Here is a 119,004-nt window from a genome sequence, read left to right as displayed (position 1 = left end):
TGACACCCCGTAGCATGATGATAGTAGAATTACAGCTGATGAGGTGATAGCAGCTATTAGAAGCACTAAAACATCTTCATTCTTCAACCATCTTACCGTTATCTTCGACAAATGTTTGGAGCTTGGCTACTTCCCTGTATGCTGGAAGTTAGCCTAAGTGATTGCAATACGCAAGCCAGGCAAAGATCCTACCAGTGCCAAAAGCTATCGCTCATCAGCCTCTTGTCCTCCATCTCGAAGCTATTCGAAAATTTGATACTCAGCCTTGCTGGTGTTTTCAAATGATAATAACACCTTTCTCAAAAAGCAATTCGGGTTTAGGAAAGGCCACTCTACCATCGACCAACTCGCACGGGTTACTAACATCATCAAGCGCAACAAGTCCGTTTCCAATACATCTGCCATGACATTGTTGGACGTCGAGAAGACGTTCGACAATGTCTGGCATGATGGCCTAGTGTACAAGCTGCATCGATACAACTTTCTGATCTACCTCGTGAAGATCATCAAAAACTACTTGTAAGGCAGATCATTCCAGGTCTACTTGAACAATGTCCCCTCTGATACGTTCAACGTTGATGCAGGGGTCCCTCAGGGTAGCCAGACGTGGTGGTATCCTGTCAATGTTCGCAGATGACACCTCCATCATCTATAAGGGTCGAGTGATCCGTGCTCTGGCGAGTAAACTACAATCAGGCCTGGATGTTTTGTCCGACTGTTTCAAGAGCTGGAAAATTTGTATCAATGCAGCTAAAACACAAACCACTCTGTTTCCACACTCGAATTCACCTCGGCTTGTTCCGCCTGCTAACGTCAAGATCCATCTTGATAGCACTCCCATTGAATGGTCGAGTGAAGTAGTATACCTTGGTCTCACCCTCGATAGCAAATTGCTATTCCGATCCCATGTGGACAAGACATCCACCAAGTGTAATATCTTGATCGGGTCGCTCTACCCTCTGATAAACAGGAAGTCCACCCTGTCCCTCAAAAACAAGCTTGCTGTCCACAAGCAGATCATTCTGCCGGCTATTGAGTATGGTATGCCAATCTGGGAGAGTTGTGCTAAGTGCCACCACCTAAAGCTTCAGAGGATCCAAAACAAGATCCTCAGAATGATCCTTAACAGTCCACCGCGAACTCGTAATTCTGAGATTCACCACCTGGCCGGTCTTCAAACACTCGAGGAGTCACATAGTTGAAGATGCTAATTTCAAATAACAGACTGTAGTGGTAATTTTTATACGAAAGATGGAGTAGATGAAAGCAAAGAGTTGATAGTTCCGTTAGAGTACGGCAGTGTGAAGATTGTATATAGATATTAGACAAGCGAGCTAGGACAACTTTTAAGGAAGGTACAAATCGGTTTTTTCATCTCTCTTTACCAAACTCCCCCTTTGGAGAGGGATGGTGAGGGGTGCCCCCCCCCCCCCCCCGCCACCACTGGCACCGATTTTTTACCGCACTTCAGTTGTTATTTTAAGGAAGGCATCCAGTCGTAGGTTTGGAAATTGCAACTATTGTTTACCCCTTACCACGAAACACCAAACACACAGTTGGTACTTGGGCGGGTCGGTTTTCATCTCTTTTTGCCAGTGGTGGCGAAGAGGGACACCCCTCAATTTATAAATTCAAACGAAAACAATCCCATAAAAGGGTATCCTGTAAATTAGCGCTAATTAACTAGAACAAAGATGAAGCCTGACAAGCGAATAATGCGATGAACTCAGTAATGTAAAAAAATCCACGAAGTTCTGCTCAGTAAGCAAAAACGGTTGCTACTAGGCCATCGAGCTGCTTACATTAGCGGTGGATGATACCGCTCATCTGGCTGAGCGGATCAGACCCATTCAGCTCACTAAGGGAAGCCGATTCTATTGAACAGCTTTTCAGCTCACATTGAAATTATAGATATTTTGAAACAAATTCAAAATCGGAAAAGAAATTAGTAGTTGGTGACCCTAAATGAATAGAGCTATAATCGTTATAATATACCAATCCAATAAACCCGTAGTTATAGAGTATGATTGTACTTGCTACACAATTATACTTATCCAAAAATGGTACAGGGGTCGAAAGATCTGAATTAACAACTGTGGAAGTGCATCTAGAACACTTAGTTAAGAGCACGCAACTAGCTAAAATGCGATAAGCAATAAGCTTTAAATGCGGAGAAGAAGAAGTCATGTCACGAAACATTGCAAGTTCTGGATACTTTTCATGCAAATCTGTAATAGAATCTTGCATTTCGCTGTTGGGTGTATTATTGATGTTTAATGCAACCTTCCAATCTAAATCTTGGATTATAATGAAACCCAGACTACTGAAAGGGATAACCAGCAAAAACCGGACCCACGTCTTTCGTTACTGTTCTAAAAGCTCTACAATTTTGTTTCGTTCCTTAATAGTTTTAAATCTACTGAGCAAATTAATACTTTTAAACAAAACTCTATGCACAGTATGTTTCTATGTCAACCGCTCGTTGCACCAAATCAACGAAACACAGCCAGAACAAACAACTCGAAAAACTTTATGCATCAGTAAATAAATTTAGCAACACATTAAACGCAAACTTCCTCCCGTTTTCCTCGGTGTGTTCCATTTTTGGCTGCACAGCTAACTGGATTAAGCCCACAGCGACAATCGTGTGCCAATAGTACATTAATAGCTACTAATTTGCAACAGCTTTTCCTTCTACCGCACTGCTATTTTCCCACCGGAAAAGTTGACAAACAATTACCGCAACAAATTTCTCCCATTTACCATGAAATACGACGGTCTCTATTTTTAGTTCAGTTGTGGCTATTTTGGCTCTCCGAAGGAAAGCAAACTTTCTCCATTCGGCAGAGTCGAAATCTATAAAACAAAATTATTCTATTATTATTAGCTGCCCCGTCAACCAGCGCAGCGCCGCCTCACAGGATCAAGGAATGGTGGTCGGTTGCTAAAATAAACTGCTTCCACGAAAAACCATAAAGGTACCAGAAAATCAAAGTTTTACGCGAACTCAGGAAAATCGGAGCACGAATGAATAGCTACTACAACAGTCATCGTCTTCATCGTTCAAAGTTGTCGGCAGTGGGTGGTATGGTGGAACTTGGGAGGTGGAGGCCGGTCGCTCGAAAGAACAAGGATTTCAATACGGTCTTGGATAGTTTGTTGCTGATTTTCTAAACGAGTTTTCCTGGTTGACTTGCTTGTGAATAATGACAGTTTACATGAAATGATTTATATAGAAACTTTCGGAAAATGGGTACTCCGCAGTCTACTTTGAAATTAATTTCCTTCCGATATCAGATACTGCATTAAACATGAAGTCAATATTGAAGTCCAAATGTTGTTGGACTCTGCGTCCTTACAAAATACAGAGGACACCTTTCCGGGGATGAGATTTCATCTTACTTTGGCGTGAGAGGAATGGATGTTAACCACTATGCCGGGGCCGTCCCCAACATGAAGCTAACCTTTTTAAAAACAAAAGAGAAAATACATCTTTGATGTGAAGGTGCCTCGGATTGAACCTGCGATCTTCTGCTGGTAAGGAACCATGCACTTATTACGTAAGATTTTTCTGGGGATTTTTCTATCACAGCTCCCCCTAATAAGATCTAACATCAACAATTACATAAAGCCTATCCACGTTAAATTTTGGACACTTTTCTTTCAGTGTAGTTTTTTTTTAATTCACGAACCACTGAAACGATTCACTTAGGCTGTGAACCATTTGCCGAGTTAAATTTAACTCGTGGTTAAAAGTGACATTTCGAAAGTTATTTTCTATGTTCGAAAATCCCTGTGCTGTCGATCGACCGGTTTTCGAGATGAACTCAGCCAAAGTTGTCAAAATTTAACTTCTTGTCTGTCAGAAGTAACCAAGCTCGGATAGCAGGGTCAATCGATAACTTTCCATCTGTCAAATTTTAACCAAAAGTTAAAATAATCCACCAAATGGTTCAGAGCCTTATATGACAGTTGAAGCTCTCCACTTTACTTCATGATACAACATGTTTACATTCTTATTCAGTTTGGTGAAATGGAATCAAGTTGAAGTACGTAAACGCATTTTGTACGAACGGCAGCAAAATCCAACGTTGTCGGTACGCGATCTCGTCAAAAAGCTAAAATTGCTGAAAAGTACTGTGTTTAGTATGTGCAAATCGTTTGACCAGCGCTTAACGCGCTTAACTGTGGATCGAAAGGTTGGAAGCGGAACAAATCGAAAAGTATGCTCTTGACCAGAAGGTGGTAGCCGTTATACGCCTTTTTAATGCACCACCAACGTAGAGTGCGCCACGCGAGTTCGAGAAGAGACGTCAACCGAACCGTTTGTTTACATCAGAATAAGTATTTTCCCCAACGCAAATAACAGCATTTTTCATTCAAAATCTTGCCAATTTCCATCGGTAATTGTCTTATTGTACGATTTTCCACAAATCTGAACTGATTTGCACCTTAACTATTCACACACAAGAAATCCGGAAAATCATTCCACTCAACAAAAATATTCCTGAATACCAGCAGGATCTTTTCAAAAACGTTATAAAAATTAAATTTTCAACTGTAGATTAAGTTTTGCGGCAACTCAAATTAATCAATTTATCAGGAAAAGTAAAAAATTGTTCCGCTTCCTATGTCTCAAGGCAAAAATTTATCAGACCTCCTTCACTCTTTGGATTTTTTAGAGACAGATAACAGCGCCAAACGGTTTGTGACGAGACAACGTTGAACTGCAGCGTTGGAAGAAAACACGCACACCAACAGCTATACATGTACGAATCAACACAACTGAGCGGACGGTACAGCGCAAATCAAAACACAAAGCGGTGTCATCACTCATCGTCTTCATTCAGCGGAAGTAGCCGACCGTTTGCGTTTGCTTTCACCGGCGTTGACAAATACTTCCTACGTTATAAAATAGGAAAGTAATGATTATTCCAATGTAATTTTTGAATAGAATGCGTGCTGCGTTGGCCAAAAAAGACGGCATATTTTATTACGTTCAGCAATGATTTCGATACGTTGTATTTCCAGTGACTGGGGTGTTGGAATAATTCTTTAGAGAGAGTGAATGCTTTTCCCATGTTTACTTCTATGCTTATTAAGATTCTTTTGAGCACCAGCTCCGCAAATCATCAATTACTATTAGAGATTTGCATCTTACTGACACCGGTGTTATATTGAAAACTCTTGCGCTCGAAAGCAAAACATAATACAAGCACATCACAGACAAACAGACATAACACTCGCAAGTTGTTCATCGAACAAGCATTCAACGGACAATTTAAAAGTATCGTAGTTGTTAGTACCACCACCTGTGGCGCGCGCAGTCAATTCCCTTGCGTTTGACGTTTACACGCTACCGTCATCTGTTCAGCGTAGTGCCCACCACAGTGTACTCAACAGATGGCGGTAATGTTTTAGCCACGATGTTTTACAGTGAGAAATATTCAATGTGTTATGTCTGTTTGTCTGTGAGCACATCATGACGTGCGCTTGGATGTGTGATTGTTTTCTCAAGTAATGATTGAAAATCGGAACAATCACAAACAAGTAAGAATCTTGCTATCGCAATATAATGATGATGACTTCGAGGATGACATCGTCCTCTTTCCTCGGCTGATCATCAACGTCCGCATTGACATCTATTATGCTGACACCTGTCAGTTATTGAGCCCAAGTGGTGAAGTTGGCGGGGAACTCCCAACAGTTTCAATGTGCACTCAACAGATGTCACTGCGATCACATAATTAATTATATGCCGTGTATGAGGAATTGATTAGTGGGATATCTTGTTAATTAGATATCTTTGGAAACATCTTAACCTTTCAGTTCGTAACAGCGTTGCCAGATATACCGATTTATTGGTATTTATACCGATTTTCAAACTTGATACCGATGTACAGATAAGGTTTCTCAGAAGACCGATGATTTATTTTATTTTATTAATAATCAAAATGATTACTGTCTGCCCGCACTGAATTGTCAGAGGAAACTATTGTAAGAGACTTTTATCTTCTTGAAAATTAAAATTTTTGAGCCAGCTCTAAAAAAAATAATTTTCAAAACTGTCTTATGCTTGATACGAGGGGCAAATAACATTTAACTCCAACGCAGGCAACGGCTGTAATTAAATTAATTCCATTAACTACTGCTTTAATTACATTAATTACAAAGTGCAGAACATTAACTACTTTTTAAGTCCATTAATTACTGAAGAAATTTCGTAATTAAAGTACATTAATCACATTTTCAATACTTTTAATTACATTAAGTACGGATAGATAATTTTAATTACCGTCAGTACTACTTTTTTTTTTTCCTTTGGTTTGTTTTTTTTTTCCGTCGATCTTGTTTTCCGTGCTGAGCACCAATGCTACCGACGTGCCAGGAAGGCAGCTCCCACACCTGGACCCTACCTATCGACCCATCAACTCATGAACCGGGGACCAACGGCTTTACTTCCCATCCGAAGGAAGGCGTGATCAGAGATGTTATGCCTCAGAACATCCCGGCGGCGCCGACTGGGATTGAACCCAGGCCCAGCGTTGCCAGATATACCGATTTATCGGTATTTATACCGATTTCCGAACTAGATACCGATATACACATAAGGTTCATCAGAATACCGATTTTTGAGGTTTTATACCGATTTATACCGATTTTTTTAAATAATAAAAATTAGAAATAAATAAATAATTAAATTTTTTGAGCCTTTAAAATTAAAAAAAAACATCTTTAAAATGTCTTATGGATACTCTTTCGATTAATGTTTCAATTTCCTCACCGTTTTTGGCTACCCATTAATCGATAAACAATCTATGGCTCTTTCTGGTAATTCCGGGGGAATCGGGAAACACTTTTTAAACATTATTTAACTTCCTGAATTTTCTTCCACCTTACATCGTAAATTATTTTACGATTTCTCTCGGAAACTTATTTCGACTTCCCTTGGAAGTTTCTTCAACCTTCGCTCGAATGATTTTTCCATCTTTTCCCGCCAGTTTTTTCAACTTTCCCGGAACTTCAGGGATGCTTCCAGATTTTGATTGCGAATCCACACTAGCTGCAGGAACTTTTAAGAAGTTCTGAATCTTCTGAAAAGTCCAGACTTTTGAGTAAGTTTCGATAAATTGAAGAATGTTTCAATAACTTCTGTTAAAATTCTAAAACCCGGAACTCCAGTGAACTTAAGGAAACATCATTAATATTTTGGATACTTCACAAGTCCAAAGAACTTCTGGAAAATTGTATGACTTTCAGGACGGTTCCATTAATTTCAGGAGAATTGCGAGAACTTTAGGAAGCTCCGAGAACATCAGGATAGATCAATAAATTTCAAGGAAATCGCTGAAATTTTAAAAGAGTTCCGAGGAACTCAGACAATTTCCGAACACTTCAGCAATGTTCCGAGGGGCTCATGCAAATTTAAGAAACGTAAGGGAAGTTACATGAACATTAGCACATTGTGAGAACATTTTATGGGAAGTTCCGTGCTTATTAATGGCAGTGTTGATAACTTTTAAAAATTATAAAAATCGAGAAGATCAGAGAATATGTTACAATAAATTCTAGAAAATTGTGAGAGCGCTTAAGAAATTTCGTAATCTTCAAGAAAGTCTAGAGACCTTCAAAGTTGATTAGAGATATTCCGGTAGTCTCATTATAATCAGGGAAATTTCAAGTATTTCAAACAGTGGCGTACCTGTGCACCAACTTTCAAAAACAGATTTAATGCCATATTCATACTCGAATCGGTTGGAAAATACACTTAATCTTCTAGTTAACTCGATATCTATCCATTGCAAGCAATATTTTGATAATTGTTTATGTTTTGAGAATTGGTGCACAGGTAGATTGAGGTTAAGGCGACGCCACTGATTTTAAAGATGATCACAGTACTCCAAAACAGCCCGAGGAAATATGGAATATTCCTAAGTACAATTCAGGAATGTTCCAAAAACTTCGGGGTCTTCAGGGATGTTTTATGACCATTTGGAAAATTTCTGGATAATTAGAACATCCCCAAGAGCTATTTCTTCTGGAATTATGTCCTTGTTTCTTTCGACTGTTCCGTTAGCGCTCTGGCTTCCGACTTCCTCCAGAATTTTTTTCCAATCTACCTTAGGAAGTTTCTTCAGTCTTCTCCAGGAAGTTCAATTGAACTTCTCCTAGAAATTTCTTTCGTCTAGTTCTGGAATTTGGTCCAGTTGTTTTTTTTTTTGACTTCTATTGGACGTTTTTCCGAGCTCCTTCTGGCTTCCCCTGTAAATGGCTACTTCTATAATTTATTTCCGATTTGCGAAACTTTTCTGCCTTCCTTTGAAAGTGAAATCCGATTTTTTTTCTGAATGTTTCTTTAAATTTTCTGAATTTATGTCTTGAAAGTTTCGCAGATCATTTTCCGACTTCTCTCAGAACTTTCCTCAAATTTCCTCCAGGAGAGCTTCTTTCTTCTTTCTCTGGATGTTGTTTGGAAATTCCTCCAGAAGCTAATTCAAACATTCCCCGGAATTTTCCGATCATAGTCCAAAAGATAAAAAATTTCGCTTTCAAAAACGGCAAAAATTAAAAATTTATTAAAATAGTAAATACCAATAAATACCGATTTTTTAAAACCTTTGATACCGATAAGCTTTAAAACATTATGGCAACGCTGCGCTACACCACCGAATTTTGACATGTCGTCTCTTTATAAATGCAGCCTTTCCGTGTTGTGTACACTAATCTCGCGTTTAAACAATGTCTGCTCTAGAGTTGCTGAAGGTTTATTGCAAAGAAGAAGACAGTCCGATGAGGAATTCATTGGTTTTGGCGAAGATACTGGTACAGAACGGTTTCCGTTCACTCCTTGGTGGCTCAAGAATAGTGCTGATAATCATCATTCACAGCTTCTGCAATCTAGCCTCAAACCTCACCTACAACCGTGTGAATCTTGCCCGGACCCTTGTTCGACATCTTATCCTAGATTGTGATGGCAGCTCCGACGTGCAGACTTTAACGGATTGTCCTGGAACTGGCTCCGATCCGCTGGATTCGGACCTGAGCTTTTTCGGAGAAGTGAAAACTTCGCGTAAGCGGATGAGAACCAAGAAGATGGGTTAAGATGGTAATGGCGAAAGCACGATTGAGCTGCAAAGGGACTGTTCATCAACTACGTAGACATTTTTGACGTAGGATTATGTTTTTCGGCAACATATTGAGGGTGTAATTTCAAAAAACCAAAATCGACCGCGTTACGAAAAGTGGTCAGGTTTTGACCACTTATAACTGAAAATTACACAAATGTTCAACTGTTTTGCCTGCAAAAAGCACTTTCCCTAACACAGATTTCAAAATCGAATTCCATCCGGTCTCGCCGAACGGTGCTATTCAATCACCGTGTGTGGTTGGTCGTCATCAGCAGCCGCAGCGCAGCAGCAGTGCTTTTGGCCCGTGGTGATGTACATTTTTCTCCAGTACCCAACAAAAGGCTCCCCGCAAGTAGTGAGCTGCAGCCCACATTAGCGTCCATTCACCGAAGAAGGAGGAAGAATCCACACCGCTACTGATCGGATTCAGTAGCTCTTTGTGAGTCACTGTGGGCCATCTATGCCAAGCGTGTCACCCTCGTTCCAAACAACATACAGCTCGCCAGCCTTTTCCGTGTTGAACACCCTAATAGCATCACGACAAAACGGTTCTTTTCAGGACCATCATAAATAAGTTAAAGAGTATTTTCTGAACATTTGTCGAGGTCATGAATCGGATATCAGTTCCCATAAGTTTAAATCTAACATACCATATAATGTTAAGGTATCATTGGGGATGAAATTTCAAAAACCAAAGTTACTGGTTGTGAGCCGATGTGGGCAATCTATCCTAAGCGCATCACGCTCGTTCCAAACAACATACAGCTCGCCAGCCTCATCCGTGTTGAACCCCCTAATAGCTCAGTATTTCTCAACCGTCACGACAAAACGGTTCTTTTCAGGACCATCATAAATTATAGTTGTTTAAGAGCTTATTTTCATTGAACGTTCGCTCGCCTTGCTGCCAGCCACAACATTCCCAAAGCTCTTTGATAACACTAGTTTACAAAACAACATAAAAAGTGTGAACTTTAGTGGTTGACCAACGTTTCTTATGAAAATCCTACGCTGAATTCAATACCGTGGTCAGAAAAAATAAAGTAGAGCCATTTTTGAGATATACAAAAATTTTGATTTTTTGAATTTTGGACAAAAATACGATTACTAAAATGTCAATATCTTTGGAACTAGTGCACCAATTTTAAATCTTTTTTTTATGAAAGTGAAGCTAAATAAATTTGCTATCGTTCACTAGAATATTATGTCTTAATTAAAAATTTAATTTTGAAGTCATTTAAAAATTTACAGCATTTTTTTTTATTTTTCCTGCGAATTTTCCATAAAAATCTTGTTTTAATCAACATTTTCAATGGGATAAAAAGATTCAAAAAATCATTCTATAATTTATTCTTAAAGTCCATAAAAAACTGGAGAAAATGAGTCTTTAATGGATGAAATCGGTTGGAAATTGTCGAAGTTATGAAATTTTTTGTAAAATCATGGAAATTGAATGTTCCAAGATTGGCCGTTGTCCCGCTCCTAGGTTCATGCACCACTTCCAGTAAGCCTTTCTGCGGACGTGTACGCATACGGTGCACTTCACTAACACTACCAGCTGTCACGCAAAATTAAATGGGATATTTTCAACAATATAATTTACGCTAGTGTTTGTGAGACCGCTCGGCGAGAACCTAACGCAACCAACTCAATTTGACAGCTTTCTTTCTTTAACATTGCTTAACGATGTATACGACAAAACGTGAATTCAAGTGTACAAATGATCCTCAAAAGTTTTGTTACGCGTGTGGTAACTATATATTTACAAAATCGGTCAATTTCACTGCTTCGTTGCAAACTGCATACAGGCTTTATTTTAAAATTGATCCTGGAGACTTTGACGAACCGTGGATTCCAAAAGTATTATGTAGTTCGTGCAAAACGTGCTTGGCTAGGTGGATGTCAGGCGCAAGGTAAATTGATTTTTTGAAAACTTTCATATAAACAATTTATGTACAGCATGGTAGTGCTTTGTTCTTTCCTGATCGACATTATCTTACTTCATCTATTTTTGATAAGTGTTAATGTCTTACTTACTAACTCACTTATTTGTTATCTGTCAGTCGCTATTTGTCCTTTGACATGCCCACCATATGGCGTTGACCGTTTTGTCATGCAACGGATTGTTATTTCTGCTTGACAAAAGTTAAGCAACAAGGACGTCACAAAACAGTTGAGTATCCACAAGTGGCTTCTATGACAAAACCTGTTCCACATTCAAGTTCGGTCCCGTATCCTGTTTATCCAAAGCGGAAACGAGCGCCCTCTGTTGAATCGACCGTTACAAAAAGTGAGGAGGAATTCAAGGAGGAATGCGAGGAAGACTTCGAGGTGGAATTGGAAAGAAACCCAAAACTGTTTACACAATCCGAATTTAATGATTTGGTGCGAGATCTCGACTTATCGAAGGAGAAATCCAAATTGCTGGCATCACGCTTGAAAGAACACAACATGCTGAGGAAGGAGGTCAAAATTTCTTGTCACAGGAATCGTCACAAGAAATTTGACAAATATTATTCTACAAAGGACAAGGCATGTTTTTGCCATGACGTAAACGGCTTGTTTGAAGAGTTTGGTGAGCCATATGATCCAACTGAATGGCGTTTATTCATCGATAGCAGCAAGTTGAGCTTGAAAGCCGTTTTACTGCATCAAGGGAATGAGAAACCTTCTATTCCATTAGCTAATGCCGTTAATATGAAGGAAACGTATGAATCAATGGCTCTATTGCTCAATTTGATAAATTACAATTAACACAATTGGAAAATTTGTTCCGATCTTAAAGTGGCTGCCATGTTGACTGGATTGCAACAGGGATACACAAAATATATGTGTTTTTTGTGTAAATGGGACAGTCGAGCTCGTAAGGAACACTACGTCCGAAAAGATTGGCCAAAACGGGATAATTTCACAATTGGTAAAGACAACGTTAAAAATGATCCTCTTGTGGTAAAAGAACGCATAATACTTCCACCACTACATATAAAACATGGGCTATTCAAAAATTTCGTCAAAGCGTTGCAAAAAGAAGGGCCGGCATTCCAGTACTTGAAATCAGTATTTCCAAATTTATCTGACGCAAAGATAAAGGAAGGTGTATTTGTTGGCCCACAGATCAAAAAACTGCTCAATGATTCCGCATTCAATACAGTTTTGACACCAGATGAGGAAGAAGCGTGGAAATCGTTCCAGCGTGTTGTCACAACCTTTTTAGGAAATTTCAGAAGCCCAGATTATGAGGAAGCCGTCGATGAATTGCTCAAAAATTATGAGAAAATAGGTATAAATCAAAAATATGGTGTTTGTTACATATAATTAATTTCAAATCCTTTTATTTCACTGAACACAGGTGTGAATATGTCTTTGAAGATACATTTCCTACATTCTCACATGGATTTTTTCCCGGAAAATCTTGGTGACGAGAGTGATGAGCACGGTGAACATTTTCACCAACAAATGAAGATGATGGAACGTCGTTACCAAGGGTTTTGGGATGAAGCAATGATGGGTGACTATTGTTGGTTTCTGATTTGAGAAACAAGTTCAAAACATCGAAGACAAAGTCATTCGACTCTCAATCATTTTTAATAAAACCTAAATAAATTTCTTTTGTATCAACTCGGTTTTAAATCCTGATATGCCTTAATCAAATATGATATGTAATGAAAAGAATATCCCATGAAAACTTTACATGCGATTTGGATGCTTACAACGACACCTAGAAAAGGAACTCTAAAGCTGTTGTATTTCAGCAACATTTTTAAGTGTTTTACAAAAATGCTCATAACTTCGACAATTTCCAACCGATTTCATCCATTAAAGGCTCATTTTCTCCGGTTTTGAATGGACTTTAAGAATAAATTATGGAATGATTTTTTGAATCTTTTTATCCAATTAAAAATGTTGATTAAAACAAGATTTTTATGGAAAATTCGCAGGAAAAATAAAAAAAATGCTGTAAATTTTTAAATGACTTCAAAATAATTTTTTTAATTAAGACATAATATTCTAGTAAACGATAGCAAATTTATTTAGCTTCACTTTCATTAAAAAAGATTTAAAATTGGTGCACTAGTTCCAAAGATATTGACATTTTAGTAATCGTACTTTTGTCCAAAATTCAAAAAATCAAAATTTTTGTATATCTCAAAAATGGCTCTACTTTATTTTTTTCTGACCACGGCATTGAATTCAGCGTAAGATTTTGCATTGGAAATGATCATCACCTTACCGAGTTCAAAAATGCTGTAAACTAGTGTAATGTACCCAGCAACCAAACGTTTGTGGTCAAATGCGTAACAGCATTGAAATGGTACATACAAATTCTCACAATGACCGAATACCACATGACCTTGTCAATGAACCAGAAACACTTCAAATTAAGGTAAGGGTTTCTCCAGGACGCTAGAGAAAAGCAAAAATATCTCGAACTTATATGAATGATCGCGAATATCTCGCGATTGGAAAATTTTAATATTCCTCCAATCAATTTTCGGGTTTTTTTATTATCTATTGAACTGAATAAACCCAAAATTCAGTACGTTTTGTGATGCGTTATTTTGTCATCAGAAAACAAAGCGGTTCCCTGATGGGAAAAAGTGGTTTCCCTAACACAGTCACCGAATATTGATACCGAGCACGTAATCCTACGTCAAATCTACGGTCGTGTCTTGGATACAACGTTTTACTTTTCTCTTCTAAAAAAGTTTAAAGAGATGATCATGAGATTTTCTGAAATCTTGGTTGGTCAAGTATTAATGGTTACCAAGACTTAACGTTATTGTTTTGAGCTTGATTAGATGAATCTGTATGAAATTTGAGCAATTTCTTTTGTAGTCAAAACATGGACCGTTCATTTGGTTTTGATTTTTTAAATATCCCTTTCAGTGAAAAAAATACAACAGCCTTGAATACATCTCGCTACTACTCGCTACAACTATCAACGTATGAGTATAAATATTGCAATGAATGTACATATCAATGTAGGTACACTGAATAACAAACAAATTAAGAACAAACCCATTAAATACATCTCCAGATTAAGCTTAATAATTTAAATAATTTGCAAGTTCAAACACGTGTAGGTTAAAATCATTGATTCATAACTCAATACCCAACGCTGAACTTTTCAGGAGCACTATTTTATAATGTAATCTTCGAAATTCAATCGGTTTTAAACCCTGCCAGGGGCCGCCTCCCATCTTTTCGGGCCGTTCAATATGGCGTCACAAAACCATCCGATGGGGTGTATATAATATTGACATTTTCGAATCGAGATTTGACTAGGTACCCCTCAGTACCCAACGCTGAAATTTTCAGAAGTACTATTTTATAAGGTAATCTTCAAAATACAACCAGTTTTAGACCCCGCCAGGGCCCGCCCACTCTCTTTTCGAGCCGTTGAATATGACGTCACAAAAACGCTTGATAGGCTGTATATCACATAGATGTCAATGAAAAGCATTGGTGTATTCAGCAAAGTTGTATATTTTAATGATGCCAACAATTTTTTAGAACATGATAAATTGATCAAATTTGAAAAAAGCACTAATTAACTCAAAAAACCAATATTAAGGTAGTCTTAAAAGAAAATCTATTATAGCTCTACAGAGTTATGATGTAGAAATTTGGTGTCTTTAGCAAATGTTCATAAAATCAACTGCTCTGCAACTTTGTCCAAGACATGGAACCATTATCTCGTAACTGGAAAAAGTTAGAATTTGGATGTGTAATACTAACTTAAAGATTATTCAGGTGTGTATTTCAAAAGATGCGAGATATAATTTTGAGCAACTTCTCCCAAGACAGCCAGTCTCTAAAACGTCGAAAAAGGGTAGAAAATATTTTTGACCGTCTTTATTCATATTCGTGCCACTGTGCGTCGGTAGCATTGATGCTCATCACGGAAAACAAGATCGACGGAAAACAAATCAAGGGAAAAAAATATAACACCTGAATACACAATGATATCTGGAATAACAGGACTTGTTACCTAGATGATATCAGGTTATGCTTTTACTTTTCTCGGGTATCGCTGCAGATCCTATCGAGCCGTTGAACTTTTCTGCAAAGCCTGCACGGTCAATGAGAACGACCCAAATTTTAGTAAATTTGTTTTTCTGTGGAAAACCTCAAAAATCAACGGAAAATGAGGAAAATTGACGAAAATTTTGCACAGTCTAGGAGTAGTATCAATAGACTGAGCGAATACAATCTTTATTTTTCTCATATTCGGGTAAACTAAACTCAAATTTGGGTCGTTCCCATTGGCCGTGTGTTCATTTGTGACATGATTATTTCTCGATTGATTCTGGACAATGTCCCACATGTTTTCGTCGATTAAAAATTGTTAACTTATTTTGCTAATTACTGCCACCTGAGCGGATTCATGCAAATGAAAAATTCAAAAGATAATCGAGAGTGTTATCACATTGACTGCATTGTGTGCTTTGGAACATTAATTTCCACGTAGCAAAACCATCGTTTCCACCATTCTTACGTGTTTGTGAATAGTTTAGGTACAAATCAGTTCAGATCTTTGGAAAATCGTGAAATATGACAATTACTGATATAAATTGGCAAGATGTTCAATGCGTTGTGAAAAATCCTTATTCTGATGTAAACAAACGGTTTGGTTGACGTTTTCTCTCGAACTCGCCTGATGCACTCTACATTGGTGGTGCATTAAAAAGGTTTATTGATACTGAATCATGCCCCAACAAAACACAGACCACTTGAGATGATTTTAATCTTAAAAATCGCAGTAAGTGGAAACTAGTATACACTGGAGTCGCTTTTTACGCGGTTTTTTTTTACACGGTTTTTTTTTACGCGGATTCCGGAATTTACGCGGATTTTGGTTTTTTTTACGCGGATTTCAGAATTGACGCGGTATATCGCTTTTTACGCGGTTTTTTCTTACACGGTCTTTTTTTACGCGGTTTTTTTTTACGCGGATTTCGGAATTTACGCGGTTTTTTTTACGCGGATTCCGGAATTTACGCGGTTTTTTTTTACGCGGGACGTATCACCCGCGTAAAAAGCGACTCCAGTGTACTCGTGGAAGTTGTTTAGAACTACAATTAAGTTACTTGGAACAGTCTTTAAGTCATCAAAGTCAAAGATGCTTTTTAAGGATTTAAGAGGTTTTAGACCGCCCCTCCCTCCCTCTCCTATGCTGAGCCGTTGACATTCGTCAACCATCCTCTCCTGCCCCCTAAAATGTCCACGTATATGGAAAGTTCCCCAGTAGATATGTAGAATAAATGCAAAGCGGAAAAGTCTTCCGTTGACCATGGCCTTAAATGGAGAAGGAGGTCGGTCTAATCTTTTGATTCATGGCACAACATTGATCATTCTTGCCAAATCCTAGAGATGATTGCTAAATTTAATATCATCATGCCATTATCACACACTCGAGTACGGAAATAGCAAAACCCAACAAATATACACTCCACTCTCCAGTACCTAGTTGTATTTTGAACTAAGAGTTCCTTAGCCTTACTAATACCATCGCACTAAATTGCAATCAGGTTCTTGAGGTTATTTTCCCCGTCCATGATACTACATGACACCACGCTGCTGCCGCTGATATCCCTTGTGTACATAGAATGTCAATACCTTTGGGTTACGATCGCACACATAGTCACAGTCGTGCCAGCGGCCATAGACAGCCTGGTCGTGAAGGTTTCCCGTCTCTGACACGAGCAAATTACGAAACGTGACCGTGCGGGGGCAACGAAACTCCTATAACAATTTCAAAACCCATCAATGGAACTTTTGCACACGCCAATATGGGACGTAAAATGACTTGCTCATATTTCCCCCCTCATCAGGAAATTTCATACTAACTCAGACCTGTTCTAGTATGTTGGACTAAAGCGACCGTAAACCATTTTCCCGCGTATCCTTTTTGTAGCGTTCAAATTTCCAGCATTGTTTTATAATAAATAAATAACCGTCTCCATATGTACCGACGGAGTCGCCGGGGGTGGCATGGCACCAGAAGACTTGCTCGTATTTTTAGCGTTGAAGCGACCAAGTTCAGTCACTCCTGGGATGCGGTTCGGATCGGTTCAGTTTTAGCTTTCGCTCCGGAAAAAGGATCTCCCTTATCAAGTAGTATTTAGTGCTTCAAATTATAAAGTGTGAGTGTGCAGTTGTGTTCAGTGTTGCTCATAGCCTACTTTCCGATCGAGGTCTTGGCTTAATCGATTGTGTGGTTTTTCGTTGTTGTGTCAATGTCAGACAAAAATGCAAGCCAACCATCCGTTTGAAGGAAGTATTTAGGCCACATTGACAAGTTCCATGACCGAAGTGCTATCCAATATAATCCGGCTAACCCACAGATATCGTTAGCAGTAGTGCGGAAGAGGAAATCGTTTAAGTAGTGCTACAATGCTACCTCGCAGGGATAATCTAGTCAACAAGTCGGCCAAACTGGCACAGCGCAAGAAATCTTCCAGTGAGGATGAATCCAGCGAAGAGGGGTCAACCAGTTCCGGTTCAACGGACGGGTCGAGCTCGAGTTCCGGGTCTGACTCGGAAATGGATACCACCGAAACGTCGTTCTCGTCGAAAAGTGCCACCGAATGTGTCGGCAGCAGCAAACAGCAGGGATTACTTAAGGTTAACCATCGGTCCTATACGGTCTATTGTGATACGGCGAAGAATTCGAAGAACTTCTGCCACGGTAGCGTCGCTGAGCCACTAGAGGATATCAAGAAGGATCCTAAGTGAGTATTACAGTATTCCAGTCCGATTAGTGTGTTGTTTTGTGAAGCGTGTTTGGCAGGAAATATTCTCAGAAAAATGTGTGTGAGCGTTGAAATTTGCAGTTTGGAAGTAAATTGATGCGTGCGTTAATATTAGACCCACTTGGTAGAAAAGTGTTGAGCTCCGCTGTTGTAAATAGCCGAATGATTATTTTTGAGGTTAGAAGAACTTGGTTTGGTTTTGAAAGCTAGTGGTAAAAATAGGGTCAAATTTTCTAGCGAAATGAGATATAGTTAAGATATAGGAAAACTCCTCAATGTTAAACACAAATATGTACGGATTCTTGACCATTGGAAATCCTTTGTTTTTCTAATGATATTCGAGAATTGGAAAATTTTCACAGCATTTGCTATAGAACCAGTTCATTTTTTGAATGCTTGCGGAATTACAAAGAATAATCTTCAAAATTTTGGCTCTACCAGTTTTTTTTTTTCAGACTTTGGAGGTTAGATTGTTTTTTTTTTTACATTTCCGAAAAAGAAAGCAAGATTCTGAACCTTGGAGAATTTCATAGCTTTGAGTCTGGGGATTTTGTTTAGCATTCTATCACTTTCAAGATCCCAGTAACAGAACAAAATTCAAGATTTTCGACACATAAAAAGTATTTTGTTTAACTTGCAAGGCCCAATCGAAATAACAGACTATCAAAACTACATACTAAAAAATTAAAAAAAATACTTGTAGCTTCCTTTTTCGCATAACGCTTCGTAATTTCAAAAGTCAAAATATTAAGGTTTTTGTGAGTGTTATTATTATTGTCTTAACGGCGGGAAGCTGAACGTACCATATTTCTGAAACGTTTTTATGTTTCTAAAAATGTTGAAAAAGGATGGGGGAAGGCGGATCACCACCCGGAGCAAGATGAGCACTAGGCTGTCCTATTTTTCAGCAATTCCCATCCATTCGCTTTCTGTATGCCTCAGTACACAGAAAAATGGCTAATTTAAGCGTTATTGCGCTTAAATTTACACGAAATATCGTGTAAATTTACGCCAAATATAGCGTAAACTTTATGTGCGCTATATCTCGCAGAAATTTACATGCATTTTACCAACTATGTAGCCTCTATGCAGAAAATCAGCTCCTCAGCTCAGCTTCTCAACACAGGACCTGGCCCAAAGCACTTTTGTGAAAAAAAAAACCTTTTGGGTTATTTTTTCCTTTTGATCGCTCATAAGTCACTCAATGTACCTCGAACATATTTTTCATAGAGCCTGTAAGATCTATAGAATAACTAAAGTAGATGCGTAGACCGCTCGAAAAAAAAATAATTTCAGGCCTTCCACCAAAACTTACATGCAAGTTTCCACATATTCGGCGCCAAAAACCAGACAAAATAATTTTGACATCAAAACTACCCTCACTGGGTGCCTGGGGCTTAGGGGACAATGAAATACAACTTTCGTGGCTGCACAACTAGTAGTTTTGATAATATTTCAGCGTTTAAGGATTCACTTGCTGTTAACCTGTTAACACTCAACTCGTTTTTGACCCCCGGCAATGCGCGATTTTCCAGGAGTAACCTACACGCTAACTTGAAAGTACTGATTAAGGAGTAAAAAAAGACCCATTTTGAAGAAAAGTGGCTTAACTCATTAATGATTGAACAATTTTACCCATTAATGAGTATCTGTTACCCATTAATGATTAACAATCACTCATTAATGGATAACAGATACTCATTAATGGGTAAAAAATTTACTCATTTAATGAGTTAAGCCACTTTTCTTCAAAATGGGTCTTTTTCAAACTTTAATGGGTACTTTCAAGTTAGCGTGTAAGGATTCTTCTCATATTATTTGAAAAACAATATGGGTTATTCCCGAGGGGGACGACTCTATCTACCATGCAGAAAAGATTGTGTTTAGCTGTGGCTAGCTGCACGCACGCTGAGTAGATAGAAAGAAGATTTATGACGATTTTAATGATTTCCTGCAAAAAGATGAAGCGCGATGCAAGTAGATGCGAGAATTGAAAGATCATTTTTCGTAGATTGATTCGCTAGTGTGAGATTTTTTGAGCATCTAGAATTGAGATAATTTACGTTCCCAATTTCTGTTTGAGACATGATAAAAGAAAAAAAAAATACTGATCTATCAATAGATCACTGGGCATTAATGGGTTAATGTTATGAAAATATTATTTTACGTTGAACTCTAAAGGGCGTGGGCGGAAGCGAAATGGAAACGACAAGTTTGGCAGTTGTCACAAATTACATCAAGATGCCTAACCGAAGTTGATTTGGTTCTAACTAGTTCTCAATCCAACAAGCTCGCCAACAAGTAAGCTTACTCATATCAGGCTTTTCCGCTGCTGCTGCCATTCCGCATCCGCTATCATTGCGCTTGGGCCTTAAGTGGTATCCAGCATTTTACGAGCGTTCATGTCTGCCACAATCTGGTTGAGTTTCTGGTAGGGAACATATGATTTGAAGTTTGGCTTGTGTCGTTTGACCCAGAGACGACGTTATATAAGAGACGCGTGGAGAGAATAAAAGTAAATCTGGTTGCTCGGCCAACTAATTTCTTTTTCTGCAAGATTTGGCAACCCGTAATTTTGTGTTTACTTCAAGTGGCTTTTAATTTGAGCGACTGTCGTCTGCTTCAGCATCACGGTAAAATGAATACTTTTTTAACCGTATCGGTAGTATCGCTATTCAATGGAAGTATTTGAAGACTCAATTTTTGACAACTCTGGGTGAAACCAAATATACTACATTGGAGGGTATATTCTACAGAGCGTTGCACAACATTATTCAATCTGCGATAGGCGAATCCAATAGAAAATAAGCGATTGTTTCAGTCTTTGGCGGTTAATAGGGGAACCCTCAAAAGAGTGATGATGGTGGAAAATTTCACCGTGAAGCATAGGAAAAGGAAAATATTTTCATCTTTCCTGATAAATTTATCCACCGCAGGTGCTTGAAATCATCATCCACGTGGAATATTTGGTTTTCTGTATCATATATTTTTGATGAAAAAAATAAAGATTTATTAAATTGTCCCAGCGGTTATGATCTTCCGGATTTTTAATGTATGGTTATTTCAGCTGTAAATCAGTTCAAATCTGTAGATAATCGAAAAATAAGACCAATCCTGAAAGAAACTTGCAAGTTTTGCAGTAAAATGTTCATTATTTTGACTTCTGAAAAACGGCATTATAATGTAAACAAATCGTTTGAATGAAATTTCCTCTCAAAATCGGTTAGCACTCTACATTGATGGTGCATGAAAAGAACATGAAATGAGAACATAACGAGAATACAGCTGGTGAATAACAAAAATATTAAGAGACGAACCAGCTACAGACTGAAAGTCTCTATAATAAAGCAAAAAAAAAATCCAATGTCCAATTTCACTTTTCATACGCAAACTTAATTATACTTATTTGAATCTCAACAGTTAACCAGCGTCTGGCTGAAAATCTCCTTTATAAAGACAACCAACCTCAAAAATTAAATTCAACTCCAATCTCAATACTTCTCATGCTTTTCTTCGTGAAGCGCTCGTGTTTATTTACATTGCTCGATTGGAACGGCGTTTGACGGTTCGATTGGAACTTTTGGCTTCAGCCTTCGGGCGTCTCCTATTTAACATCGTCTCTGGATTAGATAATTTGTACGATCATGTTGTGTTCAATAAATAAAAAGTAAATTTATAAATAAAACTTTAAACTATTGCTATTAACTCTAAAGTTTTTGGGACCACGTGTTGAAATATGGCCTATGATTAGCTGTTCAGTCAAGTTGTTGTGTTAGATGTGGTCTAAACAGGAAAAAATTGAAACGACTGTTTGACAGACTGATGCCTAAGATCTCCAAAACTTCATAAAGCTTGGATATATGATAAATTGAGAGCAATTTTCCTTTAAAAAACTACAAGGGACAGCCCTATGGGGTTGTAAGCAATGGTAAAGTAGGACTATGTGGTCTTATATAATAAATGTAGATTTTGTTAACTTCAGCAGGAGTTTGTGTTTTGTACTATATAGGAATAGGAATTTGAGCGAGGTTCTCTCTGTTTATACTCTTTTTTATGACTACGATTGCCCTGAAAAGAACCTTTTGATATGAATTTTAGTGAGGACATGTTCAGAAATTTAACTCTTTTTGCAAAATTTTGGTGGCCCTGAAAAGGGCCGATGGTAGTACAGGCTTAAAGTCTTTGGAAGATGATGATGACGTTTAGGTGTGTTCAATGATTGGGCACTCGCAAGAGTCTTGGCCCGTCTGCTGCTGAACTGGTGTCTGTGACAATTTGGAAGGCCGCAGAATATCAGTGTCCACCCAGCTAAAAGCTCCTCCTCTGTTTAGTTTTTCTCGTTAAATTCCTTCTCTCAACAAATTGATAAATCTTAGCCTCTAGCAGAAAGACGCTTAACACTTTTTTCGGCTATTTATGATTCTGTTTACGTCATGGTTCTTCTCTATGCCTGTTCAGATAAATTAGTACTTTTTTATTTTTTCCACTGCGCTATTTCAAACGAGTAGAAATGAGAAGGGATGTCGGTATGCGCTCGAATAATTGAAAACTCGATAAAAATTTAATCGAATAGTTGGAAAAATCTTTATGGATTAATCGTTAATCGAATGATTGGACTTTTTGCAAAATAGTGTAGTTTCATGTTGTTTGGTGGTCCTTCGAAAATGTCGAAGAGCAGAATTGCAACCAGCAAGTGTAACCTAAGAACCAAAAGCAGTGCGATGCTAGTTTTCATAGCTATGACGATGACTGAATTCAGGAGCTTAGAAGCAGAGGGGTGAAAGTCAATTCTCTTCACTGATTTTCTCATTTGATGACCATGGCTTCACTAACCACTATCTCTACTATGCTCTTCTATCATCCAGAACAACAAACGTAATCGAGTAATTAACGAAACAGAAAGTCGGTGAAGAGAATCGATCAAAATCACTTGCACCCCTGCTTCCAAGTTTGGTTACAAGATTACAACTCTGGAGAGCATTTTGTGTGGTCTTTGAGGGCGTGTGGTTCTGAATATGGCAATGATTGTGCAAAATGTTACGCAATTGCATCCTCCGAAGATCGGAGACGAATGCCACTTCGACTTGTGTACTCGTGCACTAATGACTCTCTGAAGACAGTGTTGGGGATGCAGCAATGCTACATCGACATGTTTCGTCTAGAAACGATTCTCTGATGACTATGTTGGGGAAGCAGCATACTGCCGTTATACGCATAAGAGTCTCACGGTGGATAAGGATTGCATAGAACATGGGACAGTTATGCGTATAACGGCAGCATATGCATGTACATAATTGGTGGATTTGTGGGTTATTTATAGTTTTTTGTTAAAAAAAAAAACAACTTTCAAAAGCATTGTTGGTGCGTAGGAATATTTCTGATCGATTGGTGATCAAATTACTGAAATTGGTCCAGGGACAGCTGAGTAATTAACGTTCAAAATCTTTCATAATTTCGTTACATGTTCAATTTTTGGTTTTCACAAAGTGTACTGCCGGTATTCGCAAGTCAGTCCCATCTGCATTTTTATCAATTTTGAGTTAGCATCATTATTCAGTTTATAATTATTTGTTTTTTGAGATGTGCTATTGAAAAAAATGTGGTTCGTTCAAGAAAAATTAAAAACAATACCAAGTCAAATTGTCCCACAGCGAAAAGTAACCGCAAGTCAGTCCCATTAGAAAAAAATGTATAAGAAATGTTAGACAACACTTCGCATCATGAGATTTTTGTCAAGACAGACTTTGTCCACTTCCCCTAGGGTATCTATACTCAGTTTGACCGCCAATGGATATGGCTTTGAATTATCATGTGATTTGGTGTATCGCTTGATGGATTTTAATTAAAAAGGATTTACCACTTCCCCGGAGATACCCGGAACATGTTCGGGTGTGGCCAACATGGTTCTGGTTACTCATCATGACTCTTATTTATCTTATTTTTGAATTCTCATGTGAATTGATTTATCGCATGGTGGGTTTGGCACGTTTAGCTCTGGTATGATGAAGACCCATACTCACCGGAATATGTTCCGGCCATTGCTCTGGAACCAGCGGAACAAATCCAGAAACATTCAATAACGTTCTATGGGACCATGGTATCTTTTTACTGTTCAATACTGTGCTAAACTGATACAGCATCGTCATGGAATTGTGACTGACTTGCGGATATTTTTCTCATTTACGTTAAATTTAATCGCAAGTCAGTCCCACTCAGATTTTGGCCATAAAATAATATTTTTTGGGCAAACATAGATGCATTCTATCACATTCTACGTTTATTTTTAAATTTATCCCTCCAAAATAAGTGTCAAATCAGAAAACTTGAAAAATCTTTGAACGCCGTTTTCTCATTTCCAGTTTTTTACAGATGGGACTGACTTGCGATTATGGGCAGTGTACCCCCATATAGAAATCACAGGCGTAGTCCTACGTCAAAAACCTGCAAAATTGATCAATTATTCACCATTGAGGTGCCAAATTATGATTTATGAGATCTGTATTATGTATTGTTATTATTTAAATAATATTATTTTCAAAGAATTTTGAAATTCATAACGAAAATCTAAATTATTAGCAAAGTCATGTGTGATATTCTTACTATGGACAGATATTCAGTCATGTTCTAGGTATATGACTTGCACAAAATCCTTGCCTCAATTAGCTCTTATTAAGCTTCCAATGCGTGTTAGGATATTCTACGTGTTCGATCGTGGAGATCAAATTCGGATACCGGAAGTATTACCAACAATCAATACGAAACTAACGATTTTAAATTGGCTCACCACTTTAGTAGCCTATTGGTCCCAAGCAAACGATTAACGTACCCTATTCTAGTTGAAGTTCTATTACTACACTATGTTTGTTTTGATTCGCTATGAAAGTTTGACAGATAACATCAGGGGTGTGTGGATTCATGCAGAACATGCAGGGGTGAGTGAAATAGCTTGGGACTGCTTGGGACCGTTGTTCTGGTACTGAGTGAGCCAAAAATAATAATGATTTTCTTCGGGTAACGGCACAGCAAACCACGGGAAAAAGTAATTCACCTCTGTAGCACACTTCACTGGTATCGCAATGCTCTTGCTTCTATAACCGTCGTGGGTTTTCTTCGTCACAAATCACCCACTGTGAATATCACGCACGAAACTCACGGTTTCAATCGATCCCGTGATCGATTTATTCTCAATTTTGGCTAACACCGAGATTAGGTTCGGACTTCTAAAGAACACTCGAATTCACTGCACTGGAGGGGTTTGCCTTATTTGCCCGGAATAAAGGAAACGACTTGGATTTGCTACCGGTTGCTTTGGTTTTATATTTTGTACTGATGGGATTGTGTAACTTTGTTTTCAACTTACTTAACATTGAATGGGGTTTGCGCGTACTATAGCTTGTGGGTCGATCGTACAGTGTAGTCTATTATTGTGGTGGCGGTTAGTTATTTAAATCTGTTTTATGTTATTTAAATTTGTGTTAGGCTTATCTACTTCAGTTTGTATTTGATTTGAATTCAATTGCTTAATGCTAAATATTTACCAATTTTGGGTTATATGTACAGATAGGTATTTACATGTCACCGTATACTTATCACTACGCTCTTCAAATCGTCTTGAAGTTCACATTACGAATTCATTGATTTCCAGGACGATTAGGTTGAAACACATGGAAACGGATGTACATTAGGGTGGGTCACCGTTAGATGTAAAAACGCAAACTTGACCTTATCCAGCGAGAACAACCCTTTTTCGGTTGCATTTGGGGTGCCAAACAACTGAGCAACATTTGGGAACGATTGGTTGTAACTCAGCTTTCCGCATTGCGTTTGAAATTTGTGTGGAAATTAGTATGGGAAAACCTACTTGTTGCACTTGCATCCCTAGAGACCACAACTTTGCTTGAACCATGCAACCATGTTCAACTATAGTCCATAAATTACCAAATAACTTTGCTGAAGGAAGTACCATAGAGGTAACTCTAAGACAAGTAGGTCCCGAAGAAACGTGTTCAACTTTTTGGCTCAGCTCTGGTTCTATCTTCGGTCCCAAGCTAATCAATGCACCCCTCGAAACATAGGAAAATCCACGAACTCCTCATTTAATCTGTCCAACTTTCATAGCAAATCAAAACAAACACAGTGTAGTACTATAATTTCAACTAGAATGGGGTACGTTAATCGTTTACTTGGGACCAATAGGCTAGTCAAGTTGTGAGCCAATTTAAAATCGTTAGTTTCCACCGGTTGCTAGCACTGCGTAGTGATAACATTCTGAACATTCTGTCCATCATTATGAACTAGCCTACAGCTAGAAATCACGATAGTGAAGAAAAAATCTGTCCATCAATCAACATCCTTGCCCTATTGAACAACTTTGGTCAGGATCCCAACATATAGTATATTCAGGCAATTCACTTGCACACTAGGGCCACGTAGTGAGAAAATTCTTAACTTCTATCCACCAACAAAAAGTCCTTGATCTACTTAACAACTTTGCAGAAGACTGTAACCTTCTATACGATCAGGATACTCTTAGGAGGAACGGGCAACCCATATGTGTTGTAAAATCTGCAGTGATGGCATAATCATTAACAAATCAATATTTTTCCGCTCTCATAAGCTTTCAATATCACGCGTGATATGCGAGCAAAATATTGATACTGATTTTACAAGCTCCTTTGATATTGCCGACGATATTGCGAGACTATTCACAACGTGTAGTTGAAGCTGAGTGTTGAATCGACGCAAACATGATTCCGTTGCATCTCGTTTTCTTAGAAAGAGAAGGTATAATAATGCCATAGAGGTAGCTCTAAGACCAGAAGGTTCCGGAAAAACGTGCTCAATTTTCAACAAACTTTCATACCGAATCAAAACAAACATAGTGTATTTAGTACTAGAATTTCGACTAGAATGGGGTATGTTCATCGACGTACTTGGGACTGATAGCACAAACGAAGTAACAGACGGAGCGGCTCGAAAACTTTGGTGACTAAACTGCTATTTCAATTTTTCAGTGTACCACATGGCAACACCACTACTACTGGATTGTACCACATGGCAACACTACTAGTGGATTGTACTAGAATTTTCACCAAATGTATTAGAATGTTTTGGTTCTATCTCTTTCACTCTACTCAAAACTGAAATGCATAAAAAAAAATGACAAAATGATACACTCTTTGCACACGTCAAAGAATCATTGTACACAAAATCAACTTTGTTCAAATCAAAACAAAAAAACTAACCCATCTAGTGGATGATGGCACAAGCTTCCAAGAAAATTCTATATTCCTCGCCAGTTAGTCGTCTGTCACTTCGTTTGTGCTGATAGGCTAGTCCAGTGTGAGCCAATTTAAAATAGTTAGTTTCCACTGGTTGATAATTTTTTTTCTCTTCACCGATGGCAGACACGAAGCGACTGCTGCCAGCTGTTGTGACAGTTTCGGAAGCACTCGGGTGTAAAGCAAAAATAATGAAACTCAATTTCACCACAGTTTGGTGAGATTTGCACTTGGTGAATTTTGATAGCTTGATATTCCGAGCTGCGATATCACAACTTTGCAATATCAATTGCAGTTGTTTGCTTGTTGATTTTTGTCTACGAAAATCAAGCATGGTTTTGATTTTTGGTGAAATTTAATTTTTTGATATTTCCCCAACACTGAAAGTCTGGTACACTTAGAATCCGGTCAAATAAAACCAGGTGTTTCTCGGTATTGATTTGACGTAAGAAAAATGTACTTAAGTCAAAATGAAAATAATGCAAAATTACTCCTAATTCCCGCCATCGTCTGCCGCACACTGGACTAGTCAGCATCAGCAGCCATTTTTTTTTCCAACATCGAGCCATCTGTGCAGCGTCGTCTTTCCAGTTTTATTTAACTTCCTCTTGATAATTGTCCAACAATTTTCGATTGGGCGGAATTGCGGGCGGTTGGGGGGGATTGATATTGTTATCGACGAAATCCACCTTATTGTCGCGATGCCATTGTAGCTTGCCAAATCTGGCCAGAACTTCACTGTACCTTTGTGAGTCTTCATGAAAGGTAGTATACATTTCTCCAGGCACTCTTGCTTCAAGTCTATCATTTTGTTGGTGATGAAAAGCTTGGTTTTGAGTCCGCCGCTGCAAATTCCTTGCCAGATCATCAGTTTCCAGGCGAATTTATCGGCAAAAACAAACTTGAATTTGCTGGGGATATCAAGCCGTGCTGTGGCCAGATAAAACTTTTGTCCGGGAATCTGCCTGAAATCCATCTTGACAAAGGTTTCGTCGTCAATGAGAAGGCATCTTCTGTACTTCGTCAGAACCTGGTCGTACAACTTCCGGGCGCGTGTTCTGACCACTAGATTATGCTTCATCGTTCTGTTCAGTTGCTTGGAGGCACGAAATGAACGGGAACCTGCTAGCAGACGGATCCTCCAGATGGTACTACCAACCGGTGGCAACTAACGATTTTAAATTGGCTCACTACTTGACTAGCCTATTGGTCCCAAGCAAACGATTAACGTGCCCCATTCTAGTTGAACTTTAGGTACTACACTATGTTTGTTTTGATTCACTATGAAAGTTTGACAGATAAAATGAGAAGTTCGTGGATTTTCCCATGTTTCGAAGGGTTGCATTAATTAGCTTGGGACCGAAGAGAGTACCAGAGCTGAACCAAAAAGTTGAGTACGTTTTTTCGGGACCTTCCTGTCTTAGAGTTACCTCTATGGAGTTACCTCTATGATAATAGCATAGAGGTAACTCTAAGACCACTGGGTCCCGAAGAAAATCATTATTATTTTTGGCTCACTCAGTACCAGAACAACGGTCCCAAGCAGTCCCAAGCTATTTCACTCACCCCTGCATGTTTTGCATGAATCCACACACCCCTGATGTTATCTGTCAAACTTTCATAGCGAATCAAAACAAACATAGTGTAGTAATAGAATTTCAACTAGAATAGGGTACGTTAATCGTTTGCTTGGGACCAATAGGCTACTAAAGTGGTGAGCCAATTTAAAATCGTTAGTTTCGTATTGATTGTTGATAATAGGGTACGTTAATCGATTTGCTTGGGACCATAGGCTAGTCAAGTAGTGAGCCAATTTAAAATAGTTAGTTTCCACCCGTTGGAACTACGGTTGGCATCGTATTTTTTGGCGACATCCCAATCCGAGAGTCCTGGGTTTCTCTTGCTCGACCTCAACACCTTCCAGTTCAGCTGCCGATCCAAAGTTCCAGCACGAAGTTTGATTTTAACCTTCCGGGTCAAACTCTTGTGATCAGGGAACCGCTTGAGAACATTTCCCACACATTAAAAAAAATCATGTAAATAGTCCAATCAAACATACTTTTCGTCGAGCAACGAACTTTTCAGTCTCGGAGCACTTAATTTTACATGACTTGTTTGTTTACGTCTCATCTTTTATGTCAAAGACGGATTCCGTCACGTGTAAAATTAGTTATTTCTAAGTGTGTACGGTAGAAACGGCAATTTTCAACTTTTTTGTGATATTTCGAATTGACTACGTCGGGTTTTCGACGTGGGTGTGCAGGATCAATTTTATTTTCTCGTCTTCAATCTAGTACAACTTTTTTAATACTGCACGTATAAAGAGAAAATTTTCATCACTGAAACACGTGTACTTTCAAAACAAATCGCTGTCAAAACATTCCAAATCCAACCACTAGAGGCGCTGCTATAGAATAAATAATGTGTCCGGATTCTAAGTGGACCAGACTTTACAAAGTCCAACGCGCTTGCGCTCGTGTTACAAAAGTTGGCGCATGTACTAAAAGGTTTAAAAGTAAATCAAAAACTAACGATAGCTTAGTAAATCAGACTTCCCAGTCTGTGGATGCGGAATTTTTTTTTGTCCTGACTACTTCAAACTAGGGTAACAGGATTTTTCAGTAATCAAAGGAACACATCTTAGTCCTTGTTACTTTTTATGCCTTGTTGATAGTGACAAGACTCAGCTTTGTCCACCTATGTGATTCCTAATCTTCTATTAGATGTTCCCTAGTTTGAAGTGGGGAAGACTAGGATTCTGATGCATGATCATTATCGGTGTCATTAATTAATGTTGTTGCTAAGGAATCCAATTTTGACTGACAAAGGGGCGCGTCTTTGGTATAAAGAGCGGGACCTTTCAATTAGAGTCGGATCCTTGCGATAAAAGCAAGAATGACAACTGTAAAAAAAACGAATAGGGGAAATGGCTCTAATGTTGGCCTGTGGATCTAAGATTAGGCCCATTGCTAGAAATCTGCTATTTATCAATTTTATCTAGAAAAAAAAATTATCTAGATGAACGCGTCATTGGGACGGTACTAAGGGATATTGTTGGTTGCTATTACAAATTTAGTCGATTGCTGAATTTATATATGGGCCCAAATTAGGGGCATTTAGGCCGACATTACATCCATTTCCCCTACTTCATCATTTCTCAATAGTGATGGAGTAATACGACATGCACTAAACGAAGGACACGGGATATAGGGGAAACGCAGGTAATGTCGGCCTAAGTGTCCCTAATTTGGGCCCATACATAAATTCAGCAATCGACTAAATTTTCAATAGCAACCAAAAATATCCATTAGTACCGTCCCAATGACGTGTTCATCTAGATAAAATTGATAAATTGCAGATTTTTAGCGATGGGCCCAATCTTAGATCCATATGCCAACATTAGAGACATTTCCCCTACTACAATAGTTCAAATTACTGGTCGCAGTGGTGTTAGGTCCCGAACAGAGGGAAGAAAATGGCAGAGCTATTTGACTCTTCAAGAGCGATTCAGCCAATTGTCGAATTTTAATAGACCTTTAATATCTCTTTAAACCGTTTGTGGTATGTGATTTTAGCATTCCTTGTAAATTTTGTAAATAAGTGTGATGTGTGCTAGTGTGTTTGTGTTTATGTGTGCTTCTATAATAACTGTTCTCCCCTAAGCCTTATTGTAAAACCAGATTTAATTCAAGGCATTGTCCAGATCTTACCAACATAGTCCCGCTGTTCTTCCGCTACGCGTTATCTGCTTTTGTGCCAGCTTCCATCCAGTAGTAGATTCCGCTTACATTGACACAATGGACCTCTCCTATATATCGTATGTTTATTTTGTTGATATTTCTTTTTGCAGTCGTAATAGAAAAACTCGCGCCAAAAACGAGCATGTTGTACATAGAAACAAGAAATCGAAACGAATGTAAGAATTTCACCTTTTTTAACTCACTGTATAATCCACCTTTCGCCGTCCATGAACTTGATTACCCATCTCTATTCAATAACCACTTTGAACAAATCCCAGCACTTGTACTTCTCTGCATCACATCACACAATGTGAAAGTGATGCGACTGGGTTTGTTCAAATTGCATTACATGTAGTGACATACCTAGTTCCATTCCGCGCAACATTCTCATAAATGCATGCATCGATCCAATGCTCCTTACTGTTGCCCGTTCTTCGTTCGTTGCAGACCGCCAATCAGTATTTGCATATTGAACAGCCGCTACGACATCATCCCAAGGATCTGCCGTAGGCTCGGCTACCGACTGGTCGCCGAAAATGAACTGTGGAACGTGTGCTGGACGGATTCGCTCGTCGGGGTCGATTTCTGCCGGGACATGAGACGGTTCCAGAAAATCAATCACTTCCCCGGGATGTTCGAAATCTGCCGGAAGGATCTGCTGGCCCGGAATCTCAGTCGGATGCTGAAGCTGTTCCCCACCGAGTTTCAGATCTTCCCGAAGACTTGGGTCTTTCCGGCTGAGTTTGTTGCTAAGATGATCCGTTGGATCAGAGGGACATGCGTTACTAACGGGTTGTATTTTTTGTACATTTCAGCTTGGGTGAAGCCATTGCCTACAGCAGGACGCATCGGAGTAAAACGTACATTTTGAAACCGGACCAGGGATCGCAAGGGAGGGGAATATTCTTAACGAAGAATCTCAAGGAGATCAATCCACGCGATAGGATGATTTGTCAGGTCTACATTCATCGGGTAAGATTGTGTCTGTTGTGGTTTTTATTTTTTGGAACGTTAACAGTTTGATCATTTTAGCCGCTGTTGATCGATGGCTACAAATTCGACCTCCGAGTGTACACCCTTGTAACGTCAACCGATCCGCTTCGGATATTCGTTTACAAGGAGGGTCTAGCTCGTTTCGCAACGTACAAATACCGGGAACCATGCATCACGAATACCTCAAACAATTTTATGCACCTAACGAACTATTCGGTAAACAAATACAGTAGATGTTTCTCGAACGACGATGAAGCCGGTAGTAAACGGAGATTTGCCACACTGAACCGTATCCTTACCTCGGAAGGGTACGACATAGCGGAACTGTGGAACAACATAGACGATGTGATAGTTAAAACTATTCTCAGCGCGTGGCAAGTGCTCAGGCATACGTATCAAGCGAGTTTCCCTACCCACGACATAATTCAGGCGTGCTTCGAAATTCTAGGTTTTGACATTTTGATTGATCACAGACTGAAACCGTATATCCTGGAGGTCAACCACTCGCCTTCGTTCCATACGGACGAAGCTATCGATAAGGAAATCAAGGAAGCTCTCATCGCCGACACGTTTGTGATGTTGAATCTGAACGGGGAAGTCAAGAAACGTGTTCTGGAGGAAGACAAAAGACGAATACAGAATAGACTGCTGCAAAGACTGCGAGAATACTCCAAGAGCAAGGAAGCCAGTAAGGAAAGCAGTAGCGATAGCAAAAACGGTGACGACGATGATCCCAACTCGGAAGAACGGATGGGACCATGGGCGGATCAAATCAACTGGGAAGAAACGCATCTTGGAGGATTCCGACGAATACTGCCAGTTCCGGGCAATCCCGATCGGTACGCACATGTCTTCCTGGCGCAAACGCAAGCATCGGTTTACAACGAAACGGCAGCGAGCAAGAAGCGCGAAGAATGTGCCAAACAGCAACGGATCGAACTGGAGGAACGCTACAGACACAATCAAGCAATGCTCAATAAAAACAATCCAAAGGGACAACAGCAGCAGCTGGGCGGCAAGGGGCTGTGCTCCAGCGAAGATGGGGCGCTGTTGGTGAAGAAGAAAAAGAAGCTGAAACCGAAGGTGGTCAAGAAAAAGGATAACTACACTCCGGATGTCATCATCGATTACGAAGAACGCGAAAGGATGGCGCTGCTGGCGCAGAGAGACTTCCTAATACGGACGTGTGGGTTGGTGCAAAATGTGAGTCGAACGCATATTTTAATAAGAGGAGTCGGAGCTGGAGTTGAAAAAAGCACCGACTCCGACTCCAACTTTAATGAAACATAATTTTAAACTAGATCGTACCAAAAGTTGGTCCAGAGTCCATGAAAACTAACGTTAACCTAGATTTACTGTTGATTTTGATGTAACAAACCTCCTCATATTGCAGATCAAAACAACACTTATTAATGTTTCAAAATTATTGTTCATTGCACAGTGGGCCAGGAATCAAATCTAGCAGGGAAAAATCAATAACGCTCCGGGATTACATCCAATTGAGTTGACGTCTGGAGCAATGCTTCTTGACTTTGTTAGCGCTATAATTTGGTGGATAATAATACTTCATGTGTTTGCCGCAAAAATGGTGCTTCGATGCTAACTTTTTTTTTATTTTACACGCTAGAGGCTTGCTGTCTGCGACAAAGTTGTAGAACTTAAAATTTTATGAAAAGTTGCTTTTGAAAGCTTTATATCTTCAAACAACAGAGATAGAAATTTTGTCACATTTGTCTGAAATTCACGTTTTTAGAATAAAGTTTTATAAGGTCGTTCAAATGAATACCTTTATCATTTTTCTTGGGTCGATTTTGGTCCAGTCAATCTTTTCCTGAACAATACTTTTATGTTTAGAGTACTAAAAACTTAATATCACATGAAATTCGAAAAAATACATGATTTTCGAAATGATTTTTCTCAAAAAAGCGCAAGTGAGTGCAAAATGTTATCAGTTATTCAAAATGAACATCAAATAGTAATTGTGTAGTCAAATTTTATGTATTTTTTTTCACAGATAACGATTTAGTTGAGACGTTCTATTGTTTCCTGTAAGAGATGAACTAGCCTATGGCTAAAAATCTCTCTAAGAAAGAAAAAAAAAATTGTTTCCTGTGTAGACATTACATAAAATAAACGTACTAGTACTTACTTACCAATCAGGCTAAGGCCTTGTTGTCCTCTGCTGTCCGAAGAAGTCGTCTCCACTCTACTCGATCCATGGCCACACTTCGCCAGCCTCGTAGTCTGCGAAGGGTCCGCAGATCGCCTTCTACTTGGTCGATCCACCTTGCCCGCTGCGCGCCTCTTCTTCTTGTTCCTGTTGGGTCGCTTTCTAGAACCATTTTCACTGGGTCGTCGTGCGGCATTCTTACGACGTGCCCAGCCCACCGTAGTCGCCCATTTTTTGAAATGTGGACGATGGATGGTTCTCCCAGCAGCTGGTGCAATTCGTGGTTCAATCTCCTCCTCCATGTTCCGTCATCCATCTGCACTCCACCCGTGGATGGTACGCAACACCTTCCATTCGAAAACACCACGTACTCCACGAGCATAGTCCAGGTCTCGTGGCCATAGAGGACCACCGGTCTAATCAGCGTCTTGTAGACAGTCAACTTCGTGCGGAGCGTCCTCCGGAGTTCAAAGTAGGCACGATTCCCTGCCATAATGCGTCTTTGAATTTCTCTGCTGGTATCGTTTTCGGCGATCACCAGTGAGCCCAAATACACGAACTCATCGACCACCTCGATTTCGTCACCGTCAATTTGAACTCGGGGTGGGAGGCTAACATTGTCTTCCCTAGAACCTCTTCCTTTCATGTATTTTGTTTTTGATGCGTTGATGGCAAGTCCAATCCGCTTAGCTTCAGCCTTCAGTCTGATGTACGTTTCCGCCATCGTCTCAAAGTTCCGTGCCATAATGTCAATGTCATCGGCGAAGCCAAGAAGCTGGATGGACTTCCTGAAGATCGTGCCACTCGTGTCTATCCCAGCTCTTCTGATCACACCTTCTAACGCGATGTTGAATTGCAGACACCAAAGTCCATCACTTTGCCGTAACCCCCTTCGAGATTCAAAGGGACTCGAGAGTGTCGCCGATACTCGAACAACGCACATCACTCGATCCATTGTCGCCTTGACCAATCGCGTTAGTTTATTCCGTACTCGTGCATAATCTGCCATAGCTGATCTCGATCGATTGTGTCGTATGCGGATTTGAAATCGATGAACAAATTATGTGTGGGCACGTTATGTTCGCGGCATTTCTGCAGAACCTGCCGAGCCCACGAACTCTCTTACAAATATTGACAGGCGGCGGCATAGAATTTGGGGGAGTACCTTGTAGGCGGCGCTCAGCAGTGTGATCGCGCGTTAGTTGAAGCAATCCAACTTGTCGCCCTTTTTGTATATTGGGCATACGACACCCTTCAAACACTCCTCCGGTAATATCTCCTCCTCGCAAATCTTGGCAATTACCCAGTGCAGCACTCTAGCCAGTGCTTCACCACCGTATTTTAATAGCTCACTTGGTAGTTGATCTACACCAGTTGCTTTGTTGTTCTTCAGCCGACCGATCTCCTCCTCAACTTCTTAAAGATCAGGGGCCGGTAGCCTGTTGTCTGCTGCGCGTGCTTCAAGGTCTGTTGCCGTGCCACCTTCGTTTTCTGCTGCATCACCGTTGAGGTGCTCGTCATAGTACTGCTTCCACCTCTCAATCACCTTACACTCGTTCGTGAGAAGGTTACCATCCAAGTCCTTGCACATATCGGCTTGCGGCACGTAGCCTTTGCGCGAACTATTTAGCTTCTCATATAACTTCCGTGTGTTAGCGGCGCCGGTGGTGTAGTGGTGAGCGTGATTACCTCTCACCCCAGCAGGCCTGGGTTCAATCCCAGTCGGCGCCGCCGGGATGTTCTGAGCACGGAAAACAAAATCGACGGAAAACAAACCAAAGGAAAAAAAAACTTCCGTGTGTCGTTTTTGCGGTACAGGTTTTCCATCGCCTCGCGATCTCGGTCTACCTGCTGACGCTTCTTCCTTCGGAAAACCGAGTTTTGTCTGTTCCGCGCTTGTCTGTATCATTCCACATTCAATCTCGTGCGATATTGCAGCATTCTCGTCCGTGCTGCTTTCTTCTCCTCTAGGTACTAACAGTTTGCATTCGCCGTCAAACCAGTCATTTCAAGCTGAACATTGCATTAGGTCCTTAGTAACATTGACAGATTATCTTCGTCGACTTTCTCTTTGTAATCCCACGGCCATGTAAAGACATGTCCAGGTGTTTTCAGCACACAGATCGATAAAAGAAGCTTTTATCTAGCATCTAATCCGACAAACACAACAAGAAACGGTGTTGTGCTCAAGTTAATAACGAAAGAGAAAGTCGACGAAGATAATCGATTAATGTTACTTAGGACCTAATGCAATGTTCAGCTTGATTTCTTCGGTCCGGGATCGCAGTACCTAGTGCAACTGCAGCAGTACTACCTATGGCGGAACGGATATCCCTCCAGCCATCTTTAAGAGAAGTTGCGCCAAGCTGATCTTCCGTGGGTAGTGCAACTTCCAGCTGCTGCGCATAGTTCGGGGCAACTCCGGCGTCCTGTAGTTGCTCAATGTTAGGTCGCGGCGTTCTCGACGGGTGTTATGCATCGTCAAGAGTTTTGAGCGCATGCATACTGCAACTAGGTAGTGGCAACTATCAATACGAAACTAACGATTTTAAATTGGCTCACTACTTGACTAGCCTATTGGAAGATTGCCGTAAAAGCTCAATGTAGATGTCGCCACTGCATGATGATGATAATGTTGACAGACTGCATATAAAATTTGTGAAAATTAGCATTAAATCCTAATTTTCATCAAGCCTGCGTAAAATCCTTCCAATATAACATTCGAAGTGAAGAAGAAAACGTTTTCACGATCAGACTGATGTGTATCTTTGACTTTTCCAGATAAACTTTCATAAGATATGTTCATTTAATTTCACGGCTCCACCAACGCTGCATCGTAAATATAATGTAAACAGAAGTAAATTGCTCAATTACTCAAAATAAAGATGATTTGTCATCTTCTTATCACTTTGAAAACCATCTAGCACCATTTTATAGCATGGTGTGTGTTGAGTAAATCAAGTTCCGTTGCGTTTTCCGTCGAAAATTGTGAGTATCAATATGTTTGCCTAAAAAGGCCAAAATGAACATTTATTGAATATTGGCGTCCTATACAACCATTTCTCCATTATCACCAGCATGATACGATATTTCCTAAGTAAGTCACTTAATTTCCACTTTCATCTTAGTGGAAATCGTACATATTTACCATTTTCCGAAAAATGCAGCTGCGCAAGAGGTAACCTCTTCCTGTGGGTGCAAACTTGTTATGCATAATTTTCCATGAAAACATCTCCGATCCATACCGAAATAGTAACAGTTAGTTTGCAAACACGTTTTCTTACACGATTCAAACAAAAGTTTCTACGGGAAATTATTAGTTTTTCTTTATGGACCGATTTGCCCCAAAAATCATCTGTTTTACTTGGAGAATTCGAAAAGTATCCTCCTTCTAGTAGTTCTCACTTCGAAATGTAGATGGCGAAAGCTTGGAAAAGTTTCACTGCAAGACGCCAATTGGTCCCAAGCAAATCGAGTAACGTTCCCCATTCTAGAAATTCCAGTACTACACTATGTTTGTTTTGATTCGCTATGAAAGTTTGACAGATAAAATGAGGGGTTAGTGGATTTTCCTATGTTTCGAGGGGTGAATCGATTAGCTTGGGACCGAAGATAGTACCAGAGCTGAGCCAAAAAGTTGAGCTCGTTTCTTCGGGACCTACTAGTCTTAGAGTTACCTCTATGGTAGTGGTCCGAATCTATGTTCGCACTGCGGTACGTGCAGACGTTGATAATGTCGAAGAAGAATTTCCCGTCGATTAGAACGTGATCGATTTGGTTTTCTGTGTGTTGGTCAGGTGATCTCCAAGTAGCTTTGTGGATATCCTTGCGGGGGAAAAAGGTACTTCGAGCTACCATACCTCGAGAGGCTACAAAGTTCACGCATCGTTGGCCGTTGTCGTTCGATACGGCATGCAGGCTGTTTGGCCCGATTGCCGGTCTATACATTGTCTCCCGTCCTACCTGAGCGTCCATGTCGCCGATGACGATTTTGACGTCCCGTTGCGAACAGCCGTCGTACACCTGTTTCAGCTGCGCATAGAACGCTTCTTTCTCGTCGTGGGGTCTACCTTCGTGTGGACAGTGCACGTTGATGATGCTGTAGTTGAAGAAACGGCCCTTAATCCTCAACTTGCACATCCCCGCGTTGATCGGCTGCCAAACAATCACGCGTTGGCGCATCTAACCCAGCACTAAAAGACCGGTTCCCAGCTCGTTGGTGGTGCCACAGCTCTGGTAGAAAGCAGCCGCTCGATGCCCGCTTTTCCATACCTTTTGTCCCGTCCAGCAAAGTTCCTGCAGTGCTACGACTTCGAAGTTGCGTGGTTGAAGTTCGTCATAGATTAACATGTCGAAGCCGAGCGATTTGCAGTTCCATGTTCCGAGTTTCCAATCGGAGTCCTTATTTCGGCACGTAGGTCTGTGCCGATTGTTCCGATCTGTATTTCTTTCTTCAGTATTTGCAACTTTATGTTTTGAAAAAAAAAAAATTGAAGCAGGGGTGATATTTGAAAAATTTGAAGCAGGGGTGATATTTGTACTTACGAGTACGAATGTAGAATTTGTTCCTCGCTGACCGTTGTTAACAGCAGAGGAATTTGTACCTGTTCGGAAACGTGAAATGTTTTCTACCTTTCGCTTATAGCGAGATTGTAGGATCGCTTTGCGAGTCTTACATTCCCAAAAATTGGATTTGTGGTTTTCACCACAATTTGAACATTTAAATTTCTTAGGATCCTCCTTCACACGACAGTCGTCCTTTGCGTGAGAGGAATCACCACAATTCATGCATTTAGCTGGCATGTAGCATTTTTTTGTTCCATGGCCCCATCCCTGGCACTTACGGCACTGCGTAAGGTTTTGGAAACTTTATCCAGTCTTGATAAAGTGTTCCCACTTCACTCAGACATGGAGCATAAGGATAGCTTTTTTCTAAGGCCTTAAGGTTGTTTAGTTCACTAGACTTGAAGTGAATTAAATAAAAAACATTAGAAATCCCATTCCGCGAATCGCCAGGACGGGATTTCATTTTCATTTTGATTACTTGGAGTGGCACAGCTCCAATTAATTTTGCCAGTTGATCTTTGATCTGATCCAGGGATTCGCCACTGGGCAGTCCTTTCATGACAACCTTGAACACACGTTCAGTTTTGGTGTCGTAAGTAAAAAATTGGTGCTGGTTCTCAGTAAGACACTTGAGAAGACATTTAAATCCGTCCATGGATTCAGCCAATATACGGCATTCACCCCGACGGCCAATTTGTAGTGAAAACTTGAATTTCACGAAGTTCAAAAGTTCCGTGCGAAGAGCATGGAAATCGAAAGTGGGGTTATCACAATAGGGGTCTCCCTTAGCTCAGTCGGTAAAGGCGCAGCTACAAAGCAAGACCATGCTGGAGGTGGCTGGGTTCGATTCCCGGTCCGGTCTAGGAATTTTTCGGGTAGGAAAATTTCTCGACTTCCCTGGGCATAGAAGTATGATTGGACTTGCCACACAATTATACCAATGCAAAAATGGTACAGGCATCGAAAGCTCTCAATTAATAACTGTGGAAGTGCATCTAGAACACTAAGTTGAGAGCACGCAATAAGCTAATATGCAATATGCAATAAGCTTGAAATGCGAAGAAGAAGAAGAAGGGAATCTTTTCCTTCTTGGCATTAAGCCGGGAAAGTTTACTAGAATTTTTCCTGGATGATGGATCATTCTCATCATCCGTGAGCAAATCAAATTGATTGCTCAAATCAATTTCATCAGAAGGGGGATCAAGAGATTGTTCTTTTCTTTTGCGCTTAGGCGCCATGGCGGCAGTAAAACTTTTATCCAAATCGACTTCCAGGCAGGATTACCTCGGGTAGGGTCCAAACAAGGATCGAAGTGGAATAAGAGTCGAACAAGGAAGAAAATTCCAGGTATATTGAGCACTGAAAAGTGCTGTTTAAATTTGTTGTAGCTTTAGGTAGCAGTAACACTTCTTTCAACAAAAAGCACGGCAAGAGAGCACGATGCGGAATGATCTTCGATTTCTTTTAAGATTACCAATCCGTTATGACCTTTATCGTCGGAAAATAAAACCTTTCCGTAATCAGTTGGAGGCCATTGAGACTTTTTAAAGTTTATTGGCGACTAACGAAAAAATTAAACAATTTTAAAAGTTTTTTTTTATTGGTCAAATAAATCACTAGAATGTTTACTCTTGGAATATTCGCCTGAAATATTTGTATGTATCATCAGCTAAAATGGATCGCTTCAAATCTGTTTACATTATTAAGAAAAAACTACAAGGGACAGCCCTATGGGGTTGTACGCAATGGTGACGTAGGACTACGTGGTCTTATATAATAAATCTTATTTGTTAACTGCAGCAGGAGCTTGTGTTTTGTGTAGGAATAGGAATTTGAGCAGGGTTCTCTCTGTTTATACTCTTTAGTATGACGCGCTTGACATAGTTGGCCCACAGCGACTCACGGAGAGCTACTGATTCCGATCAATAGCGGTGCGGCTTCTTCCTCCTTCTATGGATGCGCATATAGGCTGCAGCTTGCTGCTTGCAGGCAGCCTTTCGTTGTGTACTGGAAAACACCACCACTCACAACGCGGTGACTGAATAAACACCGTTTGGTGAGACCGGATGGAATTCAACTTTGAAATCTGTGTTAGAGAAATCGCTTTTCGCAGCAACAGTTGCGCAATTATCATAGCAACAGTTGCACATTCGTGCAATTTTCAATAGTGAACATTTGACAAATGATAAAGTCTCTGGTTTAACAGATGCGTAGACATATTTCTGATCTATTGGTGATAAAATTATTGAAATTGGTCCTGGGGCAGCTGAGTTATTAACGTTCAAAATCTTTCATAATTTTGTTACATGTTCCATTTTCGGTTATCACAAAGTGTACCCCCATATAGAAATCACAGACGTAGTCCTATGTCAAAACAGTCAAAAGGGCCTATCATTTTTTGTTATTAAAATCTAATGTAATGTATTCCCCTAATTTCCTTAAATGCTTAGCAGGATTTACTGTATGTGCATATAAATTGTCATTTAAATTGATTGCCATGCAGCAAATATTTGAATGTTGTACATTAATATTTTTAAAGTTTATAACATACTAGCTGAGTGTGCCCGGTCTTGCTCGGGACTCAATATTAGCTTGAGTTTATGCGCCATTAAAAAAAAAGCATGCTATATATTATTCACTCTTATCTAAGGGGCTACCTACCCCTATGACCATCTCCTTATACCTCCACATGGTAAATTTGGTTCCATTTGCTTGATTAGTTCTCGAGTTATTCAGAAATTTCTGTTTCATTTGTATAGGATCTCGTAGGCGAACCAGCCTCTGGCTCAATGCCTCCATAATAAAGAAAACTTAACTTAACTTGTATAGGAGCCCACCTTACAGAGAGGGAGAGAACCATCATAACAACCATTCCCGGTCCTAAAAATCCCTGCCTACATATTTTCACGCCGATCGGTTCAGTAGTTTCCGAGTCTATAAGGGTCAGACAGACAGACAGACAGAAATTAAAATGTTCAACCATATTGCCAATAAACGACGGCGTGCTTAAGAAAGTTATTTACAATATGATCAAAAATGTCCGAAATAATAGACTTCGGAAACTTCGAATTATAAATGTGCTATTTTATTGGCCATTTTCAACCAGTCCGTCAATTTCCGGCAAGCGCTTCCAATAATTTGATACATAGTTAAAACATGCCAAAGTTGACTAGTTTGTATGAAAATCGGCCTATTGTGCTATTTTAATGGCCACCACTGTATAGATGGGGGCATAAGTATTGCAAGATATAATTATAAACTTTTGAATGTCAAATTGTAGTTTTTTAAGGTAAATTGAATTACCAACTAAATTCATCATCCTAAGTTTGGCCTCTATGAACAGCATGTATAACACATCATTTACTGATTAAATTAAGCACATTTCTTTTCGGTCCCCTGTCCTCCCCAGATCTATTTGAACTTCAACCGGAACAAGCTGCTAACCATGTCCGACCAGCGCAAGTACAAGGAAGTGTTCTCCAAGCTGGTAGCGAACGATGTGCTCCAACAGGAGCTGACCAGCCAACAATCGATTCAATCCGGTACGACCACTTGTCTTCCGGTTCTCTCGAACCACTACGGCAGTAGCGTTGCGTCGCATTCAACCCTCGGAGCCGGCCAGAAGCTACATCTGAAAAGTTTAGTTACGATCAGCGATACGACATCCTGGATGCAGTGCACCGAAGTGGCCCAACCGAGCAGGCCCCCTTTGCCGTACCTGTTGGCGTCGCAACCGACCAACTATCGAAGTACCAAGACCACCATGGCACGGCAGGTCACCAATGTGGTCAAGCGGCACAACATGGACACTAGGCAGCTGTACTCGGCCTCCGATAAGGTTATCTAGTATTGAGTTTGGGTGGATAGCTCGTCGGTTATCTGCTCAGTCAAGACGTTTCTCCAATTCAGTTGTGCCTACTTGCTGCCATCACTGGTCAATGCGTGCAAATTGCGTGTTCTTCGGTTGTACAAAAACGTAGCAATTATGTTTCAGAGCATTTTAATCAAATTCTGCCCATGTTTAAAATTAGCCGTAATTAAATCTACTGTGAGCTTTTGAGTAAAACTTTGTAGAAATTGGAAAGAACCGACCACTCATGTGTTTGCTTATGTGATAATTCTTTATTCATATATGTAGGTAGTACTTTAGATAATAGTTGTTCACAGTATCAATCGGGCCTCACTTCTCCTCGCACCATTCGTTCTCTCGGCGGATTTGTTCCTCTTCTTCCGGCGTCAAATCGTTCTGAATGTTGAACGTTTTCCGGATTTCATCCGGCGTTTTACCCTTGATCATGTTGGCCACCGTTTTGCAAGTTGCGTCCTGCAGGCCTCGGATGTCCAAATAGTTGGCGGCCAAGATCAGCTCGAATAGTGTTCCCTGATCGACCCGAAGGAAGTCACGATCCCACGAGCATATGTCGTCGGTGCGTTTCTCCTGGGTTTCCTCTTCGTGTGGCATTGTTGGGTGATCGTCCTTATGATACGTGGCCCACTCTAGAACCTTCCGAAGGATAGTGGCGTTCACATTCGGTAGGGGTACCACTTCGCCATCGTCCTCATCCATGCCCAGGTCCTCCAGCATGGTTTTGATCGTGTTGGAACACTTGGCGAGCTGGATCTCGACGTCGAAGACCTCACCATCGGCGGATTGTAACTTGATGTTTGGCATTTTTGGCGGTGGTTTCCTGTAGATTTGCTGCAGATGAGAGGACTCTAAGCCTTTGAGTGATCGTTGAGTTGATACGGTATGAGTACGAAATGTTACTGTGATGATCGTGTGTGGTGGCAGAGGCATTTATTCAATGGTAAGGTACAGTTTAGGTAGAAATTACACCAACCGGTATAAACTGTGAGGACTGAAAAACGGCTAGAGTAACCTTAGGTAGATATCAATGAACATATGGATTTGAATGTTGGCTAGGGAAAATGAGGTAAAGTAAGGTTTTTAGGTAAGATAAAAAACTAGTAGATAGAGTGAATGCCGAAGTTGCTTAGAGTACGATGGGGCAAAAGTTCGACCTTAGATGAAACAATTAGAATATCTCAAAACTCCAAGAAATCAAACTAATTCCATACCCGGGTCCCGTTCAGGATTCAAATCTTTTTTTAACAGACTGATGAATTTTCAGCAGCTAGAAAGATGTTTTCGATAGAGTGTTTCAAAACGAACTTTTACCGAAAGTTCGATTAAGCAATGGGGCAAAAGTTTACAAACTTAATGGCATTTTTTGAGAAGTTTTGTCACTTCAAATCTTTAAATATCCCATGACGGTATGAAAGACATAGAGAAATCACATGTTTGGAGATCTACGTACGTCGCGAACAACGAAATCCACTCGATAATAGTTGATTTCCCCTATAATTTCGCTTTAATTTGGCTTCATATTTTGTACTTCAAACCTCACAATCAGGATGTGCTAGAGAGGCATAAATTACGCAACATGAAACAGGGATCGAATGAAAGATTTTCACACTTTTTGCTACGTTTACGTCAACAGTTGTCAGATTGCTTTTCGAGAAGTATGCAAAGGAAGTCAAAAACGTCCTTGAAGAAATTATGCTCGTCGATGTTATTGTCGAAGGGTGTAATTCCCAGGAACTGCGAAGGAAAATTTTGGAGAAGGATCAGTCCTTGCGGGAACTCGAATCTCTCGGGGAATCATTAGAAAGCGTTCGCTTGCAGGAAAAAAGAGCTGAAAAGTGGCAATGAAGGTGGTCAATCGGAGGTCTTCAAAATCCAGAAGTCAGAGCCCCGTGCAGGATTGAAAACGCGGAGTGAACGCAAGCAGGAGAAGATTGTGCGCCGATTTTCAGGAGGAAGATTTTTGGAAAGGAATGAGGCAGATATCATATGCTTTGCCTGTGGTCAATACGGTCACATGTCAAAGACTCCATCCTGTCCTGCGAGAGGCAAAACTTGCCGAAGATGCCAGAAATCAGGACACTTCGAGAAAGTCTGTCGGAAAAGGCCATCTGATTCTCAAGTTACGCAGTATACGAGAAAAGTGCATTCGGTAGAAGATAACGATGCTACACCGGAACTTCCGGTTTCGTCCGGCGATTCGGAAAAGAAGGTGTATTACACCTTCTATACAGGCAACGATACAAATTCCTTCGAATGTAAGATAGGAGGAATTTCGACAGCAGTGTTTATTGATTCTGGCTCTGAAGTAAATCTAATCACAGTGAACACATGGGAGATGCTTAAAGCACAGCAAGTAATCGTGTTGCACAAAAGGCAGCAACAAAGTTCTCAAAGCGTATGGATGTAATGAGCCTTTGCGTATCGTGGGGACATTGGAAGCTTCAGTGGAAATCGATAATCGTTCAACAGAGGCAGAATTTATTGTGACCGAAGAAGGACAGAGAAACCTGCTGGGGGATTCCACCTCCAAGCAACTTGGAATTCTCAAAATAGGCTTGGAGATTAATCAAGTTAACAAGGATTGGAAGCTGGTGCCGTTTTCCAAGATAGCTGGTATCCAAGTTCGCATTCAGATGGACCCAACTGTGACTCCTGTTTACCAGCCGTTACGACGGGTACCGATTCCTCTCGAAAGTGCTGTAAACGAAAAATTAGATGAGCTGTTGGCAAGGGATATAATCAAAGTAAAACGTGGACCGGTATCATGGGTTTCTCCGCTTGTAGTAGCAAACAAAGCCAACGGTCAAATTCGATTGTGTGTGGATCTCAGACGAGTTAATCAGGCGGTAATCCGCGATCGTCACCCGATGCCTGTGATTGACGAAGATTGGGAAAGGAAACGTGTGGAGTGTTCTCGATGTGAAGGACGCCTTCTTCCAGCTGGAACTGGAGGAAGAATCTCGAGATGCCACAGTCTTTATCACTCATCGTGGCCTTTATCGGTTCAAACGCCTCCCGTTCGGTCTGGTATCTGCGCCAGAAATTTTTCAGCGTACCATGGACGAGATTCTGGTGGATTGCGAGGGTGCATACTGGTACCTTGACGATTTAGGAGTTGAAGGCAAGACGTTGGATGAACACGATAAACGATTGAATGAGGTATCTTGTAACGATGTGGGTTAATAAACAAGGAGGGTTTTAATAATTTCCTTTTTTTCCTTTTTTTTGTTTCTTTTTTTATTCGGAAATGGTTCTTTTTCATGATCACAGGTATTGAGAAAAATGAAAGACCGAGGAGTAGTCCTTAATTGGGATAAATGCAAGATATGCGTCACGGAATTTGATTTTCTTGGATATAAAATTAATTCTGATGGCATAAGGCCATCTGATGAAAAACGAAATGCTGTGTTAACCTTCCGTCAACCGGCTAACGAAAGCGAGGTTCGTAGTTTCCTGGGACTCGCTAATTACATGGGAAAGTTCATTCCTAACTTAGCGACGGTGGACGAGCCTTTGAGGAAGTTAACGCAGAAGGGAGTGAAATTTCACTGGAATGAACCGGAGGAGTCAGCATTTCGTGTAGTCAAAGCCAGCATAGCGAATGCTAGAAGCCTCGGGTTTTACAAACTGGAAGATAAAACGTCGGTTTTGGCAGATGCGAGTCCGTTTGCTTTGGGAGCAGTACTAATTCAGACAAATGCTCAAGGATTGTCGAGGGTGATCAGTTTTCATCTAAATCTCTCACGGATACCGAGAGAAGATATTGTCAAACTGAAAAGGAGGCGTTGGCACTGGTATGGAGCGTTGAGAAGTTTCAGGTGTACTTGATCGGTCGTGAATTTAACCTTCTGACGGACTGTAAAGCATTGACTTTCTTATTTGCACCAACATCTCGACCGTGTGCTCGTATCGAACGATGGGTACTGAGGCTTCAATGTTTCCAGTACAAGATTGTTCACATTTCAGGACAATCTAACATAGCTGATGTTCTGTCTCGTCTTTCCACACTGATTCCTCAACCATTTGATGAAGCGGAAGAGTTGACTGTGAGAGAAATCGTATCCTCTTCAGCAACAACAATGGCTTTGAAGTGGGAAGAAATTGGGCGCGCTAGTAGAGAAGACGCAGAAATACAACAGATAATTGAAGCTCTTGACTCCGGGACAGAAGAAGACATGCCGCTGCCATTCAAAATGATTTCAACTGAGCTTTTGCCGTCTAGATGACGTGTTACTAAGAGTAGACCGAATTGTAATTCCTGAGATTCTTCGGCAACAAGTGTTGCAGATAGCACACGAGGGCCATCCGGGTATACGGATTATGAAGAGCCATTTGCGTACAAATGTGTGGTGGCCCAAAATGGACCAGAACGTCGAAAAGTATGTAAAGGAATGTCGTGGCTGTATTTTAGTTGCTGCTCCCAGCCAACCAGAGCCAATGATCAGAAAGGGACTCCCATCACGGCCTTGGGAACAAATCGCGGTAGACTTTCTAGGTCCACTTCCGAATGGCGAAAATTTGCTAGTGTGTATTGATTACTATAGCAGATTTATGGAAGTCTAGAAATGGATGAAATAACAACAGCATCAACTATTAAAGAACTTTTAATCATTTTTTCGCAGTATGGAGTTCCAGAGTTACTTCGTGCGGATAATGGCCCTCAGTTTTCTTCTGAAGAGTTTCAAGCATTCTGTGATGAATATGGCGTACATCTGGATAGCACTATTCCGTACTGGCCGCAGATGAACGGAGAGGTTGAACGGCAGAACCGTTCCATTTTAAAACGATTGCGTATAGCCCAGGAGTTGGGACAAGATTGGCGAAAGGATCTGCGACAATATCTGCTAGTATACCATTCTTCAAACCATTCAACTACTGGGAAACCACCTGCGGATTTGATGTTTGGTCGCCGGATGCGAACAAAGTTGCCAAGAGTTCCTACCAACACTTATGACGATGGAGAGATAAGGGACCGAGACGCAATCGAAAAGGAAAAGGGTAGAGCATACGCTGATAATCGCCGCAAAGCAAAACTTAGTACTATAGAAGTTGGAGATCAAGTGTTGGCGAAGCGGATGAAGAAGGACAACAAACTGCATTCGAATTTCTCGCCTGAAGAATATAGTGTGATCAAAAAGCGGGGAACAGATGTCACTATTAGGTCGTCATCTGGCAAGGAATTCCGAAGAAGCGCTGCTCACCTGAAGTCATTACCAAGGAAATCGATGCAGGAGAGTCAGTCAAATGAGAATACGAGTGGTTCTTTTCGTCGACAAGAATCGTCAGATACATTGGACCGTCAGGATGAATCAGTGGGTCAACCGAAAACACTACACCATGAGGGCAGCTCAACCGTAGTATCTAAGAGAGCTAGAGTTGAATCCAGTCGACTGAAGGATTATGTAACTTATTAAGAACATAATATTGTTTGTTTCAATTTAAGGAAAAGTAGGGATGTAGGGTTCTACTGTTCTATCATTATCCACATACCTTGGATAGTAGATTAACATTGAATCAGTAATGACAGAGAGCGAACGAGAGAAGGAACGAAGGAGAAAAAGGACAGACACACGAGAGACAGAGTGTGAGATGATCGTGCCTTGCGGGGAATAAAGATTGTTTGATGTGAAGGAAACCGCCTGTTTTAATCAGACTATTACAAAGAGATAGAACCAAAACATTCTAATACATTAGGTTAAAATGCTAGTACGCCGGCGCCGGTGGTGTAGTGGTAAGCGTGACTGCTTTCTAACACCCCGATGGGTCTGGGTTCAATCCCAGCCGAGGTCGGTGGGATTTTTCTGAGGCATAAAAATCTCTGGTCACGTCTTCCTTCGGAGGGGAAGTAAAGCCGTTGGTCCCGGCCCATGTGTGTTGAATGGGTGCGATATCCTACGCAGGTGTGGAAGCTGCCTTCCTGCACATTCGATTGCCGTCAATGGATGGCAATCGACCGTCGGTGATTGGCACTAGATTGCGGAACAGAGACCGACGTTAAATAAAAGAAAAAAAAAATGCTAGTACAATCCAGTAGTAGTGTTGCCATGTGGTACAATCTAGTAGTAGTGGTGTTGCCATGTGGTACACTGAAAAATTGAAATAGCAGATTAGTCACCAAAGTTTTCGAGCCGCTCCGTCTGTCACTTCGTTTGTGGTAGCATTTCAGAGCAGTGTGCGGAATTTAATAAATCTTTTGAGAGTAGCCTTTTTACAAATATATCATATTAACAATATGATCCATTAGGCCGTTCGCAATGCTGAGTTTCAAGATTGTTTTAAACTACTCGTCAATTCTATAATTTGAAACTGTCAAAAATAAAACTGCAACACGATCAGCGCAACGCACAGTTCTAAAACATGATTGTAATCATCAAGTTCCATAAACTTTACTGTTCTCTATGAAGTTCTCCGTTTTTTATTTGTGGAGCTCTTCGAAACATCTTCAACACATCCAAAGAAATTTGAAACAGAGTTCCATTCGTGTTTCAAACTCGCTCAGAAATAAAACAGAATAGTCGAGCAGTTGCAAATCTGGTGCAAAATAGTGCTCGAATAATGAAACTGCAACTCAGCATTGCGAGAGGTGAGTTTCTGTTCTAGTTTCAAATTGAAACAGTCCTTATAAAATACAACAGCATTGCGAACGGCCTTAATGCCTTTTCCAAATATTGCAATGGCAACCCGCAAAATATTGCTTCACGTTGAAAAAGGTCAGCAACAATCATTCAATTACAATCGAGGGGTGCGAATATAGCACTTATTACAAAAGTAAGAGTCACATTATTTTCATTAATTACATTGGGCCGTATGAATAAAAAGAGTTTACTTTACTTTCCCGTGCTTTTCTTACGGGAAAAGTAAAGTAAACGCTTTTATTCATACGACCTATTGTGTATATTACTTTAAATTTTGTCTGACATGTCACTGTTGTCATCAAATAAAATAATATGCTGAAATACATTCATTTGGAATATTAAACAAATTTTCATTTGGTTTACCCCTCGTGACGATAAACGAATACATTGGTAGCCTTTTTGGCCACAGAGGTGCTTTCATCGCTAAAAATTTGGTTCGCCAGCTAAGCGACAGGGTGGATCATATTGTTAATATAATATATTTGCTTCTTAGTTATTTTCAACGAGCGAAGATCTTTCGTCATCCACGGGACGCGAGAGTCGATATGGATGATCTATTTGGAAACGTGCCTGTCAATGAGATATGCCAGGACGTGAGAAAAGGTTTGTGCAGCAATGTTGACGATGTTCCCAATCTAAGTTAGACAGCACATGGACAATACTGCGATGGTCAGCTCTACGGAAGTCATTTATTCTCTCACCAGGCAGCGTTAGTGTGACATTCATGCTTCATTTATTACCCTAACTTAACATATGGACCAAGGTGACTACATATAGGTGTTCTAATGTGTCAAATTCATGATTCAGCCATGTTGGATTTTTGTATAAGACAGCGACCGAGTTGGTTTACAATAATTGTCATGTAGGCTTGTAATTGCTCATTACAGTTAAAATGCTATTTTTCGTAATTATGAAGCTATGAGGTACTATAGTAATAATTTTAATTTGTAAGAAGCATGAAGAGGTGGAAAAGTTTGTGGTTGACATATAAAATCTGCCAATTTTGCTTTCAGACAATCACAACTAGCGCTTTTATGATCGCTGATTGCTCGCTCATCGCGATGCTTATCGTTACAGGCTTACAGCTAATCGCTATTGTGACCCTCTGAAAGTTAAATTGACAGGTTTTATGTGTCATACACACACTTTGCATTGCATCTTGTAAATAACAATAATCATTAAAATATTTCATAACTTCATAAATTCGAAAAATATCATTTTAGCTGTAATGAGCATTTGCAAGCTTGTTACAATTTGCGAATTCAGAAGAACAACCCGAATAGAAATTGTAATGTAGGAAACATCATCAGACATCTTCAATACATTAAATTTTAATGTGTATTGCTGTACCCTTAATATATTCAGACTTCAGTGTGACATCCAAGTACATAAAAATACATTAGCCTCAAACGTAACATCAGAATCAAACGTCTTGACGATGTAAAATTTGACATCTGAATACATCCAATGACAACAGAACCTAACGTTACATTAGAATCAAACTTCATCACGATGTAATTTGTTGCACGCATTAAACATCAGAATACATCCAATGACAACAGAACCAAACGTTACATTAGAATCAGAAACATCATCACATCTGAAAAAGGGGCGTAATTGCTTTTTTAAACAATGACTTTAGCCGTCAATTTCTCGCGAATGAAATCTTACCTCTCCAAAATTACAATGCTAGCTGGTAGAGGAAACATTCCTCTGCCTGCTGGTGTCATTATTTTTCATGAGTGAGCTTTTATTCGTGAGAAATCGACGGCTAAAGCCATTGTTTACAAATGCAATTACGCCCCTTTGAAATGTTGGCACTGATATTCTTTCTACACAGCTTGGGCACATCCATAGGCACATTTTCGGCATACCTTCGGCACAATCTCGTAGGCATTAGACTGTTGTAAATAACATGGGAGCGCTGCTGGACAACTGTCATTGAAGTTGTTCTGAACATTACGTTCTGTTTGACTGTATGTTCAGGAACATCTTCTAATTGAATATACCAGAGAAACTCAGGCCAGCAGTTCACTTATAGATCTAAATTCGAAATGTAGGTTTTAGAGTGGACTCAAGAAGAAGAGGCAGTTAATCAGACCTCATTAGTACCCTTAATTCAAATAATGCTGCAACTCACACGAAACAAACTAAAGAAGTCTATTCATCACCCTCTATAGTCGGTCTCCAACAATTTTCCCCACCGGTTCCAACTCTTTCCGGCCGAAGGGCTAGGTTTCTGGTCTGCCTTTGAGGGCATTATAAAACACTAAAACACAGGACTTCTATTACCCTATAGATCACAAAACACCGAAATTTCGCACACTCGCCACTTCCCGCGTCATCCTCAATCCGGTTTATCCTTGCGATTTCAAACCAAAACATTCAAGGTGTCAGAAATACCGGGTTGCCGGGATAGATATTTTACAAACAATCGCAGCTTGCTCTATGACCGGCACAATCGGCATATTTGCGGCACACTGACAAAAAAGATGACCCAAGATTGGTGTGCGGAGTGACCTACCCCTTGACTCGGGACCAATAGGCTAGTCAAGAAGGGAGCCAATTTGAAATCGTTAGTTTCCACCGGATGGTATTATCATCCTTGATCTTGATAGTAAGAAAATCGGGTTCCCCTTGCTGGCCTCGGGAAGAATTGAATCGGGATAAACGCACCGGCATTGGTCAGTGCCACTATGAACCCTCTGATGTTTTTTCCGCTTGATCCATGATCCCTTCAGTTCCTCGTTTCCAATCAGCTTAATATGCTCCCGATTAAATGCACTTTAAATCCTATCTCAGATCAAAACATCCAACACAAAAAAAAACACATAGTTAAAATGGTTCTAATTTGTTTTTTTGTTTATTTATTTAAAAATTCAACTGGCAATTATTGTCTAAATGAATAAAACTTAAACTAAATAGTTACGGTCAGGTAACTGTTGGCCTATGGATCTCAGATTGGGCCCATAGCTAAAAATTTGCTATTTACCAATTTTATCTAGATGAACGTCTCATTGGGACGGTAGTAATGGATATTTTTGGTCGCTATTGAAAATTTAACCGATTGCTGAATTTATGTATTGTCCCAAATTAGTGGCATTTAGGCCGACATTACATCCATTTCCCCTATGTACATATCGCATGAAACTTCACATTCTTTAAAATTTAAATCTCAAAAGAAAATACGAAAGCAAAATTCAAACATGTCACTTGTTCAACGCGACCTACTTCGATCCGTCATCATCTTCCTGACTTTGAAACTCTTTACACGTATCTACTTTCAACCTATAGTATTCTTTCTATTTCAATCAATTCAGTGCCAACATTTCAAAGGGGCGTAAAAGCATTTGTATACAATGGCTTTAGACGTCGATTTCTCGCGAATAAAAGCTCACTCATGAAAAATAAAGACACCAATAGGTAGAGGAAAATTTCCTCTACCATCTAGCAATGTTATTTAAAGCTCACTCCTTAGCTTTAAGATGCGAGAAATCGACAGCTAAAGCCACCCGAGCAAAGTTCAGCATCAAAATGACAGCAAATTGAAATCAAGTTTTGATATCAACATCAAACTGAAATCATAATTTGATTTAAGTTTACGCAATTGACAAATGTGATAGGGGAAATGACGGCTTCGGCATGACAGACTATTTTCGGCAACCCAAAAAAAAAAACACTTCGCTGAATGCATTAAAACTATTCATTAGGCTTTCAGCTTCAATTTGATTATATGTTTACCACTGAGAAAAAGCAATCTAGCAGGGTTTTCTTGAAATGAAACACACGCACTACAAAATGCTGCTGATTTCGAGGTGCCGATGAAAACACAGCTGTTTAACACGCAGCTCAAATAGAAAGGCCGCAGCTGAATAAAAAGAGGTTGCCCACAATAGTCGCTCTCAGCTGGCAGCAAAAGATTGTAAATAAACCAATACTGCATATGTGTGCGTTCCTTAGAGAAAAAGGCTATAGAAAGACGGTCGCTGCTTAGGTTGCCGAGAATACGTAAATTCCCCTACCTAATTTTGTTTTCATTTTGCTGTAAATTAGTTCTTAAAAAATATGTTGTTGCGGGTTTGTTTTCATTGCCTTAGCATAACATCAAATTGAATACTTGTTTTGTTATCAACAGGAAATATGGATATCAAATTTAGTTTTCAGTTTGCTCTCACTGATAGCAGAAATAATTTTCAATGTGATGTCACAGGAAGATTTGTTTGCTCTCAATTTTGATATTTTAACCGTTAAAACGACCAAAACGACAGCAACCTGAGTAATCATTATCAGCGAAATCACAACATCAAATTTAGATTTCAATTTGATCTCAGACTTTGCTCGGGCATTGTTTACAAAAGTAATTACGCCCCTTTGAAATGTTGGCACTGAATTTATGAATTATTTCAAAGTTGTGGTAAGCACAGGTAGGAATTTAGCAAAATAAAAGTCTAATCGAATTTTAAAATCCATTGAAAAAAAAAATCGATCCGTCCTATTTGTACGAAAACGGAACCCACCGTTTCCTGCATGCTTGCGCTTGTACCGTTAAGGGTGTCCCCATGACAACGTAATTGTTAGCCCAAAAAGAAATTTGCGAACCTGCTTCCAACGGACCATTTCTCAATCGCAGTAAAACATCACCTTTAAGATTGATTAAAATTTATTGGTTATATTAAAAAATAACAAATAATGCTCACTAAAAATCTATATGTACAAGAAAATTAAACACATTAAGATTATAAGAATTAACTAAAAAAATCATTCTCTTACAACGTAGCATTCGTTAATTGGATGCTCATTTGCGTCTCACTCTCGCTTATCTCTTCTCTCTCGATCTCGCACCTGTGGTAAGGTAGCTGTGTGTTTTATTAGTTAGTTGATTTGTCCCTTCCCAGCAGTGCGCAAAAGTTCGAAAACTCAACTCTGAATCCTATGCACACCGTCGTTAAGAAAAAAAAAATGTTCGTCGTTTACTACACACTGGGTTTCGATTTCACAGCTTTCGAGAGATGCTGCACTCGCATTGCCTACGATAGAAGGGGGTGGCCAAGCGAGCTGCTGCGAACACAAGAAAAAAAAAACCTAAATCATACCGCACTAACTAAACTGAAGGACGAGGAGGAAAAAAGTAACGCGGAAGGCAATAAGCGTGTCGCTTGTTAGTTGAATAATCTCTTTTTCATTGTTGTAACTCTATATACTTTTTTTTTACATTTTACCTTAGTAAATTATTCGACTCAACATATGAACGCAGTTTTTTTTTATTGTAAACGCCAAGTCGGAGCTAGGTCGAGTCTGCTTTAGTTAGTTTTCTTTTTTTTTGTTTGTGATTCCTGAAACTGAGGTGACCTGGGAAATCCTGACTGATTGAATCGCAAAATGAAAACTGCGAATACCTACTAGGTAATAAAATGGCTCAATGGAGGAGGATTAGTTGTTTGCAGACTTTGCCAACTGAACAGTCAACTTGAGCTTTGCTGTTAGTTTATGCTGTGTTCGCACATTACTGGTCCAGCACACGTTTTGCACATCGGGAATAGCGTTTAAATAATTTAAATATTTCACTTACTTATCAGTTATTTTTTCTGCTTTTTCTCTTTTTTTTATAATAATTAAACCATACTTTATGTGTATATATTTGAGAAGGCCATTTTTGATTTCATTTTCTTAATGCGCTAAAACTTAAACTTTATGTGTTTCTTGCTCTCTTTCTCTCGCTCTCTCGCTCGCTCTTTCTCTCTGTCTCACTACTCTCTTACTTTCATAGAAAACATTGCTCGCGTTTCTGTGTTTATACACTGTGTTTGTTTCTTAATCTTCGACAAAGTCTCGGATCAAGTGGTTTCTGTATCTGTAAGTGTGTGTGTGTGCACTGAAAGGAAAATAAGAAAAACAACTATGGCGCTGTGCTTCCACTTTTTATATATGTTTGCTTGGTTATGTTTCACCGTTTCGCTTCTTTTTACTAACTACTGCATTTGCTTTCCTTTCTCGTTATTTCTCTTAAGAACACTAGTATGTCGCTGTCTTCATTTCTTCATTTTCCTTTTTGCACACTGTTTGCTTAAGCAGTTCGATTTCCTTACCAAGAATTTAGCTATTCCTCACGGTTTTTTTTTTATCGTCAAAATGTTCATAAAACCAAACGAATCTTGTCCCATGCATCTAGCACTGGTCGTCAGTCACATTCAATCTGTTTTTACACCACCTCGCACGGTTTCGCTATTTACACCCACACTCATCCACGTCACGCACACCACAATGCTCACAATGACCTACTAAAAGCACACAAACAATAATTTACTGTAGTAGCTGCACCACTGTGCTCAATCCTGGCTACGGCTGTTGCTGCGGCTGCTTCGGACTTTTCTGTCGTTGTCACCTCGTCATGGGCATCATCAGCTGGTGGCCCACGTTGCCCATGGTTGACTACGGTTTAAACTTGACCAGCGGTATGTTCTTGGAAGACAGACACTTGTCGCAGCACCATTCGGCGTACACTTCCGCGTGGATGAAGTTAAAAGCCGCCTCCGTCAGACCACTGCACGTCCTGTTTCCGTTTGGTTTGCGCGGGAAAAAATAGAAAGAAAATTGTAGTTAGTTCACAAGTTAAAATGGGCAAGAGATTCAGTTTGAATTGTTCCAGCGAGACATCAGCGATGGACGAGAAAATGTGTTCTACGAGAAGTCAAGTGTGTGTTTAATGAGGATACAGGCCGATAACGCTAAGTAATGGTTAACCGCCGTCTCATTACCGAGCTGCAGGCAACAGGTAAATTGGACCCACGTCAACATGTCCTTCGTGCTGGCAAGGGTGTCGACTCACACCTCGCCAAGCTTGAGTCTCTTATCAGCCTTGAAGAAAACGAACACGTTGAAATCGTATCCCTCGATACATCGAAAGCCTACGATATAACATACAGACCCGAAATACTACGCACATTAGCAGGATGGAGAATTTCTGGACGAATGATGAATATTCTGTCTAGTTTCCTTACTGACAGATACTTTCAAGTAGCTGCCAACGGATCACTCTCAAGTATCAGAAATGCAGTAAACAGAGTGCCACAAGGTTTATTTATTTATTTGGTTCTACATCAACAGACTGGGTTTAGTCCTAATGATGAATTAAGCAATACTAGGAAATACAATATCGTCAAGAAGTAACAAGCTGCAAAGGCCGTGAAGTCCAACTTAATTCCCAATTCTTAAAAATATATCACGGAATCTCTGACGGAGCGTCTCGAGTGCCAAGTGAAAATCAAATAAGGAAGCAACACGATTGAAACCCCTTTGTAGCCCATTGATAGCACCATACAAACTATAGTTTGTACGACGAAAAGGTATCCTCAGCATTGCGTTGTTACGGATTGCTCGTGGTTGAACGTTAACGTCGTTTTGTTGAAGAATAGAAGGACAATCGATTCTGCCCTGTAGAATGTCTGCCACAAATAGGGCCCATGTCGTATCTCTTCGACTCCACAAAGGATCCAGGTGAATTAACTGGCAATGACTTTTCGTAGCTTGGAAGGCGATGAGGATCCCTCCAAGGCAATCGTCGAAGGGGCAAACCAGATGAATCGTCGTTGAATAGACTCTACTCTTTGTACACTGTTTTGGTAATTGGAATTCCATACAAGGCAGCAGTATTCTAACACCGACCGGACGAGGGAGCAGTAAAGCGACTTCAAACAGTAGATGTGCGTGAAACTTTTAGATATCCTGAAAATCAAGCCGAGCGTTCTGGATGCCTTGTCGATCACGTACGAGATATGCTGGCTGTATGTGAGTTGACAATCTAAGATGACTCCCAGACCCTTAATGTGATTCACACGATGTACGTCAACGCCTTCTAGGATATAACTGAATGTAATTGGATGTTTCCGTGAGAACGTGATTAGTGAACATTTTGTTGGATTTACAACCATGCGGTTCAGTTGGCACCAATTACCAAAGCGTTGAGTTGGAGTTGGAGAAGCTGGCAGTCAACGATGGCTCGGATTCGGAGATAGATTTTCATGTCGTCTGCGAACGACAGTCGTGGACCGTCGAGGACGAAATTGACGTCGTTGAAATACACAAGAAATATCAACGGGGCGGAATACCCGAAGTGGCAGGGAACGAAGGAGATCGGCAGTCGTCGATTCCAACTTCCAACTGACGATCATATAGATAGGATGCGAACAATCGTAGGAGACTGCCGTTTAAACCGAGCCTATCCAGTTTGGCTATAACTATAGGATGGTTCAACTTGTCGAAGGCGGCTGATGGGTCAGTGTAGATGTTGGACACAGAAGGTTGGAAGTAGTCGACCGCTCTGCCATGAAAATGCTGGTCTTTGCTCAAGTGCTGCTTGAAGTGAGAGACTGATGGTTCCATAACGACCAACTCGAACAGTTTAGATATGGCACACAACGATGTGATGCCGCGATAGTTTTCGATGTTTCTTTTGCATCCCTTCTTATGCACTGGAAACATCTCAGCTGAAATAACTAAAGGAGGATGGTGTGGAGCAGTCTTTATCAACGGAGAAACAGCCATAGACAAATGCGGAGCAGTATCCTGAGCGGTGACGAAGCAAAGGTCTAAGCTACGATTGTTCTCATTAACCACGTGGTTGATTTGCTTCAGAGTTTTACTTACTTACTTAAGGGTCCTGTGCACCACCAGCGGTGCAAAGGGCCAACGTGAAAGACTTCCATCCTGGGCGGCTGCTCGCTTTTGCCTTGACCTGGGCCCAGGTCAGATTCCTATCGACTTACTTAATTTCCTTATTGAGGCACCGCCACCATGAGCCCCTGCGTTGCCTCTGCTGCGATGTCCTGCCGGATTCCAATCCAGCGCTTGCTTGCAGATTTCGTTTCCGCCCCGTCGAAGTGTGCGGCCGACCCACCTCCACTTTCGCTCTCGAATTTCTGTTGCTATCGGCTTCTGATGACATCGACGATAGAGCTCGGCATTCGAGATCCAGTTGTGAGGCCACCAGGCCTGAATTATATACCGCAGGCATCGGTTGATGAAGACCTGCAGCTTTTGAGTGTTCTCCGCTGATACACACCACGTCTCGCTGGCGTATAACAACACAGATTTCACGTTCGAGTTGAAAATTCGGATTTTGGTGCGTTGACTTATCTGGTTGGATCTCCATACGTTTAGTAAACTCGCAAAGGCAGCCCTAGCTTTCTTGATTCGTGCACCTATGTCGCTCTTGATCCCGCCGTCCGACGCTATTTGGCTGCCAAGATATTGGAAACTTTCGGCCTTCTCCACTGCTTGCCCCACTACCGTAGTTGGAAGGGTTGCCCGTGTTGATATCCAACGATTTGGTCTTGTTGACGTTGATGGTGAGACCCGCCGCAGAGGAGCGTTCGGCTAGGTCATTGAGCTTACTCTGCATATCAGAGCGCTGTTGTGCTAGTAGAGCAACATCATCAGCCAAATCGAAGTCGTTGAGATGCTCCATGGTGATAGGCTGCCAAAGCAGCCCACGGTTCGGTACACGGTCAATTGCACCTACCATGATCTCATCGATTACGATGAGAAACAGTAGCGGTGATAGTATACATCATTGTCTCACACCAGCGACTACCCGGATAAGGTCGGACAAGGTTCCGTTATGCAGAACTCTGCACGTGAAAGCCTCATACTGCGCTTCGATGAGGTTGACGATTTTATCCGGGACTCCCTTGCGTCTCAGGGCGCCCCACAGATTCTCGTGATTGAGACGGTCGAAAGCTTTTTCGTAGTCAATGAATACCAAATAAAGGGACTCTTGGAATTCATTGACCTGCCCCAGGATGATGCGGAGCGTGACAATATGGTCCACACAAGATCTTCCGGCACGGAATCCTGTCTGCTGCCGTCAGAGAGTCGCGTCGATCTTCTCCTATATCTGATTCAGGATAACTTTGCACAGAACTTTGAGAACAATACACAGTAATATGATGCCTCGCCAATTGTCGCACACAGTCAGATCCCCCTTCTTTGGGACCTTCACTAATATGCCCTGCATCCAGTCGGCCGGAAAAGTCGCGGTGTCCCAGATACTACAGCATAGTTGATGCAACATTTGTGCGGATAGCATGGGGTCAGCTTTGAGCATCTCCGCTGATATGCGATCGACCCCTGGAGCCTTGTTGGATGTCATGCTTCGGATAGCTGCTTCAATCTCCTGCAGTGATGGGGCCTCGGAATTGACGCGAGTGATGCGCCGCACCCTAGGCGGATCATACCGAGATGTTGATGGCTGGTTGGCCGTCGAAACTTGAAGTTGTTCGAAGTGCTCAAACCAGCGTTTCAGCTGGTCAGTGGGGTCGGTAAGCAATTGTCCAGTCGTGTCCTTCACTGGCATCCTCGGGTTCATCATTGCTTCACTCAGGCGTCGTGAGATATCGTAGAGGAAGCGTATATCGCCAGTGTTTGCGGCTTTCTCCCCTTCGTCGGCCAGGGAGTTCACCCACGCTCGCTTGTCCCGTCTGCAAGAGCCGAGTACCGTTGACGGGCTTCGTTCTTGGCTCCTCTGGTTCTCGCCCGCTCTATCGCGGCTTTTGCTTCTCTACGCTCCTCAATCTTCCGCCAGGTTTCATCTGTGATCCACTCTTTCCTCTGGGTGCGCAGCTCACCCAAGTTATTCTCGCTTGTTTCTATAAAGGCATTCTTGATGGCCGTCCATTGTTCTTCTACGCTGCCACCTCCTGGAACGTACGCAGCTCGAGTCTCAAGTTCTGCAACAAAAGACCTTTTTACCGGATCTTCAAGTCGGCGTGTGTTGAACCACCGCCCGAGTCTCTCCTCCCATCGCTGAATTCGCGCCATGTGTAGGCGGATTTCGCCGGGATGTCGGCGCTGCGTTTATTCCGGACATCAAGAAGGCTCCGCCTCCATTTTCGGCTGATGCAGATGTGGTCGATCTGATTTTCGGTATATCCATCACGGGAAACCCACGTGACTTTGTGCACTGGCCGGTGGGGGAAGAACGAGCTCCCGATCACCATGTCGTTATTGCCACAAAATTCTGCAAACAGCTCACCGTTCTCGCTCATTTCGCCGAGACCATGGCGTCCCATGACACGCTCATAGTCCGTGTTGTCGGAGCCGATCTTCGCATTGAAGTTGCCAGTGTAGATCTTGATGCCACCCTTTGGAACCTTATCCACGACGGCATTCAGTTGACTGTAAAAATTCTCCTTGTCATGTAGCTCGGCAGCATCGGTTGGCGCATAACATTGGATTATGGTAAGGTTACGAACCCGTGTTCTAAATCTGGCAACGATTATCCTTTCATTAACAGGCTCCCACTTGATGAGCGCAGCACTTGCCTGGACGCTAAGTAGGAGACCAACTCCACGATGGTGGGGAGCGTTTTTTTTCCAAATACCAGAGTATAGTAGTACCTGTCCCAGGATTTCTAGCTTCATGCGTCGCGCCTCGTTGGCGAGTTGTGCCAGTTTACCCTGCTGGGCTAACGTCAATACATTCCATGATCCAATTCGTGTCCGTTGTTTTACGCTAAAAGTCGTTGCCGTTAAATCAGTTCGATGTCTTTCTCTGTTGGTTTCTGTAACAATTGTAAAGGTTTCAGAGACAGTAAGCCGCCGTGATGGGGCTGCCATCTTAGGTGTAGCTTCCGGGGAAGAGCATTTCTTATTCAGCCGCTGGATGCCAGTCAGACGCTGTTTGAGCCGCACCTCCATGTTGAACAGACGCTCGGGTTGGCGAAGCCTTTCCTCTGTCACCGTGCTATGGTTACCGCGCCAGTGTTCGCGTCGCACCTCCTCACTCTACTATTGTCGGATTGACAACATTGCCCAGGCTACGCCGCTTAAGAGTGCGATACTGTAATGATCCAAAAGGCTTACAGCTCCAGAGTGAAATGTAGAATGGTCGTGGTCCGGATACAGGAATCCACCGTAAGATGATCGCCAAGAAATTGCCAGTAGATTGAAGTCACCAATGATTATCATCTCGTCAACAGCTGTAGCGATCTCCATTATAGCTCGAATAGACTAACTGTGGGATTCAATTAGCGTAGAGTCGCGAGTTCGATCCGGAGGAAAGTAAACTACACACAAAAACAAAGTGCGGTCAGCGAGCTTAATTGCAATCCAAACTTGTTCCACACAATTCCATGGATCGTTTTCGATAACTTTTGCCTTCAAGCCAGAGCCGACCGCTATGAGAACGCCTCCACTAGTAGATTTGCGGATGTTGTGCGGATTCCGATCGCATCGAAAAACCTCGTATTCGGAACCAAACATTTGATTTGACAATGTGCGAGTATCGAGTCAAGTCTCAGTGAGAGCGATGACGTCGAAGCAACGATCCGAAACCGCTAAGCGATAATCATCGATGTTGGAATTCATCCTACCAGCGTTCTGGTGACTGACTGTGACGATAAGTAGCCTGGCGGGGGCTGCATTGCGATCTAGAATTGGCAACGACATCAGGCAGGGGATGTTCCAAGACAGATCTTGAATTATACTCACCTGATTGGGAGATTTGGAAGACCCCCTCCTCCAATCCTTTCTGTCTTTTTACTCGTGGCTATGCATCCAATTTTCAAGGCCATACCTACCGGAGTTGAAATCCTCCTATACGCAGACGATGTAATTCTCAGAGCAAGAGGAACCAATCATGAAACTATTCGCACTGACAAACCGACATGACCCTTAGTTCTGACTTATGCCCGAAAATCGTAAACGGTCGATTTAAATGTGCAGTGATCCGAACTGTCAAAACCATACGATTTTTTTTTATCTAGATAAAAATAATTGTCCAGAATAGATCAAGAACCAAGTCATAACTTTTGCAGGCGGGTTCATGGCTTAGCTAAATATTTTTCGCGAACACGGAGCCAGATGTCAGTGTGGTTGGTCAGAAATTTTATTGTTTTTTGCTATGGTCATTCTTGTCGGTTTGTCGATGCTATTCGTACAGTTCTTAGAAAAGCTGTTGAGTGGGCAACTACTGTTGACTTTGCCAAGCAAATCCAAACAACTTCACGTCTGCTACCTACGCCACCGAAAACGCGTTCAGGCTGTAAAGATCAACAAAACTCCAATCCCAATAGTGATAAGTGAAAATTCTTGGGGTCCAACTCTACTCTAAGTTAAATTTTCCAAGTCATTTTGCAGCCACTAAACAAAGCTGTCGCAGGAGAATCAACATTCTACGAATACTCAAAAGGAGTAATCGCCAACTCTGCAGAGAATAGGATCAGCGCTGGTCTTATCGAAACTTTTTTACGACCTGGGAATCACGAGTATCAACATCGAAGCAAATGAACGAATCCTAGGACCCACGTACAATGACATAGTTCGCAGCAGGCATCTGCTGCATTTCCGACTAGTCCCATCATTTCTATAATGACTAAGGCTGATTGACCGTCTTTCACTAAGTGTCTTATCCAAAGCTTATGTCAGCAAACTGCCCGACTAACGGAAACCGCCATGAAGCAACCAAGTATCCTTTGACAAAAAGAGCGAAGGGAACCATCCGGATGGTGTTTCCCAGACGTATGCAGAACTCTAAGAGCTGCAGATAGAGAGTGGTATGCACCAGTCCCAAAAAATCGATAACAACCTTAGGAACAACATCAGAGCAGGCACAAACAGGAGCATCGTACTACCAAAGTTCATGGATTTCATAACTACTCGTTATCACGATCACGAGCAGATATACATCGATGACTCCAAAGAGAACAATCGAACCGGTGCTGGAATAGTTGTGTACATACAACACAAACGTTATTTTCGGCTTGCCTGACATATGCAGCGTATTCTCAGCCGAAGCATTTGCCCTAAAAACAGCTATATCGAATATCCAAGGCCAGAAAAAAAAAAGCATTATCCTAACCGACTCCGCTAGTTGCCTCGATGCACTAAGTACTAAGTGGAGGTCGGTCCAAACACCCAGTCCATCGAAAAAAAAACAACATAGAGGAACGAGACATTACGTTTAGCTGAATCCCTAGTCATTCCGGTATCGCTGACAACGGAACAATTGACGAACTGGCCAAACAAAGACGAATCCAACCGCAACTTGAAATCCCGATACCATCCCAAGATGTTGTACATGCGATAAAAAGTAGGATTTGTTAAGCATGGGTATTGAAATGGGATCAAAGTCAGGCCCAATTTCGATGATTTAAGCCAACACCTGCTAGATACAACGATCGAAACTGCGCCTCAAAACAACCCGAATTAGAATAGGGCATACCCGGCTTACTCATTCACACTTAAAGAACCACAACCCCCCACCTGTATCTAGGTTCTGTAACAGTTCACCATATACTGGTGGAATGCAGAGGATGTGCACAAACTCGGAAATCTTCCGGAATCAATGGATCACTAGCTAACAATACCGATAAAAAAACAATTTTAAAATGTTTAAGAAATTTTTGTTCAATGAAATTTAATTAGTTAGATTAATTTATTGTAATTTGAAATATCCCCGAATTATCTCCGATATTATCAAAAAATATCGGGTCTAAATTATCGATAACGATAGCCGATATTTAAAAATCCGATATCGGTTTGATGTTGTTTCTACCGTCGGTGGTTCTATCTCCAGTTGAAGTAATCGACCGGTGCATAACCATAACGATGTAAAAACAGACAGGGCTAAATTACTGGTGAAGTACCTAGGGGAAATGTTGGCTTCGGCAATACCTTAACCTATTATCGTCAGGGGGGTAAACAAAGTCCTAGAGCACTCAAATTTGGCCAAAAGTTGCTCTAAAACACAAAGTATCCACATGCCAAAATTGAGCTCTCAAGGACGTTTTTTACCCCCTGACGATAATAGGTTAAGGTATTGCCGAAGCCAACTTTTCCCCTATTTAAAATATTCGAGTTAGTTTCTACTTCATAATCGACGAAGTGAATTCAAAAGAGACGGAGAGTTCAATCTAATTTAAAGAGCTTGTCCTTCGATCTTGAGCCGTTGCAAACTTAGTGTTTAAGTTGACTACTAGAAGAAATTGATTGGATGTATTTGTATAAGCTTGTACCGTGGGACAAAAACGCTAGAACGTCGCTGTCGCTGGCGTTTCGAAAGACACAATTAGCAGGTTTTAATATAACTCACCTATGGAACCAAAAGTTGCAGCCAGATTCGCACAGTATTCCTTGATCGTTGTCATGCACTTCTTTGTGGCAGCCACCGCAGGGATAGATCGGTGGTGCATTCGGGTTCTGCGGGTTGAACACTTTCGACTGGTCCGGTGGGTACAGTTTCCCCGACGTCACCGGCATCGGTTTGGGACCGAACATTCCCATGTGATGGTGATGATTCGGAGGAGGTCCATTTCCTGGCGGGCCCAGTCCGCCCATAGGTCCACCAGGACCACCCATCGGTCCTCCTGGTCCACCTGGGCCACCTCCCATCGGACCACCCATCATGTGGGGAGAATGCAACGGACTGCCACCCATACCGCCGCCCATTCCACCCATATGTCCCATTGGGCCGCCCATTGGCCCTCCCATGCCCATTCCACCGGGTCCTCCGGGACCCATTGGTCCTCCTGGTCCCATTGGTGGCCTGTGTCCCGCGTGACCAGGTGGCATATTTCCGTGAGGTGGCATTCCCATGTGATGATGCATGCTGTTCGGTCCTCCTCCACCACCTCCCAACGACGGTGGCATGTGAGGATTCTGCTGATGATTACCAGGATGATTACTAGGATGATTTCCGGGGTGATTTCCGGGATGATTTCCGGGATGATTTCCAGGATGATTACCAGGATGATTTCCGGGATGGTGAGGTGGATGGTGGTTCATACTGCCCATTGAATTCGGTGGCATTCCTCCCATTCCACCGGGACCCATACCAGCTGGGTTCATACCGCCTAAACTATTGCTTCCCGGTCCTCCAATACCACCTGGGTTCATTTGCTGCTGCTGAGGTCCTCCAGGTCCCATAGGACCGCCATGTCCACTTCCTCCAGAACCTGGACCACTACCTACGGGCCCACTACTAGCACCTGGTCCCTGGGCGTGTTGAGCATGGGGCGATTGCTGTGGTAGCGGAGAAGCGTGTGATTGCTGTTGCTGCGGATGAGGAGGATGAGGTGGAAGTGGCTGGGACTGAGCGGCAGGAGATTGATTCGGTTGCTGTTGTTGATTCGTCACCATCGAAGGCGACGGGTGCGGTTGACTCACTTGTATATGTTGTTGGTTATTTGCATGCTGTTGTTGGGATTGTCCCTGGGGACCCTGCTGACTATTATTCGATTGCTGTTGAGGACCCAGCTGATGAGGTAATTGATTAAGGTTCCCTGATTGCTGATTTGCCATTGCACCATTGGGTAGGTTCATCCTATTATTACTATTTACTCCGGCTACGTTCGGTGACGTTTGACCACCACCAGTTGGTCCCGCGGACGACACCGGTTGACTATGGCCGGCCGAATTGGGACCTAAGGGAACGTGATTTGGGGGACCATTTCCGAGGGGACTGTTCATGGGGGGACCCATAGGGCCATTGTTTATATGACCACCACTCGTATTCATCGGACTTCCTATCATCTGTCCTTGGCCTCCGTGAGGTGAGCCCATTCCAGGCATTGAATTCATCGGGCTGCCGATGTTTCCTCCACTCATGGGACTTCCGACGGATTTATTGTTCATTTGTTGCTGACTCATCGGTGACATGCCACCCATCGGACCCATGGGGGACAAATTTTGATTCATACCACCCATTGGACTCAATCCACCCATTTGAGCACCAGGAATCGTTCCCATGGGACTCATTCCTCCTCGTTGAATAGGTCCATGAGGGCCCATTCCACCCATTTGTCCCATGCCAGAGTTCATATGCATTGGATGACCCATGGGGCTGCCCATTCCCATTGGGCTCATACCTCGCATCGGTGGACCCTGTGGCCCTCCAGGTCCCATTGGACCGTGCGGCCCAATGGCATGATGGGGAGATCCATGTCCTGGCCCGTGTCCCATTCCATGAGGTGGCATTCCATGCATTGGACCGCCATGAGGTCCACCATGAGGCCCCCCATGAGGGGGTCCATGTGGAGGCCCATGATGACTCATGGGACCGGTCATGTGATGAGGATGCATACCCATGGGACCCATTCCCATTGGACCACCATGTCCCATAGCACCTCCGCCCATGTGGCCCATCATTCCCGGACCTCCGTGATGCATGTGACTTAAGTGGGGCGAAGGCGTATGCGTGGGCGTATCGTCAAAGGGATTCGACGCAATGATCGTATCGCCGTATCCGGTAGGCGGAGGTGGCAGTAAATCCTGGGGCGAGGGAGATGGCGTCGGTTGCGAGGCTGCTGAGTTCGCATTGTTAGCGTTCGATGTTTTCCTCCGCTTTTTCGGTTGACTCGGCGCAGAAATTGGCAGCTGGGGTGATTCCGAGGGTGATTTGAAATCCGGCGGACAACCGAGTCCGGGTCCTGGCATACGGTAGGAAGCCATTCCCAGATTATGTGTCATTACTTTGCTAACCCCGGTGACAGCACTAAACAGCTGCAGGAACCGCGCGCCTGTTTGATTGCTCAACCGGAGGATACACTTACTGGGACGACTGAACACCAGATTAAAACGAAGACTATACACATTCACTATCGATAGTACACTAACGTGTCACCCTACTGCTGCTGTGCTAATAAGTGCGTTGTTGGATTACAAAGTGTTATTGCTCTTTTGGTTATTACTTTCACGGTTTGTTTCACTGTTTTTGTTTTTCTTATACACTACTATTCGGCGGTGCTTTTTTGCTTTATATGACACATCCCAACAGTTCTAACAGTTGGATCTATGCTATCCACCAGCATAGTATAATCATTTGCCGGATCAAAGCACTACGTTTGCCCTACGCAGGTCGGGTCACTGGGTCTGAGGCTGTACTGTCCATTTTAGCTCTGTTCTGTCGTTGCAGGCGAGATCTACAAAGATACGGAAAAAGAGAATGCATTTAGAATTTGATAGTATATTTAGGAAGACAGTAGTGTATTCTGATTTTGGAAACATACAAATGGGCCTTATCAATTGGTACAATGACAATGAGTTCAATGGCATTCAAAGACAGATCCAGGGAAGCTAAAAAGGAAGGAAGTTCGAAGTTCCTCTCTCCGTGCAAATCAAATGACACACACAACTCGCAGAATAGAGGGTATATTCTAAATGACAATAGATTGTTGATTTCATTCATAAATCAGATAATATATTATATCCGATAACATCCTCCAATCGCCTCCTTGAACTTCGCATCATTCGGCTTCCTCTTTAATCATCGAGACCATACGAAGGAGGAGTTAGCAGTATCAACGAAGATCACCCGAGATATCGACGGAGAATCGAATTTTCGCACTTTCTCAAACGTTTGCCCCTTGCCCTCTCCGTTTGTCTTCACTCACATCTTCCTCATAATCATCGTCATCGCCCGGTATCAGCAGCGAGAACGGCATGCAAGACAAAAGAACAAAAAGAAGTAGTCTCAGCCACCAAACCAAGTATGTGTGTCTGTGATGATGTGTTTTGTATAGACGGTATAGACAGAAGAAGTGAGGTACCACACAGAAGAATCACAACCAGCTAAAGATATGAATGATTGACCTCAGCAGTCATCGCGGCATGCCAGCCAAACCAGAAGCGCTGCTGCTCACTGCCGCAGCAGCACGGATCCAATAAAACGTGCGAATAAAAATATTTTATTTTCGAATGAGCGAAAGAGAAGGAGGAAAATAAAAATGGAAGCTACCTTCAATAACAAAAAAAAAGTTCGAACATGATTAAAGTGTGAAACAAAAAAAAAGGAAAACGGAGAGGGTGCATAAGCAAAAGGTAAAGAGCAGTAGTGTCAATGGAAGTGCTGCCGGATATCTGGGGGTTCACTCAATCACTCTTTCTCTCGTCTATTTTTGATCGAATTTTGATGTAGTCGAGATATTTTTTAAAACTTTATTACACTGTCATCCCTAGAGCACTGGAACTAATATTTGCAGTAGTAACATTTCAAAAATATAGATTACAAATAGTCGTAAATTATTGAGTCCGAGGAGTTATGTGGTGCATTCACGGTACACAATTAAAAATCTGAAAAGAAATTATTTTCTTCTATATTATATTATTATAGGTCTATTGAGTAGCCCGTAAGTGTTCTACTTACGTAGCGTTAACCAGACTTTATTAAAATAATTTGTTTTAAGATTGCACTCGTATATCTCACCGTGCCAAATTTTGAAACGATCATCACTTTCATAGTTCTTCTATTCTTCATGGGTTCTAACTTTGATTTGCCACTTTTCGCGTCACTTTTCAAATAGACCAATTCTAGATAAACATTTCAAAAGGTCCTATCTGACATTTGTAAACACACCATCCTCCTTTAGTTATTGCACTTGAAGGCAACCAAATTCCTGCAGCTCTTCACGTTGCTAAATGTACCGCTTCACTCCTCCTCAACGTCGAAGAACTTCAGACCGATCATGGTACGGAACTTCTCCAGCTGAACTCTCGCCAAAGGCTTCCTGAGTATGTCTGCGATCATTGATTCCGTTGGACAGTGGCTGACTTCCATCACGCCAGTCGACATCAGTTCTCGCACAAAGTTGAACCGTGTATGAATGTGTTTGGTTCGTCGGCTCCCTCCTTCGGATGACAGCATGGCGATGCAGCTCTGGTTGTCCTCGTGCATCACCACTGGCCCATCGACGACCTCGCCTATGTCCTCCATTAGCTTCAACAGCCAGAGTAGCTCATAACTAGACTCGGATAGCGCAACGTACTCAGCTTCTGTAGACGACAGGCTGACACATTGCTGTTTCCTAGTGGCCCAGCTGATTGGACCACCTCCGAGTTTAAAAACGAACTCGGAATTTGATTTTCGATCCGATTTGTCACCAGCCCAGTCTGCATCCACAAATCCTTCGAGACCGCCGGTTCCGCCAAGCTCAAGCTTCAAGTCAGCTGTTGCTTTGAGGTACCGTAAAGTCCCCTTCGCCTCGGACCAATCCGCTTCGGTAGGTTAGCTCACCTTTCGTCCCAGAATAGACGCAGCAATCGCAATATCGGGTCTGGTGTACACCGCAACGTATAGCAAAGCACCGACCAGACTCTGGTAACGCTCGCCGGATGGCATACACTCCTCCTTCTTTTGCTTCACGTTTGGATCCATGGGTATTTTCGATGGCTTCGCTTGGCCCATGTCAAACGGTTCAGCAATCTTCCGGATGTAAGCTGATTGGTTCAACAAGAAACTGCCGGAACATGTTTGCTCCACCTGTATGCCGAGGTAGTTGGCGACATCCCCCAGGCACGTGAGCCTGAATCGTTTCGACAGGTAGTAGTAGATCCTCGACGTACAACAATATGAACGATAATTGATTATTGATGCGCCGAACGTAGAGGCACAACAAACACACCACCTCCTCAGATCCTACTTGATAGCCCATTGGTTGCTTCATGTAAATGGTCTCGGTGAGCTTTCCGTGCAGGTATGCTGATTTCACATCGATGTGCTTGACTTGCAGGGATCGACGAGCGACAATCGTCAACAGCGTTCGAAACGTAGTTTGTTTGGCTACTGGAGCAAAAACCTCGTCGTAGTCGGTGCCGAACTTCTGACTATAGCCCTGTGCTACGAGTCGTGCTTTGTAGCGGATCACTTGGCCCGACTCATCCAGCTTCTTCTTAAAGATCCATTTGCATCCGACTGGTTTTTGTTTCGATGGCAGCTTCACGATCCCTAATGTCGAGTTTTCTTGAAGGATTGCGAATTCCTCATCCATTGCCTTCTTCCACTCGTGGCGTTCCTGGCTGCGTATAACTTCATCATAGGTACGGGGTTCATCGTGCTGATTGGACACTAGGCGGGTGGTTTCTGGATACCGCAACGATAACACACCTTTGTTTTTACGACTGGACCGTCGTACATCCTCCGCTTCGTCCTCGGTGGCAGTGTCAAAATCCTCTCCGGCGCTGAAGTATCCATCAGAAAACCCTTCGAAATCGTCTTCATCGGATTCCGAAAGCTCTAACTCGAATTTATCGGCTGTAACAACGGGTTTCTCATCATCCTCAACGGAAATAGGTTTGAAAGGATAAAAAACGATACTTCCCTCATGAGGTCCGGTTTCCCGAACCTCATCTGCTGGAATGAACCTGGCATCTCGAGATACGGCGAGCTTGTTCGTCGCTAGATCCAGGAAACGGTAGCCCTTGTGCTGCTGCGAATAACCGACGAAGGTCATTTTCGTCGACTTTGGGTCCAATTTCGTACGCTTCTCTTTTGGCTTGTGATCCGAACAATCGAAGATGGGTGACGTCTGGTTTCTATCCAGTCCACAGTTTGTATGGCGTTTCCGGCACGGCACTTGACGGCAAACGCCGTGTTTACTGCTTCGCCCCAGTATTGCTTTGGCGTTCTGCTGGGGCGGGTGGCTGGTACTAAACTGCTGCCGAATGCCCTCTTGACGACAAAAATTCTCTAGCTGCTGATTCTTGAACTCACCACCTTGGTCCGATCGAATTACTTTCGGTGACCTGCAGAACGTTGTCTTCATCTCCTCATTTTTTCTTCAAAAAATACACCAGCGAGTACCGCGTGAAGTCATCGGTAATCGTTATGAAGTACCGACAGAACACTGCCGAACGCGACTAATGTCGTTTTCGTTTTTGCGGTGTAGCTACACCGGTGCTACACTGCCGAACACCGAAAAAAATTAGGGTGTAGCTATCGGTCGCACCTTTGCTAACAAAGAAGTGATGATGAACTGTCAATGACTCGCACTTATTGCTGCTTACACTACACCGGTGTAGTGTAGTAAAAACGAAAACGACATAACTTACGCACGGCGGAAAAAAAATCACTTTGTTTATCGGTTGCTATGGTAACTTGCTGGGCCCATAACCTCTTGGGAGAAATGGAGCAAAGTAAAATAGCGTCTAGTCCGTAAGAGCGCCGACAAAAGAAGAACGAATTTTATTCAAATAACTCATGGCTAACTTAGACCTATACGCCTTTTTAATGCACCACCAACGTAGAGTGCGCCACGCGAGTTCGAGAAGAAACGTCAACCAAACCGTTTGTTTACATCAGAATAAGTATTTTCCCCAACGCAAATAACAGCATTTTTCATTCAAAATCTTGCCAATTTCCATCGGTAATTGTCTTATTGTACGATTTTCCACAAATCTGAACTGATTTGCACCTTAACTATTCACACACAAGAAATCCGGAAGATCGTAACCACTAAGGCACTTTTCTAATTTTCCATTTTTCTCAACAAAAATATTCCTGAACACCAGCAGGATATTTTCAAAACCGTTACAGAATTAAATTTTTCAACTGTAGATTAAGTTTTGCAGCATCTCAGATGAATCAATTTATCAGGAAAAGTAAAAAAAGTGTTCCGCTTCCTATCTCTCAAGGCAAAAATTTATGCTCACAACACTCTTTTTGACGTTCTCCTATTCACCACCAGAGGTTGAATCGATCGTTTAGTTTCTATTAAAAAGGCCTATATTATTTCTACACTGCAGCTCTTCACGTTGCTAAATGCACCGCTTCACCAACACCCAACACTCTTTTCGACGTTTTTCTATTCACCAGCAGAGGTTGAATCGATCGCTTTGTTTCTATTAAAATGGCATATAGCATACAATATCATCATTCGAACAAACAATCTTAGGCTGTGTTCCATCCATCATTTTGGTTAAATTTCACTTAAATTTGACAGATGGAAAATTTTCAAACAAACCTGCTATTGCGCCACTCTTATTTCTGACAGACCAGGATTTAATGTTGACAAACACCTTCTTGAAAATCGAAAGATCATCAACAGAGAAATTTTCGAACGTTATAATTTATTTTCCAAGTGTCAAATGTATGTGAAAGTTCACCAAATACACCTTAGGCCGATCGCAATGCTGTTGTATTTTATATGGACTGTTTCAATTTGAAACTAGAGCAGAAACGCACCCGTCGCAATGCTAAGTAGCAGTTTCATTATTCTAGCACTGTTTTGAACCAGATTTGCATCTGCTCGACTAATCTGTTCTATTTCTGAGCTGGTTTGAAACTCGAATGGAACTCTGTTTAAAATGTATTTGGTGAGCTTCATATAGTGAAAGCCACTAGCCCTTATTTACTGCCGTGACAGATGTAATTGTAATCATTTAAAAAACAGAAGAAGAACGAGCTGTGAACCATTTGCCTAGTTAAATTTAACTCGAAGCTAAAAGTGACATTCCGGAAGTTTTTTTTCATGTTCGAAAATTTCGTGCAAAACTCAGCCACGGTTGTCAAAATCAACTTCTTGTCCGTCAGAAATAACCATGCTCGGATAGCAGGGTTAATCAATAACTTCCCATCTGTCAAATTGTAACCCAAAGATTATAACCAGAATACTGTTTATTTTATACAGGATAGTGATAATGATTCTCTGTTGTTACCAATTGTAGGAGAAAACGATACTTTGCAATTCATCTTTGATAAAATCAGCCACTTGGGACTTCATCAAATTAACCATGTTCGTAACCAGCTCAATTCCTATTTGGATCTTATGTTTACTAATTGTACAGAAGATTTTTGTATTGTAGAAGCAGCAGTTCCATTATGGAAGAATGAAAAATTTCATACGGCTATTGAATACTCAGTGTTCACAGACTCGCATCGGTCACGCCCAAGCGTTGTTGATTTTGAATTAGTTTATGATTTTAAAAATGCAAATTTTCCTGAATTTAATAACAGACTGAATAACATAAGTTGGCAAAACCTTTTAAAAGATGAAAACAACATGGACAAGGCTGTTGACATATTTTATACTAACTTATACAATATTATTGAAGAATTCGTTCCTAAAAGACAAAAGAGAATAGTGAACAGTACCAAATATCCTGTGTGGTATACACAAGAAATCAGAAATATTAAAAACAGGAAGCAAAAAGCACACAAGGCGTATAAAAAGTTTAAAACGTCACAAAATTTAGAAAAATACGTTGAAATTTGCGGAGCACTTGAGGCAGAAATATCGTCAGCATATGAGAATTACAATTCAAGAGTAGAGAACAATATAAAATCAGATCCCAAAACGTTCTTTAACTTCGCGAACGAAAAAATGAAGTCATGTACATTCCCATCACGCATGCAGTTTGAAGAGTGTGATAGCACTGATAGTGAGGATATTTGTAACCTATTTGCTCGTTTTTTCCAAAACACATATAAGAAATCCAGTAATGCTCTCGATTTGAACTATTTTTCTTACCTACATGAAGGGGAAAATGACGTATCAGTTAAAAATATCACTGTTAAAGAATTTTTTATGACTTTTGAAAGTCTCGATGCTGGCAAAGGACCTGGTCCTGATGAAATACCTCCATTTTTATTGAAAAAAATAGCAACAAGTTTTGTTAAACCATTGTTTTGGCTTTACAATTTATCTCTCAAAACAGGTGATTTTCCAAAAATTTGGAAGAAATCATTTTTAGTTCCAATATTTAAATATTTATACCAGGTTAAGCATCGCATTTCAAATAATCAACATGGTTTTTTTAAAGGTCGGTCAACGTCTACTAATCTGTTGGAATTTGTAAACTTTTCTATTGAAGCAATGGATAGAGGTAATACCGTTGAAACCTTATACACTGACTTTAGTAAGGCCTTTGACAGAGTAGACATTCCCTTACTTCTTTTTAAATTAAAACGTTTAGGTATGACAAGTACACTTTTAAAATGGATTGGATCATACTTGACAGAAAGAACACAGATGGTCCGCTTTAAAGGAAAAATATCTTCGCCAGTTAATGTTACCTCGGGAGTTCCACAGGGATCTCATTTAGGTCCTTTATTATTTATTTTATTTGTGGATGACGTGAAGTTTGTGTTAAATCGTTTAAATGTTCATATATGCTGACGATATGAAACTGTACATGGAAATCTTTGACAATTCTGATTTGCTACATTTTAAAAATGAAATTGATGTTTTCTACAACTGGTGCGTTAAAAGTCTGCTGGATATTAATGTTAAAAAATGCAATATTATATCATATTCCAGAAAAAACACTACTCTAGATTTTACATGTACTCTAGGAAACCAGCTGGTTGTAAGGTGCGATAAAATTAGGGACTTAGGAGTAATTCTTGACTCGAAGTTGACATTTGTAGATCATGTGAATACCACAATTCACAAAGCAAATAATATGTTGGGATTCATAAAAAGATTTAGTTATCATTTTAAAGACCCATATACCATCAAAACACTTTATATAGCTTACGTGAGATCAATTCTCGAATACTGCAGTGTGGTTTGGGCTCCATACCATGAAACTTATATAAATCGTATGGAATCAGTTCAAAAACAGTTTTTGTTATTTGCTCTTAGGAAACTAGGCTGGACCTCTTTTCCCCTTCCTTCTTATGAGTCCCGTTGCATGTTGATAAACATTGAAACACTTAAGAAACGAAGAGAAATTTCCATGATTTCCTTTGTCAATGATATTATCTCACAACGCGTAAATTCAGAAAAAATATTAGCAAGATTAAATTTTTACGTACCATCACGCATGTTAAGAACTCGAAATGTATTTCAACTGTCACCTCACAGAACGAATTATGGTAAAAATGGACCAATTAATAGAATGATGAGAGTGTATAATAATTATTGTGAGCATATAGATCTAACGATGTCTAAAGATACAGTAAGGAGAACACTAACTGCTAGGATTTCATCTCGTTAAGTTTAAAACAATTTTTATTTTTTTAGATATTTGTATATGCAGTCTACATTTGCTGACAATTTCAAATAAAGCGTATGTTTTAAAATAGCATGTAAGGCAACAGCACTATTGTAAAACGGTCTACACTGATTGACGACAAATAAATAAAATAAAAGTTGGAAGGGTTGTATACTAGATACGACCGCAGGGTTGGCGTTGGATAACGTCTGTTATGTGTTGTACTTAATTGTGTATATTATATTTTAGGAATATTCCTTAATAACTCTTTTGCAAAAGTTTGGTGGCCCTGAAAAGGGCCGTTTTGTAGGGCTGATGTTGTTGGGTTTGCTCTGTCGCCCTGGAGGAGCTTTGGAATGATGTTGGTAGTTCGAAGACAGACAGCATCTCCCCTTCCAGCGTTCCCACACCCCAGTATAGTCCCCAAATTTAAGTGTAACTGTGATATTCTGGAAAAAAATTGTCTTCAAAACTAACTCTTTGTCGAATTATTGGTGGCCCTGAAAAGGGCCGTTTTGGTTGTGGTTTTGGAATGATGGTTATGCCGAGCATGGGTACCGGATGGCGATGGCGATTTTGATGAGCGGTTTGCATGCCGGGGGCTTTGCTTCAACCACGAGTGCGGTGAACTCCGGGTAAATATTATTACCAATCAGTAGAACAGCGCTAGGTGGTATGATGAACCGGGAAATCCACTCGAGATGTCGAGAGGGTAGATGGTTGTTTTGGAGGTTGTGATGAGGACGATTTTGGAACGGAACGGGTTGTGCTCGATGATGCATTGTTCTTCTTCACACAGTCTGTGAAGACGAGTTCGATTCTGAAATAAGTTTTGTAGAAATGCAATAAAAATGGAATCTATGGCTCTGCGAAGATTCAACTTTCGATATTCAAGTGTCGGAAAGGCATTAGAAAATTAATCGTTAAACTCTTTCTTGATAATGTGGTGGCCATTTTTCCAACGCGCTCGGCGTAGTTGCCCTTGCGGAGCAGACGGTGAATACGACCGACTGAGAACTGCAGCAGCTGGGCATTCCATGACGGCGGCCCAGTATACCGGAGCACTGGCACCAACGCACTCGGCGTAGTTGCCCTTTCGCCCCCAGGCTCTGCTGCCGTTGCTCTGCTTCCGCTGCTCTGGTACTGCTGCTCTGCTGCTGGGTCGACGATCGGATAGACAATGATGGAACGGGTGACCTTGTTGGACGCTAATATAGTAGAACAGAAAATATCAGAGGTGTCAGATACTCGCATCTGATGTCTCGGTTGGAGAAAGTATAAAAATATAAAAAAAATCAATCGATTTTCACCATCTTTAGACAATGGTTTACTTTTAACCATTTTTCAATAGTTTACAGAATGAAATCAATAGTTTTGAAACATTCAGCAAATTGCTAGAAATATTTCCAATCGATTGATGCCATTATCTCGTAAATATATCGAGAGACGGTTGAGTTATTATCGTTCAAAATCTTTTAATTTTTCGTAACGCATCCAAAATGACTGTTTTCTATTTTGTACCCCCGTTTGTTGCCGAAAGACGTTATCCAACGTCAATAAAAAACAGCCAAATGGTGCAGTACACTGAACAAAATCACCCTCCATTTATAGAATGAAACATCATTCAGTTGCATCCATTTTCAATGTTTCTGAAAACCGTATGACAAAATCAGTCGGATGATTTTCTATTCGGAAACATGTGATGCTCTTTTTTTATTGCCCTAATAAACGTGTACCATATACTGACGATATCTTAGATGGTGCGACCATACCACATAAAATTGGGATGATATCCCGAATTGGTGGTTAGGCGCATCTTATGGTTATTGTTTATGCGGGTGGTGAATGAATATTGACATGTTTTTGTAAGTATTTCTTTAACAATAAATATGTTACATATAATGAAAAACATTCAGTATGGAAACGAATGGAATATCATTTGAGATAGTTCCATAACTAAAATCATTTGATTTCAACTATAAAATCTTTTATAACCGCAAAAAATGGCAAAGTTGTTATACATTTTCAAATGCCTTAAGGGAATTGAAATGCTCAGATGTCAGTATACCGTATCATTTTGCTAGCCCACATGCATTTAATGTTCAAGAATGTCAGCATTCGGAACCGTCAGCGCTACTGGATCATCCAGAACGTCGTGGTCGACCAATTATACTAACGAGACCAGAAGATAAGTTTCCTTCCAGATGCACGTGCACGATGAGACTATTGAAGTTTTCCTATTATTTCCCAGGCCCCATAGCAACCTACGGATACGTTTCCCAAGAGTCTGAGCAATCGCTCCTGTAATGACATCAATGACAACTCCTGTCAACGACGCCAACATCAATCTGCTGTATAAAAACATCTTTGCCCTTCAATTGGCTCTACCTCGTCATCATCATTCGTCTCTCAAGGACCCGCCAGCTCAGTTTAAATCACAACTTGTATATAATATAATCATAAATAAATTGTAAAATGACTTGATGTTGTACATCTGATTTTAACCTGAAAATCGATCATATAATTTCAATTTAATAATTAGTTGAAAATAATACGATTATCCTATGATTTTATGTTTGATTTATGTCTACTTTGGTTTTCGCAAATCGATCTAAAAACCAGTGGCGTCGCCCTAACCTCAAACTACCTGTTCAACAACTCAGTACCAACATTTCAAAGGGGCGTAATTGCATTTGTAAACAATGGCTTTAGCCGTCGATTTCTCGCAAATAAAAGCTCACTCATGAAAATTAATCACACCAACAGGAAGAGGAATGTTTCCTCTACAAGCTAGCATTGTTAATTTGGAGGAGTGTGCTTTAATTTGCGAGAAATCAACGGCTAAAGCCATTGTTTACAAAAGCAATTACGCCCCTTTGAAATGTTGGCACTGAACTCTCAAAACGTAAACAAACAAAACAATATTGGTTCCAATGGATGCAAATCAGTGAAATTAGAAGACCCTATGCCTTTTGAAACTGATTTGAATGTTAACATGACCCTAAATAACGTTTTCAAAGTTGTTGAACAGGTAAAAAGTGAGGTTACGAGACGCCACTGCTAAAAACATTCATTATATGGATGATTGTCATTTGATTTGTTCATATTCCAACAGATGATAAATCGAACGAAAATCCTCTCAAATTCATCTGATAATAGTTATAGGGCTTGAGTGAGGCAATAACCAGGGGTAAGTCACTCAGCACATTGTGCCGAAATTAGATTCAGTACAGCTTGGGCACATACATCGTTATTGTTATTGTTCGCTTATTTATTTGCAGTTGAAGAAAAGTTATATTTTAATAAACGAAAGTATTCAAAATTTAGGAATATATTAAAACTTGGAGTCTGCCAGTAATGTCTTTCTTTGCTAGCAGCTGTCAACATTTTCAGTGCAGTGTGATTCCTGCGATTCCAGTTTTCGATCTGAGGCTCGAAAGACTGTGAAGTTCCAGACGGTATCAGGTATGGTTATAAATTGTAAATCGGATGCAGTGTAATCGCAGTCGTTCCGAAACAGAGATACAGCCAATTGCAGCTTGCTAAAAATAAAAATAGATTATATGGAGATCCCAAGGATGACTTTATGGAAATGCATGGATCTTCACAGAATTTCGTGAAAGCGCTTGCGTCTTTTACAGTAAATATATATTCTCTCATGTGATTCCAGACTGCTTAGAAATTATTCCAAAGATCTTCAGGTGTTCTAAGTTCTCCATGAAGTCCAATTTATATTTTTTTCAAAGGTTCGAGTATCTCGTCGTTAAGGTAAAAATCAACGATCTCAACATTGGAATCGTCACCATCTACAATCCCTCCGTCTCGAACCCGCATTTTGCACGAGAGTACGAGATGCTCCTTTTCGATGTCCAGGATTTTGCCTTCGACCGAATCTTCGTTGCCGGAGACTTTAACATCAACGTCACTGCTCAACAGTCATCAGGAAATCTGAGATCGCTCATCCGTATTCACATTGCCTTCCACCTTACCATCCTACCAACACCACCCACAAGAATAGCAGAAAGAAGTTCAACGACAATCGATCTACTCATCACAGACAGTCCTGAATCTATACGTACAGCTAAGACAAAATCCTCGAGCCTCTCAGATCATGAGATCATCTTCCTGATCTCCGACGTTAAAGTTAGAAAAGCAGCATCCAGCGTATTATGGTCAGAAATTTCCGTAATGTTGATGTTGTTGCACTTCAGGCAAACTTCCAAACAATGGACTTCAGAGAGGCACTCAACACCGACGACGTTAACACTAAAGCACAGACAATAACAACCAAACTGCAAAACCTAATGGACACACATGCTCCTGAACTTGAAATTGTTGTAAAAGATGCACGTACGCCATGGTTTACAACAGAAATTGAAAGGGCCATTGCCGTGAGAGACCTAGCACACGCACTCTACACGCGAAATCCCAACAGGAGAAGGAACGACAATCAGTGGAACGACTTCGTACGAAAACGCAGTAAGGCAGCATCGTTGATCTCAGCAGCAAAGAAGCGATACGGGGAAACGCATTTTGCACACAACCTCCCTGCAAAAAAGCTTTGGAGCAACCTCCGGTGTGAGGGTGTGCATAACAACACCAAGAAGAACGTTGCCGCTGAACATGCTGATCCTGATGAGATGAACCGTTTCTTCTGCGAGGGACATCGACTGCTTGTGACTGACAATAGAGCAGAAGTTGAACCGGCGCACCGTACCGCTAGGGACCGTGGTGGGATGCAGTTCGAATTCCGAAGGACTACAGCCAACGAAGTGTAACGCAAGATTATGGAAGTTCAAACCAATGCTGCAGGTTCAGATGGAATCCCTATCTAATTCGTTAAGATGTTGGTCCCGTTTGTACTGCCTGTACTGGTTCACCTGTACAATGCGGTGATTGATGCCAGATCGTTCCCTGCCGTCTGGAAAAAAGGTCTCATCACGCCCATACCAAAGGTAACAAATCAGACTGAACCTAAACACTTTCGGCCAATTAGTGTTCTCCCTGCCATCTCCAAGATTCTCGAGAAGATTCTGCTCGACCAAATTGTTGGGCACGTGGAAGCGGACGATCGCAGGTTGCTTGCATCGAACCAATCAGGATACAGAAAGGGCCATAGCACAACAACAGCTTTGGCAAAAGTGACGCACGATATTTATGACCATTTCGACAACGAGCAGTGTACAGTTATGGTCCTGGTTGACTTCTCGTTGGCCTTCAACTGTGTTGATCATCGCAAATTACAGAGAAAACTTCGAGAGGAATTTTCTTTCACCTTATCTCTTCTTTCCTCGATCATCGCACTCAGGCGGTACGGATAGGAAATGTGATGTCCTCCCAGAGATCAGTGATAGATGGTACACCCCAGGGCTCGTGCTTGAGCGCTTTGCTATTTAGCCTCTACATCAATAGCCTTTCCCGTGGACTGAGATGCAGTTATCAGCTCTACGCTGATGACCTACAGATCTACATTTCTGGTGCCATCCAAAACGTAGACCAACTCGTCGAAGCCATAAACAACGATCTGGAAAGCATAGAGCGATGGGCCAGGCAGAACTCTCTTTTCCCCAACCCGAAGAAGACGCAAGCAATTATTTTTTGCAAAGAAGGAGCGGTAGCACCAACCACTAACATCGTTTTCTGCGGAGAACACATTATTTTGTCTGACAACGTAGTGAATCTTGGTCTAAGGATGGATCGCAACCTGAAGTGGAATGGACATGTGAACGACATAACGGCCAAAGTTTTTGGAACGTTGCGGACACTCCGAAGATTCGCTCCAGTTTTGTCAGTTCAAACCCGAATAAAGCTGGTGCAAGCAGTGGTCGTGCCGTTTTTCACCTACTGTGACGTCACTTACTATCCTGGACTGTCATCAGCGCTCCGTGATCAACTAAACCGTTGTTTCAAGGCAGCAGTTCGCTTTGTCTATGGCCTCAGACGCAGAGAATCCACTGCTGCTGTAAGGAACTCTATTTTGGGACACGACCTGGACACAAATTACCGGAATAGAATCAGCTGTTTTATTCGTCAAGGGTACGCAGGAACTTTCCCACCTTATCTGCAGCAACACCTGAGAAGAGGACAGCTTGAGCGGGCCCGCTGCTTTGCGATTCCCCATCACACCACATCGAAGAAAAAGAGTGTGATGATCGCAGGTGCAATCATCTGGAACCAGCTCCCTCTAGCAACACGACGACAGACAACGATCAGCGCATTCAAGACAGCGCTCTCAACAGGATCTCAAACCTAGTTTAAGAATTACATACCTACTAAGAAAGCTACTTCCACTAATAACTTATTGTTATCCTTTAGTTAAAAATCAAATGTTGTGTTTTCCTTGACCTGAGCAATGGTGTAACCGACAGGCTAACGTTACGATAATAAATTACAATTACATATACAATTACAAAAAAAAGACTTCAGGTTAATCAAGTATCTTCTGAATCTGAATATCTTCAACTAACCAAAAAATTAAATCACATTTATTAGTTGTTCTCTCGTGATACCAGATTACCCACAAATTATTCCGAAGTCCATTAGGTGATCAGAGATCCCCATAATAACCTCAGGATACTCAGAGTTGGTTGGAAATGCTAACATGAAGCTTTAGTGTGATGATTTATTAGCTAGAGAATGATCTTTAGAAGAGGGTAGGTGGATAGTTCCGTTAGAGTACGGCAGTATGAAAATTGAATAGAAGTTGAAAATGAGCGAAGGGCCATTAATGCGACAGTTTTTCAAGATAGACGCACATTTTTGCCTAACCCGTACGATGTACGCGGGGACTTGAAGTATGTCTCCAAGTCCACAGGATACTCTTTCAAGACTTCGGGTTGATTAAATATCATTCTGAAAACATCCAACAATCCAATCACATCTCTCATATGATACCAGGCAGCTCAGAAATTATTCCAAAGATCTTCGTTCGTTTTAAGATTTCTATACAAGCGGCGCCGGTGGTGTAGTGATCACCCCTCTCACCCCAAAAGGCTTGGAAATAAATAAATAAATAAAAAACAATTTGCAGCTCGAAACATTATAAAAAATAATAACCTTTAGCTTAAAAAACTAACAATCTGGCGACACGGCCGCAAAGCTAACCTAACATTTTGGTGAATGTTCGAAAAATAGAGACCCATTTCCCAATGATAAAAAAAAATGAATATGCCCTAATTGAACCGCAATTAAATTTCTCCCACAGCTACTTACAAATGCATTCCTGGAGGTTTTGGCATTGCGTATCACGTCCAGCATTCCGGTTGCCTAGTCCCACATCCCGGAAGCGCTCCACTGGCCAGTACTCCTTGCTAGTCTTGTATCCCAGAGGAGTCCTTAATGCTGCTGCCTAGTGCTATCTCCCTTGCACTCACTTTCGAACACTCAAATACTCCAAATGGATCGAGCCAAAGCTCTTGTTCGCTGGTACACCACAGAGCAGCAGCTAGCAGCACCAGGCTTCTTCTTCCCGTTCGTCGTATCCCAGGATTCCTCGATCAAAACATCACGACAGGAATGCTCCGAATGGTACCACCCCCCTGAAAGACGGATGCACCGCCTTCCCGGGTGAATCTTCCAACGGCACTTCCTTCACAGACAGTACCTCCCGTTGCGCCGTCCAATCCGGAACAAAACAAGAGAATATTATTCTTTTTCCCACTTTTTGGCTATACTCTTTCGGGGTGCTTTCGGATATTGTATTGGTATTGTAGTATGCTGCTACTCTTTTCCTCCTATGCACACACTGAACGTCTGGTACTCCGCGATGGAGACGGCAGAGGACGACACACACGCACCGCGCGAACGAACGGGGAACTGAGTTTTACACCGACGGAAAACTTGCCAGGTTCAGCGCGTTTCCGAGCCCGGCGACCGGAAAAACATTCCTCCGGCACTAGTCTCGCGCTTGGCAACTATTCTGCCCGGCAAAATACACTATTTCCACTGGAAAAATCGCTTTCTACGCGCGGGACACTCGCTTGCGGACTCAACACACAAAATAATCGTAAACTTGAGTTTTTTTTTCGAACTATAGTCTTTTCCACTTTCGGAGCTCCGATCATCGCTGCTGAGGTTCGCTTGTCGAGCGAGACATTTCGTGCGGAGAAAATAGCATTTTCAGTTCAGTGGTGTCGGGTGTGCGTCCTGGGTTGTTCGATTGTGTCAGGGGGTGCGCAGATTTGATTTATTTCATGAAAGTGGAGGCAGCACTAGACCGAAGGGCGCTACACTCTAAGCTTCGATTACCTAAAATTATCGGTATTTTTACCGATAAAAATCGTTACTTTTTACTTTAAATAGGATATTACAAGGCATTAGAGTGCAATCGGACTAGCGACCTAATAGAAGAGGAGACAGTACGGGGCGAAAACGAACCACTTTTCTGTCAAACGCAAACCAGCTTCTCATTGGCCGATTTGAAGTACGTACACTAATAATCAAAGTTGGCACTCATGGAGAATAGAAGAACTACACTGAAACAAATCGACATGTACCGTTTATCGGATCCATCTTATAACATAGCAATGTCAGCAGATTTATTCATTCTATGTGATGATTTATAGATTCCATCGGATTATCACTTAAAAACTATGACTGCGATATGGAATGATTTCTATTGTAATTTCACATACTTGATAAAACTTTGCTTCGAACGTGGTTAGCGATAGGTAAGATGTATATGAATAGTGTCTGATATATTTTATGGTGAAAATCTGGTGATATGTAACGGGTGGGAACAGACATCTAGAAACTTTAGAGATGAATTAGCCTAAGGCTAAAAATCTCTTTAATAAAGCCTTAAAAAAAAATCTAGAAACTAATGGAAAATCATAAAAGTTTGCACTATGAGAAAATCCAGTAAAATATACCTGTTTTCATGATGAATATTGCTCACTAAAAGATATATCTTATAAGATAATCATGCATATTTTATTGGAGTTGCTTTTAACGATGTTTGACGTTTGTTAATATGTCGCGTGTAAACAGACATGTAGAAACTATTGGACTGTCATTTAACTTTGCAGTATAGGAAAACATGTATATCTCATGGCAATAGCTTCCTTTGATGTTTGAGGTTTAAAGATTGTAAATAGATCTATCTCAATCATTATATAGTCATATAGATTTGCCTTTTATGAAATCCAACAGCAAATATTTGTTTTGACATGGTTTTCTGGGATGAATATTGCTCCCAATAAAATACATCTTACATGATTTTGCTTTATAAATTATTGAAACAATTTTCAACGATGTTATCGTACACTCATTAAAATTATTAGTCGAACTAAATATTGCTAACAACAATGATACTGTATTGAATAATCTTTGTTTGTTATTGTTCCATAAGATAAGGGGTTCCGGAAAAGAATGAATTGAGATTGAAAAAAAAAAATGATTCTACTGCAATGTTTACTTTGCTAAGATTCTAATTGTCTGAGACCCCCTTCACTCTTTGGAATTTATAGAGACAGATAACAGCGCCAATAGGTTTGTGACGATACAACGTTGAACTGCAGCGTTGAAAGAAAACATGCACACCAACATCTATGCATGTACGAACCCACACCATTGAGCGGAGGGTACAGTGCAAATCAAAACACGAAGCGGTGTCATCACTCATCGTCATCTCTCAGCTCTGGCAGCTTCAGTTTGCGATTTCGGTGGCGTTGACAAATACCTTCTTTTTAAAATAGGAAAGTAATCATTATTCCAACGTAGTTTTTGAATAGAATGCGTGCAGCGTTGGCCAAGGAAGATGGCATATTTTATTACAAAGCAATGATTTCAATACGTTGCGTTTTTCGAAGCATACTTCTATGCTTATAAAGGTTATGTTGAGCAACAGATTCACAAATCATCAATTTTCGATTACTTTTTCGAAGGGACGTATCTGCTATTGTAAACAATGCATCTTACTGATACCGGTGGTGATATTGGAAACTCGTTCACTTGAAAGCAAAACATATTACAAGCCCAGCTTGGATGTGTCCTTGTATTCTCAAGCGTTTCTGTTGCGAATAACGTGGTAATGATTGAAAATCGATACAATCGTAACAAAGTGAGAATTTTGCTATCGAAATATAATGATGATGACATCGATCATCTTCTTCCCTCGGCTGGCATCTGTCATACTGACACCTGTCATTTATTGAGCGATTGAGCCCTGGTGGTGAAGTTATCGGGGGACTCCCCCACAGTTTCAATGTGCACTCACTAGATGTCACTGCGATCACATAAAGGTGGTGTATCCATTGCCTTGTACGAGGAATTGATTAATGGGATATCTTGTTAGTTAAATATCTTTGGTTTATACCTATAACATCTACGTTGATTCAAACTAATAGTACGTTCAGACTACAGAGTTATAACATGTTATAGCGCTATCTTGATGGTGGTTTCTGTGTTGCAATTATTTGACAACCGTTATAACATGTTATAACTCTCCAGTCTGGACAGCGTTTTAGGCCCAAGCGCAATGACAGCGGAAGCGGAACGGCAGCGGCAGCGGAAAAGCCCGATCTGAGTAAGCCTACTTGTGGGAATTGTTCACGATTGACGGTCCGAGGAACTCCTCAGGATGTGCATTTCACGACGTTACTGTGCATAGAGCGCGAATATCCTCCCCTTTCGCTGAATTGGATGGATATGCGAATTGCAATGCCAATACATTTTATGCTGAATCATGTTTTATTGAAGTATACATTTCTACTAACTACTTTATACACATGTAAGTGATTTGCACCTGGTTGGAACTTAAAACAAACTTGTGCAAAGCACGTACCTTTAATTTCTATATAAATACAAATAATGCTTTATACTATAACCAAATATTACAAAGTAATTGGGTTCTTTAATTTTGAAAAATATATCGGTTTTTATATATCATCTGAAAAAGCTTCGTTTTCTGAGCACATCGATATTTTTTTCAAACCCACACACTTTCATCTCGATTTTTAAATCAAGATTTATAGCAAAATAAAAACTTCACTGTTTGACACTAAACTGACAAACTGACAGCTCGCTCCCATACAAAGTGACACCGAGGGGCACTAATAAGGTGATTTTTGCTAATGTAATCGTATTTATTTAAAATATTTCCAGTGTACCAAAATTGATGAAATTTTGGATTTGGGTTCCATTTTTAATGCAGATTACGAATATGCATTAACCTCAATACCCTTAAAGAACCCAATTTAAAATATTTGCTATAACTCATCGTAGAAGAGTTTTTACGAAGCGACAATGATTATATTTCAATTGAAAGTTGTTTAAACTCTGTTATTACATTATACGCATTGATAGATCTACAAAATGTGCTCATTGACGTCGAGTAGTTCCTTCCTTTTCTGTTCTTCCGCCGGGGTGAAAACCCATTCCTTCATGTGATCATCTTCGTTTTTTCTGTAAATGTGAAAACATTGTATATCATTTCTAAAATAAGAGATTTTTATCAACACATACTCATCACTCGTCTTTAGAATCAACTCGCTATTTGTCACTTCTTTCGGAAGCATCCAATGAACTACCGGAGAGATCAACTTTGGTTGCATTTTGCTCAGATCTTGCGACCCAGTCATATAGCTGACCGGTATTGCCACCAGGAACACCAAAAAGGTCCCCACCGTCGAGTACCACACAAATGAGATCTTGTAGATCGAGAACTCGTCACTGGGGTCGTCCGTAATCGGTCCATTAAAAACAGACTGCGTCACGTTGAAGCCATACTCCGAGCAACCTTCAACGCTGGTTGGCAACGGCGGATAACTCAAATCGCCATTTTTTATGGCAAACTGTGCTCCCGTTATGATCCAGGACACTCCAATCACACTGACAGCCGATCCCCAGAGGGCACCGTGTTTGTTCGCCCAAGGCCACAGCATTCCGAGACAGAAGATTCCCATGACAGCGCCCTGCGTAACGCTGGCAATTGTGACCACCATCTGTAGAATGTGACCAAACTGTTCCACCACCAATCCCATCACGATGCAGTATAGGCCACTGATGAAGATCAATACTTTCATGCTATTCTTGGCCGACGCGTCGGTATGCTTGAACAGCTTGAACGGTCGAATATAGTCCTCGTAGATGATTCCGGCCAACGAGTTGAGATTGGCAGACATGGTGCTGTGGAGAGGAATTTAGCGCGTTAATATTCAGTTAATTCTAAAACCTATAAAGCAAACACATCGTTACCTAAGTCCTGCGCTGAAAACGCACGAGATGAACACTCCAGGCATTCCTTTAAGATTACCGACCACATCTTGTACGTAGAACGGCAGCAACTTATCAGCCTTCTGAACCAAATTAACCTTGATGGGGTCACAGTCGAAGTATTTGGCAAAAATCACAATCCCTGTGAAGCAGTTCAAGCTGGTAATGATGATGAAGCCAACGCAAAAAATCCACAGAGCGGTACGTGCATGACGTAAACTCGGCACTGCCACCATTCGTTGAACGCAGCTTTGATTCAGTCCCAAGTATCCCGTCCAAAGGAACACGTTACCGATACTGGACGTCCAGAATGTTTGTCGCGTCGTTGCGTCAAAGGTCATGCTGATAACCGAAAGACGAGATTGTAATTGAGTATCAAAGCGAAATCCTATTGACCTAGACAATTTGCACTTACTCGAAAATTTCCAACCGATTACCGGCTGCCGCGCGTGTAAAAACTTCTCCGAACCCGCCGATCTTGATAACGCCAACCGTCACCACTAGGAAACAGGATGCGAACATGATAAGACCTTGAACCACGTCGGTCCAAACGACGGCCTTGATGCCACCGAGCATAGTATAGAAGATGCACACGCAACACACGATCCCGTTGATCAGGTGGATGTTCGTTCCGGTCACCTGAGCGAAGGCCAGCGAAGGGATGAAGATGAAGATCGGCATGATCAGGTAGATGTTGAGAACGTACGTAAACGTGACGAATTTTTTCACCGCCGGACTGAAGCGGTCCTCCAGGTACTGTTGGAAAAAAGAAAAACGTGCCTCAGTGAACGCATTGTCCTATTTTCACCGGGGGTTAACTTCAACCGTACCTGATAGCAGTTTGTTATCTGATTGTTGTAGAACACCGGAACAAAGATGTAGTTGATGATCATGGTGATGATGAACATCGTGGGAGCAATGATCCAGTATTGTGCCCCGTAGGAGTACATCTCAGCAGGAACGGACATGATCGAAACTCCCGATAGTTGACTATGAAGAAAAAAAATGGATTATGTAGTATGTATTTCCACGGGAGATCATAACTATGATCCCTTCGAACTTAGAAGGGAGGCGAATTTGGAAATCTCGATCATGGAAAAAATAAGGGACCTACCTGGGAAACGAGCTGGAAAATCTATAACCAAGACATATACGTAGTTGCATGGATCTAAAAATTCAATGCATACCACGAACTTAACAATTTTTTAAGATTTTGGGTTTTCAAATAACAAATTGGGTTCTTTAATTTTGAAAAATATATCCGTTTTTATATATCATCTGAAACAGCTTCGTTTTCTGAGCACAGCGATATTTTGACCTAGAACTACGTCTTTGTCGACTATACTGGGGTGCAAATAAAACAATATGCGTGGTGAAGCAGTGTTAGGTTTTGAACGCTTGTAACTTTGCCATTTATAGATTAAATTAAAATCCAAGTACGCCAATCGATAGGATATTACATTACGAACCTGCTGAAAAAAATATTTTTTCCAATCTTTCTGTAATTAAACTTTTGAAAATGTACAAATGATAGTTTTATCACTGTTTTCATGAAATAAGCCTTTTTCCCAAACCCAGTCATCATAAACGAATACCACTTGGTTGCACGACATTCTGCTTGAACCTGAAAAGATATAAATCAGAGCTGTTCTCCTGCCTCTGCTCCATTCTTTGCTCGACTGTCGAGCTGTTCAGTCCGTATTTTCGCTCGAGTTCTCGATTCGATTTTGTTTCGTTTTGTGCTGTCGCGTTGCGCCGTGGAAGTGTCGCCACCTTCTCGTGTTCTGGCAAGTTTAATTGAACATGCAAACACGAAACAAATGGTGCGTAAACGTGCCAATGAGCCAGCAGCGGGCCCTTCAAAGAAGGTGCTAATCAAGCCCAGCGCATCGCAGGATGACGCCGGAAAACGAGTACTGCAAGCCAACCAGTATACAGTACTCCCGGAAGAAAATGGCGATGGTGACGCCGTTCCCATTGCAAGACGAGAGCGGATTCCCCCGCTTTTCACGCCGGTGAAGGATGTTGCCAAGCTGGGTGCCGAACTGGCAAAACACAAGCTGCTGCCTCGCTTCAAGCTTTGCAGCATCGGTACCAAAATCATGTGCTCCAGCCTGGAGGAGTACAAACAAATAGGAAGTTTCCTGAAGAACAACAACGTGGACTTCTTCACGCATGATCTGACAAGCCACTGAAGGTGGTTTTGCGTGGATTACCGTCTTTCGAGGCTGCTGCGGTGAAATCCGAGCTGGAGCGGCTTGGGCTCCAACCTGAGGCCGTGTTCCAGATGAACCGGCGTCCCAACCAAAACACCAGCTTCCGTGATCAGTTGTTCCTGGTGCATTTCACGAAGGGATCTACCAGTCTTGCGGCTCTGAGATCCAAAACCCGGGACCTGTTTCAGGTCATCATCAGTTGGGAGCATTACAAACCCCAACATCGTGATGTAACGCAGTGTATGAACTGCCTCTCATATGGCCATGGCACCAAAAACTGCCACATGAAGACAAACTGCGGCAAGTGTGCTGGAACTCACTCAACTGCGTCCTGTGAGCAAGTTGATGACATCGAGCCAACGTGTGTCAACTGCGGTGGAAACCACCAAGCCTCCAATCGCGGATGTCTCAAGCGAGTGGAGTTCATTAATATCCGTCGGAAGGCCACAATCAACAACCAGCTCGGTTGCCTTCGTAATCATCGTTCGCCTCCTGTACTAACGGAAGTCCAGTACCCAGCTCTCCAGCCCCGTCGACATGTTCCGAACCTAGCCCCGCTTCCGCTCAACAACCAACAAGCCAATCCTGCGAGTATCCAAATGGTTCCCAACAGTCGGACAGTTCAGCATCGTCTCACTGTTGCTGCGGCCCAGCCAATTCCAGGTTCATCCACCGCCCCTGGTTTATCATACGTTGGTGCTGTCTCAGGTGAATCTGTCGACGATTCTCCGTTCACCTTGGAGTAACTTGTGACGCTCGTGGCTGAGGTCATCATCATCATGCGTACCTGCAAGACTCGATCTGAACAGCTTCATGCTGCCTTGTCACTCGTCACCAAGTATGGACCGTGAAGCTATAAAAATTGCAAATTGGAACGCTTGCTCACTGACGAACAAGCATAGAGAGCTACTCGATTTCCTCAACACCAAGGAGGTCGACATTGCTATCATCACCGAGACGCATCTGAAGCCCGAACTGAATGTATTCCTTCCCGACTTCCGGCTCGTCAGACTTGATCGCACCTGCTCTGGAGGTGGAGGAGTGGCCATCGCTGCAAGACGGAACATCAGTTGCCGGCTGCTACCAAACTTCCAGCTGAAAACAATTGAAGCCATCGGAGTGCACATCACTTGGCCCAATCACCATCATCGCGGCCTACTGCCCCAAGCAAACCAACATCAGGGACGGGTCGTCAGTGGCCCTCCGCAAAGACATCATCAAACTCACCCGGAGGAGCGAGACCTGAAGACCTGCAAGAGGGCCACTATACCATCTTGGCCCCGGACTCTTCCACCCGGTTGAGTCGGTCTGGGGTCCATGCGACCATCGACATCTTCGTAAGCAACATGGGACACAACGTCTCGCAACCTGTGGCATTCCAGGAGCTGAGCTTGGACCACTACCCGGTGGTGGCCGAAGTTGGATCCTCGGTAAACCGATTAGAAGCTTCCCGGCGCAACTACCATCGAGTCAACTGGGCGCAATATCAACACTGCGTCGACACAACCATCAACTACGATGTCCAACCGGGGACGTCAGAAGATGTTGACCGGTGTCTACAAACCATCGAGGAGGCGATTTCCCGGGCCAGGGAACGACACGTGCCAGTATCCAGACAGGTAAGTAACACTCTGAACCTTGACAGCCCTACCAAAGATCTCATTAGACTCCGTAACACCATTCGTAGGCAGTACCAGCGTACTGGCCTGCCTAACTTGAAGACCAATTGTAATCGATTAACAAAGATCATTCAGGCCAGGTTGGTGGATCTCAGAAATAACGATTTTGCTAGTAAGATCCGCTCTCTCCCAGATTGTGCTAAGCCCTTCTGGCAACTTACAAAAATTCTTAAAAACAAGCCTAGGCCCATTCCCCCACTGACCCCACTGGATCGTCCCGGTGACCCAGTGGTTCATCTGATAACTCCTGAAGAGAAGGCTGCCGCGATAGGTCAACACTTCGTCAGCTCCCATAATCTCGGATAAAACATCATCAGCCCTCATGAATCTGAGGTTGCTGAAAATGCAACCAATCTTCTTCAGATTCCCAACATTTTTCCAGAGGAATCTGAGATTACGGCTGACGAACTGTTGGCCTATATCAAATCATCTAAAAACATGAAGGCCCCAGGTTTCGACAACATCCTGAATCTGGAACTCAAACACTTGAGTTCCAGATTCTACAACCATCTGGCACTGATTTTGAATCAGTGCCTCAGACTTGGCTACTTCCCCTTGTGGGAAGGATCCGTCCTCTCCTTCAAGTTATCGACCAATCAGCCTTCTCTCAGGGTTATCAAAACTGTTCGAAAGAGCACTGTACCACCGGCTCCTAACATCTGCTGATGAAAACAACTTGTTACTCGAGGAACAGTTTGGTTTTCGGAAAGGTCGTTCGACCGTCCACCAGCTGACTCGAGTAACAAACATTCTTAGACGGAACAAGTCGGTTTCGAAAACATCTGCCATGGCGTTGTTGGACGTTGAAAAAGCATTCGACAATGTCTGGCATGATGGCCTGGTGTTCAAATTGCAGCAGTACGGTCTTCCAATATTCCTAGTGAAGATCATAAACAACTATCTATCAGACAGGACGTTCCGAGTCTCTCTGAATGGCATCTCATCGGATGCTTTCAACATCGGTGCCGGGGTTCCACAAGGAAGCATTCTTGGCCCCATCCTATTCCTCCGATATGCCGGCTTTCCCTGATGGTGGATCGTTGTCTCTGTTCGCAGATGACACATCCATCGTCTACAAGGGTAGGGTCATCGGAGCTCTGACTGCCAAACTTCAGAGAGGCCTGGACGTCCTGTCTGAATATTTCAACAGCTGGAAGATCCGTATCAACGCGGCAAAGACCCAGGTCATTATCTTTCCACACTCTAAATCTTCTAGACTTGTTCCGTCGGAGAATAACAAGATCTGCCTGAACGGCACAGTGGTGGAATAGTCCAAAGAGGTCGTGTACCTCGGACTTTAAATCAAGATTTAAAGCAAAATAATAACTTCACTGTTTGACACTAAACTGACAAACTGACAGCTCGCTCCCATACAAAGTGACACCAAGAGGCGCGAATAAGGTGATTTTTGCAAATGTAATCGTACTTATTTGAAATAGTTCCAGTGTACCAAAATTTATGAAATTTTGGGTTTGGGTTCCATTTTTAATGCAGATTACGAATATGCACTTACCTCAATACCCTTAGAGAACCCAATTGAGATCTCTAGCATAGACAATTTCGACCAGAATGCTCTCAAAGTTTGTGATTGCAGAGTTTTAATTTAATTACAAAAATAAATACACATACAGTAAGGTAGAAGTGACCTGAGACTTTTTTCATCTTGGAAACATCCCATCCTCGGCTGGAATTTAACCCAGACACACTGGGGTGATAAAACAATTACGCTTACCGTTACATCACCGGCGCCGTCACAGAAACTAAAGCCCTACAGTAAATGAAATTTCTAAACACATCTCTGTCAACCAACTTTCTCAACATGAAGTCCTCAATGCACGCGCCGAAAGGGTCTGGACCTGACGGCAGCGCACCCATATTTTTGAAAAACCTTTCTGAAGAACTCGCATTTCCTCTAGAGCGTCTTTTCAACATGTCTCTGAAAAATGGAAAATTCCCTGAAATTTGGAAATCATCTTATTGGTACCTATTTTCAAATCAGGTGCAAAATCAGACATTCGAAATTAACGGGGGATTGCTATTATTTCTTGCATTCCAAAACTTTTTGAATCAATCGTTAACGGCAATATTTTTCAGCAGGTGAAAAATCTAATTACAAGTAAACAGCACGGCTTTTTTAAAGGTCGCTCAACTTCCTCTAATCTTCTATAATATGGTTCTTTCATTCTTAAAGCGTTGGACAGTGGCAAGCACGTTGAAGCGCTATACACCGACTTCAGTAAAGAATTTGACCACATCGACATACCATTATTAATCCTCAAATTGCAGAAAATAGGAATGGAGGCTAGACTTTTGAATTGGCTTCAATCATACCTAACACATCGTAAACAAATAGTCCCCTTTCAAAATAATCTTTCAGAACCAATTTCAGTCAACTCTGGGGTACCCCAGGGTTCTCATCACTTCTTTTTATTTTGTACATAAACGACATTTCCTACATACTTAAAAAAAATAAAACTGCTTGTATATGCAGACGACATGAAGCTCATTATGGAAATAAGTAATTCTAGCGATGCAGAAGAATTCCAGAATGAAATCAATGTATTCCATACCTGGTGTGGTAAAAGTCTACTTCAACTGAACGTAAAAAAATGTACCACAATAGCATTTAGCAGAAAAATTGAAACACCGCATATTGAAATATCATAAGGTAACCAAATAGTAGAAAAAAGCAAAATTGTAAGAGATCTAGGTGTAATCCTAGACTCCAAACTAACTTTTATAGAACATTATAATACTATCATTAGTAAAGCAAACAGAATGCTAGGCTTCATTAAGGCTCTGAACCATTTGGTGGATTATTTTAACTTTTGGTTAAAATTTGACAGATGGAAAGTTATCGATTAACCCTGCTATCCGAGCGTGGTTACTTCTGACAGACAAGAAGTTAAATTTTGACAACCTTGGCTAAGTTCTACTCGAAAACCGGTCGATCGACAGCACAGGGATTTTCGAACATAGAAAATAACTTTCGAAATGTCACTTTTAACCACGAGTTAAATTTAACTCGGCAAATGGTTCACAGCCTAAAAGGTTCAGTCATAATTTCGAAGACCCACTATACACTATTAAGCTAGTATATACCACATATGTAAGGCCAATTCTGGAATACTGCCACCCAGTATGGAATCCATACATTTCCATACACGAAGAACGTATAGAATCTGTCCAAAAACAATTTCTTTTAAATGCTTTACATAAATTGAATTGAACTGCATTTCCATTACCATCTTATGAAGCGCGCTGCATGCTCATCAATATACAAACACTTAAGGAGCGCCGCCAATTTGCAATGCTTCATCAACGACATTATTTCAATGCGCATAGATTCGGCAGAAATTCTCGCGCAATTTAACTTTTACACACCTTGTCGATATCTTAGAACACGGAATTTATTTTCTGAAAAATCGTACAGAACAAACTATGTAAAAAATAGCCCAATCAATGGAATGATGCGCCTATATAATTTGCATTGCGGAACTATTGACATCACTATGTCCAAGCAGCAAATAAATACTAAGCTAAAACAGAATAGAATTAATGCATAGTATGTAAGTAAACATTGTAATAATCATCAATAATCATCTACACTGGCTTGACGAAATAAATAAATAACAAAGGCCGATTCCATAGTGAGAGCGAAGCTTAATATCGTTTCAACAATAGAGCTAATATACTATAGAGGAAGAATAGCGCTGGTGTTCCCTTTGTTCCTATGTTGAATAATACCGGATACAGAACTGTCAAACTGCATAGTTTTTTCTCGCTTTAACAGTTGTGTCCCTATTAGATGTAAGGAAAAGATGTTTCGACAGCGACGGCAGCGCTATTCTTCCTCTATAGTTTATTAGCTCTATTGTTTCAACGCTTTGCTCGCCTCTTCGCTTCTCTTTGCTCTCAAGGCTGGCGCATAAGTTTCAGGGTTTTTTGACAGATAATACATGGGCCAACTGTCAAAAAACCTGAAAACTTATCCATTGTGCGCCAGCCTTCACTATGGCATCAGTCTAACTAGACGGCACCAACTGAAACCAGTCATACCTTTTCATAAAATCGACCGTGAATCTTCTGTTTGTTTACAAATTACGATCTTTTAGTGGCGCCCATAATTCGTGGGGTTGCTCGGATGTTGTTGTTTAGTCTCATGAAGGTAAGATAAGCAAGATAGGGATGCCAGACAATTGGTTGCAGTCGGGTGTATGCAGTGTTGCAATACAAAAACACTGATAAGAATAAAATTCAATGCAACGCGTGAGGTACGGTAGGATGATCGAAAACGCACCCCTGAGGAGAAATAATCCAGTACTGTTTTTTTTAGCTTTCCGATTGTCAATTCGTGAATTTACTTGAACAAGCCTTCTGACACTTAAAATCCCAGAATCAGTAATGGAAAGCATCGATAAAAAAAACATGGGGCCATTTTACCCCAGGGGTGCATTATGGATTGTTCTCCACTATCTATGGCTAACGTTCGGGAGATAGCCCAAATTGCAAAAGTTGTCACAACATCACTCAATTATAATCTCATGTATGCATGTAGGATCAAATTCGGTCATTTGCCTGAGATGGCAACTTCAATCACAATGGAATACCTGCATACTCAACAAATAATTTTATCTGCAGACCAAATTTTGCCTGTATAAGATTATCTACCCCTAAAATTGTTCGTTGGGTGTTTGACTTTTGCAGCAGATGTTGCTAGTAAATGAAAGCTACGGTATTTTATTTTATTTGTGAAATACAGGAAAATGTTAATTTTTACGAATAAAGCTGAATTCCTGGCATAAATTTCTTCGAAGAGAAAGAAATTTCTACATATTATGATGATATGATATTAGGTATGATGATGATGAAATCTATGCCCGGAATTCAGCTGCAAGTGCCATAATTCTGCGCATTTTGCCAAATATCTGCAGTATTTTACAATCTTATCTAAATTAATATTTTCCCATATACAAGTGGTTAATACCTACATGTACAATTCAATTCAAATTATATACTATTTATAATTATTTTAGAAATTTTTAAATTGCGTGGAATGAGGCCTTAGGCGCGCAGAATTATGCTACTTTACGGTATTAGCTTTTATTTTTTTCAAAACTGAGCTTATCAAATATTATCTCGTTATTTGCCACTTGGCTTTCCATCGCAGACAGCGCGGGGAGTTGTTGGAAGAAAATGAAAAACGATGAACGGTTTGTAAATAGTGCTACAACGCGGCGAGTCGGTTGTAGGAATTTTTCGAAAAATTTATTATCTCCTTCGAATGTCCAAATTCGGAATCCAATGACAGTTCTGTACGACTTCTGTGTACAGCAAAGGACCTTTTCTAAATATCCTGCTTCTTTGGTCCTTCGGCTGTAGGACAAAAGGTCGAATGTACAAAAGATAGAAGGGTTGATGCATATAATATCAAGAGCAAATTTTCATTACGTCGAATGTAACAAAGGTAAACAAAGTCGAGCTATCAGTGTCAATCGATTCTCCTGCTATTACACTATATCACAGACAAACAGACGTAACTCTTCATTGTGTGTCTTCGTTCATGCATTTAACGGTTGATTAGAATATTATCAGTTTCGCGAACTACTCGCCGCAGCGCTGGCATCGGATCACTTTGACGTTTCCATACATTCGATAGAACTTTTATGCAATATTGTTTACGAGTTAGCGAGCAAGCTTGTTTTCCGCGAGAAGCCAGAGAGATGTCGTTACTGAGGTTATATGTTTTGAGATACTATGTTTTCAAGAACAAGTTTTTCAAAGAGTTACGTCTGTTTGTCTGTGACTATATACTGTCCGAATATAGGATCAAATCCCATTTTTAAATTTATTTGCCAGCCAAATTGCTTTTTGACGTAATCACCTTCCGATCAAAATAGTTTTCGATGTTACTTAAGTCACCCAATTTCTATGGAGATGCCGTTTGACTTAAGTAACAGCGCTGAGAAACCCGTGAAAAGTGTACGTTCGTCGTTTCGCTTTCTCATTATTAAAGTGAATAAATCGAACTGTTTGTTGCTAAGATGATTTCGGTGGTCCTAAAATGATGAATGGGCTGCACGTAAGGAGACGTAATTGATAATTCTCCCGAATATCCTGGTAAATACACTTTGACTTAAGTAACAATAGGGGCCACCAAACGACGTATAATAACTTTTGACTCAAAAACCAGTATTTTTTAGCATGAAAGCTAGCGATTTGCATTTGTATTATTAAAACCCTGCTAAACTGCCGCTATTCGCATGTCCGTCCCATAGCGAAAATCAGCAAGCCGAGAAAATCGCGTTTTACGTTTGCTTCGTACCATTGCTTCTTATGTGATGGGACAACCAATTTTACTGTCTTTCCAAACTTTTTCAGAACAAAGTTATTAAGTTCATCCAGTATTGTAAAAATATGGGTGATTATCTACCATTTGCCTTGAAAAACTCAGTTTTGACAAAAACGACTATGGGACCGACATGCGAAGAGCGGCAGTAAATATGTTAAACATTGCTATTACTATGAGATTATATGTGTTTACTTGGAAATAGGAATAACTTTTCGGTCATCAAAACAAAACTTTATTTTTCTCGGATTGGTGCGAATGTTACTTACGACATAATGAAAATTTGCTCTTGATATGTCGAATGCATAAAAGGTCGAAATGTACAAATGTCTAAATGGACAAACTGGTCAAATTATATAAAATGTGTGACAAACTCTCAAATATTTTTCATCTTTAAATCTTGAGCAATTATTTGAAAAATTAAGATAACAAATAGTATCTGTGTGTGTCACTGCAATTTAAGAGACAAATAACTGCCTTTCTTTATAATAAGTTCCTTCTTCAAATCATGTACAGTTCTTTGGTAGTATTTGCACAGTATTTTTTTAAGTTCTTTTAAACTCTGAGCGAAAAATGTCTGAACAATATTTTGTTAATTTTGATGTTGGTTTTTTTGAACTTTGGTCCACTTCGACTTTTTGTTCATTTCAACCATTTTTCCATTCAACCTTTAAGGCCCACGCGCAATGACAGCGGAAGCGGAACGGCAATGGCAGCGGAAAAGCCCGATCTGAGTAAGCCAATTTGTCGGATTGAAAACTTGTTGCAAGCAAATCGACTTCGGTTAGGCATCTTGATGTCATTTGTGATAACTGTCAAACTTTCCGTTTCCGTTCGGCTTCCATCCACATTGTGTTTGGGCCTGTATGTAAAATTCGATCTTTTGTTCATTTGACCTTTTGTCCCTCTTAGTTCAATCCGACCTTTTGTCCATTCAACTTTTTGTCCACTCGACTTTTTGTCGATTCAACCTTTTGTCCCTCTAAGTTTAATTCGCCCTTTTGTCCCTTCAACATTTTGTCCTTCGACTTTTTGCCTTTCGACTTTTTGCCTTTCGACTTTTTGCCTTTCGACTTTTTGTCATAGATTCGTCCCTTCTAGGACGTTATGCCGGCCCTCAACTTAGGCTGCGTTCCATTTCCGGAGAACTTCGAGATTTGGGCGTAATTGCTTTTGTAAACAAACACGTCGGAATCAAATTACACCACATGCTATATGAATCATTCCTCTACCTGTTTGTGTTGTTAATTTTCTAGGCTGAGCTTTTATTCGCGAGAAATCGTCAAGTGAAGCGTTTGTTTTCAAAAGCAATTACGCCCAAATCTCAAATCACTCCAGATTTGGTGAATTATCACTTAAATTTGACAGATGGAAAAGTTCCAAATAAACCTACTACTCTAGCAAACCAGGGGCCGGATGTGCTGTCAAATCGGCCTACTGAACATCCATCATTGAGATGTAATATGTAAGACTCAGTGAATTTTGTCATATCTTTCGTACTCCCGCTGTTTAAACGGTTGAAGGAAAGTAACGTCAAACTTCGTCATCCATTTAGGCTCTGAACCATTTGGTGGATTATTTTAACTTTTGGTTAAAATTTGACAGATGGAAAGTTATCGATTAACCCTGCTATCCGAGCATGGTTATTTCTGACAGACAAGAAGTTAAATTTTGACAACCGTGGCTCGAAAACCGGTCGAGCGACAGCACAGGGATTTTCGAACATAGAAAATAACTTTCGAAATGTCACTTTTAACCACGAGTTAAATTTAACTCGGCAAATGGTTCACAGCCTTAATCAGTCGGAGATCTTATAGCTTGTTGTCGTTTAGAACCACTTATGTGAGGTAGGCGACGATTGTTCGTATTTGACAGCCACCTCCCCCTTGTAGCAAAGCTATTTCTGACAGACGATGAATCAGTTTTGACAGACACGTTCTCGAAAATCGGACGATCAACAACAGAGGGATTTAAATTTATTTTCGAAATTTTAAATTTAAGAGAAAATTCACCAAATGGAACACAGCCTTATACCAACAATCAATACAAAACTAACGATTTTAAATTGGCTCACTACTTGACTAGCCTATTGGTCCCAAGCAAATCGATTAACGTACCCCATTCTAGTCGAAATTCCAGTACTACACTATGTTTGTTTTGATTCGCTATGAAAGTTTGACAGAAAAAATTAGGGGTTCGTCGATTTTCCTATGTTTTTAGGGGTGCATCGATTAGCTTGAGACCGAAGAGGGTACCAGAGCTGAGCCAAGAAGTTGAGCACGTTTTTTCGGGACCTTCTGGTCTTAGAGTTACCTCTATGCTTATACCCCGTGCAGACTACGGCTTATATCATGTAATATAGGCTATCTTCACAGAACAGAAGGGGAAGTGCAAACAAATCGGTGAATCAAAAAGTGCTCGTTTTTCTGCTCAACGAGCGATGTGATGTGGTAGCGTTCCACATGGGCTTTCTATGTGCACTCACACTATCATATCAGCTATAGTCTGAACGTACTATTAGTGTTCTTTGAGAACTTCCACAGTTGTTAACTGAGAGCTTTCTAAGGCTGTGAACCATTTGCCGAGTTATATTTTACTCATGGTTAAAAGTGACATTTCGAAAGTTATTTCTTATGTTCGAAAATCCCCGTGCTGTCGATCGACCGGTTTTCGAGCAACGGTCGTCAAAATTTAACTTCTTGTCTGTCAGAAATAACCATGCTCGGATAGCAGGGTTAACCGATAACTTTCCATCTGTCAAATTTTAACCAAAAGTTAAAAAAATTCGCCAAATGGTTCAGAGCCTAAGCCAGTACCGCTTTTGCATTAGAGCATTTCCATCTCGAATAGCAAACCGGTTGGGCATATGTTTATTACTACCCAGGGTTTTTCATTTAAACATGATTATTTTCTCAAGAGTAATTTTTGAAAACGGCGTATCTAAAAACGGAATTTTGAAAAATAGCTGAAATCTACATAAATTATTTTTTGAATAACTTTTGGCCCACAGAAAGCTATAGCTATATATGAAAAATCGTTGTGAATTAGTCTCGGGTTTAGTGAGCGGTAGACGAATACCATGTAGGTAATGTTTCTTAAGTTAGGAATTTGCATTAACGCAATTTGCATAACTCATGCATCATGCCATAAATGTCATTCTTATTTACTTTATTGGCTCAATCTGTAGTAATTTACTATTATATTTGTGTATTGTTATAAGCGTGTTCATGTAAATGAAAACAAAAACAATCGTAAAATATACTGATACTGCACATGGCCTTGGATTAAGTAACTGTATTTTTCTTGACATTGTTTGTAGGTAATGTATAAGAACAATCTCCGAGAGCACCAAAGGCCATTTACTGTCCCGTTTACATCTTGATACATCCCATTTGCCGAGTAAGAAGAGCAAACATCGCATTTGGCGCACGAATAGAGATCTGGGGATGCCCAAGAACAAACAAACAGATCGTTGCTAAAACACTACCGTTATCTATTGAGTACACTGCCATAGACAGTATACGCTCGACAGATGGTGATAAGGGTGGGGGAATGGGTTTTGGGCCGAAATCTGGTACCATTACATACACGTAAAACGAATGGCATTAACATCAAATTCCTTTATTTAACGTCGGTCTTTGTTCCGCAATCTAGTGTCAATCACCGACGGACATCGATTGCCATCCCTTGAGGGCAGTCGAATGTGCAGGATGTCAGCTTCCACACCTGCGTTGGATATCGCACCCATTCAATACACATGGGCCGGGACCAACGGTTTTACTTCCCTTCCGAAGGAAGACGTGACCAGAGATGTTTATTAGACTGATGCAAAATTTGACTTTTTCGCTCCACAGTGCTTAAATGGTTTCAAATCGGGTCCTGATTAGCCTCCCAAAGTTACAACTCATTTGGTTAGAAACAGACTTCGCACAAGCCATTTGAAATTTACATGTAAATTACTATGGGAAATCTCAACTTTTTGTTCATTGCCTTCTAGTCTTTTTCCATATTGAGCTTCGAAACAGTTCGATAGCCATTCTTATAGAAAATTTTCTCAGCTATAACTTTGCTGAAAATCGTTTCTATGTAAAACTAGACAGGAAAAAGTTATTAATTATTTAAGATATTGGTAAACTTATGACATGATCAAGCAGCTGCTCTGTAGCCATGATTTCCTATTCCTATTCAACGCCCCAGAAACACCAATGTTGCCTGCTGAGCAGTTGATTGAACATGATCATAACACATCAGCGCATTGAACCATTGATAACTTTCGATCCTTGCATTTAATCAAAAAGTTGTAGCTGGGAAAATTTCATACAAGTACAGTTGAATGCTTTTGAAGCAGACCGATATGGTGAACATGAACAAAAATCTTGGTTTTACCATAGTAATTCCCATACAAACTTCAAATGGTTTGTGCCATCTCAGTTTCTCACCAAATGGGTTCAAATTTTGAGAGGTTAGTCAGGATCCGATTTGGAATCGTTTAAGTATTGTGGAGCGAAAATTTCAAATTTTGCATCACTCTATTGTTTATGCCTCAGAAAAATCCCACCGACCTCGGCTGGGATTGAACCGAGACCCATTGGGATGAGAAAACAGTCACGCTTACTACTACACCAAAGTACAATCATACTCTATTATGCCCAGGGCAGTCGAGAAATTTTCCAACCCGAAAAATTCCTAGACCGGACCGGGAATCGAACCCAGCCACCTCCAGCATGATCTTGCTTTGTAGGTGCGCTTTTACCGACTGAGCTAAGGGAGGCCCCACGAGACTTCAGGTTGATCAAGTATTATTCTGAAGATCTTCAAGTGTTCAAAAAGACTAAATTACGTCTCCAGATATTCTCCCAAGATTGCTGGTTCGACAGATATTAGTATGTGTATAATTTGAAGGATCTCCAACAGATCGTAAATTTAAATAAGGTAATCGGGTTAATTTTTCAAGACTCAAGATCAAGATGAAGATCTGCAGATCTCAAATATGCTTCCAAAATGGCACGTTTATCAGGAATAAGTCAAACGGTCAGACGAGACAGACAAAGGGGCTCATGGCGGCGGAGCCTCAACAAGAAAATAAAGGATGTCGACAGAGATCTCAAGGCAAAAGCGAGCAGCCGCCAAGGATTGAAATCTTTCACGTTGTCCGTATGCATCACTAGGGGTGTGCAGAATACATGAAGTGAAAAAGAAGAGTTTAAACGATCTCCAACTAATCAAAAATTACAGGTCGATTATTCTGAAAAAAAAAGTGATTTGGTTACATTATTCGAAATATATCATATTAACAGTATGATCCAATGATGCCATTTCCATACATTGCAATGGCGACGCGAAAAAATATTGCTTCACAAACCATCTAGCGTTGAAAAAGGTCAGCAACAATCATTCATGCATTTGTTGACATAGAAAGCTCTCAGTTAATAACTATGGAAATGCTTCAGAGAACATAAATTTAAATCAGCCATAAGCTCGTATAAGACCGTCAAAGCCATCAAGAAGAATTTGGGAGTCAGCGTAATCAGCGTTGCCAGGTCATTTTCAGAAAAATCTGGATCATTCAAAATATAAAATCTGGAATAATCTGGAATGCTCCTAAAAATCCTGTTTTTAACATAATGCTATTGAAATCAACGTGATGTGCCAATCTCCCGTGATCATCTGGAATTTATTCAAAGTATATCAGAATGTTTATGAATTCCATGCTTGAGCTTGAGCTTGATTGACCGCCCACGGTTGCTACTCTGTTACTGCCAGATCAGCTGTAATTACACAGAGAACCAATAGACGATGCTTGGGACTAGCAATCATCCTCAATGTGTAAAAACTGGTGATCTTAAATTAGGCAATACCAGCGCCGGCCGCGCCCGAACACAGGTCAAGAAAGGAATGGGAAGGATTGTGTTGACATGACACTCGCTTTGATGGAAGCCGAGAACACCTCTGCACTTCCACGAGGAATCACTGGGATGTTGGATAAGAGGGTTGGGTTTGCAGCAGAGTTCGTTTTGGTAAACGATAAGCTGAATTGATGTCCTAACGATCATATAACGCGAAGGAGCTTGGGACTAAACCCACGGTCTTCTGCTCAGTAAGCAAAAACGTTTGCCACCAGGCAGACGAGCACCTTTTTAATCACCGAGTTGCTGCCCAGACAACCAGTAGTCGTATAACAATGTGCAGACAGTATCGTAAATTGCCACAGTTTAAGTCAAAATCGCATATAAGAATGGCATACATCGCATTATGTTTAAGTTAAATCGTATAGAATGCAAATTTCCGACCTATATACGATCATTCATTTTTCCGTCGTACTGTATCATAAATCAAATCGGGTTACATCGTAAGACTTTTCAAAGTGAATTTGTTATTACAGATTAAATCGTATATGATGTTAAATCAACTTGTTTAAAATTAAATTTAAATTTGCACGTATATGGCCTCCACTTTTGTACGTATAAGCCATTTCTTTGCATTCTATACGATTTGTCGGCTTGTATATATGTTTGTATATCACGAAAACAACTTTGAATATACGTGCATTCTGGTTGTCTGGGTGTTTTTACCATGTAGTCATATTAACAAATAAAACGATTGACGAATCTTGAATGTGGATGGGCCTGAGATTAGACTCATGATGTTCTGCTCAGTAAGCAAAAACGGTTGCTCTAAGGCCACCGAGCCCATCATATCACATAATACCGTTGCTCAAATTTGTGTATCCATTCAAACCCGGAACCAACGACAACAACGAGTTTCCATAATTCTCTTTGATATGTAAGGACCTGGGACCGCGTTTTTCTGCTCAGTAAGCAGGCCACTGTAACCGACGATCTTTCAAATCCGAAAACTAAAAACTACGAAAAAGTACTTAGGCCTTCATTAAGTTCCACTTTCACGCGACGTTCAATGACAGGGTCCTATCCAGGATTACATCTGAAAAATCCAAATCTGGCCAACGCCCACCCTAAACCTAAACCTGTTCTAATCCACCTGAAATGTCTAACGAATGGAAGACTTTGACTACCCAGCCATGCAGTAGTCTCATTCCGTGCCTTATGGCAACTTGATGATTCTATTGCGCTCATCTTTTGGCACCACCCAGGGGAGACTTGGTCCTGTACCCAATGCTTAACTTATCTCCATTCCACTCAGCTACTCGCAATTTCTTGTGATATAGTGGGCGGAATATTATTATATGAGACAATTCAATGCAGACGTCTTTCCAAATTTGGCAGATCGACAGGTAATCGGTGAGCTACCACGATAGTTGCTATTCAACAACTCGACAACGTCCCATCGTCAACGCCTGCTATGAGAATTTCCCATTGCAGACGCCAACGAAATGACGTCATTGAGCTATCGATCAACTACCCTGGTTATCGCCTGGTACCTTATAGCACGATGCTAGGAGGCAAACCGGAAGAATCGATGAACTACCTCCCCCTCAGAATGTTTATGAATTCCATGTTTTAAAAAATATATAATTATTGACACAGTGTTCCCAAAAAGTTTAAATATCCATTACGCAGCATTTCAAAATTGATTTAAATTTTTGGTATAAAATATAGCAGCAAAGATTCAAGCAACTTTGATGGGATGATTTTTTTTACTAATCGTAGATTTAGTCCTTACTATTTGATGCAGTACCAAAATATGTCTTAAAGATTTTATTAGTTCTAAATAATTCTAATATTACTCTGTGATTCATCAGGCTTGACATCTCATTCTTGACATCATTCAACTCACAACACTCGGTAGACCAGTAGGCAATTTTATTTCAAGCTAAAATTCTCCTGGCTGAAGTGAGAATCAAAGCATAACATCGTGGTACTCACTCACAGTTTACCTAAGCTACGGGTAACTCTACATGACCATTACCAATACTTTATACCAAAAAATAATATTATTATATAACTAAAATGAAAGTCTGAAAGCGTGTCATTTTTGAAGTCTCAGGATCTTGAAATGAATCTAAATTCTTGTATTTATATTTTTCCTGGGTCCCAGATCATGAATTTTTTTGTTAGTCTGAATGTACTTCATTTACAGAGTTCAATTTTAATCATCCTAGAATTTCATCATACTTCTATTCTGGATTCCCATAAACTAATCTTGATAATATCCAAACTTTTTCACTAACATTCTAAGAGTGCCTAGCAATCGCTTATAAAACGCTCTCTGATTCCACAATTTCCTCAAACTGGTAATAATTTCCATGAATTGGCATAATTTTGTCTCAATTTTTCTTTATGAAATTCCCTTAGAATATTCTTAATAATTTCCTTGGTACGCTCTTCAGAATGACCGTCACATTCTTCTCAGACTTATCCGCTTCAGTATACTCTAAGTACTCAAGTACTTTGCCAAAATAGCCTTGAAAGTCTCCCAGAAATTACCAGATTTCTTAAAACTTGATAAAACCTAATCTCCATAGGAACATTGGGCAGAATTCCATTGAAATTATTCTCACGATTCATATCAGCATTATCCTTAAGTTTCATGTTAAGAATTTTCTATGACTTATTTTCCGAATTCTAACTATTTCCTTTCTTCACAAATCTCCATGCTATTGTCATCAGAGTTTGCAAAAGACAATTTATACCGTCTTCACTTCAATCAAAGGTTGCACAGACTGCATACTTACACTTCACTGTAAACTATTTTCAGAATTACCTTAAAATTCTGAAATCTAGGGCAATTCAGAATTCTAAGGTATTTCAGACTGCTAAGGTAACTCAATATTCACAGGTACTTTAAAACTCTATTTAAAAATCTAATTAATTATCCTCAAAAATATCACGAACATACCTCAAAGTCCTGGTGGTTGTCTAGATTCAAAAGTCTTGCTAATTTTCCAAAGCTCAATTTATTGTTTTCAAATCTGAACAGTTTTCGATTTCTCTAAATTCAAAAATTAGGAAAATTCCTCCATATTGATATATTGATTTTTATAAATCCAAGATTCCAAAAAAATAATTGTAACCAAAATGTAAACAAAACCTCCAAATAAAAAAAATTCCAGGCTCGAAGTTTTTAAAAAAATTAAGATTTTTGACAGCCGACAATGTTTAGAAAATGTCTCAATTTTCATGATTCTGCAATCCATTGCAAACATGTTGTAACAATTCCATGTATGATGTTGCAATAATGCCCAACGTTGATGGCCTTTAATAATTAAAGTAGTAAGTTTGGCTTTTTTTATTTTTTTTATTAGAGGGCCCATTAATTGCAATGATATTTATAAAGCAACACATTTTAAAAATCTGGGAAAATCTGGAACATTTTTTTAAAAATCTGGAAATAAATGTGATCTTTCAGTGTATCTGGCAAGACGACTGAAAATCTGTAAAATCCAGATAAATCTGGAATACTGGCAACGCTGAGCGTAATAGCGAAGGGCCAAAAGAATGAACCATTACCTACACGCAAAACAAATTTCTCTTACATCCAGTGTAAGGTTGAATTTATTACATCCTCTGCATATGTTTCATGCAACAAATGATATGGCAGTTCTCGCAATGGACTGCAGCGTACAGACAAGTTTTTCAAGATTGTATATTTTTGTATAATACCTTCACGAGATGATTTTCTAAACACAATGCATTTGGGGAAACAAACTTTGTTCGAACAATAAGCTATGTAATTAATTTGCTTTAAAAATCTTCCGGCGACCACATTACAGAATTTGTTCATGTTGTGAAACATTGCAAATTATGCATAATTGTCATGCAAATCTGTAAAAGAATCTTACATTTCCTGGTAGGGTGTACCATTCAGTCTCATTTAAATTGCTATTCATTGCAGATACCTACACAGATATATTTCATTTCAAATTTTCTGACGTCAATAATTCTAAATCCCATTGAAGAAAATATAGCAATCCTATCTTCTTGTATAGTCAATTAAATTAAAATTATTTTAAATTCCTCACGCACATAGCCTCTTAACGGAAGCTCTTATGAAGAGCTTTGGAATTGGATTGAGTAATTTGAGCTCTTCATAAATGAGAGCTATGGGCATCAGAAAATTATGATCAAGAAAGGTTTTTTTTTATAAAATCAAGAAACAACGTGACTCTAAATCACCTCATTTGATTTTTAAATCATGGTAAAATCAACATAACGCAGAAGATAATTCAAAATTGATTTCAATTAAGCATATACATCTTTCGCCTCTCTGTATATAATATTATTAAACGCAACGCAAATACACACCAAATAATCTCGTCCATGTTATTGAACAGTTTTGGCAAAACAACCTAACGTCAGCATCATAAATATAAAATAATGAACCAGAACCTTCTCAACTTGGATTCATCTGCGCTGCGGTTCTATCTTACCACATTAACAACCTACCCAAACATAATCAACATTGCACTCACCTCGCGATAAGCGAAACCGCAATGGGAAACACTTTCATTTTTCGACCGCCGAACAGATAATCCTCGGTGGTTTTGTTCTTCTTGCCCTCGAAGAACCCAAAGTAGATTCCGATACCAGCTGACACACTCAGCATGAACACGAAGACCGTGTAGTCCTCGGTCGTAAACTGCCCGTATGGGTTCTCCGTTATTTGTTTCACCATTGTTGATCGGTTGAATAGTTTTTTCCTGGCCCAATCTAAAGCACTGAGTTTCTGCTAATGACGGATTTCAGCACTCTTCTATCTCACTGTGTCATATTCTCTGATCTAGTTATCACTATGGCACGTAATCTGACTTAGAACACCAACTGCAGGACGATTCTACTGGCCGGACAAAATGCGACTGACGAGATGAGCTGGAGGAAATCGAGGCGTGTCCTAACAACTTTAGTTGTACGAAAACTCAAGTACTGCCTCGGTGGCCGGTCCAACTGATATGGCAAGTGATAACACCGGCAGACAATTTGCTTTCGATTTGTCTCATGCTTTTGAATTATTGCCGTTCACAATCAAGCTGCCGGGAGCACAAAAAACTGACACAGATGAAATTAGAGATGAACTGTTTACTTTTAACGAAATTATTGTTTAAATGAAAAAAGGCTACACACAATCAATCTTCAAAGGGTAACGAGGCAGTTATTAATTTTAGAACTTATGGCACTGACAGCTCAATTCCTGAGCCGGCTTCTTCTGAGATCCCTTAGAAGTGGCATGTCATGCCGGCGATAAAGCGATCGTAGACTGAATTCATCGTGAATTTTCCTGTTGCGTTCATGCGTATGTAACAACTGATGGCGCGGCGTTCTAGAGTCATTGACTGAAGCACTTTTAGTGCTGCCAAACGCATACATTTACTGTGCGTGTGTCATATTTCATTTTCGAGGCCATGAATATATGCCTCATGATCAGTTTTCAAACCACCAAGGTGCGGTTTATTCCGGTGTTTTCGAATCAGGAGCATCGACTCACCGGTAGCGCAAGGAGTGCATGGTCATACGTTCTCTAGCCTTTGTTGTGCAAGGTAATTTCGGTGTTTGATTACAATGCACTACTAGATACTTATAACTGCACCGTTCAACATAATTGCACTGGAATGACGCAATAGCGAAAAGACTTTACGTTTGTAAATATTGAAAATTGATATGCCTTTCTGCAAATAAAATTGACTGGGTTTTCACTTAAAATCACAAAAACGTACGTCACTCATAGTCTGAGTAATGTGCTCGAATATGAGGAAAATTTACGAATATACGAGGGGGCGACACATCTAAATTTCAATTCAAAAAAATCTTACACAAAAGAATCAATCTTCAACACTCCGAACACGATGCCTCCGGTAAAATGTGTAACGGCAAACTTGCAATGTTTGAAAAATCATAACTCAGTCAGTTATTGACGAATTTAAAATCTGTTAGCGCCACTTGAAACTACAGACTTTAAATATTTATTTAGTATCAATAGGTTCAAACTCTATCGATAAGCTTTTGAGTAATGATTTTTCAAACATTGCCAATTTGGCGTTACACATTTTACTGGAGGCATCGTGTTCGGAGTGTTAAAAAATCTTCTTTCATCTCCCGCATCAACTTGTATCGCGCATCATCTTTTTGCAGGGAATTTTCAGAATCGTCATCAATCTTCTTTCTAGCCTTGTGCGCTGATCAAAATATTTTCGGCGGTGGCGTGATATGTTGTTTTCTGCCGGCGGCGGCGGCGTGGCGGCGTCAAGCGTTGGTCGGCGTGAGTTTATTTTTAATGATTTAGAAGAAAAAAAAATACTTTCCAAACCAATCGAACATGAATAAAAAATGCTATCCACATTTGAGTTCAGATTACTCAAAATCGCTAAAATGTAGGTCACTCATAGTATGAGTAAATTTTCCGACACTTTCCCGGGAAAAACTTCTCGAATATGGAGAAAATTTAAGAAAATTGCACACAAGTTAGAAGTGTATTAGTAGACAGACACAATCAGTTTTCCTCATATTCGAGAAGTTTTCCTCGGAAAAGCGTCGGAAAATTGATTCATTCTATGACTGACCTACGTTTTCGCGAATTTGAGGAGTAACTCTTACTCAATTTTGAGCCGATTTCATTGGCCGTGCATGTGGAATTTGTTTAGAAAAGTATGTCGTGCTTGTTAAAATTACAGGGGCTGAAGTCGTATGGCAAAGTGAGATAGTATTTAAAGGCAATCTGTTGCATTACGTAACATTTCAATGAACCCTAGGAATTCTTTCATTTATTGAGCATTTACACGATAAATTATATGCTTTTATCACTCTGATACATTTGCAGATGATGTCTTTCGGATATACGTAGAATCCCGCACAACTTGAAATATATCAAAAAAGATCAAAGACCAACGTGTTGTTAATAATAGTCACTTATTCACTGCTTTCTGCAAAACAATATTGTTGCAAATGCTGTAATTGTCATGAATGAAGATTGCTTTATCCACATTGTTAGGATGGATGCTTGACCGACGTGCAGATACGGTCAACCCAGCTGTGTTAAAAACTCGTTCACTTGGCTGCCAATCAAGGATAGGGTAGAGAACTACTTCGTCCTAATCGCCCATTTTGGGCCTATCGAACAGAAAACTTCAAACAAATCCATGATTTCAGAGTTAACAAGTCATTTATGCGTTTGGTACGATACTTTAGTTAATAAGCTACCGAACGAAGTCAATGAGAACGCGTGATATGCACACTTAGATTTTTTTGCCGAGATGGGCACCACCGAGCGGCTCGGCATTTTATTTTGCTGGAAATTCAGCAAAAAATTTGTTTGTTAGCCGAGATTTCGGCAAAATTCCCGTTTGTTAGCTGAATCTCGGCAAGTTTTTCACTGAGATCCAGCAAAATAAAATGCCGAGCTGCTCGGTGGTGCCCATCTCGGCGAAAAAATCTAAGTGTGTGAAGGTTTGCACCCATTATTCCCAAAAACAGAAGAAGCGCTCCGACCGAATCAATTTTTATCTTCATCTGATAGGCCGAAGTGAATTCATTTGCGTTTCAATGGCGTTTCAATGCGTTAGGCCGAGTTTAGAATCCATAAGCCGAGTTTGGCGTCAAGAAGCAGTGTTAGACTTTTGACAATATCTCAACGATTGGTTTCTCTTTATCAAATCTTACGGTACGTACGGAAAGGTAAGTAAATTTGGAAGCCATCAGTGATAATAAAACTCCATTTGATGCTAAACTGCGCTAGATTAAGAAAGACTAAGAGCGGGTTGTGCTCAATAGACCGGAAATGGGGTGGTTAACCCTACTGCAGCTTTCTAATTTTCCAAAAGCAAAGAATATCTCCATCTATAACGTTGTTCGTGTGGACAAAACAACCAGCCAACAGGAAGCAACACATGCGGAAAAGGACGAAAAAGGAACTTCGGATAATGAAACTTAGAACAACCGATTACAGTACTACATAATTATATTTACGTCCAACATACACGAGTTGTTGTCTGCTATTGAAAGAAATAAAACAAACATCGCTACACACTGAAAAATATCAGATCAGTATCTCGAATTCAACTACCTTACCAAGGTGTGTGTAGATAGGTGGTCAATGATATTCTCCCACACTCCTCCTCAATGATCACCGCAGAAATTCATCCGATGAGTCCAGTTTGTTCCAACATCTGTCGAAACTTGGTCGCTCCCAACGGTTTTGTTAGTGCATCAGCTATCATCATCTCTGATGAACAGAACTCCAATTTCACAACGCCTTGATTTACCAAATCCTTGATGAAATGCTGCTTTGTATCAATGTGTTTGGATCTCTTGCTTGTTCGTTCCGCCTTGATGAAACTCAAACAGCTTTGATTGTCCTCGTAGACTGTTGTGCACTGCTGAACTTGCCCAAGATCTTCCATCAATCGACGCAGCCAGATTAGCTCCTGGCACGCCTCGCTTAATGCCACATATTCCGCTTCCATAGAAGATAAACTTACACAGGATTGTTTATGACTCACCCATGCAATCGGTCCAGCTCCAAAGAAGAACATGTACCCACTTGTAGATTTCCGAGTCGCTTGGTCGCCTGCCCAGTCTGCATCTGAGTAGCCCTCGAGTATCCATCCTTTTCCAGCTCCAAATTCCAGCTTAAGGTCTTTTGTTCCCTTTAGATATCTGACTACCCGCTTCGCCGCTTTCCAATCTATTTCTGAAGGATTGCTCACTTTTCTTCCAAGAAGAGATACACTTGCTGCCACATCTGGTCTAGCATTTACCGCCACGTAAAGGAGGGCACCTACTAAACTTCGGTACAGAGTAACATCTTCAAACGGCTTGCTGTTGCTATCCGATTTGACATAGCTCGGATCCATTGGTGATTTAGAAGGGTTGCAGTCCTTGAGACCAAACTTCTCGATCAAAGCATCGATGTAACTTGTCAAGCGTAGGCTGTAGAATCCTCCATTGCAGCGCACCTCATGACCAAGAAAAAGCTTCACCTTTCCAAGGTTTGTAACATCGAACTCCTTCCGAAGTGCTTCGAACACAGCATCTATAACTGCTGTTTGCGTACACGCAACTAATATGTTGTCGACGTATACAAGAAGATATACCGTCTTCGAACCATCACGTCGAACATACAAACAGGGATCTGATTCACATTGTTCAAGCTTTAGCTTCATCAACACCGCATGTAATGCACGATTCCAGCATCGTGCTGACTGCTTGAGGCCATAGATGCTCCTCCTGAGTCGGCACACTATGTTCTCCTTACCAGCAACTTCATATCCGGGGGGCTGTCGCATGTAGATCTCCTCTTCGATGGTACGGTGTAGGTACGCCGTTTTAACATCCATGTGTTGCACTACCATACGTTTCTTCCCTGCTACTGCCAGAAGCGCACGTAGAGTTTCCTGCCGCGTTACCGGAGCGAACACATCCAAGTAATCAACACCGTAGCGTTGATTGTAGCCTTGCGCCACCAGTCTTGCCTTATGCTTCACGACTTCCCCACTTTCGTTACGTTTTAGCTTGAACACCCACCGTGACCCAACCACTTTTCTTCCTTCCGGTAGATGAACCAGCTCCCAGGTCCCATTCAAGTTGTGTGATCCAATTTCCGAATCCATCGCTTCCTTCCATTTCGAAATCTCCAACGCCTTCCGGTAATCGGTTGGTTCAAATGAAGAAAACTCAGCGATACCCACAACAAAATTGTCATACCGTCTTGGTAGAACACCTCTAGTTCTCCTTTGAATACGCTGCAATGTTTGCTCCTCCTCTTGGCGATCACCTTCATCACTGAAACCTTGAAAATCTTCTTCTGACGGATCATCCGCAGAACTCCAACCTTCAAAGTCATCAGAAGAAACATCATCGTCTACAGCATTTCGACCAGTCGTCACCGGGTTGATCGGGATAACAACGGAATCATCCAACTCCTCTGACACAACCTCAGATTTCCGTTCACCCAATCGTTCCGATCCATTACCAAGCTCAATGAACATCGCATCTCTACTTATGGTCACACGATTAGTAACCAAATCGAGAAAACGATATCCCTTATGGTCCTCAGAATAGCCAACGAAAGTTAGTTTAATAGACTTCTCATCTAACTTAGATCGTTTTGCATCAGGTATGTGCACATAAGCATCACATCCAAATACACGAAGATGTTCAAAACTTGGCTTGCGTCCTGTCCAAAGTTCGAACGGTGTCTTCACTACAACCCTGGATGGTAGCCGGTTTTGCAGGTAAGTTGCCGTCAAGACAGCCTCGCCCCAATACAGTTTTCCTAATCCAGCATCTGCTAACATACAAATCGCCATTTCCTGTATTGATCGGTTCTTGCGCTCGGCGACGCCGTTTTGTTGCGGAGAATACGGCATGGTGTACTGCGCCTTTATGCCCTCAGCTTCATAAAACTCCCGCAGCTCACGGTTGACGTACTCGCCTCCGCCATCGGATCGAATGACGCGTGGCTTACGCCCGAAACAATTCTCCACCCACCGAACATACAGCTGAATCTTTCCTGAGGCTTCTGATTTATTCTTCAGCAGATACACGGTTGTGTACCGACTGAAATCGTCAATGAGCGTCATCAGATAGCGATTTCCCGATGGTGTAGTGGTTTCCATTGGGCCACACAGATCCGTGTGAACCAACTCCAGGGGCTGTGAAGATTTCCGCTCAGTCACAGGAGGAAAAGGCTTTCGCGCAAGCTTGCCCTTCATGCAACACTCGCAGACGATGCGAGCCCCACAATCATGTAAAATGAAACCACTTACCAGCTCATCTGCTACTATTCGCCTCAGCACATCAGGGTCTCGATGGCCAATCCGACGATGCCAAGTATGCTGGCACCGCTCATGATGTTCACCGCCAACTTTCATTGAACGTTCATAAATCCGCAACCGGTATAGGTTGCTAACTTTATCTGCAACTAGCACTGATTCACCCTTTTCATTCTGGATCACACACGACGTTGCATCGAATTTCGCCGCGAATCCATTCGCAGCCAGTTGACTCACCGAAATTAAACCACCATCCAGTTCCGGCACGTACAGTACGTTTTTCAAAGTTACTTCTACCCGGTCACCACGTCCGTTCTCACCGAAAACGACGCCCTCACCGACACCGCACACTTTCGTTTTATTACCGTCGGCAAGCGTAACTCTCGAATAGTTACTAGCGTTCATTGACTCGAAAAACGATCGATCACTCGTCATATGACGCGTCGCACCACTGTCAATTACCCAACAGCCCGGCATCGCATCACCAGCCATAAAACACACGGATCCCCCAGAACCACCCGCGTTATGGGCCTGTTTTGCTTTAGGATTTCCACCTCTGTAATTATCATCCTTCCGATGCCACTGTTTCTTCTCATCTTCACAAATATTCTTCTTCGACGGCAACTTCTTGCAATGCTTTCGAAAATGACCGGGTTGTTTACAGAAATAACACACTTTTTCTCTTCTGTTTTCACCTGCATCGAGCTTCATCGCTTTCATATCGTTCGACAAAACATCACTTCTCTCCCGCCGTTGGTTGTACTCATCCAAAAGGCGAGCTTTTACCAGCACAACTGTCCAATCAGCATCTGCCCGGCACTGTAAACTTTGCACCAAGCTTCGATACGACGGAGGAACACTACGGAAAATCATTGCTATCTGCAACGACTCGTCCAAGTTTTGCCCCGCAGCAATCAACTTATCAAACAACTCTTCCATCGTGTTCAAGTGTTCTTCCATGTTCCCATTTTCAGCCATATTTGCACTACACAGTTGGTTTAGATAATGCACAACGGTGGACATTGTTGCTTTTTCGTGGTGCTCCCGTAGAGCATTCCACATCCCACGAGCACTGTCTGAATTCTTCACCAACTTGAATTGACTTTCATCGAGAAAAAGTCCAATGTTCGCACGAGCTTTCCGATCGCGACTCTTCCATTCTTCCGTCTCCGGTTCCGGCTTTGCAACACTTATGACATCCCACAAATCCTCCTTCTCGAGCAACCATTCCATTCGTTGCTTCCAAGAAGCCCAGTTCGTTTGACTCAACTTGGGGAATGAAACTTTTGCACCGTCCGCCATTATGAAAAAAAAAAAACGGCTACCACACGTTTAGAGTCCGCGAGAAAATAAAATAAAAAACACTAGAACAGTTTCTTTTTCAGTTCAGCACTTTTCTTCACTTCTCCTGCGCTGGGCCCATAACCTGTGGACAAAACAACCAGCCAACAGGAAGCAACACATGCGGAAAAGGACGAAAAAGGAACTTCGGATAATGAAACTTAGGCTCTGAACCATTTGGTGGATTATTTTAACTTTTGGTTAAAATTTGACAGATGAAAAGTTATCGATTAACCCTGCTATCCGAGCATGGTTATTTCTGACAGACAAGAAGTTAAATTTTGACAACCGTGGCTCGAAAACCGGTCGATCGACAGCACGGGGATTTTCGAACATAGAAAATAACTTTCGAAATGTCACTTTTAACCACGAGTTAAATTTAACTCGGCAAATGGTTCACAGCCTTAGAACAACCGATTACAGTACTACATAATTATATTTACGTCCAACATACACGAGTTGTTGTCTGCTATTGAAAGAAATAAAACAAACATCGCTACACACTGAAAAATATCAGATCAGTATCTCGAATTCAACTACCTTACCAAGGTGTGTGTAGATAGGTGGTCAATGATATTCTCCCACAGTTCGGGTATGACGAAATGCGCAGGATCTATAGGTGAGGCAGAAGGAAACTCAAGTCCACTGTTTTATTCATCCGGTGTTTTCGTCGGATCGAGAGAATGAAAGAGTCAGCTAGTTTATTTCTGCCTCACCCTAGAGATCCCGCTCATCGAGACGAAACCACTAAACTGAGATTTTTGACGTTTGATCAGCGCACCAAAACACTATCTCGAACAAGTGCGAGCAGGAGGAAAAATAATGATTCATCCACGGGACTGACATCAAATTCAAGAGCAAATTTTCATTATGTCGTAAGTAACATTCGCACCGATCCGAGAAAAATAAAGTTTTGTTTTGATGACCGAAAAGTTATTCCTATTTCCAATTAAACACATATAATCTCATAGTGATAGCAATGTTTAACATATTTATCCGGGTTTTAATCATACAAAGGCAAATCGCTAGCTTTCATGCTAAGAAATACTGGTTTTTGAGTCAAAAGTTATTATACGTCGTTTGGTGGCCCCTATTGTTACTTAAGTCAAAGTGTATTTACCAGGATATTCGGGAGAATTATCAATTCAAGAGCAAATTTTCATTATGTCGTAAGTAACATTCGCACCAATCCGAGAAAAATAAAGTTTTGTTTTGATGACCGAAAAGTTATTCCTATTTCCAAGTAAACACATATAATCTCATAGTGATAGCAATGTTTAACATATTTAGCAGGGTTTTAATCATACAAATGCAAATCGCTAGCTTTCATTCTAAAAAATACTGGTTTTTGAGTCAAAAGTTATTATACGTCGTTTGGTGGCCCCTATTGTTACTTAAGTCAAAGTGTATTTACCAGGATATTCGGGAGAATTATCAATTACGGCTCCTTACGTGCATCCCAATCATCATTTTAGGACCACCGAAATCATCTTAGCAACAAACAGTTCGATTTATTCACTTTAATAATGAGAAAGCGAAACGACGAACGTACACTTTTCACGGGTTTCTCAGCACTGTTACTTAAGTCAAACGGCATCTCCATAGAAATTGGGTGACTTAAGTAACATCGAAAACTATTTTGATCGGAAGGTGATTACGTCAAAAAGCAATTTGACTGGTAAATAAATTTAAAAATGGGATTTGATCCTATATTCGGACAGTATATAGTGTAATAGCAGGAGAATCGATTGACACTGATAGCTCGACTTTGTTTACCTTTGTTACATTCGACGTAATGAAAATTTGCTCTTGAATTACGTCTCCTTACGTGCAGCCCATTCATCATTTTAGGACCACCGAAATCATCTTAGCAACAAACAGTTCGATTTATTCACTTTAATAATGAGAAAGCAAAACGACGAAAGTACACTTTTCACGGGTTTCTCAGTGCTGTTACTTAAGGCAAACGGCATCTCCATAGAAATCGGGTGACTTAAGTAACATCGAAAACTATTTTGATCGGAAGGTGATTACGTCAAAAAGCAATTCGACTGGTAAATAAATTTAAAAATGGGATGTGATCCTATATTCGGACAGTATATAATGTAATAGCAGGAACATCGATTGACACTGATAGCTCGACTTTGTTTACCTTTGTTACATTCGACGTAATGAAAATTTGCTCTTGAAATGTTTCCACTAAGGGATTTCACAAATTTACATATTGACTGGTCCATAAATGTATGGCCCATAACAAACTTGAACCACACATACGAAGTTTGCGGCTGTATTGCATATTTTACAGCTGTCGCTTACACCGCATGTGTTTGTTTTGTGTTGGTTGTAAGTGTGTTAGTGAAACATAGCAGACAACAGAAAAATGCTGGCTTAGGCTCTGGAACCGTTTGGAGGATTATTTTAACTTTTGGTTAAAATTTGACAGATGGAAAGTTATCGATTAACCCTGCTATCCAAGTATGGTTATTTCTGACAGACAACAAGTTAAATTTTGACAACCGTGGCTCGAAAACCGGACGATCGACAGCACGGGGATTTTCGAACATAGAAAATAACTTTCGAAATGTCACTTTTAACCACGAGTTAAATTTAACTCAGCAAATGGTTCACAGCCTTAGCAGCCCCTTGGATTCATCCCTGTGTGCTAGCTACACGGTAAGAAAAAAGTACCCAAAAGTAAGTTCATTTCACTCATCTCGGCACTATATAGTCCTCTCCAGGCGGGTTCGTATTGGTGCGATTTGCGATTTAGTAAGAAGAAATTTTTTGTTTGCTGTGAGATTTTTTTTTTTTCTGTAAGAACTGTCATTTTAAAGTAAAAATAAACAACAAAACGAAAACATACTCTAAGCTTGTACGGTAACAGTCAAATACTCTTTTATGAGTAAAAGTAAACCCATTTTTTATAAAAGTGGCATTTATTTATTTATGACTAAATTATTTTATTAACAATGAGTTTCTGCTAACAGTAGCTAACAGTTACTACTTAATTTGCATAATAAATTACTCATTAATTAGTAGTACCACTTTTATTGACAATGGGTTAACTTTTACTCATAAATGGGTGTTTGATTATTACCGTGTACATGGCAGTATACACTAGTATGTGTAAAATAATATTATTAGATTAGTGTTCGTGAGATCCTGCTTGGAGAACTCAATAGTGCAGGAACCCAAAAGTAGGTAAAGCGGATCAAAGTAGTTTTCATTTACTTGTGTGCAATTCGTATGGAATTTTCCATTCGGTTTCTACCCAAAAGTAAGTTAGTTTTACCCAAAAATAGGTTAATATGATTATACTCAACGTTGGGTTTCCACACTTTACTACCCCTGTTGGGTGGTGCTCCTTCAATTTTGACAACATTAGAAGGAGAAAAGGTGACAAACTAGTCAAAAGTAGGTAAAAGTGAACTGGCCGTTGGGTACTTTTATCTTACCGTGAACAAACGTCAAAAAACTAAATCAAGAGCAAATTTTCAATACGTCGAAAGTAACAAAGGTAAACAAAGTCGAGCTATCAGTGTCAATCGATTCTCCTGCTATTACACTATATACTGTCCGAATATAGGATCAAATCCCACTTTTAAATTTATTTACCAGTCAAATTGCTTTTCGACGTAATCACCTTCCGATCAAAATAGTTTTCGATGTTACTTAAGTCACCCAATTT

The 119,004-nt window shown here is 40.9% G+C and overlaps 4 protein-coding genes across 6 annotated transcripts; 1 reads left to right on the top strand and 3 right to left on the bottom strand.

Moving 5' to 3' along the window:
* Positions 1-17,195: 17,195 nt before the first annotated feature.
* LOC135705438 (tubulin polyglutamylase TTLL13-like) lies at positions 17,196-42,678 on the top strand. 3 transcript variants are annotated; one of them, XM_065227180.1, is made up of 7 exons: positions 17,198-17,272; positions 17,474-17,860; positions 31,013-31,078; positions 31,350-31,643; positions 31,718-31,874; positions 31,935-33,098; positions 42,041-42,678. In XM_065227180.1, exons 2-7 carry the CDS (start codon positions 17,523-17,525, stop codon positions 42,476-42,478), a joined length of 2,457 nt encoding a protein of 818 aa, XP_065083252.1. In that variant the 5' UTR covers positions 17,198-17,272; positions 17,474-17,522; the 3' UTR covers positions 42,479-42,678. The 3 variants fall into 3 exon arrangements, with proteins under 3 accessions (XP_065083251.1, XP_065083253.1, XP_065083252.1); XM_065227179.1 differs by having other exon boundaries at positions 17,196-17,860; XM_065227181.1 differs by lacking the exon at positions 31,013-31,078 and having other exon boundaries at positions 17,196-17,860.
* Positions 42,679-42,811: 133 nt separating this feature from the next.
* LOC135705491 (S-phase kinase-associated protein 1-like) lies at positions 42,812-43,303 on the bottom strand. The gene has a single exon (XM_065227240.1). It carries the CDS (start codon positions 43,301-43,303, stop codon positions 42,812-42,814), a length of 492 nt encoding a protein of 163 aa, XP_065083312.1.
* A 10,473-nt stretch (positions 43,304-53,776) lies between these two features.
* On the bottom strand, positions 53,777-82,856 carry LOC135705437 (protein pygopus-like). Its single transcript, XM_065227178.1, has 3 exons — positions 82,050-82,856; positions 64,222-67,048; positions 53,777-55,684 (listed from the first exon to the last, which is right to left on the bottom strand). Exons 2-3 carry the CDS (start codon positions 66,594-66,596, stop codon positions 55,564-55,566), a joined length of 2,496 nt encoding a protein of 831 aa, XP_065083250.1. The 5' UTR covers positions 66,597-67,048; positions 82,050-82,856; the 3' UTR covers positions 53,777-55,563.
* Positions 82,857-85,874: 3,018 nt separating this feature from the next.
* Positions 85,875-108,249, bottom strand: LOC135705440 (sodium-coupled monocarboxylate transporter 2). The gene is made up of 6 exons (XM_065227186.1): positions 107,685-108,249; positions 87,881-88,040; positions 87,466-87,806; positions 87,033-87,392; positions 86,301-86,963; positions 85,875-86,240 (listed from the first exon to the last, which is right to left on the bottom strand). The coding sequence occupies exons 1-6, from the start codon at positions 107,885-107,887 to the stop codon at positions 86,144-86,146; spliced, it is 1,824 nt and encodes a 607-aa protein (XP_065083258.1). The 5' UTR covers positions 107,888-108,249; the 3' UTR covers positions 85,875-86,143.
* Between the last annotated feature and the right edge of the window lie 10,755 nt (positions 108,250-119,004).

This window comes from Ochlerotatus camptorhynchus, unplaced genomic scaffold (genome assembly GCF_037179485.1).
Source record: "Ochlerotatus camptorhynchus isolate MF236.1 unplaced genomic scaffold, CSIRO-AGI_Acam_v1.1 ptg000267l, whole genome shotgun sequence".
Taxonomy (NCBI): domain Eukaryota; kingdom Metazoa; phylum Arthropoda; class Insecta; order Diptera; family Culicidae; genus Ochlerotatus; species Ochlerotatus camptorhynchus.
The sequence above is the reverse complement of the archived record's forward strand: the minus strand, read 5'-3'. Positions and strand labels throughout refer to the sequence as shown.

Excerpts from the sequence above, each read along its gene's own strand:
- LOC135705438 (XM_065227179.1), top strand. The coding sequence starts at position 17,523 with ATGCTACCTCGCAGGGATAATCTAGTCAACAAGTCGGCCAAACTGGCA. Across the intron at positions 31,079-31,349 it reads AACAAGAAATCGAAACGAAT|ACCGCCAATCAGTATTTGCA; the intron begins GTAAGAATTTCA and ends CGTTCGTTGCAG. Across the intron at positions 33,099-42,040 it reads CGTGTGGGTTGGTGCAAAAT|ATCTATTTGAACTTCAACCG; the intron begins GTGAGTCGAACG and ends TGTCCTCCCCAG.
- LOC135705491 (XM_065227240.1), bottom strand. The coding sequence starts at position 43,303 with ATGCCAAACATCAAGTTACAATCCGCCGATGGTGAGGTCTTCGACGTC.
- LOC135705437 (XM_065227178.1), bottom strand. The coding sequence starts at position 66,596 with ATGACACATAATCTGGGAATGGCTTCCTACCGTATGCCAGGACCCGGA. Across the intron at positions 55,685-64,221 it reads TGCAACTTTTGGTTCCATAG|GACGTGCAGTGGTCTGACGG; the intron begins GTGAGTTATATT and ends AAACGGAAACAG.
- LOC135705440 (XM_065227186.1), bottom strand. The coding sequence starts at position 107,887 with ATGGTGAAACAAATAACGGAGAACCCATACGGGCAGTTTACGACCGAG. Across the intron at positions 87,393-87,465 it reads AATCGGTTGGAAATTTTCGA|CATGACCTTTGACGCAACGA; the intron begins GTAAGTGCAAAT and ends TTCGGTTATCAG. Across the intron at positions 86,241-86,300 it reads ATTCTAAAGACGAGTGATGA|AAAAAACGAAGATGATCACA; the intron begins GTATGTGTTGAT and ends TCACATTTACAG.